The sequence below is a fragment of the Salvia hispanica genome, chromosome 2 (assembly GCF_029641045.1).
Source record: "Salvia hispanica isolate PSC_SH4W2 chromosome 2, Shi_PSC_v1, whole genome shotgun sequence".
Lineage (NCBI taxonomy): Eukaryota > Viridiplantae > Streptophyta > Magnoliopsida > Lamiales > Lamiaceae > Salvia > Salvia hispanica.
Genome location: NC_142693.1, coordinates 56,460,983 through 56,602,178, shown reverse-complemented (window position 1 = coordinate 56,602,178; position 141,196 = coordinate 56,460,983). Strand labels below are relative to the sequence as shown.

Genomic DNA, 141,196 nt, shown 5'->3' with positions numbered 1-141,196 from the left:
GGAATCTTCATTGGTCTTCCCCGCAAAAGCATTAGCCTCAGCCATATTTAGCAATACTGGCTTGAGCTAAAAATGATTGGCATCAATCCTATCGTTTCCAATTGGTGGGTCCTCTACCTCTCTATAAGCGTACATGTTCTGCACTGGCACTGTGGCTTGTTGTTCCTCTTTTTCTTTCAGCTGTTTCACTGCATCTGCAAGTTGTAATTGGAGTTGTTGGACTACCGGATCTGGATGTGGTACATTGTTCTCTTCGTTGTCCGACATTGTTACTACAATAGGAGCAGGCGGTTCTCCCTTAAGAGGCGAAAGTGATCACCTTTAGTTGAGCCTTCTCTGAGCGTTTCTCCTTCGGTTGGATGCTTCGATCTCAGGATCGAATAACTCTAATGGTTTCCCCTTAGAGCGAGTGAGCATACAACCTGAAAAGAAAAACACAAAAGTGAGAATAACTCAAAAAGAAAAAAAGAAAAATAAAGCAAGTAAAATCTAGATTAGTAATCTTAATTTTTATCACGATATTAGGCTATAGTAACACAAAATTGTCCCCGGCAACGGCGCCAAAAACTTGACTCAACTTATTTTTAACACAAGTATACCCGCTAGTGTACGGGGCTAATGTAGCAAATAGTAAGCAAAGAGTATCGTATCCACAAAGACAATGAGTGTCAACCTAATTACCACGAACCAACCTCAACTACTATGTAGATGAATCGGAATTTTGGTTTTTCTAAATCTATTTAAAAGCAAGGTAAAAAGAATTAAAAACAACTATAGAACTAAAAGCAAATAAGAAAACGGATGTAGATCAAGGATGAGAAGGGTAGAATCCTACGGGATCGATAACAACTATCCTATGCTCAACTAACTTCCTACCTATGCCAACAAATGGTCTCAAGGGTTATTAAGCTATCACTAAGGTAAAACTATATCTTTTCTCAAAGCATATAATTTGTAGATTGCTACCTAGAACCGAAGTCTCCTTCCTAGAACTAAGGCAACAACTCCTAATAGCTCCTAAGATACTTAGCTTCATTCAAAGGCTCAAATCTCTCGATTATATTGGCAAAGACGTCAATTTCTTCTCTTTCAAATTAAACTACTCACTTCTCAGTTCTTGTAGTAAAATCCACATGCATTTATAAGGTGATCAGTCAAATAAACGTATAAGCACAGAAGAAATCAAAATAACCACATGAGCCAAGACATAGAAAAAGGAAATCAATTAAACATAAGAATAATTGTATCTCCCCCGTAGAACTCTACGAAGGATTTAGCACTCATGTTCAACACAAAAGTCAAAGAAATATTCAAAGAAATATTCAAAAACATTGTTTGAACAAGAATAAAACTAAAGGTAGAAACTCCTAGAATTGGATTGGGCGGATTGGAGGCCTCGTCTTCAATCTTGCGATAAATACTCGTCCTCTGCTCGTTCTTCTCTTCTTTCTAGGTGAAAAAGTGGTATTTTTGGGGTAGGAGGTGTGTAAGTTATGTTTGGAGGCGTTTCCTAGGCATATATATACCTAGGGTGGACTTTGGGCCCGAAATAAGTTGTCCGACGAAGCTGGCGGGTCGCCAGGTTGGGTGTGCGTCGAAGCTGGCGAGTCGCCAGCTGCTTACGGCGTTTTTTTCGTGGATTGCTGGCGGGTCGCCAGGTTCGTTTGCATGCGAACCTGGCGGGTCGCCAGCTATGTCACTGAGTGGATGAAGCATCCGACGTATAGATATGTTCGCATTTGCATGGTTATGATGTTTTGAATTTTATTTACTTGCTTGCCTCGTCTAGTAGTTATGGATCTGTGTTAGTTTTAGTCGTTCTTTGTTTCCATCGGTTTAATTTCGTCAGCTCTGTTTCGATCTTTGTTGCTCTGTTTTTCACCGGTTGTTTCGTGATAAAAATTAGAGAAGATGATGTCGTTGTCAGTTAGTCCTTAGGTTAGTTAATTTGCAGCTTTTTCAGTCGTACTATGCCGTTTTGGGAAATGGTCCCCACGTTTCTCTTTTCGTCTGTCTAGGATAGCTTAGGAAGCTGTTTACCCAGTCAAGTAGTCATTTCAGATACTTTTAGTTATTATGCATGTTCCTGCATAGATCTAGCTGTTAGAGTAAACTATTTCATTTACCCAGTGTAGGAATTAAAGCTCAACCCTAAAAATTGCGTGTCAGCAGCCAAAAATAGCTTCCAGGTGTTTGAACATGTTTTCTTACACATCCGTCTCTGTGGACTCGATCCCTGCTTCCCTGTACTAATCTTTTTAGCTATAGCGGGTTGAGGGTTTTGAAGGGCGAAGGAAGTGATTGTGTGCCCAACGACAGGTTACCCAAGGATTCTCTGAGTTCCTAGACCCGGTGTCTAGTGGATTCTCTGGATCGGGGGATTTTATTTCAAACACATCTCGCTTACTCTTCGATCGACTCTTCAGACACCACCCTCACTCGGACCCGAATTAGATTCTTAAGTTACAACCAAACAGATAGGCTTCATACGCATAAAACAAATAATTTATGGCAAGACAATATCATTTGCTTAAATAACCACATACGTTCACATTTTCATCCACATTAGTATGTAGGATAGAAAAGTTCACCTCGTTCGTTTAATTTCCTTAACTTGAATTTCTCGCTCCGACCTTAACTTGCGGAGATAACCTTTTTGAAAACATCACAATATAGTATAAAATACTAATCAAACTTCAAGAAATTCTTAAACTTTAATATGAATGCATGCCTCATTATTAATTCTCTTTTCTTATTTCACTTGTCCTTAAGAAATTTCTAAAACTCATATATTATTATATGTTTCTTCTTCTATTATTTTTGGACTTCGACCAAGTTGATACTTCATGCATTGCTACATATTTTACGCAAAACTATAATAATTCGGATCGCAACTAATTATCTTAACTTACTTATCCAATTTATTCTTAGGCCCAAAACTTCAAATTCGGGCTTTCCTTAATTATTTTTTGTAGCATCAATTTATTAAAATCGATCTTAGATTCAGGTTTCTTTACTTAGGCCCAAACATTTAATTAAATTCATTAGCTTAAATAAATGATCCAATTACTAAATACTCTATATACTTCTCCTCCTTCGTTTCTCCTTACCAACAAAGAAAAGCTCCCTCTCTCTCCACCCTCTGCCTTGTTTCTGCCGCCACCAACCAGCCGCCACACCGGCGCCGCCGTCGCGCCACCGCTGCCTCCGGCGGTGGTCCCTTCTCCTCCTCGTCACTCTCTCTCTCTTCTATCCCTCTCCTCTTTCTCTTTCTTCCCCACTCCCTCTTCCTCTCTCGGCGCTGCTCATGCCACCGCCGCCGCTACTGATGTGCGCGCAGCAGCGCGCCGTCGCACCTCTCCGTCTCTCTCTTTCTCCCATCCGGTATCTCTCTCTCAGTCTCTCATCTGCCGCCGCCACGCCCCTCCCTTCTTTCGACGCCGCTGCATCCAGCGGCCAACCACCGCCTTCTCGCCGGATTTCCGACAGGGAAGAGTTTAATCTGTCCTCCTTTATTGTTCATTTCAATTCTTTAGATTTGTTTTACAAAATTTTAATATTTGACCGAACAGAAACAGATTTGGATTAATGGGGAGGTCTCCATTTTTTCAAAGGTTTTCGAAATGTTTGTGTTTACTGCTGGACGCTAGCTGGAAACGGCATAAACTACCCACAAGATAAATCCTAAATCCTTTAATCGTGACTTGGTTTGTTTATTTTATGAAATTTTGGGAGTCTACTGTAGGTGTTACTTGGTGTTGTTGATTCAGTTTCTATGTTCAAAGTACTAAATAAGTAATGAAGACTTGAAATTACCTTCTTCTCTCAAAGTTACCACCCTCTGTTTCCTTGGAAATTTGATGTGTTAGATGTTATGAATATGTTGCCTTGATATTATATTGCTCGGGGAAAAGCTGGAAACAATAGGAGTTGCATATTCATATATACTCATGCCCTTGGTTCTACACGTGGGTAATTAACTTACTACATGTATGTAAATTAGACCACTTATTAGGCAAGGATGTGGTGATGATGGCGCTCCCTTATTATCATCACACTAATATTATTTATTGTATTGATTTGCTTTTATATATATGTATATATAATGCAGGGTTTAATTATGAAAGTTTTAAAGATATACGGAGGTGTACTTGGATCGTGTATGGTCGTCAACGAGCTGTCCGGAAATTACACGTCTCTTAATTTACTTGTAATAGATTAGCATTTAATTGTGTTGTAAAAGTTGTATTCTCTCGGACTTTTACTTGCATGTATATGCTTTGGTCGTTTATTATTTTCCTTACGTCAAAGTTCGTCACAACACTTCTATTTCTATAAATCACACAAAAGAATTACAAGAAAAACTTTTTATTTTCAAACTCGATTTTTTTCTAACAACTAATATACGAAATTTATTTATGTCTCTTTCCGAGTAGGTTGTCCCTCAATTTTGTTGTTTTTCCGATTGGATAGGAGGTTGTGGTTTGTTGGTTTGGGTTGGAGGCTGTGGTTTTAGTTGGGTAGGAGGCTGTGGTTTGTTGGTATGGGTTGGCGGATGTGGTTTTAGTTGGGTTGGAGGCTGTGGTTTGATGATGTGTTTGAGGTTGTGGTTGTTGGTTTGTGTTGGAGGTTGTGGTTTGTTGTTGTATTGGAGGTTGTGGTTGTTTTCGTAGGCTGGAGGTTGTGGTTGTTTGTGAATGTTGGAGGTTATGGTTGTTTGTGTATGCTGGAGGCTGTGGTTTGATGTTGTGTTGGTTGTTGTGGTTTTAATTGTTGATTGAATGTTGCTCCTTGTGATTTTTTCTATGCACATATTGAAATGATGCTAATTGTGTTGCTGTTAATTGCGTTGATCATACCCCTATGATGATTTGCATTGTGTTGCTATTACTGATATGTGTTGATTATTAAGTCAACTCTCTTGTTAGATTAGGAGGCTTATTTGTGAGTTGATATAAACACCAATATCTAAGGGAAATAAAAACCATACACTGACATTACATTACAAAAGCCACCCCTTTACATGGTTAGGAGGCTGTTTTTTTAGTTAGACAGTCTTAGAAGTCACCCTATACACACGTATGGTTTGGAGGTTGTCCTATGATGACAATTTTCTGTGGGATTAGGATTTTAGAAGCAACCCCACATGTAGGTTTGGAGGCTTTACAAAAGTGGACAAAAAACAGTTGATAGCATAAGCTACACCTAATCTTGAGGCTTCCACACCCAACTGCCAAAAAATGCTTCCTAACTTACTGATCTTAAAAGCCTACAGCTCTACTGATACCTGAGATGTCATATGAGGTGCTCTCATCATTTTCTGCCTGTTGGAGGTATGCCACTGCAACCTTCACTATATGTTCTTTAACCTCCAATGTCTTTGGCAGTATCCCCAGCCTTGTCAATCTTATTTGTTTATGTGTGGAGTTTTGTAGCCATTCCCCCTTCCACCTTCAAAATCTATGTTAAACAACCTTGAAGAGTCAGGAAAACATTGTTAAGTGTTTCTGCACTAAGTTCATCAAAAGATGTTTACACATTAGCCACCAACTCATCCACTTCCCTAGCCAATTTGTCATCCAGTATAGACTGGATGGCTCTGAAAAATCTTAAATCCAACACATTACAATCAGGAGAATTAGCTGGTTGGCAAATGAAATGGAATTTGAACACATCTGTGTTTGCAATTGAATGAAATTCTGCATCATTATGCATGATGTGAGGTCTGACATTGTCTTGTTGAATGAATATCTCTTTGCTTATGTTATCTGGCCATTTAGTCTTGATTGCTGGTTTGATATGCATCATTATTTCAGTGTGTGAGGTCTGGAGTATGATTTGATACAGTTAGAAATAAAAAATTGATGCAAAAACAGTGTCATTTTGAATAAGGCATTCTCTCATGACTGCCTTGTTCACTGATCAAATGGGCTTGATCTCCACGGTGCCTCTTGGTCTATTCTTGGATTTTCTCTTTGCTGGCTCTTGTGTTGTGAATGGAAAGATGCCTATTTTTCCATCAAATATGAAATCTCTACCTACTCCAAAGTATGGTCTACACACTGCATACATAAACATCACCTTTGTGATAAACCTCTTTGACTTACATGACATATATGGTTCTTCCCTATCTGGCAGCAGGTAGTATCTATCCGTACTCTTTGTCATGAAAAATCAATTTTCATCAATATGCACTACATTGTGCATTGTGTGGTATTTCAGCATACCATTGTGAACAACAGACTGAACATGAGTGAGACCCCATTTCATTCTTGCTAGCTTGTTTGAGGCAGTAAGTAGGCGCTTCACAGCATTTGTGTGTGGCCTCAGAATTCCTGATTTCACCATCTGCCTATTGTGCTCTTACTTAAAATCTATCTTGACAACCATCTTTCGGATGGTAGATCTTTTAAGGACTGAAAGATCTCTTACCCCGTTTTCATCTAGCTGAATTTCATCATTGCGCTTGAAGCCTTTAACATGATCTTTTATGCTCACAGGTACTCCACTCTGGATTTGCTTGTTGGCCTCTGCCCAGATTCGATGCATTATCTTCGTGCTCACTCCAAATTCCTTTGCTGCCTTGAAAAAACCTCCATACGGTATTTTACCTAAATGGCTCGCTTGTAGCATGCTTTGAGCTATCAGGTTTTTGGTGTCCACTCCTATGATTCGCTTGTCTGTCTCCGGCAGTTTCTCCAGCAGCAGCATCCATAGCCCTACGATGAAAATTTTCTGAGGGCAATACTTATAAAACTCTCCTTTTGTTGTGTAGGTAGTCCTTTTATAGCTAGTGATGGTTGGCATTTCCCTCCTAAGTTCCCTCCTAAAAATTTGGTTTAAGTATTGTGGGTTTTGAGATTTCCCTCCAAAAATCTTTTGTGTAATTTGATTAAACTCTCATTGAGATGTTGTATTTTGTGTAGTTGCATGAAAGAAGAAATTGAGCAGCAGGTTTAATTTGTAATCTACCCAGGTTTTCCATTTTTTTGAGCAACTTGATTTAATTTGAGCAGCATTTTTGAATTCTGTCGTGTAATCAACACTGATCAAAAATTAAAATTGAACCAAAAATTTTAATTATACTCAAATCATAACTAATTAAAGTTTTCCATAAAATTGGCAATGAAAAAGTAACAAGGTGGGACCCATTTTCACTACCTACCTTCATTTAAATCAAAGTCAAACAAATATTTCTTAAAACTCGTGCCAAGTCAAACTGACCCGAATTATCTGGGACGGAGGGAGTATAAATTACCAGCTTTAAGAATACTACTAATGTAGAATACTCCCTCCGTTCCATAGTAATGGAGGCGTTTCTTTTCGGCACGGAGATTAAGAAAAATTGTGTCAGGTGAGTTAAGTAAAGGGAGAGTAAAGTGGAAAATGAAAAAGGTAGAGAGATGAAGAGAGAATAAAGTAAGAGAGAGTAAATTAGGTGTGAAAAAATATGTTTGCTTTTACTAAAAAAGGAAATAACTCTATTATTGTGGAACGTACCAAAATGGCAAAATGACTCTATTACTATGGAACAGAGGGAGTACTATAATGTAATGTAGCATACCATGCAAAATTCTAACTGTCACTAGTTTGATAAGAATATGGTGATGAAGATAAAACAAAATAAAACTGGAAAATCTTAAATACTACTCCCTCCGTCTCCGATTAGGAGTCACACTTTGACCGGGTACAAGTTTTAAGAAATGTAAAGAAAAGTTGGTTGAAAAAGTTAGTGGGATGTGAGACCCATTTTTTTATATTGGTTTTACGATAAAATGTGAGTGAATTGAGTTAGTGGAATGTGAGACCTACTTACTATTTATGGTAAAAATGAAGTGTGACTCTTAATTGGGGACAGACCGAAATGGAAAAGTGTGACTCTTAGTCAGGGATGGAGGGAGTAATTAATTAAATGAAAAAATCCTTTTATTTAAACTCCACAATCCGATTAAAAGGATCGTCTACACAAGCAGTAGTAAAAATGTGGTCTGATCAGGAAGAAGAGGTGCGCTTGACAACCTAATTAAAAATGCAATTCTAGAGGGAGGTAGCCTTTGAGAGAGCACATGGAATGAGTACATTTGGGTACGTAGCCAAAGATGGTAGAATCAGCGGCATGTTGAACTAGAACAATGCTCAGTATATCATTGCCCAAAATATAAGAGGATCAATTTTGACTTGCCCCGTGTCAACCAGGATGCTCCATCTTATCCAGGTTCCATCGGTAACAACTTACACTCCATCCTCTAAAAATAGAAACTTCTATAACGGCACGAGTTTTAATGCACAATTGTTAAAGAAAGATAAAACAATTGGTAAATTAAGAGAAAGTAAAAGAAAAATAAGTAAAGTAACAGAGTGAGAAAAAATTCTCTAATCCATGTATACCACTTGGCAATCTTATTTGGTATGCCTCACTAATAAGAGCATCCTCAGTGGGTGCAGATGTCCAATAGCCTTCCCGACGGACTTACTAAAAACACCTCTTGCCACGTCATAAGGACCTCCCACAGCACTGCCACGTCATAAGGACTTCCCACTGCACAGTGGTGGACATCCCATAGCCTTCACTAATAAGAGCATCCTCAGTGGGTGCAGATGTCCGATAGTCTTCCCGACGGACTTACTAAAAACACCTCCTGCCACGTCATAAGGACCTCCCACAGCGCTGCCACGTCATAAGGACTTCCCACTGCACAATGGCGGACATCCCATAGCCTTCCCGCGCGGACTTCCCGCAATTAAAAAAATTCACAAATTTACCAAATTAAACAATTTACGGAATTAAACAATGTACAGTATTAAAATTTCAGCACGAATACAGATTTAAACAAAGTGCAAAATAATTTCATTAGATAAAATAAACAACTTAATCGAATTACACTCATGAACATATCAACGATGACCCTGACACAACCATAGATCTTCAATTAAATCGTTCTGGAGTCAAATATGGGCTTGTCGTTGGTGCATGTCGGCAAACAAACGCACCCGGTCAGCCCCTTCATGGGGTACCCCCCATACGTCCACTGGGGGTGGCCACACAGTGGCTTGGACCGGAACCATCATCATCGTCACTGCTGCACCTTCATCTTCGACAATCATGTTGTGCATGATAATACATGCTTACATGACATCAGCGATGCAGTCCATATGCCACAACCGCGATGGACCCTTCACTATCGCCCATCGACTCTGGAGCACACCAAATGCCCGCTCCACATCCTTGCGCGCTGCCTCCTGACGACTTGCAAAGTATTTCTTCCTATCTTCTGTTGCGCATCTGATCATCTTCACGAAGACGGGCCACATAGGATAAATCCCATCCGCGAAATAGTAGCCCATGTTGTGCTGGTTGCCGTTGGCGACGAAACTGACAGCTGGACCAACATCAAGTTCTTGGTCGTTGAAAAGAGAGGACAACTGTAAGACATTGATGTCGTTGTTCGAACTGGCTACTCCAAATCCACAGCTGGTAGTCAGCTACCGCCTCAAGGACAATCGTGGGATGCTTGCTCTTTAAACCGGTTGTGTACAACCCTTTCTAGGTGGAGGGGCAGTTCTTCCATTCCCAATGCATACAGTCTATGCTGCCCAACATTCCCAGAAACCCGTGCTAAGCCCCGTGCATAGTCATCAGATCCTGGCAGTCTTGGGAGGTAGGCTTCCGAAGATAGGTATCCCTGAATATCTCCCTAACGCCTTGACAAAAAACTCCAGACAATCGCGGGCAGTCAACTCGCCGATGTGGAGGTACTCGTCGAACATGTCGGTCGTACCTCCGTATGCCAGCTACCTGATTGCTGCCGTGCACTTCTGAATGGGCGTGTGGCCGGGTTTACCAATCGCATCCTCTCTCATCCTAAAATATTAGTATCGACACTCTAAAGCGCCAACAATACGAAGAAACAGTGGACGACTCATCCTAAAACGTCGGCGGAATAAGTTGCCCCCAAACCGCGGCTGTGGGGCAAAGTAGTCCGCGTACAACCGATGGTGTGCAGCGATGCGATCCCGAGGTGCTTGAGTTTGATGATGGATGAGTCTAGGTACCGCCGGCTGTCGCTACTGCTGCATGGCCTCTTGTAACGCCCGATTTATCTCCCTAGACGTAACGGAGCTCATCCCTAACGATCTGGCGCCAATCACTAGCACCGCTACCACCCGCACAGCTACCACTACCACTTCCACTGCTACTTGCCATTATAATAATATATAAAGAAACGTAGAGAAAGAGATAAACTTGTTAACACAAGTGGTGCGAATGAAATGAAGTTTAACGAGCCGTATATATAGAGTTTGACAAAAAAATATATAAAATTAAATTTCGTATCGGACGTCCGCCGCAGACGTCTGTCCGCATGCCACAACGGCGAACTTCCCAACAACCGCAGAACTTTCGTGTCTGCACCGGACGTCCGTGTCCATCCCTTCCTCGCCCAATGGCTGACGTCCGCGACGGACGTCGGGCACGCCGGTCCGACGCCTGGCGGACGTCCGGCACTGCTGATGCTCTAATATCTTGCCAAATGAAAATGTATAGCATGCATATTGGCCAAATGATTATAATGGCGTAATAGGATGTTTTAAAGAAATTTTTATAATTTCAACATATAAAATGATGATCATTTTTTTCTCATAAGAGAGTGGAAAAGAAAAAATAATAGATGTAATATTAGTGGATTGTGAGGTCCGCATCTTAAAATAAAAAAATTCAAAATTTTCTATTTTTAGGGGACAATCCAAAATGGTAGTAATAGTTTCTATTTTTAAGATCGGCAATAGTACTTATCTTCATCCCAGCAACGGCAAAAACACTAAACACTATTATACTCTTTTAATTATTGAAATTTTTATAATGAGTTGACTGATCTTATGATTCGTGCATAGTTGCGTACACATTGATCCAGATAGTGGACCAAAATCAAGCATGCACGCCCATTAAGAAAAGCCTCATATTCAATATGGGCTGTAACCCTTTATTTCACAAATGAGCCCTCAAAAATATTTACCAAATGCTACACTAGTCTATTAATCTATAAATTAAGTCATGTAATTATATTATTATAGCCAACACTAATATCTCAGAGAATTGATATTGTAATAATTTAAAGAAGCTTATTTCGAATTCATCTATCACTATGTCAGATAAAGTTTATGTGTACAAATAAACATCCATAATGTTTCATTATAAATTTATAACCATAGTCTTGTATGTCTAGTTTAATAGTATATTCATGAAAACTCAGTCTATAACTAATAATTAAATTTATTCCATAGCACTAGAACCGACGCCAAAAGAAGAATGAGATCTCCCTAAACTCAAATTTCAAGAAAAAAACAGACTACGACATTTTCATATTTAACAAGATTTTATACTTTTAAGGACTACTAATTTATAAACCTAAATGGGATAGATATTTTTATACAAAGGGTCGCTTATCATCATATTAAAAACAATTATTTGAGCTGCCCAAGTTAGGATCGAAGATAATTATTATTTTAAAGAGTGTGTTAATTTACCGACTACTATAACTACATCGACTTGACTAAATCCCTTTCATGCTTCTATCTACAAGCAAATACTATTTTGTTTGACTGAGGATTGTGTAATTTAATCCCTGCTAAACCCGACAGCTTCATATTTATTTTATTTGTAAATATACAAGTCACCCGATATAATTGGCATAGTGTGTGTCATGTTATCTACAAAATCAACATAGCATGGACTGAAAATGAAATCACATGTCAACGGAATATTTTCATTGGAAATAATTGGCGTAACACCTTATCTATATCTTAAAACAAAACATGATTTAGTATATATAGTTGGAAAAATAAAAATGAAATCACATGCAAGGGAGACATGGGCACATGCCAATAATAGTTTCCTTTACCATTGGCAATTTGCCCCACTTTTCACTTCTCTCTCTTTGCTAATAATTTCACATGTCTACACGAGAGAGAGAAAGAGACCGTTCACTATTTATCAACTATTATCTCGTTATACGTCCGGTTTTAATGCTTATAGGATTCCTTATTCACCAAGGTATTTATATAGAATTTAAAGAATAATGTTACATATTAACTTAAGTTATAACAATGCTTTTTCTATATATAAAAAAAAGTCATCCTTATTGTAAGAACTATCAACCAATATATACAGTTGATAGTTAATCAATCTTGTTTAAAGAATTGGCATCTACGCGCAATAATGCTGCGTGTAAGATACTAGTATTGGTTTTTAATTAAATGCTATCATTATGCTAATTTTAAGATGGAGTACTATTTAGTTATATTGTAGTAGTACAATAATTGTAGATCTGAAGGATCAATACTTCAATAGTGCATACTAGTTTGTAGCCACACTATAGTAGGACAAGTCTTAATTTGGACAGTCTTATATAATTATTGGGGATTGAATGAAGTAAATTGACTATGAATTAATATAAATCATTAGTATTCTTTCAGTTCAAGGTTGTCATAAAAAATGTCATCGTAATATTTAAAAACCATACCATTGTTAAACAAGTGTGGCTTTTAAGTTATAATATGAAGCAAAGTTTGTATTTTTTAAATTAATTATACGGTAAAATGTAATATTCACCAACGGGTTTAATTAGAGGAACAAGAGCAATATAAAATTTAATTCATTAATTCGATGTATTATATTGACCAAATTATAGTAGTATATGTTAAGTGACTTGCATAAGCAATTACTAATGTAGATGCATTCCAACGGTAACAAGGTGCATGCACAGCTAATATACCCAACAATTGGCACATTAATTTCCCAAACAATTAACTTCTCATCACTCTCATTTATGACCTTATTTTTGTTGTGATGAGAAAACACCCATCTACCTTCTATCTTTTTTTATTAAACTATCGACATATGCTAAACATAACAAAAACATTTAATTACATAAAATCATATTTCGTATAGTAGTAGTACTAGTTAAACCTATGTGCATATATATAGATATCTATTTTATGATCACATTAAAGTCAAACTGATACATGCATGCTTTTTATATACATTCCGTTCATATATTGATATTAATTGGATTTGATTTTACTAGTATGAAGGATATTAAAAGGTGTAATCTTATTAATACGATCGTATTCAAGTGAAAACTTCAGTAATTAAGAATTTTTATATTAATTAATCTTTGTATAATTCAGAATTATATTAAATACTTATAAGATTGTACGCCTTGTATAAAATAAACTTCATATTATAAAATTTTACAGAAAATAATAATGTCATTTTTTTCATCCTACATTTCCTTGATTAAATGCTTTACATATATATTTTGTCATTCAATACTTAATTAAAGACATAAATGGTAGATTCATCCACTTTCTTGACATACAAGTTTTATAAATTAATTTTTAGGTTTCTCTATATTACAAATAAAACACCTTACAATTTTGAAATTTGGTGAGGGTTTAGTGGAAAGAAACCCCCTTCTCAATGAGCCAGATAAGTACTACTATGAACTAACCAAAACCTAAGTGTTGGCAAAATTGTCCAAAATTTGATCATAGCTGGCTTGGCATCATACTATTTATTATAGTTTTGATGGGTCATTTATGATTCAATATATATCTCTATATATATATAGCAGACGGACAGCTAAAAAAAATGTTCAATTTAATGTACAAAATGCTAATAATTTGGAACAGGGTGGTGCAACCACTCAAGTCCACAAAGAGAATACATTTTCAATAATAATAATAAATAAAATGTTTCCATAATTACTACTCCATATTTAGGTCTCGACCTGTTTAGAAAATGTTTGATTCATCAGACAATCTAATAAGTAGTAGTAGTATAAGATTCTCTAAAATGATAGTACTACTCCATTATACTATTTAGAAATAGGAGGATAAACTATTTAGAAATAGGAGGATAAACTAAAAAGAAAATGATAGTTTGTGTGATTGAGGTGTGAAGGAAATGGAATTTGAGCACTTTATTTGGTGGAGAATCTAATTATAGTGGTATCATATGGGGCTCCATATAATTCTCTCAATGATTAATGCCAATTTTGCATCTTAGCAATCACATGCAGATTGCAGAACGGAGCAATATCTGTGGTATTTTCGGCTATTATGTAGTTGTATCATTATTTATTCTTGCTAAAAAGTCATCCCACATGAAAATTAAAGAATCTTTTTTTATCGTATAATTTGGAAAGAAAAACAGCAAAAAAAAAAAAAAAAAAAAAAAAAAAAAAAAAAACCTCTAATTTCAAATTCAATAGCCATATAACTTTTGTATATTGGGGTACGTCTTAAAGAAAACAATTAATAGCTCTTAAAAGCAAAAACTATGAATCAGTAAATGTTAGTAATTAATTAGAGATCACTAAAAAACCACTCTCCCTTCCTAAAAAAGTAAAAACTTCCATCACTAATGAATTAAGCAAATAAATAACGACGCGTGTTAATTTGAGTTTGATAATAAATGACAAATAGTTATAGAGTATATACTACTCCCTATTAAATGATGAAAAGAAGAATAATACTATTGAGATAATGTTTAGTGATTGTGTTGTTGCTTAGGAGCATCCGCAACGCTGCCTCATTGCGGACTCGGTCTCGTCTCGACGAGACGAGATGGCATCGAGACAGCGTTGCGGCTCCCGTCTCGTCTCGACGAGACGAGATGTCTCGACGCCCGACGCGTCCCGGCGAGGCAAGCCTCGAGCTTGCGAGACACGCGCCCGGTGCCACGTGGCGCGCGCGGGCTGCTGGCGTGACGCCCACTCGCCGACCCGCGAGTGGGCGTCGGATTTATGACGTCATAATTCAATTTTTTTTGAATCAGATTTTTCAAAAAAAATAAAAATAAAAATAAAAATAAAAAACGGTAATATGACCGTAGAACGGTCATATTTTAAATTTTTTTTTTTTGTTATTCTATATATACTCTTCTCCATTCTCCATTTTACACACAAACACACATCTATTCTCTCATCTCTCTTTCTTTCCTCTCCAATCACTTCTATAAAATCATTCCTTTATTTTTTTTCTTCTCCCAAATTTAATCAATTATGGATCCATTTGAGCAAATGCGTCGAATAATGGAAGAATCGCTAGAAGAAGATCGACGTAGGGAGGAGGAAGCCGCCGCGCCTCCTAGGAGACGCCGGACATACATCCACCGTAACCAGGAGGAAGCCGCCGCAAGGTTGGAACGTGATTACTTCAATCCGAACCCGGTGTGGGGAGATATCTACTTCCGTCGCCGTTTCCGTATGTCACGCCCGCTATTTTTGCATATCGCGAATACATTGGCGGCACGGGAAGAGTTCTTCAGAGAAGGGTTCGACGCTGTTGGCCGTCCTAGCCACACGACGCTCCAGAAATGTACTGCGGCGATCCGTCAGCTTGCTACTGGACAAACGGCGGATGCGTTCGACGAATACCTGCACGTCGGAGAATCCACTGGGCGACTTTGTTTGTTGAACTTCTGCAAAGACGTTCGGGCAGCCTTCACCGCCGAATTTCTGAAGAAGCCAACCACCGCAGATTGTCAGTTTCTGCTCCGTCTTCACGAACAAGTGCACGGATTCCCCGGGATGCTCGGGAGTGTCGATTGCATGCATTGGCAATGGAAGAATTGCCCTGTGGCGTTGAAGGGGTCATACACGAGCGGCCACAAAGGCACCCACCCCACCGTTATACTCGAGGCCGTCGCCGACTACCGGCTATGGATTTGGCATGCGTATTTCGGGGTCCCCGGCTCGAACAACGACATCAACGTGCTCAACAACTCCGACCTCTTCGCTGAAGTTCTGAATGGTAAAGCGTCAGCCATCAACTTCGTCACTAACAATCGCCAGTATAAAATGGGGTACTATCTTGGCAACGGCATCTATCCGAAGTGGCCAACCTTCGTGAAGACGTTCAATGGGCCTACGGACGAAAAGCAGTCTCTTTTTGCGCAGAAGCAAGAGTCTGCTCGCAAGGATGTGGAGAGAGCGTTCGGGGTTCTCCAAGCTCGATGGAACATTATCAAAGCCCTCGCTCGACAGTGGTTTATGGAGAATATGGTCGACATCATGTATACGTGCATAATCTTGCACAACATGATTGTCGCCGACGAAGGACCTGAGGTTGGAAATTGGTTCGACCCTGAAACCCCAGGAAGCTCAACCACAAGTAGTCCGCCTCGAACGGGAGTGCATCCGTCTTTGCAAGAGCGGTTGTCTATTTGGGCAAGGACACGTGATTCTACCGCCCACGCCCAACTCCAGGAGGATCTAATGGAGCACATTTGGGCAAAATTTGGCAACCATTAGATGATTGTTACTAGAGAACTCCTTCTTCTGCTTCTTTGCCTCCATTTTTTTTTTATTTGAGTTTAAGTGTGCAATTTGTAATTTCTAGTTTTTTAATTATGTCTTTTTTATTTTTTTAGGTATTTTAAATTGTAATTTTATTTTATTTATAATGAAGTGTGTTTTTTATTAATTGAATTTGTTGGAATTAAAAATAAAAAATGAAATTGAATGAATGGTTAAGAGATGGTTAAGAGATGATTAAGAGATGGGGGGATGCAGGTGATGTCTCTTAGTTAAGAGATGAGCTGAAAAGTACAGTGGGGCCCATGAATAGTGAAGAGATGAGACGGTTAAAAGACGGTTAAGAGATAGCGTTGCGGATGGCCTAAACTCCGCTGGTAAAGCCTGCCACTATTACATTTTTTACATTTTCATTTTCGAGGAATACTGTCACAACAGTTTAAGGATGTCATCTAAATGCGATTAAAATAAATCAGAAAACAGGAATTGACCGTTAATGTTCTTGTACTTATCTAATTTCTTAATTAAGTGCAGCTAATATTCTTATAATTTATTTAGTTGGGATCCATTACCATCGGAGACTTATACCTATATTTGGCTAATTGACTTATACCTATAATTTTATTTAGTTGGGATCCATGACCATCCATGAGTGAGTGATTATTTCTTTTCTTATAGGGAAGAAAATGTATCATTGAAATGATAATTTCTTAAACTAGATAAAATGGACCATTAAGTAGATAAGTGCATTACACGTAACATTGATTAATTATTGAACAATATTAATTAAGAAACTTTTGATGCCATATACGTAATGATTGACCAAAAATTACTGATCCTCAAATAATTTTAAATTGAGCATAACCTTTGATGCCGGTTTTAATATCAAGATCATAGGATGTTCCTTGACTCGGAACATATAGGAATTCACTAGTCACCGCCCTATTCCAAAATAATGGAGTATTTTCATTTAATTTTTTTTAGGATTTCCAAACTAAAATCAAATAGTTATCAAACTTTTTAAGAAAATAAATAAGTGTTAACGATGATTTACATGATAGTAGTAAATTTCAGTAACCATAATGGTGATGATTTGGACGATTCTGAAAATGAATTAAAAAGTACTAATGAGATAAATAGATTGAAAAAAAAAGCGAAGAAAATTAGGATGGATGACAATGACATTATAGTCTATTCAAATCAAATTAAATTATGTTTGAGCTTTTAGAAGTTTTGGCAAACTATTAGTCTATTACCTCGATCTACTTAATTGATAACCTATAAATTTCCTCGAATTATCAAGTGATGAATTTAAAGTAATTATTCTTAAAATAATTTCACTCATAGGGATGAATTTTATGTTGAACTCATAACTATAGATATCGAGTCTGGATTTTTTTTATTAAAAAAAGTTCCAACTTTAATTTCTAAATATAAATTGCATTTTGCATACTATAATTAACAGATCACCAAAATTCATCCAATCATCTTAAAAAATTGCATATATTTCCACGTCTTTTTTGAAAATCCACATTTGAATAAAATTATGGTGGATCAGCTTTTGATACTGCCATTTTCATGTGCGAGGAGAAAAAGGTTGTTCAACTTTTGAGAAAGAAAACAAAACTCCATAAAATTCTTTTTCAAGTGAGAAGGGCTTTTGCAGGGAGCACGTCCTTCTAACATATTGTTATTCCAATTATGCCCCCATCGACTTAATAAAATTCCCATATCACCCTCGATTTCCTGTATTAGTAATTGGAGTTTGTTTGTTCAGAATCTGGTGCTGTCTTTAATCTCTTCACTATTTTCCATTACTCTCTGTGCGGTGGTGCGCACAGCCTGTTCTTGATTTAATGCATCTGTTATCCACCACACTATAATTGCTCACAAAAAAATTTAATTTGGGAAACTGAGTTGTCTGGATAACAATTTATTTCGACATATCCTACTTTTTACTCGATGGAAAAATATTTCACCGCCACAGGCCCACAATAATAAACAATTGTTAGGGCATCCACGATGGGGGACCCGTGCCGCCGCCTCAGCCGCTGCCTGCTCCCGCTCCATTTGTGCCAAGCATGCTGCCGCGGCTTCATTAACGCAATTGAACAAGGCTTGAGTCAAGGCCCGTCTGCAGTCATCCGATTTACTCAAATCGCAGCCGTCGGGATTCATTTTTGAGGAGATGAGAGAGAATAATTGAAGAGACGTGAAATTGGAGTGTTTGAAATGGTAGAGAATTGTAGTGTTTAAATAAGAAAAAATTTTAGAAAAAAATCAAAAAAAAAAAACGCGTGAGCATCGTCCGCGATGCCATAGTGGCGGACGACGCGACGGACGAGGAGCATCGTCCGCGGACGATCGATCGGGCGCGGACGATAGTTAAGCCATCGTCCGCGAAGCCACAATGAGGCGGACGATGCATCGTTCGTCGCATCGTCCGCCCCATTGTGGATGGCCTTATATATCTACTCTTTAAATTTATAAGTACTCCATAGGATAACTACTTCAATTTCAAACTATTTCCATTAAAAAAAAAACTACTCTATGGATTATCGTATTTATGAACAGACCTAATATTAATATATATCCAAGACACTCACTCATTTTTATCAATTCTATATTAAACTATCAATCTCGATCAATTGATGCTCAGACAATGGAGAAATGTTATTTTGAATTTGTAATTCGAGTATGTTTTTTACGCATACATATTTCAAATTAATGACGTGATTAGTTATTTGTTATGTCTCAAATTAATGATGTGATTAGTTATTTGTTAAATCTATCGAGAAAATGATAGAATTCACGGATTAAAAGTTATATTCTCTCCATTTATTGTTAATTTAATTATTTTTTCACTTTCTTGTATGTTAATCGAATCATTTCTATTTTTTATATATAAAATTATTTTACTATCTTCTACTTTATCCCGTCTTACTTTATTATACTCCAAATCCTAATTTATTATTTTCACTTTTAGCACACTCAACATTATTTTTTTTAATCTTCGCATCAAAAAAAGTGAAACAATCAAAAAAACCGAGTTTTTATTATCATTTTTAAAGTTGGACAACGAGTTTGAATTTAACTAAAATTCATAAGGTTTTTTTTTGGACATTGTTACCTGTAGCAAAAATATACTAGTAGTAGTAGGAGTACTACTTAAAAGCGACTTCTGCTTAAAATTTAATTAAAAGGACATCCACCTTCACCAATTCGCAACCTTAACAACAAAGTATAATAATTGAGATGACATTACGAAGTTCACAAGCGACAGTTAGAGAAAAATGATTGTAGTCGCGATCAAGTGGTCAATCTATGTAATAAATATTCAATTTATGAATTACCTACCTATAACAAATACTCTAAATATATTAATTTGATGGACAGTTGATGACTTATATAAACATTGCATTTATTTAATATAGGAAACATGGTAATGAAAGCTTACTGGTTAATGGCTGGTCCTTACTCGCAAGTAGCGTTTACTAAAGAAGGTGAATCAAGTTGTTGAGTTGCATTACTTAATTAAGTCTTTAATGACAAGTGATTAACAAAACAGCTGCACTTCGTTATGACCGATGGAATACTAGTAGTAGTAGTATGCACAAGCGGAGGCTGTTTCCGTCATTTCGACGAGTTGGAAATCCGAAGCTCTACTTATTTTAACCCAGACAAAAGGCCGATGCTATTCTATTTCTGTCCACTCTCTCAAATGCATCACGGTAGAGTTTGAAATCCGAAGCTCTACCTATTAATCCTCTATATGATACGAGTAGAGAGATCATAAATGTTCCATTATTACTATACGTTTTAGTACAAAAAATACTACCACTACTACTATTTCCTCTATCCATGAATAAGAATTCGATTTTTCAATTTTTGTTCATCTATTAATAAAAGTTTCATTTATTTTTATTATTAATCATATTAGACTCACGTTCCACTAATTCGTTCTCCTCACATTTCGTTTAATACAAATAGTCCATATACAAGTAGGACTTATATACCATCAATTTTTTTTCCGCCACTTTTCTTAAAATCTGTGACGTAAAGAAATGAGAGCTATATTCGAGGACTGGAATAATATATTATCACATTCTAAGAGCATCCGCAGCGGTGCTCTTACCGCTGTCCATCCGTCTGTGCCGCTAAGCAGGCGGCGTCCGTCCGCCGCTGCAGCTCGTCCGTCCGTGCCAGCGGCACGGCGCTGCTCTTAGCTAAGAGCACGTCCGTGCCGCTGAGCAGCCCTACGTGGCGTCTTCTTATTGGCCAACGACATAGTCGTTGGCAAATTCGATTTTTTATTTTTAATTTTTAAAAATTTTAAAATTTATTTTAAAAAATGTTTTTAAATAAAAAATATTTTCCAACTTCCTAAAAAATTATATCCGTTTTCTACCCACTTTTAATTTATTTTGCAATTTTTTTCCCCAAAATTCACATTTTCATCTATAAATACCTCCACTTCAACACAAAAAAAATCAAATTCTCATCTATTCTATCATCTACACTCTCTCATCTTTTTTCTCATATTCTCTCATCTAAATTTTCACCACACTACACAATGTAATTTTTAATTTGTAGCATTTTAATTATGTATTTTTTTATTTTCTATGATTTTAATTATGTATTTTTATTTTTTTAAGATTTTAATTATGTAATTTTTATTTTTTAGGATTTTAATTATGTAATTTTTAATTTTTAATGCAATTTAATATTGTGGAAATGTTTTTATTTAAATTGAATAATAGAATAGTGGGACCCTTGAGCTTGTCATTAGCTAAGAGCACGGAAACGGTGTGTTCAAAAATTTGATAAATCCATAATTATTCCCAATTCAGCCTTGATAAAAAAAATATGAAATCCCTGCAAATCCTTCCAATTTCCACCCATCATTCATCCTCTGTTTTCTTAATTCCCACTTCAACTCAACACCAAATTCAGAAACCCCCATTTCTCTCATTCTCATTCTCTCTCTACAGAGAGGTTTAAGAGAGAGGAAAACAGATGAGACTAGCTGGAAGAAGAAGAGAAACACAGAGTGTTGTTCCATGCTAAAAATGAAGCTTCTGCACAGCGCCAGAAACAGCAATCCATACAAAAAATCATGCTACAAGTTGTTCAAATATGCCATCTGGCTCTCAATCTCCCTCTACTTCCTCATCACCCGCCACACCACCACCATTTCCACCACCACTATCTCCCGCTCCAAACCCTCCCGCGCTCTCATGGCCGAAAACCTCGATTCCTCCGCCGCCCACGCTAAATTCAACGGGATGAAAATCTACGTTTACGATTTGCCGCCGCAATTCAACAGCGACTGGCTGAAAAACGAGCGATGCAGCAGGCATCTCTTCGCGGCGGAGGTGGCCATTCACCGGGCTCTGCTGAGCAGCGAGGTGAGGACGTTCGACCCGTGGCAGGCGGACTTATTCTTCGTCCCTGTTTACGTTTCATGCAATTTCAGCGAGGTCAACGGCTTCCCCGCCATCGGCCATGCCCGCGCTCTCATCGCCTCTGCAATTCAACACCTCTCCTCCGACCTCCCCTTCTGGAACCGCTCCCGAGGCTCCGACCACGTCTTCGTCGCCTCCCACGATTTCGGCTCCTGCTTCCACTCTATGGTACTCACCATTACCATTTACACCTTCCTAATTCTGTATATTTATCTCTATTGTTACTAATTTTGATTGATTTCATTTTTAGGAGGATATGGCGATTTCGGAGGGCATTCCGGAGTTTCTGAGAAATTCGATTATTTTACAAACGTTTGGCGTCAAAGATAAGCACCCGTGCCAAGAGGTGGAGAATGTGGTGGTGCCGCCCTACATCTCGCCGGAGAGCGTGGCCACCACTCTAGCGGCGTCGCCGGTGACCGGCCGCCGCGACATTTTCGCGTTTTTCAGGGGTAAAATGGAGGTCCACCCCAAAAATGTCAGCGGTCGCTACTACAGCAAGTAAAATCCTTCACTCAATTAAATTAGTTTTTTTAATTTTTTGCTTGGTGTTTGCCACCGAAATGACGTAAATGCCCCTTCTCCGGCAGGCGCGTGCGTACCACGATTCTTCGAAGGTATGGGAACGACCGTAGATTCTACCTCCGGCGGCATAGGTTTGCCGGATATCAATCGGAGATCGCGCGGTCCAAGTTTTGCCTGTGCCCGCTCGGGTGGGCCCCGTGGAGCCCGAGGCTGGTGGAGTCCGTCGCGCTTGGGTGTGTGCCGGTGATCATAGCGGATGGGATCCGGCTGCCGTTCCCTTCCGCCGTGCCGTGGGCGAAGATAAGCCTCACGGTGGCGGAGGCTGACGTGGGCAAGCTCGGTGGCATCCTCGCCCACGTGGCGGCGACCAACCTTACTGCTATACAGCGGAACCTGTGGGACCCGCGGGTGAGGAAGGCGTTGCTGTTTGATGCCACTGTATCGGAAGGCGATGCCACGTGGCAGGTTCTCATTGCATTATCCGGAAAGCTAGATAGGTCCCACAGGAGGTCGAGGGTTAGCACCGAATGAGGAGCTGCCGCGTGGCGGTTCTCTAGGGAACAAGTTCTCGCTTTTTTTGGGGTTGAAGTTGATGCGTTGGAAAACACATGGTAGTGGGAGACAGCTGGAATATTTAATTGGTTTATGCGTTGGCGGGAATTTTTTTCCCTACCGGGTGGGCCCCGGTGTGCGCTGGGCGATGTTGTACATCTGAGGTGGAATGGCGCTTTTTTCTTCGGAATGTTGGTACTTCGCGCTGAGAGTGCTGTACATTTGATAATGTGTGCGCGCAATTATTTGATAGAAGTGTTGATTTTGGAGGGAGATGGGATCACATGTGGGGGATCCACATGGTCCGGTTTAGTGTACAAAATATGGTGATTTAATTTAGAAGTCCTTATTCGTTTGTTCTTTTTGGAATGATGGTAATAATGTGGGCGAATCGAATTCATTTGCTGCGACAATGTGGCCTGTGACCCTAGTGCAAATATAGGACTATTTCCGTGACTCTTGCGGCCGTGCTTCATTTATTTTGGGTCGTCGTCCCACTAATTTTCGTAATTGTAGGCTATATAGTGAAATGTAGTAGTAATTCAAATTACCATAATCATTTCGGTTATATTTTGAGTTAGACAAGGGACAAAGTTGGTTGTCATTTATGGTTTGTGACTAGGTCATGTGAGTGAAAGTGTGAATTAGAATGAGTTGGCTAAATTTGGAATTGAATGGGGATATGGTTTTGGGGTAAGTTAAAAGTTTTGGAATTGAGTGGGAACATGATTTGGACAAATGAGGCGAGTTGGTGATGGGAGTAAATAGTCATGAATAACATTGAGAGATGAGGAGGGGTGGTGGGATGTGTCAGAGGTGTTTGTATAGAAAAAGTGGAGTCACGGGGAGGATAATAATACACAAACGACATTGCACAGAGTGCCCTATGCTATGCTTGCATTTTCAAGATGCTTTTCAATATAATAAGTTAATAACTATTCACGTCTGTCCATACGAGAAAATCAACCGTTGGAATCTTAGTTTTTTATTTAAAAAATTTAAACAACTTGTCAATTTAACTAAAATCCTTGAATCTTATTTGTGAAGCGGTGTTGCATAAATAAATAGGAGAATAACCAAACCACGATCTTGATTTATTATTTCACTTTCTCTGTCCCAGCTAAGATGATACATTTTTTTTTCCACACTTATTTTAAAAAAATGATGATAAATAGTTAAAATAGAGAAAAAATAAAGTAAGTCAGAGAATCTTGTAGAAGACACTATCTTCTAGTATATTATTATCTTTTATACTTTACTTTCTCTTCACTTTAATTGTTTATTACCATATTATCATATTTTCAAAATACGTAAAAAGAAAAAGGAACGTATCATCTCAGCTGGGACGGAGGGAGTGTAATATTGTTGATAATCAACCATCGCTTGCATATTGAGTAAATAATACGCTTGACTAGTGTGAAATATGATTGTGTGACAGGTTTAGCTCAATAATCATTAGTAGTAGTAGTATTACTATTATTGATATAATTTGAATTGTTTTTTTATTCGATTGAAGTTGTCACAAGAATTATATTAATAAACTGATTCTGTTTATTCAGCACAAATATTTAGAAAGTTGTCCCATCCGCATTGTGCTGTATATCAGCTTCAGTTATGAAATGTGCTTTTTAACACCGGAAAATTATAAGTAGGGATGTCGATGTAGCTCGCAACCCGTGGGCCGACCCGAATAGCCCGCCAAATTTATAGGGTTAGGGCTGAAAATTTTCAGCCCGATAAAATTACAGCCCGATTAGCCCGCAACCCGTTAGGGCTAGACCCGAAAACTCGATAAAATTTCTATCGTTCTATTTGTTTGACTCTAATTCGACACTTCATTGGTTATTTTATAATATAGATTACTAAAACAATAACTTTCAAATTTACATATTAAATATATAAATTATATATTAATTTTTATTAACATAATAATAGATATATAAATTAGAAACTTCGAATTCACTAAAAAATATATTTAAATTTCTAAAACATGCTTTAAAATTTCTTGATGTATATGTTTTATTTTGCATAAATCTCAATATTAGTATTTGATCATGTTTATGTTTGAGTTTAAGCATATATCTCAAATTTATTATAATTAAATATTTTAAATTTTATAAATATAACTAATTTTCACCATTATTTATTGGATTGAAAGCGTGTTAATTTTATCGGTAGCAATCCGATTAGCCCGCTGGGCTTGCTCGAAACCCGAGCTTTTAGGGTTAGAGTCGAACTTTTATAACCCGAAAAAACATAGCCGAATTAGCCCGCACCCGATTGACCCACAACCCGAATAGGGTTGGCCCGAAACCGAGTGGGCTGGCCCGATTGAAATCCGTAATTACAACCAATACAAATTAACAGGCTATATACCAATATGGTTTAGAGTACGTATATAGGCTGTGGTCATTTATAGCGATATTTAAAATTGAATTGGTCTCAATCGTTTTCCAATGTGAACAAAATATTCTATTTTTTTTTCTACATTGATGGAATTAAATGAATACAGAAGTTCTGACTAGTCAAACGTGTGTATACGTTTTGGGATGTATAGAACTCAATTCTCAATAAATATCTAGCAATTTTCTGCTTGATCATCACCGTCTTTGGTCCACGCAAGTTAATTAATTTCTAATTTTGTGAATTCAGTAGCAGTTAAGAATATATAATCCACATTCCAATTTGAACGGTGGTCCTTTTTGTTCAATTTGTATCTGATTTAGATTTTTGCCACAAGTTCAAAGCTGGCTTAAAAACAAGGGCAAATTGGCTTAAAAATCGTGAATTTTCATAAAAGTTTGGTTTTTCCCGTAAACTATAAATGTTGCGTAAAAAATCATGAACTTTCATAAAATGTGCCGATTTCCCGTATCGGGTATTCCGGCTAAGATGGCTATATTGACGGTGACGTGGACGATGAGTTGGCTGCTGAGATGGAATATTTTTTTTAATAAACAAAAGCATTACTTATTATACATATTATACATATTATACCAAAATCGCAGTGTTCATCCATGTAGTGCTGTTTCCACCCATACATAGAAAGATACACATCTGCAATTGAATCAATTAAGTAAATTCACTCAGAATTTGGGGATTTTGGGGTAAATGTGAAATTAGGGTTGAACGCTTACCGCCCAGTAAGGGAGGGGTTGGATTCGGCCGCTAACGACAAGCCACTGGACGCCGTAGCCGACGAAGTCTTCGACGGAGCCAATGAGGAGGATGACGGAGGTGGGGAGACGGTCTGAGGCGAGGCCGGTGAAAATGCCGAATGCTTTTCCGACGTCTTTGGCGACGGAGAGGCTGTTGAGCTGGAGCTGAGTGAGTCCCATGAGTGTTTTGAGGGCGTCGGAGTAATTAGAGAAGGTGTAATTGTTGCCGGAAATCGCTTGAACCCAGACGGCGGTGACAAGGCCGGGCCATTTCCGGCAGGGGACGCCGGCGAGAGTTTTACTCCCATGGCAGAATGTGGGAAATATTTCTTTGGAAATGATTTCAAGGTTTTGAACTTTGGTACTTGCTGTGAGGACGGGATAGAGAATTGTAGATAGAGGAGGAGGAATAGTGATGGGATGGAGGAATCGTAGCTGGAGAAGGAGGAATCGCAATGGAGAAATTGCAGATTGGACTTCACCATGGGAAGAAGAAATCTAATCCTAATTGATTAAATTTAATTTTTTAACAGAAACTACTAAAACGACGTCGTTTTGACAGCCGGTATGCCATGTCACAACTCCGGCAGCCACGTAGGATAAGTTTTGGCCGGAAATATACCGGGTCGGGTCTTACGGAAAATTTACACAACCCGGCAAAGTTCATGATTTTTTACGCAACATTTATAGTTTGCGGGAAAAACCAAACTTTTATGAAAGTTCACGATTTTTAAGCCAATTTGCCCTAAAAACAATACTCCACTTTGCAACCTAATGCTAATGCTACATTATAACTATCATGAAAAAGAAAGTCATGTATATGCTAGCCGATAAACAAAATCCCGCAAATTTTATTTTTAAATGATTTTCTATAGGCCTGTCAAATTGGATACCCGCGGGTACCCGATTCGAAAATTTCGGGTACCCGATCCTGAATTTCCTAAAATCTAATACCCGATACCCGATCCGAAAATGATTTTGGGTACCCAATCCCGAAAAATCGGGTATCCAATCCCGATTTTGGATTTTAATTTTAATTTTTTTTTTATTTTTTAAGAAAATTAACTATAAACTTTTAATTAAAATTTTAAAATAATAAAATAAAAACATAATTTATTAAATTTAATTTAAAAAATCGGGTAATTCGGGTAATTTGGGTATACCCGATCGGGTATCGGGTATCGGGTTATCCGATACCCGATAATCCAAAAATCCTATACCTGAACCCGATCCCGAAACCCGAAAAATCGGATATCGGATATCCAATTATCCGATATTTCCGGTTTGGATATCGGGTATCCAATTCCCGATATCCATTTTGACACCCCTAATTTTCTATATAGTTTGTCTATGTCATTAGCACAAGAGGAATAAAATATTCAGTGATCCAGACATAACACGTGGAAAGATGATGTGGTATGTCCTTCCAATAATATTGTGAGAAATAAACATATACAATGGGCCAACCTTTCTCTCCAGAAGCATATATGGAAGTTTTGCATTTTACATATATAATTAATATAGCCATAAATAAAACGCGGATCTATCTTTCCATGAACTTAAAATTTTCACATCAATTAAAAAAGTCATTGTTGCAGCTATATATTGCGAAGATTTTTTTTTTTTCAAAAATTTTAATCAACAACCTATCCTATGTGATAGATTTGCTTATATTTTATTTTTATCGTTAGCACTTTTATAACTAGTATTTCACGCAATAAAATATAAAGATAGTTAATAGTATAATAATGAAAATGTTTAAAAAGTTCAAAAGATTTATTTTTGTGCAATTAAAAGGAGATTATATTGGTTAAAAGATATCAACCATAAAACCAATAAGAAATAATTTATAAAACTAAATACGTAGAATTTAAATTTACTTATAAAAAAAGAACAAATCTTGGGCACCAAGCTAATATATTTCCAAGTTAATATCTATTTCTTTTTTAATTGATTTCTTTCCTACAAAAGATTTCAATTACTCCTCTACTATTTTTTGTTCATCTAATTCTAAGGCATGGCTTTCCGGTTGGTTACATCCGCCAGACGCCGTGGATCTACAATTTGCGCTCAATTCATCCCCAGGTGCAGGTTCTATTTTAAAATAAATTGATTTAAATATTCTTATATATGTGGTTTAATTTTTTATTTTATTTTGATTAGAGAGGCGAGGACCAAGGGAAATCGAGTAGGTAATGTATATATACTCCATATAGATTGTGAATGTATATATACTATACTCCATTTAAATTAGTAGATTTTTATTGTGCTGAGACAGAATTTATATCGGAGGCAGAGCCAAAGCCTGATATTTTTTTGTGTAGAGAAAATTTTGGAATGTTTGGTGCATATTTGGTTGAAGAGGATGGCACCTTCACCATGTCACTCAAATATAACAAATATCCTCCCTCCTTTATGGAAGGTTATGTCCACTGGACTAGTTGTGATGGTCTAATTTATATTCAGAATACTAATCCTGGTCCTGTTCTTTGGAACCCAACAACGCATGAGTTTAAGTTCCTCCCTCAGCCCCCCCCCCCCCCCCCCCCATCACTATTTTGGAGCATGGGGAATGTGGCATGACCATACATCTGAAGATTACAAAGTGGTGAACCTTGTTAAGTAAACGTTATCCAAGGGCTCAGCCTTGTTACGTTAACTTGTATTCACTCAAAACTAATTCATGGAAGAGAATACCATGCCCTGCCTCTCGTAACATTTCTCTCGATGGAAGCCATGTTTGCTTTTCCGGGATTTTTTACCATACAATATTTAAAGCTATCCTTTCTTTTCACATTTCTACTGAAACCTTTTCCACTATACCCTTCCCTAAGGGTTGCTACTCCTACCTTAATCCTCACATTCTAGAGTATAAAGGGTTATTAAGTGTTGTATTCTTGGATGATGAAGCTTATCATATACTTAGGGAATATCAAATTTGGGTTATGCGCGATGGATTGTGGACAAGAGAATCTGTTTTCCATACTCAGTGGTGTTACGAAGCCCTTATGGTTTTCAAAGGACGGTAAACTATTGTATTTTGAAAGCTGGACTCATGACATAGTGGTGTTTGATTGTGCCACTGGAAAGTCGAAGCATCTCGGTCTCAATTTCCCTGTGATGATTCCGTTTGTTGACAACTTTGTTCACCTCAATGGAATTTCATATGTTGAGGAGGTACACTTCCTTTCAACTCATTCTCAATTCCTTATGCTTATCCTTATTCTTGTCAATTTTGGATATTAATATTAGTTAGCTATTCAAAGAAATCTTGGTGTAATTTGTTATCTTTATGTGTTTAAGTTCCCATTGTCTCAACTTTCTTACCGGCAAACTTTGTTTTGGAAAGCCGAGAAATGATATCGAATCGGGAAGAAACCCTCTGAATTCAGTGGCGCGTTTATCCTCCTCCTCGACACCTATTTTTTCTTCACTTAAGGATGGCATGGCTTTCTGCTTGTTTACATCCGCCACTCGACAACTTCCTCTATGCAGCCGTGTTTGATCTACCATTTCCTTTTCAGGCTCCAAAGCTCAATTCACCCCCAGGTTCCATTTTTTATTTTTTTTTAAATATTCTTACTTGTTTGTATGCTTTTAAATTTTGTGAAATTTTTATTTTGTTAGAGTGGCTGTGAATACGCGAATTGATGGTGCCTCGCCAATGGAGAATAATGGAAATGAATTGGGTAGGTATTTGCAAACTTTCTGAATAATAAACTGAATTCAGTGCTAATTTTAATTATCTTGATACATAAGCGGCTCTTTGTATGAGGTAAGGTTTAATTTGTGCTGAGTAAAGTTGCAAGTAATATGTACTCCATATGCAACCTCGGCCTTTTGGGGAGTTTCCCGAAAATAAAACCACAATAATGTTTCCAGTTTTATTTTGTAGGTGGTCACAATGGGCAACCTGATGTGTTCGTATCCGAGATAACATTCCCTTCATACTTGCGACTTTGGAAGGAAGACATCTGCCCTTAAGCCTAAGCCTAAGCCTGACATTTTTGTCAAATATGGGGATTATTATCGCGATAAATATAATTATGAGAACTATTTTGTTGCATATTCCCTTAAAGAGGATGGCACCATCTCACCCAAATATTTCATATACTCCTCTTTTGTAACTGAACATTATTTCTTCACTGGAGCTAGTTGTAATGGTCTGCTTCATTTTGCTTATCGAGCATCGGGTGGTCAAGCTCTTTGGAACCTGACAACGGGTGGGTATAAAATCTTGCCTGAGCCCTATGTGGAACTCTGCCCTCACCTTACATATATACGTACCGCAAATGGAATGTGGTTTGACCATAGATTTGAAGATTACAAAGTGTTGAATCTTATTACGATTGCGATGCATGATGAAAGAGGTAATTTAGTTGGCGACCCGAGTGATCACATCTACTTATATTCACTCAAACTTAATTCTTGGAAGAGAATACCATGCACTTGTTGGAACATATATACTAAAAAGCATTTTTCGAGTTTTTGAATTTGATAAATTGCTTGTATATTGTAAACACTCTTCATTTAATGAGAATAATAAATGTTTTCTTCACACTGTGTATTTTACTTTAATGGGTATTGACCGTATTTAATTATATATTAAATTATATAATTAAAGCGCCGGAAAGTAAAATCAGTCTAAGTCTTCTACATTGAAGGTTGGGCCGTGGAACAGGTCATCACAGTAGGTGGCCCAACCGGTACCTTGTAGAAGTAAAACTTTTTCACAACCTAGATAGGCTTTGGCTACCTATCGTGAAAGGTTGCAGTCTCCATCCGAAAGTCGTCTTTACCTTGAGAATGACTAGTGACACTGGTGTGGTATAGCATTGAATGGATCTAAAGTATAGACACGTCTTTGTTGCTATCTACTGTAAGACGATGTCTTGGAGATTTAATATTTCCTAATCTTTGTAATAATATAGGACACACGTTATTTAATCATACGCTGCTTTGACTTATCAATAGGTGCGGGTTTTTCGTAACCCAATATTCCTGATATCTTGGGTAGTAGTAATTAATGACTAGTATGGTGTCAGTTTTATTATTACATTGAATCGTGTGCCTGCGTGGTTTGACTATATCCCCAAGAGGTGTTCGAGAGAAGTTCTATTATTCGGAAACCTGGCCGGTTTGGATTTAATCCAAGAATAAATAGAAAAGGAAAAGTATATTTTTTATATACATCTCGTACTAGACAAACTCTTGGAAATAAAGATATTAATTAATTTAAAGTCTATAGCAGACTACAAATTAATTAATGGATATAGAAAGTCTTAGACACGGGAAATAATATATTAAAGAGGTTAACCCGGATTGCTTGTAATCACGGATTGGATGGGCGGTCAATATTTCTTCTATAGTGGCACAAGAAATATTCCATTGGCCTTATATTAAATTATGGGTTATAATTTAATTAGTAAAGAAGGTCCAATAGGGGAGGCCCAATCCAAGCCCCATAGATCCCTAACCTAGCCCATCATAAACTCTATAAATAAGAATGTAAGGAGAGGAGACATATATGTTATCACAAACCCTAGCCTCCACACTTGGCTTTCTTGTCTTCTCCTTCAAGATTCTTATAATTTCTAAGAGATTCCTCCCACAAGGAATTTAGATCTATAGAGTTAAGGGTCATAGGTTAGAAGATCTTTGGTCTTGCATTCACAATCAAGCTTCAAGATCTACACGTGTAGAAGTAGAGAGCCACTTCGATTCTTTGGAGAATCATTGTTGTAAGTATTCAATAACATAATTCAATTTAAATTATGTGATTAATTGCTCAATTATATGTTTCTACATGTTCAAGCATGAAATTGAATCGACCCACATGATCACCTAAATAGATTCTTTTGTGGATTTATTTAATTTGCAATTTCCGCTGCGATTATCTCCAACAGCACTGACTTTTGTTGTAGTCTCGATGATGCTGCTGCTTGTGTAGCTGGAGGTTTTTATTGTGAAGGATCTCCAAGAGGGAAAGACACTCGTGCTATCCTTTCATTTGATTTTTCTACTCAAACCCTATCTACTTTACCCTTACCCTTACCTGAAGATAACAGCGACCGGTATTATTTTCTAGACTATAAAGGGTTGTTAAGTGTTCTTGCTTGCTGGTGGGATTGTGATTTAGCTAATCAAGTACCTCGGAAATATGAACTTTGGATTATGAGCGATGGATTGTGGACACGAGACTCTGTTTTCCATGTTCATGGTGTTTCGCAACCGTTATGGTTTTCGCAGGATGGTAAGCTATTGTATTTTGCAAGCATGGATGATGAGATAGTGATGTTTGATCGTACAAGCGGAGAGTTGAATCATCTTGGTGTCGACGTTCATCCAAGCCCAACGATGATTCCATTGTTTGAAAGCTTTGTTCAACTCAATTGAATTTCAAATCTCATTTTCAATGCCTTGTTTTGGACATTAGGGATTCAATGAAATCTTGTTTGCATTTTAATAATGTTTTTGTCTAAGTATTCATTGTTTTATGTTATTTGTTTGATGCCTGCTCATCTGTAGAATAAATTATCATTTTAAATGTGATATGGATAATATATACAGAGAATACGGTTCCATGTTACCATGTATGGCCAATGGACATAAAATTGTCTCTAAAACATGATTAGCCATCAAATAGTTTGCCTATTCATTTTATTCCATCTACGCGTGTAATTGTTTCTTAGATTGCACTCAAACAACTCTACATTAGATACTATAATCTTAAATTAATTTCTTGCAGAAATTTATGATTAAAACAAATCTGAATACGATTATTTATATATAAATATACGAAATGAACAAGAAGTAAAAGTACATAATTTTTCTACTAATAAAATTAAAATTAAATTAAAATTTAAAAAATCATATGAAAATAACAAAAGTTAATGCCTAGATATAGACACTTAGGCCCAGTTCGGTTGGACATATTAGGTGGAAGATTATTTTTGGCCCATGTTCGGTTGGCCCATGTTTCAATCCAAGATTGAAGGATTGAAACAAAGATGCATAATCAGGAGATAGTCCATCATGGCCCAACCCCTGCGACAAAAATTATCGTTGGGTACAAACAATCGATTTTCCATATTTGCCCTTTACTTTTTCTGTAAATACCAAAGCTGCCCTCCTCAATCATACAATGATCTGCGATATTTCAGATTTGGAAGAGAGAGAGATTCAGATATTCTTAATATTTTAGGAGCTAATGTTGAGTTTAATTAAAAATTATATTTTCATCGCTGGGGAGAGTACAGAGAGTTCTGGAGCTGTCTAGCAGCCCGCTGAGCCCATCCCAGCGGCCCGCTGGGCCCGCTCGCTCGCAGCAGTCCAAATTCAAACCCATTTTCCCGGTAATTCTGAAGTTCGATCAGGATGTGCTACATACTATTCTCTTTGCCTTCGAAAGAGCTTTGCATTGATACCAAGATCTTCTCAATCAGAGTTCTGTGGAGAAAGTTATGGTCGTTCTACAAAATTATACTCCCTCCGTTCCATAGTAGTGAAGACATTTCTTTTCGACACGGAGATTAAGAAAAAGTTGTGTTAGGTGAGTTAAGTAAATGAAGAATAAAGTAGAAAATGAAAAAGGTAGAGAGATGTAGAGAGAATAAAGTAAGAGAGAGTAAAGTAGATGTGAAAAAATATGTTGACTTTTACCAAAAAAGAAAATGACTCTACTGCTATGAAACGAGGGAATATAAATTATGGATAATAATGCATAAACGACATTGCTCAGAGTGCCATATGCTATGCTTGCATTTTCAAGATGCTTTTCAATATAATATCTTTCACGTCTGTCCATACGAGAAAATCAACAGTTGGAATCTGAGTCTTTGATTTAAAAATTTGAACAACTTGTCAATTGAACTGGGTTTCTGCTAAAACTAAAATCCTTGAACCTATAGTTGTGAAGCGGTGTTGCATAAATAGATTGCCTATTCAATCGTTTGACATATTAATCTTTATTTTTCTATTGATAGGAGAATAACCAAACCACGATCTTGATTTATTGTTTTATAATATACTGGATAACCTTGCTAGCATATTGAGTAAATAATACGCTTGACTTAGTGTGAAATATGATTGTGTGATAGTTCTAGCTCAATAATCATTAATATCTCGGAGTATATATTTGGAATTGTTTCTTTTATTCGGTTGAAGTTGTCACAAGGATTATATTAATAAACTGATTCTGTTTTCACCACAGATAATTTGAAAGTTGTATCATCCTCGTTGTGCTGTATATCATCTTCAGTTATGAAATGTGCTTTCTAACACCGTAAAATTACGACCAATACAAATTCGATTTATAATTTTAAATAATAGGAGTACTATATTAATGAGTTATCAGGTTAAAATTATGACAAAATGAGAACGCCGAATATGGATAGGAGTATCTAAATTGCACGTCTTATCTCTGGGGGTACCAACACGATGTGGGGCTCGGCATGGGCAGTGGCAAGGAGAACTGTCTATCAAATTGGATATGGTGATAGTCGGGGTAGTTGTATGCCATGTTGATGTCGATTCGGAGGAAGAGATATGATGATAGTGTTAGAAATAATGGGATAAAATTTCCAAGCCGTTACAGACGGTACTCTAACTATTACAATCGAAGGAAGATAATAACAATAAGTGGAATGAAAATTACAACGGAAATAATAAAACAAACCAAACTATAAGTCGAGTCGAGGGAAGCCCTCTTTCCGCAAGACAAATTACGCCCCGGCTAGTACTCACGGAATGACGAATTGCCCCCAAAGATAAAACGACTTCCTCCTAGCGTGTAGAAGCACCTCAAACCCGCTAGGCACCGGCGAACTTGATGGAGTTCCGAGAATCGAGCTATGCAATGCTTCTATGAATGCACACTATGATGTAGAGAGATAGAGAAAGTAGAGAGTGTATGTTTTTGTTGTTTTCTCCTCCACTCCAACATCAAGCCTATTTATAGGCTAGAGAAAGCACTTGAAAAGCCTTGCAATCAAGATTATCTCTTAATGCATTTGGGGGTTACCTAAGATGAAAGGCCATAGGTCTTGGCCACCTCAAAGGTCTCCCACATTTTTCACATGTATTTTCCACAATCCCCCACATTGGTTAGAGCACTGCAAGCTCAAACCAACACAAGACGTGTATGCATGCATGCAGACTCTTGCTCAATTCTCAAGAAACAATATTGCATTTGGAATAGTAGCTTGGGGCTTTGAACTTTCCATAGTCAACACTATCGGGCATATCGGCGGCCTGATGGACGTGATGCCTTGAACCATTCCTCCTTGGTGTATACCGAGACAATAATATTGACACAACACTATTTACAAACTCATCAGTTCTCACGTTTGTGTCCTTTACTGGCCATGGAACACCACTTTGGATTCATAAGTGATTCACATATTGAAGCGGTTCACACTTCTTCACCTTACATAGGTGATTCTTTTCCAAGTATCCTGCAATACCCACCTCCTCGAGGTTTCTAAGAATCATTAAAAGTCAAAACTTAGCCTCTTACCACATGCAGGTTACAACACTCAATGCTTTTCTAAAGAATGGGCGAAGATAAAAAATCTTCCGAGTGTTACAGCTAGAGTCATATAGCTTCGTTTTCCCATTGAACCAAGCCCATGAGATCTCCAATCATATGGTTGGGTTACCACTATAATCATCTTTTAAGATGTGGTTTTCAGTCCCATTCCTTTTAGCAATTTATGCATTTGATCACGGTTTAAACTTTTAGTTAACGGATCCGCTAAGTTATCCACTGACCTTACATAGTCAACTGCGATAACACCACTTGTGATCAACTGCCTCACGGTATTGTATCGCTGACAAATATGTCGAGACTTACCATTTTATAAGCCACTATGTGCTCTCCCTATAGCCGCTTGGCTATCACAATGTATCACTACTGCCGGCACTGGCTTCTTCCAACATGGAATATCTTCTAGGAAGTTTCTAAGCCACTCAGCTTCTTCCCCTGCTTTGTCTAAAGCGATAAACTCGGATTCCATGGTCGGTCGAGCTATACACGTCTGTTTCGTTGACTTCCACGAAACAGCTCCAACCCCCACAGTGAACACATACCCACTCGTCGAAAACGAGTCTTTTGAATCAGAGATCCAATTTGTATCACAGTACCGTTCAAGTACTTGCGGATATCTTGTGTATTGCAGCTCAAATGCACGTTGGGTTCCAATGGAGTCTTAGCTGGCTCACAGTCAAAGGAGTGAAACTTTTTAAGCACTTTCTCAATGTAATGAGATTGTGACAGTGCAATTCCCTCATGATTCTTTTTAATCTTGATTCCGAGAATCACATTAGCTAGACTCATGTCTTTCATGTCGAAATTTCTATTCAACATATTTTTGGTCTCGTTGATAATGGCACTATTGCTGCCCATAATCAACATATCATCCACATAAAGACACACAATAACGAACCCATTATTTGTGTTCTTAATGTATACACACTTATCACACTCGTTGATAGTGAACCCATTTGACAACATCACATTGTCAAACTTCAAGTGCCATTGCAAAGGCGCTTGTTTTAATCCATATAGAGACCTCACTAGTTTGCATACCTTCCTTTCTTGGCCAGGTACTACAAACCCTTCAGGTTGCTCCATATAAATTTCTTCTTCCAATTCACCATTCAGAAATGCAGTGTTCACATCCATTTGGTGAATTTCAAGATTGTGCAAAGCAGAAATTGCAAGCAGCACCCGAATGGAAGTGATTCTCGTAACGGGTGAATACGTGTCGAAGAAGTCATATCCTTCTTGTTGCTTAAAGTCTTTCACAACTAGGCGAGCTTTGTACTTTTCAATAGTACCATCAGTTTTATATTTCCTTCTCAGGATCCACTTGCACCCTAAGGTCTTACATCCTTCTGGAAAGTCTACTAACATCCATGTGTTATTTCTCATAATTGATTCAATTTCACTATTGATCGCTTCTTGCCAGAATGGTGCATCTGGGCCAGACAACGCTTCTGCCAACGACTTTGGCTCGTCATCCAACATAAAAGTTATGAAGTAATGTCTTAGCAACTTTAACTCTTTTACCACGTCTTGGTTCTACATCCTCAGGACTTGACCTCGTCCTTTTTGGAGGATTGGAACTAGTGGATTCATCCATCATTTTTTCACTAGAACGATCCTCCTGCCTCTTGCAAGGGTAAACATTCTCAAAGAATATAGCATTCCTTGACGCAATCGTTGTTCCTTCAGCCACGCCAGGCACATCTGACTTATGGACTAGGAAACGATAGGCACTACTATTAAGTGCATGGCCAATAAAGATGCAATCAACTGTTTTAGGGCCTATTGCAACTTGCTTCGGAGGTGGCACTTCTACCTTCGCTAAGCACCCCCACACTTTGAGGTATGAGTACGAAGGTTTCTTGCCTTTCCACAACTCATAGGGAGTCACATCCCTACTTTTTAGTGGAATCTTATTCAAGATATAATTTGCCGTTAACACAGCCTCCCCCCACATGTTCTGGGGTAAACCTGAAATTATCAACAGAGCATTCATCATCTCTTTCAGTGTTCGATTTTGCGTTCAGCAACACCATTCGATTGAGGAGAATATGGAGCCGTGGTTTGGTGAATTATACCACTTGCATGACATAATTCTGCAAACGGCGCCACATATTCACCACCTCTATCACTTCGAACATTAAGTTGATTTTCAGCTTCATTTTTGAAGTCTTTAAACGCTTCAAGTGCCTCATCTTTACTTCTTAATAAGTAAAGGTAACAATACCTTGTGCAATCATCTATAAACGTGATGAAATATTTTTTACCACCTCTTGTTTGCACAAATTTCAAATCACATACGTCTGTATGGATTAACTCAAGAGGTTTTGTGCTTCACTCTACCAAATGGAACGGAAGCTTAGCCATTTTGGCTTCAACACACACTTCACATCTTTCTTGTGAGTTAAACTTATCAACATTTAGTAAATTAAGATTTACTAATCTTTTTATAGCATATAGATTTACATGTCCCAATCTATTATGCCATAAATCAGAGCTCTAAAGCAAATAAGAGGATACGTCATCTTCTTTATTCAATATTCCTTTTCCACGTTGAATGACCGTAACATTCAGCTCAAAAAGCCCATTCACTAGGTGGCCTTCACCTATGAATTTTCCATTCTTGGTCAATATAACATTTTCACAAGTGAAAATTCATGATTTACTAGAAGTGAGCCTGACACCAAATTATTTCGGATGTCTGGGACATGCAACACATCCTTAAGGGTAAGAACCTTTCCAGATCCTAGTTTTAGGAACACATTACCCACACCAACTACCTCAGAAGAGGCTTGATTTTCCATGCGTATTTTTCTACCTCCAACGGATCTGTAAGTAGAAAAAATGCTTCTCTCGGAGCACACATGACATGTGGCACCCGTATCAATAAATCATTCATTTGGATTATTAACATGGTCCACGTTGGAGACCATTGCAACCACCTCGTGATCTTTGTTGTTTATAACAACACGTTCAAATAATTTGCACAATATTGTCTCCATCAATAAGTACACAATTATATTGAACCATATGTGCATTGGTATATTCAACACCACAACATCCCAATTATTACTAACAAGTCAAAATTGGTCTTGCTTGTCAAATGACAAACGATAAACACAATTCTCAAGAGAATAGCTCTCAAGGAATTAACCACTTCATTGCACATCGACATTGCGACCATTCGTTTCTTCATTCCAGCTTTGGAGCTCATGTTTCCTCCAACTTTGATTGATATAATCCTGTCTTAGAAGAGTACAATAATTTGTCTTGCGATTGTTAGAAATAATGGGATAAAATTTCCAAGCCGTTACAGGCGGTACTCTAACTGTTACAATCGAAGGAAAATAATAACAATAAGGGGAATGAAAATTACAACGGAAATAATAAAACAAACCGAACTGTCGAGTCGAGGGAAGCCCTTCCGCAAGACAAATTACGCCCCGGCTAGTGCTCACGGAATGACGAATTGCCCCCAAAGATAAAACGACTTCCTCCTAGCGTGTAGAAGCACCTCAAACCCGCTAGGCACCAGCGAACTTGATGGAGTTCCGAGAATCGAGTTATGCAATGCTTCTATGAATGCACACTATGATGTAGAGAGCTCGAGAAAGTAGAGAGTGTATGTTTTTGTTGTTTTCTCCTCCACTCCAACATCAAGCCTATTTATAGGCTAGAGAAAGCACTTGAAAAGCTTTGCAATCAAGATTATCTCTTAATGCATTTGGGGGTTACTTAAGATGAAAGGCCATAGGTCTTGGCCACCTCAAAGGTCTCCCACATTTTTCACATGTATTTTCCACAGATAGCACCAGATGATACGAGGTGACTCGTATCAGAGGATAACTGAGAGAGATCGCTGAGAAGATATTGGTTCGTTCGCGGGAAGAATCCCGTCGAGCAGCAAATAATCGTTCACTAGGGTTTTAGGAATGATAAACTTGCAGAAAAAGTAAATAACGTAAAAGACAGATAAATTGAAGGTAATTCAAATATATTGATTGATTGAATAGAATAACAATGTCTTCTATTTATAATAGGAGTATTCTAACTTAATCAATAAGAAAATAATCCTAATTTATCAAACAAGAAGAAAGATATGTTAAATTAGTAATATATTAAATAATAGAGATATGAGAATGTTACGTAGATATACTCATGTCACAAACCCACAATCCATATATCATATTAAATCAAGGTCATTTTATTTAATGTAGGTATTAGGCAGTTATAACTCCAGTCTCCAAATGTGACTGAAATTGAATTCTGTAAAATTACATCTAAATTTCAAACACTATATGAGATACTCTTGACGTTCGATTATCAAATGTGTCAATTTTCTTCTAGTTCCAAATGACAACCACTAAAACTAATTCTACTTTCCACCATGCTATGTTTAATGAAGTTTATGTGTTAATATAATAATATTGATGATAAACATGAAATCTCAAATTTTAAAGTGTATACATGTATCAAATTTATTTGACAAAAAAATTGTATTTAAAAAAAGTATAATTCGGTGTGATGATCTTTTTAAAGATCAATATTTTACACTCAATTAAGTATGATCATATACTTAAAATACATAATGTGAAATTAAATCCCTTCCGAAAATACATTACTACTATTTATCTTACTTATATAACATATTATACGTCGAATTTTAACAGGCCATATACCAATTTGGTTTCAAGTACATATGTAGGCTGTTGTCACTTAGAGCAATATTAAAATTTGAATTGGTCTCAATCTGTTTTCCAATGTGGACAAAATATTCTACTTTTTTTTTCTAAATTGAAACTTCTCTGTACTAAATACCTTTTACATTAGATCAAAGTTAATGAATACAGAAGTTTTGACTAGTCAAATGTGTGTGTTTATTTTGAGATGTATAGATCTCAATTTTCAATAAATATCTAGCTAGCAATTTTCTTCTTGATCTTCACCGCCTTTGGTCCACGCAAGTTTAAATTAATTTCTAATTTGTGAATTCAGTACCAGTCAGTAGGAAGAATATCTAACATTGCAATTTTAATTGTGGTCCTTTTTATTCAATTTGTATCTAATTTAGATCTTTGCCACAAGTTCAAAAATACTTTGCAACCTAATGCTAATGTTACATTATAACTATCATGACAAAGAAAGTCATATACAGTATATGCTAGCCGATAAACATAAAACCCCACAAATTTTATTTTTAAATGATTTTCTATATAATTTTCTTTGGCGTTAGCACAAGATTTAAACATTCGATTTCAATTTATTTATTAGCCCAAATTAGATCGAATTGAATGATCAATTTTTTAGAAATGTATGGCCAAACCGAATAATCCAAAAATTGAATCCAAATATGCCGAAATCCAAACAAAAAAAATCAATTAACCGAAAAGCCAAAACTGAATAAAATATCCAAAAAAAAAATAACTAAAATCTGGAAATAAAAAACTCGATATTCTAGTAGTACTTGAGAAGAATATGTAGCATATCAAGCAACCTATCTAAACAATTAGTTCTTATTTTAACATTTGATTACCATACATCATTATTTAAAAATACATATATTAATTCATTCAGGTAATATTACGATATTTATTTTTTCACAATTGTCTCATCCATATTCAAGACAACATAAAATTATTAATAATTGTAATGTTATGAAAAATCATCGGGGGAAATTTATTTGTTTTGTTTTAGGTATATAATATAGTACATATAAAATATTTTAAAAAAATATTTTTATTTTTATATACCCTAACTGAATCGGACCCAACCAATATTAATTTTAGCTACTTTGCTCAATTATAAGTTAAATATGAATACCTGATTTTATGTTTCATAATCGTAGCTGACAATAGAAATAGAACTGGGCTTTATTAGTATTTTGGGCAAACACTACTTTTGTAGAACCACAACTACTTTGAAAAGGTCAATGCAGATGGCCATACTGTTATAAGTTATAACGAGAAAAAGAAGTAAATTTACTTCCTTCGTCCAAACTAAGAAAAAAATTACTCTATTTTATTTTATTTTATCGTTATTTAACATATTTAACATAATTTCTTAATATTTGAGATGGAAGGAGTATTTTGGTAATTTAAAAGGGGCTATGAACAAAAAAAAAAAAGAGCACTCAATTATGTTGATGATAATTTAATATTTTAACCAAATTCGCTTGACATTAAAATAAGAGTGATTCTATGCATATCATTTTTTCATTTTCTTAGTGAACTTTGAATTAAGTCCTTGGTCTCTTTGTTTATTTAAAAAAAAGTATTATTCTTCTCGTTTTCTCATTTTTTTTATTTTCCCTTAATAAGTAGAGTAGAACTATTACATTGTTTAGTAACCAATTTCGTGTGGCATTATATACATATAATTTATTCTCTAAAGTGAACTTCAAATTATTGAACGATCCAATGGGTCAGTTAGATAATTTGATACAAAACTCTGATAATAATATAGTTTGGTTACATTATATATTCGCCTAATAGCTATGAATGGAAAGTGGGCCTAGTAATGTTTTGGAGAAAACAATAGTCTCGTATGTAAGAAACGAATATGTAGCACAAATAAGCCCAGTTTACGACGCGAATATATCTATTAAATAAAATTCTATTTATTATTTAGAATGTTGTTGTGAACATGCCCTACATAATCCGTTATTTCCCTAAGTCAGTCGAATGTATTGTCATAAATATTGTTGTCGCAACTTGTACATGTGCATTCATGATATCATTTCTCTATTTACATTATAATAGGTCAAAAATATTTTACATATATGCAAGATGTAATTTAGAAGGTCCTATTTTATTTTATTAATTAATTAAACTTGTCTAAAAGAAGTAATTGAAATATGCTTTTGCTGGGTCATATTCTAATGCTTATAGCACCCTAATCCAAAATCAAGACCAAATCTTCACCCTTAGATTTTTAAAATAAGTGGATGAGATTAAATCTTACGAATCTCAATAAATAGTAGGCAAAATATCAACAAAAAGGTAATATCGTCATTATGTTATCATATGATAATTTTCGTGAATGTATTTTTATATCAACATAGTGTATTACAAATATCAACAATATGACATAAGAATATCAACACTAATACAAGAAAATATCAACACATATTTATTGAGATTTTTACATGGTTTTATTGTGATTTTTATATGGTTTTATTGAGATTTTTTGATGTATTTGTTGATAAAAATCTGGTTATCAATATTTACGAAAACTAAAATAAAAAATATCAAATTGCATCATCCGAACGTCGTCGGAATATATGCAATTGAGATCTCGTTGGAATCCTTATAAAATTATCTTTAATTTGATATATTTTTGCGAAAAAATAATTTTAATCGAGAGAGTTACGTAAATTTAAAGTTTTAAGATGATTTTAATGAGAGGTAATTGACATTAATACCCTCTAATTTTATTTATTAATTTTCTTAATTAAAAATATAATCTATGGCTAAGATGATCTTCTAATCTAATGGCTAAGATTTAGTCTTAGTAGTTAGCAATTGCTCACTCTCTGCTTTGCTAATAGCGATTGTTATCGAGTTAAATATAAAAAGTTCAACGTTAATTATTTCTACACCTTTCTATGACCGAATCTTTTCTAAATATATACTGCTATATCCCTAGAAATCTAAAAATTAATGCAATAGTTTATTAATGAGATTATCACCATTTATCACATAATAATAAATATATTTGAATCCAACAAGACTACATAATAAATTGATCTGATGACTCCAAACTAAAAAAGACTTTGTAACATACAATTGCACATAATTAAGATACATGTAGTAGTAACATAACATTTAGACTTATAAGCATTCTGGTGTAAGTTTGTGGTCCCTTTTGGGATCCCTACAATAGTCATACACCTTGTAATTATGGTTGACAAAGGCAAGCGCCGCCCTCTGCTGGCTGCTCAGCCCATCTGAGCCCCCCGGAGAGCCAGAAATGGGGCGGCACCCGCCACCACCACCGCCTTCACAGCCGTCGATTTTGAAGTTGTTGTACTTAGCAATGAATGGCTGATAAGTGTAATCAGCCTTGTATCTTCCATTGTCTGTTGCCCAAGAAGAGGCATCCCAAATAGATCCATAGAGCCACATTGGCCTCAATGGAAATGTCTCATCACTTTTTCTAGGGTACCTTCTTATTGGCACATCATCCACATAAAATCTACAATCATGCAATCAAACAATTTAATTATTTAACATCACTTTTGGCATTTTTAGACACGTAACAAAAACCAATTGGTTATATTGATTTCATCCCACCATATGTGATAATGTTTCATTCATTTTGTACATGTGCATAACATTTTGTAAATATTATATTGAAATACAATAGTAGTACTAATTAATACATTAGCAAAAGTCATGATCAAGATTTGTTAGGTATTGTCGCATTATGCAAATAATTAAAAGGTGCAGAAAGTAACAATGAGGAAGGTGAAATAAAATTTGGAATTATGTGATGCAAGATTATTTACCCAACTCCACACTCACATGATTTGTGATGGATTCCATAGAATGGCATAGTTGTGAAAATCCTTGGTAGGGTCAAACCATAGATGGAATTTAATCTCTCTTCCAATAATTGTGCCATCCCCACTCCCTCTTATGTATACATTTGTCTGCAACACATAGGGTTCATTCTCTGGGGTTCCAAGAAATTCTATGTCAATCTCATCATGGTGACCCGGGTGCTCTTCGTTGTTTGACATCTGTCATAAAATTGGCGCATTACTTAGATTCGATATATTTCTTCGTATGTAACATGTATTAGACTATAATACCATTAGTAACTTCAGTCATGTATAGTGAGTCATGAGAGTGTGTTCTTACATAGAGAGACGTGATCACTCCGGCTGTATAACCCGGTTGGAGCTTAATGGCAGCTCCAAAATAGCCCGAAGAGTAAGACTTAACCGATTTGAACCCGCTTCCTACAACCAAGATACCACATCACTAGCCCGATCAACGAGTATTACAAGACTACACGTACGATAATCTTTTATTACATTATCATTAAGATTTTACTATCACAACACATGCCAAATGTTGCAGTACATGTAGATCAACGAGTATGATACAATACAAAACACGAGAAGTGAGTGTACCTGAACTTCGGTCGAGCCAAATAGCGAGCAAACCATGGTCCAAAGATTGGTGTTGACGACCCCAAAGGTTGGTGAAACCTTGGTTGAACCCTATGGAGCCAACTCTTGAGCTAGGGTAGTAGCCGGGTGAAGGTGGAATTTGAGCATTGTTGCTAAATGGGAAGATTGAAAAGATGAAGATGATGATAGAAATCAGGAGAGCCATATGTTTGGGAGGAGACACTGCAGATTGAAGTGATGAGTGAGCTTATTTTGTTTAGGGAAAATAGAGTGTTATAAATAGCAATATAGAAAGAGTAGCGAGCCCCACAATAGAGAAATTGGAGTTATGGGTTTGCAAAGGAGACAAAAGTAAAGAAGCACTTGTGACACTTGTATTATACAAGAAATGTTGTGTCCCTATGTACCATCGATTTTTCAATCATTATATGAGTAATTGTATCTTTTCTAATATTTTATATTTTATGATTTTTCTCGATTTTAAATTGCTTTATTTTTATTTTTATCACCATTGCTATATTTTAGATAGATGTGTCGACTCAATTATTATTGAATGAGGCTTTTTATTTATTTATGAATGGATATATATGTGATAAAGTAGGGATAATAAGTGGTGGTGGTCGTTGAAATATCATGATAGATTATATTCTTGTGACTTTACAGAAACTTGGGAGTATTCATGAATATTGTATACAGCGGCGGAACTACGTAGGGCCAAGCCCCCGCGCCGGCGGGGGCTTGGCCGGAACCGGAACCCTACCCCGCCTTATACCTCCCTTCTCCCACCGATCTCCGCCCCAATCAAGCCCTGCACTTGGACCGTCTAGATTTCAGGGAAACCGCCGCTGCGCTCTGTGAAATTGATTAATTGTGGGAGAAGATGAGACTTAATTGGGCTTATAAGTTTTTGGGCCATTTATATAATTGTTGGGCTGATTTTTAATTTTTGGAATAAAAATGCATTTGACTTAAGCATGTTCAAATAAAAATTTGAGGGGTATGTAAATGTTTATAATTTTATCAAATAAAATAATCTGAAGTGCATCAATACTGTGCAGTACGTTTTTTATAAGTTTTATATGCCCAAATACCTCCTAATTTACTTGGATTAAGATAATTTGTTTGATAGAATTAGAATTATATTATGCAAGTATCCTAATTTACTTGGTCCTTGGATTAAGATCATTGGTTTGGTATAATTAGAATTATATTATGCAAGTAGTAGTTAATAAATTTATTAGCATGTGAAACTTGTTAAGGCATATTTGTAAAATAGTGAAACTTGTTAAGGCATATTTGTAAAAGAATAAATTTATTAGTATGTGAAACTTGTTAAGGTATATTTGTAAAATAGTGAAACTTGTTAAGGCATATTTGTAAAAGAATGGGAGATGAATGAATGAATAATATAGTAATTGAATATATTGAGAAACAAATTTTCAAAAAAATCAGAATGGAATTATTTTTAGGTGATTTCAAGACATAGCGATTTATCGAAAATAGTTACTCCCTCTGCCAGCCATTAGAAGTCTCTGTCCATTTTTATTATAAATGGTATGTACCCCTCATTTTCTACTAACTCATTCCACTCACATTCTATTATAAAACTAATACGTAAAAATGAGTCTCACATTCTACTACTCTATTTTTTTTTCATCCACTTTCTTTTACATTTCTTAAAAAGTTAAATACTTTAATAATGTTATTATTATTTTAAAATTTTCAGCCCCGGCTTATTTAATTTCCTGGTTCCGCCACTGATTGTATAATAGTTTAACCCAAGGTTAGGACATCGCACCTTTGTCGCACTCTTCGACTAGAATGTGTATGTCTTTATTTCATTTGGATTTATAAATATTACAACATGAATGTTTTTCTCTGCATATATGTGAATTGAATTTTCGATGAATATGTTCGGGAATCACGATCACCCATTCTCTTTATTTTATAAACTGAAAATTTTAAGTCACAGTGACTATATAACAATGCAATTATATAATTTTGAAACAGATTGAAAACAAAATTATAATATGAAAAAAATAATACTCCTTCTATCCCAAAAAGGTTAAGTCTCTTCATTTTTGGACTCAGCTTTAAAAAAATCGTATTAAATAGTTTAAGTGCATGAATAATAAATTAAAAGCGAGCTCTATATTATTCTCGCTTTTAATTTACTATTCATGCACTTTAACCATTTATTACTATTTTTTTCAAAACGAGTTAAAGAAAGAAGCGACTCAACTTTTTTGGGACATGGGTTATGACATTATATCGAACTAGTGTTAGCCTACGCGCTATACGCGACACATAATATTTTTGTTCTATTAATTAGACATTGTAAATAAACTAAATAAACTAAAAATAAATCATTACTACGAAGAAAAATATCATCGTTACAAATACATACTTCAATACTGAAATACTATCAATATTAAATTGATATAAAATATTTAATATACAACTAAAAAGACAATAATATCATCATATAAAGATAAAATGATGTACAAAACAAATAAAAAACACACATATAAACATTAGAACAATAAAACAATAGTTCGTAAGACATGAAAAAACTTGTGAACAACCTTAATTGTACAATAATGAGAATAGCAAAATAAAGAAAAAATAATTAATAAAACACAAACTCCAATATCTATTCTTAGCCTTATTTTCCCCCTTGATTCCCATATAAATGATTTATGCATATGCGCGAAAACAAATGTGATAGTTTATGATATTCGTCTTCTTTGCTTCCTTTCGTCATTTCGTTGCTTAGGTGTTTGCATGAAAACTATGGAGTGACGAAGTTGACGACAAATGTGTAAAATTGTATCTTCAAAATATTATAGATAGTCAGAAGCTTATTTGATTTTCTATATTTGTAAAAAAGGATTATTATAGCCTGGATGGAAAAATTAAAACAAAACAAACAAAAATTATGACAAACTAAAATTAAGAAAACATAAATATGAAATAACATCACTGAAACAAAATAATCTCATATAAATATACTACTATAGATAAAGAGTAATAACCATATCGAGAAAAAAATTTCTTTTTTTCATGATACAATGGGACAAGACAATGAGGAATGAATTATAAGCTAGCAAATGATACATATTTTTAGACAGAAAGATGAAAATATTCTAAAAATTTCTTGGAATCGTGCTTTGAATCCTTGTTCCCTAATCTATATCTATCTATACTAATATAAAATGAGAGTTTTGGACGTTTTGAATAGTCATTTTAAGCCAAGGATGTAAATGCAATTTAAAAAAATATTAAACTGCCTTCCTCTTTGAATCCATTTAACTTCGATAACTGTCATGTTTAAATATTAAATTACTTATAATTGGCATTTAAATTACCTTCTCTATTCAATCAATTTAATTTCGGTGAGAGAAGTGTATTTTGTAACTGTCAGAATTGTATTAATAATATTCAATACATTGTTATATTAATTACCATATATGTTATGAAACGTAAAAAATAAATTGTGTGACATTAATTAAATAAATACTAATGGGATTACTAAAAGTTACGAAGAATAGCAAAAGGTTTCAAATCTCCTATAAATTCCAATGCGATTGTGCTCGCTACCATAATATTCGTTTCTTGATTACCTTCTACCCAATTTTGACTGATTCGAGCTCCGCCACATCAGGAACCTCTGCAGAGCATTCTTAGTTTTCCATCTCACCGGGACACACATGGCTGAGGACTAATGAGAAAGGCGTCGGCGCCACCACGGGAGCCTTTGCCGCCTCCGCAACATGCACAGCGAGGATATGGCGGTAGGAATGAAGATAATGGGAAGGAGGAAGAGAGAAAGTGGAAGGAAGATGAGGACGAAGAGAGATTTGGGGAAGAAGTAGCCGCTCATATATCCTTTCTTCTAACCCTATAATAAAATTGTATTCCATCTATATTAATATATGGGTTGTAATTCATTATTATATAGGATTAATTAAATAGTGATTTTATATTATATTTTATTGTTTAATAATTTATATTTTGTATGTAAAATCGTTTATTGCCTTTAGTTAAGATTATGAGATTTGTTGAAATCCTAAGATTACATTGTATCTCTATTTAATCTTTCATTTCCAAAATTGAGAAGATTGTGTATATATATAGAGTTTATATTATTCCATAGTTCTATGAATATAATGGATTTAACTCCTATTGTTTGCTATGTGAATTGTTTTATTAGAAATTGTATTTGAATGTCAATTTTTTCCTTTATTTTAAAAATATAAAAAGTATTTATCATTTATCTAAGGAGACAATATAGAATAAGAATGGAAGGCAAGAGGAAGGGGAAGAAAAAGAAACCGATACAGAAGAATGACGGAAGCACTTCCAAAGGATTTAACAGTGAATATTCTGCTGGCAAGATAAATAGAAGGAGGCAATGTTATAATATAGAGAGAAGAGGGAGGACTGCATAAACAGGAGAGGGAGGGCTGCAGGCTTAGTAATGTTTATTTTATTTCATTGAGTATCATAATTTAAGGATTTAATTAAGATAAGATAATTTAAAATAACTAATGAATTTAGGATAAAAACATTTGTATGCAAAATTGTAGTACTAATATTGAAAACGGTAGGGATGTTTTCCATATGAAATATAATTGTTCGGTATAATATCTATATATCATATTACTTTTATATTTTGAATTATATTTACCTGTATTATAAATTTAAATTAGTTACTCCAATCTATCATTATATTTTGAATTGAATTTGTGTTAGGTTTTAAATTTTGAAACAAATTTCTATTCGTTTAAAGTTTAATTACATATTATAAAATTATATTCGTGGATTCGGTTAGGATTTGAAAATTAATTCTACAATAATTACTTGAACTAATTTATTTTTTAATATAATATAGACGTTAATTGACTATGTATTATTTTAATTTCTTTATTTTGCTAATCTTATTATACTTTTGAGGTTGTTTACAATACTTTTTTTCATAATTTATGAATTAGTATTATTTTATTTACTAATATTAAATTTTATTAATATTTATTTTAAAGTTAAGGGTTTAGGATTTAGGTTTCAAGGTATGGGTTTTTATTGTATAGGGTCACTATATAGCAATGAAATGAAGCTCGACTAGGAAGTGTCTCACCAGTGCAATCTTAAATTATAGCTTTTGACAAACAATATCTAAAATCTCATTAGGAGAAGTGGTAATTAAACATTCTTTAGGTTTTTTTGTTTTGTGTGATGTAAATTTGCTTTATTTTTTAGTCTCACGGACAAAGTCATTTTTCCATTTTATAAAAATAATGTACAGTATTATTTTCCACGTATTTATATTTTAGTCGAATCCTAACTTCCTTTGTTTGTTTTTACTAAGCGGGCCATATTAAAACTTAAACTAAAAACAAACGTTTTTCTGAAGAAAAAAAATGGAGTAATATAGAGAGAGTTTAAATGATTCATTTTTCATTTTTAAATGCAAAACAGTTAATTCATATTTTCACAGAACTAAATGTATCAGTTTCAAATTCGTTATTGTGTATCAGTTTCAAATTGGTTATTGTTTGTGTTGTCTCTATGCTGAATTAATTGCTTAGTTTTGCTTGTATTGTATGCATTCATCTTGGTGATAATTAAAATTGTGATTTATTAATGAATTTGAATTTTTAACAACGGTAGTTTCATATATATTTATAAATATAATTTACAAGAAATAATAAATGTACACATCCATTTAGAATTCTTTTACTACAATTGGTTGCATATTCATTAGAAAAAATAAGTTTCCATCGTTATGGTGCAATTGTATACAAACCGACAGTAGCAATACAAAATCAATTGATTCAAATTCTTTTTATTACTAATAGATTATAACGTGAAAGGTCAAATAATTTGTAACTCGTTTATTATTAATTTAATTTATAACAAATAATTTTAAAATTATTTACATTATAAAATTAATATTTTAGTTAATTAATTACATTCTAAAATTAATATTGTAAAATTATTTTAGTCCGTGCATAGCACGGGTGTAATACTAGTAGAAAAATAAACAATGAATGGTTTTAGTTTTAGATAAATTTCTAATAAAATAGTACTCCCTCCGTCCCGCTTAAGATGACACGTTTTCCTTTTTAGTTTGTCCCAATTAAGATGACACATTTCCTTTTTTAGTAACTTTCTCTCTCCAATTAATACACTCAACCACTTTTTCTCACTCATAATAAAATATCTATCCTTCTTTATCTCTCTACTTTAATACTTACACCCACCTTCTCTCTCTCCAATTAAACACTTTAAACAATAACTCCTAAAATCCCGTGCCGGCTAAGCAATGTGTTTGCCGGGACGGAGGGAGTAATAAGCTGAGCAATGACATGCATACCATCTGATCGTAGAACACATATTTCAAGGAGATTACATTGGTCCATGTTTAATGAATTCATAAACACGCAAGCACTGCACTCGAATCACTGATGAAGTATTATTAGGTTGTAGATCGTTAAGGAATGTGAATTCCTTGATGTGAACAAATTTGTATTTTTGCCGAAAATTTGTGATGGAGAGGAGAGACAATGAAGAGGTGAATGGTACATATTTATAGATATAAAGTATTGAAAATGAATCATAATTGTGGTATGATGTGTAATTTTCGAGTACAAATATCAAGTGCAAGTTCACACAAGTTTAATTAAAATAACTCTAATATTACAACGATACTGCAAGAATACAGAGTCGAATGTAGTACTTCGAGTGTCGATCCACAGGGAAGACAAAGATTATTTAACTCTCAAGCAAATAAAACACAATAAAAAGTATTTTGGTTTAAAGATTTAGTTTAAAGCTAAAGCAACAACAATAAAAAGGAAATAAACTAGCAAGACGAATGAAGAGAAGAAATTGTTACTCCAAACATTCATGGATAAAACGGTGATTTATTCTAATATCCAACTCTATCTTATGAATTACGTGATAAAATCAATTCTCGATGCTAGCACTGAACATGCTAAACATTCAATAGTTTAAGAATAGCTGAACTAACTTTCATTAATCTAAGAATCCTACGAACGCGCGAGACTCAAAGATCAACTACATGAAATCCATTATCAAATTATCGTCTAAACAATGCTAATTGATAATTCATTACCACAAAGATCTATCTTATTTAAAGTTGAAGAGACATTTAAATAAGACTATGAAACTACTACTAATGATGCACCAAAAGTAATAGATTCAAGAAAGATAAAGAAGAACATAGCATAAATCACACGAACAAATTATCCGATTACATGTTTGGAGCAACACAAGATTTTTAGCCAATCATGATTAAACTAAGCACAACCATAATGAGTGAAACCATGGAATAATTTGGAAAAGATAAGGTTGAGTGATGAAATCTGTTTCTTCCTCTCTATCTCTTTCTCCCAATCTGTAGCACCGCCCCACTTCTTGATTTAATATGCCCAATTTGATCAATTCAATTTCTCCCAAGATCAGTCTCGATTCCTTCTCCAGATTTCCTCCCCCCCCCCCCCCCTCTCTCTTCTCTACAATTCGTCCCCTTTTCATCCCAGCAAAACCGCCCCAGAAACTGCTGTTTGCAGTTAAAATTGATCTACCCGGCCGGGTGGATTTTGAAGCTAAAACATCACCCAGCCGCGTGACATAAAATCTAACCATTCTGGACTCCTTGATCCTTGAAGAAGAAACCCGGGCGGGTGTAATTGTTGATGTAAAACTCACCCGGGCGGGTGGCTGCTGCTGCTGCGTGAAACGGCAGAAATGGAATGGTTCTGTTCAGAGCATTGGGCACTTTCGGCGAGTCTCCGTCGAAGTCTATCCTCCACGCTGCTGCTCGAGTCCCTTTTTCACCAAATTCTTCAACTTTTCTCCCTATATGAATTTTTACATATTGAGAAACTCATTCAACATGAAGTGAAGCTTTGAAAATTACAAACATTGAAAGAATATGCTTTTGCTCCTAATGTGTTTGATAAAATGCTTCAAAGATGTTTCCTTATGATGAACTAAGTAAAATCACACAAAATTTGAGGATATAAACATTGAATATTTGATTTGCATCATGGTGGTTACAAATGCTGCATTTAAGATAAAAAGACAGTATATGATTTTAAAGTTGTATTTACAAATTACAATGAATCATTATTCTTAGCTCCAAAACTTTCAATTAAACTCTTAAATACAATGAATTTTAAATGTTTTTAGAAAAGTATCGTAATGGCCATTGGAAGGAATGTTATTCCATAAATATTCAAATTGATCCCATAACTTATAAATACTCCAAAATAAGGGCAAAATTTATAAGTATTTAACCAAAACTTGTTTTTTATACCTACTAGTATCAACCTCATGCGTAGCACGACCTATTGAATTTTAAATTAAATAGTCAATTAAATAAATGAAATGAGAAAATATAAAATTATACATGGTTTATAGATCCTAAATAAAATTATACAACTTTATAAAATATATAATATTTATGAAATAAAAATTAAATAGTGACAAAACATAAAAGAGTTTATTGACTATGCAATTGTACACATATAGTGATTGACCAGTGTTCAACCTATTATCAATCCACTCTTCCATCGAGGTGAACTCAACTATATGAAATATAATATTTTTTAAATAACAAAAACATTAAAAATCATTATAGAATATTAAATCTTGAAAGACAACATGAGGAGCATACATCATAGGAAGCTTAATATTCCACTCATACAACAATTTGAAAATTTTGGTTTTTTGGTTTTAGATGATTTCCCCAACGGTTCTTCATGCCAAAAAAATGCATCCCAATAGGAACAATAAGAACTTATCCATGAAGCATTACCAATATTCTGATATTCTGCAAAATAATATACACAAACTATATTGCCACAACTTTAGACAAATCAACAAAAACAAAACAATGTTGAAAAAAAAAAATGAGTCAACACTCACCATAAATCAACAATTATCACGTTTAATAATCTTGCTAGGGTCAACAATTGCACCAATAATATCTAAAAAAAATAGAATAGCAACAATGTTAAAAAAACAAATAACAATATTATAGTTGAGAGTAATATTTAAAAATGCCAAATAGTGTCTCCTCAACTACATTATCAATCAGCTTGATATATTCAAATGTCTTAAACGTTAAATTGGAGTAGAAAATAAAAACAAAATGACGATCAAGACTCACTGCGAATCACAATTTTAATCTCAATGAGCCGAAAATTAGATTATATAATAACCTTGTCAGGGTCAATGATAACACCAATGGCATCAAAAATATAAAAGCCGAGACAATGTTAGTAAACAAATAATAATAATAATAATAATAATAATAATAATAATAATAATAATAAAGAGGAATGTACTACTATCGATAAGAGTAATAATCATATTGGAAGTAAAAATATCTTTTTGCAGAGAATTCGTGATGCAATGAGAAAAGATAAAGAGGAATGAATTTTATCTAACTAATGATACGTGTTTATAGGTAAAAAGTATGAAGAAACAATCATAAATTGATGGAATTATAACATGATTGACCGCCCTAAATTTATATTGAAAATTGATTGATTTGTTTAAATGTCATTTTTATTACCTTTACATTACTTTCTTTAGTGGGATGAATTGATATTTAAAATTTTTAAGAAATAAGATTAAAATGAAGGTTATAAATTTTTATGATTATAAGAGGGCATGTATGAAAAGCCGTATATGGAGCCATACTAATAATTAATACTACTATGTTGAGTTGAATAATTCTCATGTTATAAATATATTAAAAAAATTAAACATGCCACTATTTTTATATTATGTTTACATTTATTATTCTCAATAACTTACAATCATAAAGATTTGTAACCTTCATTTTAATCCTATTTCTTAAAAATTATAAATATCTAAACTCATCTCACAACTTATGAATATTTTAAAATAAGGCCAAAACTCGCTTTTTATATTAGTATAGATATAGATTGAATAGGTTTTTTCTAAGCACAATCTTTTTATAGGCTTCAATTATTATACAAAGAAACATTATGGAGTATATTTTGGTACAAACATATTGATCTTGTTTTGATTATACAAAGAAGCATTATCGAGCATCAATTGTTTTTGTATGCATAGTCAAATTTGGGCTATCTATTATTTATCAGCTACATAGGTTGTGAATTGCAAAGTCCGAGCCAATCACACCTTCAATATTTTTATTTGTTCATCTTTTATATTCCCTTAGTTCTCTTGTCAGGATATTTTTGTCCGTCCTTAATTAATTGTCTATTTTCATTTTTATTTTATTATAAATAATAAGTATGCCTTATTGTAACACCTCACTTTTTAAAAATTCTAATTTTCGAGTCATAAAATTTTTGCATTAAATGCTTTTAATGCTATGAAGTATGTGGATTAATTGATGAGTGAATTAATTGCATGATCCTTTGTGACCTAATTGCGATTTGGAGTTGAGATTGACTTGAATAATCAAATATATTGAGTATATGACGTGGTTGTTGAATAGTTGAAGTGCACTAGGTTGTTTATCCTCGATGGTTCATATGTGAAATTAGAGTGTATTCCAACTGATCAGGAAGAGATTCCCGACCCAGCTGAGTCGTTGATACGACGACCGAGACCTGACTTCAAACAAATTTCCTCAACCCACTTTTACTGATTAGTATAGCGGAGGTAAGGGTCGAATCCCACGAGGATGGACACGTTTAGATAACTGTGGTGACTTTCCTGGGTGTTTGGTTAGCTACCACGCGTGGGTTGAGATTTACCTAGACAGGAAACAAAGGTAGTACTCTACTGACTAGTAGGCGGAGAAATAACAGACATGGGGGAGTGTTCGTGAGAATGGGGGACAAGGTGTATCAGAGACATATGGAAAGTGGACAGTTACTAAAAAGGGAAAATTAGGTAACAAGGTGTATCTGATGGCTGGGGCTTTCTGACAGATCTGGGCAGTACATCTGAAAAGTAGGGAACAAAAGTAAAAGTAACTTAAAAGTAAAAGTGGACCAATTAAAGTTGATTTTGACGTTTTCTTCTTCACCAAGTATTGACAGAATTTAGATAAACACAAACACCATGACTGAACTTCAGATTCACAAATTCAAACTCGAGATCCATCGATTAAAATGCTTAAACTTGAATTAAACGGTAAACTGCAACTTTTACTTCTATTGACTGACATGCAAGGTGGTAATCACGGCGCAGAAAAGAAACTCATGCACGAAAACTTGACTAACTTAGCTACAACTTCAAATCAACAGCTCTCGACAAGAAATGAAACTTAGAAATTGAAAGCAATGACTAAATCTAACTTCCCTAGGCAGAATGAAGCGAACTCAAACCAAAGTGACATGCGAAATAGAAACTTCATAATGTAAAGGCTGGAAATTAACAAGGTACTTCAAAAGGGCAACAACGATGAGTGTTTGCAAATAACTAGCAAATGAACAAAAGTAAACTTTAAACTAAGAAAGCGATTAAGATTGTTTGTGCCACTCCGGGCGATGATACTACTATACTACTGCGATAACTGGCTGGAAAGGCGAACTGATGACTTCTCCGGCAGACTCTTGGACGTCAAGTGACCATAGCTGTGGCGAGGAACGAGAGGTGAGATAATGCTGAAGGATGGATCTTCTAGAGAGAATTCTACTAAGTGTGATTGTCAAACTCTGAACCGAACTCCTTCTCTCTCTCCAAATGGCTTCTTTTATAGGGAGGCTTGCCCTTGCTTTTAGGGTAGACTTCTCCCGCACTTTGACCTTTTTGCCCTTGTAAAATAATCATCCCAGCTATCTTCCTTCTCCATCTCGAGTCTTTTCTCTGGCATGCATTCTGGTCAGTATCGCACCCTTCTAGTGCCCTTTTCACTTGCGTCACACGAATCGTCACCTACTGACTTGGATCCTTCAATCCTGCACACTTAAGCAACTGTTTTGCAGATAATACATGTATTTCACGACATACTGACCAGTAACCAAGGCTTAGAATACGACTTATCAATAGTCAAAGATGTGGAATATATGACATGGCCGTTGAAAGATCAATGTGTTGAGAATATGAGGTGAAATTAAAAATGGTGGATTTTGTGACGTGATTGTGTGAATATTTTGATGCGGGGTGAAATATATTGTGGCGAATTATTTTCCCAAGGGATGAGTGAGACTAAATAAGATTTTCATAAATATCCTACACATTTTATTGGAATTTTCAACCCCTATTATTATTGGAGAAGAAATCTTATTTTTCTTGGATTTAATTAATTGCTTGGGATATTTATTCGAATTAAATCCAAAGTCCAAATATTCTTTAATTCCTCCATGGAATTTTCGACCTATATGCCTACACCATGGAGATTTCGAAAATCTCCTATTTATGGGAGAAGGAATTATTTTAACTATATTATTTGATCCCTTATTTATTCTCTTCCATGAATAAATATAAATATTCTAGCATATTTTACCATATCTAAGGAGATATTGCCATATCCTATTTAATTTAGGAATTTAATTAAATTCCTCGTGCAGAGGAGCTAGAAATCACGCCTACTTCCTATTTATTTGGGAGGATTTATCATTTTATTCTGCTCCGTAATATTTTATTCTACTTCCTGAAATACCAAAGTAAATACTACACCTATTTAATAGGCAAAAATCGCCTATTTCTCTCTCCCATATTCACGCTACTTTTCCTTTCTTCTCTAACTCCACAATATTTATTTCATTAATTGTGGAGAATCAAATCTTGGAAATTATATTATTTGGGAGATCAAATCTTGGAATCTATCTCTATAAATAAGGGAGGAAACCCTAACCCTAGCCCCACTACTACACGCCTCCTCCCTCTCTCCCTCACGCCATTTTACTCTCCCACTCTCTCTCAATTTTTCTTCTATTTTTCTCCAAGAGTTCTTCATCTTTTGAGAAGAATTAAGATTCTACTTTGTGTCTACCGATCGTTTTTATCAAGAAGAGGTATTTTGATTTATCTTTTCCCATCTAACCGATTAATCGGTGTTCTTGAACCCTCATGCATATAGATCGAGTGAAAAGGGAAAACCAATTGATGAATGGGATGCATGTGTGTGTGTGTGTGAGGATCGTGCTGATGGGGTTTGGTGCCCCTTGCACAGCGGAAGACTTGTACAAAACAAATAAATCAGATACGAATCTAATTGACCGATTATGCGATTAATCAATTCACATGTTAAACAGATAATTGCATGCTAGAACGCAAATAATTCATGCTTAGAAAATATAAATCCTAAACATGTTTTCTACGGTTTAGAGTTACCGATTTGATTCTCCAAAGAATCGACGATTGTTCGCGCCTTCTCCACGATGATCTCAATACTAGACCACGGATCTTCTGACTGGTTCCCGAACTGTATCTCGATATCAGGGTGGGCTGATCTTATCAAAATACTAGGACTCGAATAAAAAGAAGACAGAAATTTCTCACGGAGAGAGCTGAAGAATTTTCGAGCTCCTCTACTAATTAGAGACGGGGACGAAAATTTCATCTAATAATAATTGTGATTTTGTCTCTCCTTTATTCTCTTATTTATATTAAGTTCATATTGGGCCCAGTTAAGGTTTTGGATATGGGCTCCCCCAATTAGCTTTTTACTAATTAATTGAACCCACAATTTAATTAAAGCTTATATTGGAATATTACGAGCAGCCACTACAGAAGTAATATTGAACTTTCCCCATCCAAATCCGAAATTACAAGTAATCCGGGTTTACGTTATTTATATTATTTATTTCTCGCGCTTAAGATATAAATGTCCATTAATTAATTGAAGTCTGCTATGGACTTAATTAATTAACATATTATTAATTCCAAGAGTGGACTTAGCAATAAACACTTATTTATTATTCATAGAGTAATAAAACTCCAACTGACAAGTTTTCGAATAATAAAACCTTGTTCAAGCTCCTCTTGAGGACATTATCAAACGAGACTCACCTCGCGCACGATTCAACATAATAGCAATCCTAGCACCGCTAGATATTAATCACCACTACCCAATATATCAGGATTATTGGGTTGCGAAACACCCGCACCATTTGATAAGTCAAAGTAGTGCATAATCAATACCGTATGCTCAATGCTAACGTATGTAGATAAAGAAATAGTTATTTATCAAGACCTAGTCTTTTAATAGATAGCATAAAGACACGTCTTGCTGTTAGATCCATTCAGTGTTATACCACACCAACGTCATCTTATTTCAGTAAGGCTTAGAAATAATCGGACTGACATTGCAACCTTTCACGATAGGTAGTCTAAGCCTATCTGGGTTGTGAAATTCTTCTTTTTCTTTTGCAAAGCATTGCATAGAACCGATTGTGTTACCTTAAAGTGGACGACGCCCACAACCAGTCTACTAAGCAAAAGACTTAGACTTTGTTTGCTTCTTATACATTTAAATGTTTATAAAACATCTTATATATGCACAAGCAAACACAATGTAATAATATACTAATTCTATTCGTGCGAAACTGCTCGAATAATACTGAATCGGGTTAAAAGTGGATTATAGAGTTTTACGTATACAAGCAAGATTCTATTCGAGCGAAACTTGCTTGAAACATGCTTTTCAGTATACCAAACCTAACATGTGCGTGTGTGTGTGCGTGTGTGCGTGTGATGTGTGTTGTAAAACACTCATGCGTGACATGTTTTGATGATAGATCTGGAGTTGTAGTGCGAATAAAAAGTGATATGATTATCATGTCTTGATTTTGAGTGGTGATATTAAAACGAATTGATGGGAAAAGGGAAACGTTGGGGACATGCATGATTTTTGAATCAATGATTGAGACTGATTTGTGATACATATAATTTAAAGGTGATAACTCGCGCTCTCAGCGTGATAGCAAAGGGAAGAGAATACTTGCGATCTAAGCCGTCGAGGTGGACTTTTCTTTTAAAATAAGGACATCGTCCTAAATCTTTATTGATGAGAATGAAATCTGTGTTATCATGCTGTGATTTGTTTTGTCGTGCCTATCCCGTGTGTCTATGCCACTATTGATTTAATCGAATCTGAATCCTTGTAGAGCTGCAAACTCTACTTGGGTTAGTGTACACCAATGTTAAACCGTGTGCTGGCGTACGGGTTGGCCGGTCTAGTGACCTGGAATGCGGACGCATTCCTTATCATGTAGAATGAGGATATGGTAAACGTCGATGAGAAAAATGGTTGCGCGACCGTGATTTTGGATAAAGGAAATATTTTGGTGCCTCGGGCATTTCTAAATATAAAACCCCGATGGACACTTGAAAATGGCATGATAGCTAATATTTTGATAAAACTATTTTCGGCACGAGTCCACTAAGTATGTTTATAGTACTCAGTCCTGCATGTGTTTTCCCTATGTGCAGGTCGAGCGGCGACGAGCGGTTGGCGGTGTTGAGCAAGTTAATTGAATAATATGATCATTTTGAAACTCCGAGTGTAGTTGTGTCTTCATACATGGCTTCACCCTTCTCTTGGATGCTTCCGCTGAAACATGAAACTTATTATCGTTTGTTTGAGTTTGAAACTATTTGACCTTTGTTTAGAACCTTGAGACATGATACGGTTTGGATTATCTTAAAACCTTATCGTTTTGAATATTAATTGTGATAGCTCTTTTATCATTGAATTTCATTGCTAAGGCATTATTCTTCCCTTACTTAACTGTTCATTAAATACTTTGGTCAAATCCCTTTAAATGAAACCCTAGCCTCTGTTCCTTGTTGCATTTAAGTCCGCCTAGGTAGCGATCGTCGTATTTATTATACCCTAGAAACGCGGTCGTTACACTTATATTCCACTAATTTATTTCATTCAATTTTATTATAAAATTAATATTTAAAAATGAAACACATATTTTATTAATTTTTTCAATTCATTTTTCTTTATATATTAAATTTTGTATTGAAATCAAAATGGATAATTATTTTATACTCCTATTTCTTAAAACTCATACAAAAATCAAAATGGATAATTACCGAGATATATAGGAAATATGAATTATTGGAACAAAAAATTGTGTAAAAGTCAACGTCATTATAAAAATACTTATGTAATTATTGGGAGAGTCTTAATTCAGCAATCGAATTCGACTTAAATTAAATTGATCTCTTAAACTACAAAGGAGACCTATTTGGTGAACCACTTTTTAACATTTTTCGAATATAAGTAATTTGAATAAAGTCTGGACGGGGTGTGTTATATTGCTAACTATTTAAGTTGATAACTCTGTTAACTCATCAATACATTATACTATTAAAAATGGTAATACGGTGATATCAAAATGTTAACATATAATAATGTCAACATATTATATTGAAGTTCAATAAAATTATGTGTTGACATTTTAATGTCATCGTGTTGACATTTTTAATACGCTGCATTAATGAGTTAGCAAGTTAGCAATTTAAGAAAGTTAACAATTTATCACACCCTAAGTCTGGATAATGTCAAATAAATGTATTACTAGCTGTGATTGTGAGATCAATTAAAATATGCGTGTCTTTTAAAAATAGAGTAAATTGCTTCTAAAATAATGAACTTTCACAATAGTTTGATTTTTTCCATGAACAATAAAAGTTGCGTCAAAAATCATGAACTTTGAACTATTTTTGACGCAACTTTTAAAGTTCATGGGAAAAACCAAACTATTGTGAAAGTTCATGATTTTAGAAGCAAGTTACCCTTAAAAATACTGCCCTCTCTCCACGATTAATTGACACCAATTTCTCTTTTTATCCGTACACAAGTAATTGATACTCTTACTATTTTTAGTACTGGATTTCACGTTCCAATAACTTATCATACTCACATTTTATTATAAAACTAATACTGCATCTGTATCAAGTCTCAAGGTACTTGAATTGTATTTCTTTTTGGATTGTCCCAAGATAGTTGAATTATTTCTTTTTTGGTAAAAGCTTTTCCTCTTACTCACTCTTTTTTATCTTTCTTACTTTATTTTCTCAACACATCAATTTCTTAAATTCTGTATGCAAAAGAAATGATACAACTACTTTAGAACAGAGAAAATATATAAAAATATGATTCACCTTCTGCTAAATTTTTCAATCCATTTTTATATTTGTGCCAAATTGAAATGACTTAATTAATCGGGACATGGGAGTAACTAAATAAGAAGTTATATTTATAAAAATATAAATTGAGAAATCTTATAATGATTGGGTTTATAGATATAGTGAGTATACCCGTTTCCCACAATGTTCATTAAAAGCATATTCGTTACCTTTTTTACCTTCATGTTATACCTTCCATGATTTTGTCATCAAACGCAGAGTGAAAGGGAAGTAAACATGAAGCAAAACGCGCGGTGAAATCAGAATCTGATTTTCCATCAGAATTGATCTCCAATAAAGAACCAAGCAGAAGCGGGGAAGAAGGAAAATAAATAGAAAAAAAAAATGGAAAAAGTGATGAATATATTGAAGCCGAAGCCCAATCCACAGCAATTGCTCCGAGATTGGCAGCGTCGCCTCCGCCAAGAGTGCCGCAATATTGAACGCCAAATCCGAGGTCCTTATTTTCTATGTTTGCATTTAATCGCGAGGGTTTTGTTCGGTTGTGTGTGTATTCAAGGAAAAAATTGAAGTGTTTGGAGATTTTGGGGTAATTTTTATCGGTGGGTTTTGGTTAGATATACAGAGGGAAGAGAAGAATGTGCAGAAGGCGATCAAAGAGGCAGCTAAGCGGAATGACATGGGTTCAGCTAAGGTGCTTTTTTTTACCATTTTCATTTTATCTGTTGTGAATTTTTATCTCTAATGGATAATTCGACTTATGATTGTAATGGTGATTTGGAATTTGGGGAGATCGATTGAGGATTTCCTCTTTCTTTCTCTCTTAACCTTTTTAGGTTTTATTTTTCCCATTAATCTCATTGGGGAATTAGGTCATACTATGTTTTTAAAGGTTTTGAATCTTTGTTTGGTGTTTACGATTCGTTTTGAACTATGTATTGCCTGTATTATGTGGGAATACTTCAGCTGAATCAGTAAATTATGTAAATGGTCATTGATGGATTATTAAGGCTTACATATAACTAGTTGATGATTTACTCACGAGTGATGTTTTTGTTGATTACATCTCAAGCAGGCGCTTGCAAAAGAACTTGTGAGATCTCGGAAAACTGTGAATCGCCTTTATGAGAACAAAGCTCAGTTGAATTCGATATCAATGCATCTCGGAGAAAGTGTTGGTATGGGCTTTTGCTCTTCACTTTTTTCTTGCTTTTGATTTGTTTCGAATTCATTTAGATCCTTTCGGATGAAGTGATAGGCAATACATAAGTTATAAAGTGCTTGTAAATCATGTATTTGTTGTCTATCAAGTGCTTGAATAGGTTTTCAGTTTGGGTCCTGCATTTTCCTCCTTGATAGTCAGTGCTGATCCGCTGCCATTTACATAATGGTTCTCTTTTTATTTTTATTTTTATTTTTTATTGTGATGTGTTTCATCATATCTATTGTTTGGATAGGGGACGATGATAGTATTTTAGAAAACACATGTGCATTTTCAGATTGTCATAGTGCACGTATGCTGGAAACTTTTGCAATTAGCTTATGCAGCAAATATTTTTATATTTGGAGGCAAGTTGGGCTACTCTCACTTTAACTTCTTGTGTCTTAAAGACAAAGTTGAAAAAATCAAAAAAGAAACTTCATATGTCAGATCGTAAGTGACTATAAGCTCATTATTGAGTTCTTGCAGAAGCATGCCCATACACACAAAAAAAAAATTGCTGTCAACCATCATATAGTGGTGCTTCGAGTTTCTTTGCCTTCTAATTTTGGTACATTGAACATGGCTGGCTGCTCTCTTTTTATTTCTTCATACTCTCTTAAACTCAAAATTGATAAATGGAAAGTAAACTTACAATTTCTAGTTAATGCATCTCTTGCCTTATAGTAAAAGAGAGGGGTGGGTAAGAAGGAAGTCCCTCTGCTGACAAAGTTTACTTTTTTTTCTCAAAGGGTTAAGGGTTTTATGTTTTTTGTTCTTTTACCCGAGGGGACATTTTCCTTTCTATCTTTCCTTGATTTTTCACTTTTGATTCTCAGCTGTAGCTCGAACTGTGGGACATTTGTCCAAAAGTGCTGAAGTGATGAAGATGGTCAATAATCTGATGAAGGCTCCACAAATGGCTGTGACAATGCAAGAATTTAGTAAAGAAATGACCAAGGTAATTTTGCTTTGTCTGCTGTATAGTCACGTACAAATCGGGCTGATATTCTGATGTAGGTTTGGCTTTCTTATAGTGATATTGCTTGTTAGCGAAGTCGTTGAGGCTGTGAAAATTAGAAACACTAGGAAGTAAAAGAGGTAGATATTATGCGTCTCTATATCTCTTCAAGTCAGTAGAGTTGAGGCATCTCACAAATTGACAACCAACACGTAAGAAATCTAGCCAAAGATGGGTGCTTTAAAATCAAGGAATAAAATATATGAATCCACCATAAGGTTGTTGGAAATATATAGGATATATGTTGGAGGAATAATTTAGTTTGGAGGAAATATTTGAGAGGAGGATGAGTGGAATATGTAGGAAATGGTTTAGGAGATGTTTTGATGTGGGGAAGGAAAGAACACTCAATTTCTCAAACTTTCACAACTTCTCAACTTATACAAAATGTTACAACTCTCCCCTATTTATAGGGATTCACTTCATATTCTAGAATTCTCTATAATATTTTATATCTAGATTTTTTCTCCATAAAAATCTAGATATTTTCCTAACATTCTAGGAAATTCTACTAAAATATCTAAATATTTTAATACATCCTCATTCTAGAGAATTCTACAAAATATCTATAATCTAGAGAATTCTCTTAAAATATCTAGATATTTTAATACCTACTAATATCTAGATAATTCTACTACAAAATCAAGTTTAATTATTTATTCCAACAAAGGTGTGCCTCTCGCCTGAGTTTGTCTATACAAGATTAATATACTAACTAATGACTTCCTACCTTATTTAAGTATGACCTAATACCTAAGGGCCTCAAATCCCATGATCCCATATATCATTGGCCCTTGCAATAATTAAATAGCAATGTCGTAAATAATATCTTCTCTACTGCTATGCTAAAACAGTCCCGATATGCAGGCTGCTCCCCATTACTTGCAAACGCTGACTACAATCACTTAATTAGGGCTAGATTTTCAAAACAATGACTTCTTAAGCATTGTTCGTGGAATTTCTTTGGTGTATGTGAAGATTTTTGTTAGTTTAGTCTTGATTTAGGCATTCACATAATCTGGTCTCGTATAAGTGGAAGTGTGAGGAGGAGGATGATGACATTAACTAGCCTTGACGAATCATCAAGTATTGAGGTTCTGTGTCTTTGCAGGCTGGTGTGATTGAGGAGATGGTCAATGAGGCCGTTGATGATGCACTGGATTCTGAGGACATTGAAGAGGAGACCGAGGAAGAAATTGACAAGGTTCTAACAGCCATTGCCGGAGAGACTGCCGCACAACTTCCTGAAGCCGTTAGGAAGCAGAAACTCAAGCAACCTGCCACGAGTGAGGACGTAGAGGTATCTTTTCAAAGATGTTCTTTATTGCATCTCCATCTCATCGTGTATTTATGTCATCGTATGTTATTTCTTATGATATGAAACTACTGGAGGACGTAGAGTTATATTTTAATAGATTTTCTGTCTTGCATCTCCCTCTTATCGTGTATTCATATGAAACTACAGGAAAATGTCGATGACGAGGAAGAGATGGAAGAGATACGAGCTCGCCTTGCCAGAGTTCGTTCCTAGGTCCTGACCTCACTCAAATCTTGCCATTCGATAAAATTACACTTATTATAATATGTGCAAAAATATGATTCTTGATATCATATATGTATGAGAAAGAAATATCCTTGCGTCTTCTACGAGAAGATCAAGATTTCATCTTTGTACACATATTGTCCTTTCTACATGTCTCTTTTCTTGTCAATTCTTGAATGGTGCCTGTGGGGTCCGTTTCTAATGTTTAAGTTACCATTTCTTTTCTTGTCTAATGTTTAATTTACCATTTTTTCTTATCAATTCTTGAATGGAGTATGTTGGGCCGATATCAAATTGACTTGATAACGATCCAATCCGCACGATTTGTCACCCCTAGTTTTAAATGAGTACTTGCAACATTTAAATACGAGCCTAACTACTATATAACACTACAGATTCAAGCCTAATAATACAAGAGACTGTTGATTAGGAAGACGCATTAAAAGATTATTCTAGTGAAACACTGGCAATTGTAATAATGGATTCGATACAAACATAGCAAAGTTTCAATGTAGTATTTCCGCAATGCGGTAGAGATTATCCAATCTACATTAAGTTAAAGTATTCGACGCATGGTTACACATGTACCATGAATTTGGTGCTCTCTCTATGTACAGTTTAAAGGGAGATAAATCTACTAGTACAAGAAAGAAGAGGAGATTCAGATAGCCACTCACAACAACGGTATGCATCAGGATATGCTATGCGAGGGGGGTGTCAAAGCACATTTTACTTGAGGCAAATTCGAGCAGCCATCTCAGTGCCGGAAAGTCCTCACCACTTGCTCAATCCGTCTTCGACATAGTGGACAGTTTGTCAAGTGCGAAGAACATGTCATACAACAGCACATATGGCCACACCTGCAAACAATCAACCTTAGATTCAATGGTGATGGATTCTCGAGAGACCAGGTGTGAAAAGGGTTTATGACAAGAACGTACGGGACAAAAACTGAATTGTATTCTTGCTCCAAACATATCACACATAAATCTGGCATGAGTCTGTCTTTATTGGTGTTGTTGTCTGACCCACTCTCAGCCTTGCCATTTAAATCTGCTATTGTAAGACAAGGAACATGCAGAAGATATGATTTGTACGTTGATACATAAAGGAACCGTGAATAAAAGGGACGCCAGACAAGGATTCAGCACTTACCTCCTTCGTCTTGCCCAGCAGCCTTCTTAGCTGCAGCAGCAAGAACCCTGCAGGGGATCATCGTCTTAGAAACTTTAAAAAACTCAAACAAGAAAGACCTGTATCAATTACCTCTTTCGCATTTCCCAATGACGTCTTCTCTCCATGATAAATTGGAATGCATGCTTAGCAACAAGATAAACCCCGAATAATGAGAGACCCAATGATGCAAACTTGTACAATCTGAGGGAATAAACAATATTCAGAATATATAAGTGTTGGGTTGCAATTGTAAACTCATCTCACATTGGTGAACAAGAAAAATTGCGATCAATATATGAGTGTTTCACCAACTCCATTAAAGTGATGCCTTTTGGGAAGTGGCCTTAAACAAAACCGTAGAGACTTGTCCCAAAACGGACAACATCATACCAATGTTAAGTTTGGGTATGCATCACCGAACCCTCACATTACGGTGAATTAAAGCAAAATACTTAAAAGTTACTACACCACTAAGCTTCAGCAATTTGGTTCCAGGTGAGTATGTCCACAGAAGTTAGAGGGAGATGATCAAACCTTGACCATTTCCCAAGATTTGCAATCAGTTGATCAATAGTTTTGTCAGAGACATAAAAAGGGCCTTTATGTGGTCGCTGGATTCGAACCGACCCAATATCATCCTTAACAGCCTGACAATGGAAGAAAAGAGAGCACTTAGCAACAGAAAACAACTTCTGAAAAAAAGAAGAAAATTTTTGAGCATTTTAGACAACTATTCCCAACAATCCTAATTACTGTCCTAGTTGCAAAGCAAAGCCCAATACATATTTTATATATATGTTTCTAAGATTTCATCATTTCTGGTTTCAGAAGTTGAAGTTGGCCGTCCATTTCCTCTAAAAGAGTTAAAGAATAAATAAATAGAAGCAGTGCATATACCTCGCCGACAATTGTCAAGGGCGTGCCAGTAGGAAGGACACGTTCAATTCTCTTGACTCCAAGCATCTAAGCAAATAATACTACATCACTACAGAGTTCAAAACTGTGTCTTTGCAATTGCAACAAGTATATATATATATAAAGAACAATCTGAACCTTTAGGCCCTGAAGATAATCCAATGTTCCACGCACTAGTGATCGTCCAGACTCCTCAAACACTTCACTTCCTACTGTAAGTACCAAACCTGTGGCACCACGTCCTCCAACAACGTGTACACGACTTGTACCATCATCCTAGCACGTAAAAGAGTATACCCGTCGTCACATAACTCTATACCCCAAGTTTTAAAGCATGACATACAGGTTTCAAGCTATTTTAGAAAATTCTGCATATTACAAGAAAGACCTATGGGTTTGTATTTTATACTAAAAGTGAGCCCAGAGATAAGAGAGCCAAAGCTTACAAGATACCAGGGAACTTCTTTACACATGGACAACATCAAAGCTGAATCTTGTATCCAAGATCCGGCATCATTGTGTTTCAGAAAATGCTGCTCTGCCTGGAACATAAAAGGATATTTTCTCAGTAATGGTTTTGTGATCTTAAAGCTATAACTAAATTCATGGTGACTTAGTCCATGTACCGTCTGTTCCACAATTACACCCCGTAAACCACTGTACTCGCAATTAATAGGTGTCTCCGAACCAACCCTCCCTGACACAGAGACAACCAGCGGCAGCACTTTGCTTGCAGCATCCAATAATTGAGCTGAAAAATGAAGCAGTTGATAAATTTTCAATGACATCATAATATCATACATTGTGTCCCAGCTTATTGTTAATCACTTTATCGGTTACTTAGCCAGAAAAGATCCAACTAAAATTCTAATCTTTGCCACCAGGATTCAATGATTCATGATCAAGTGAAATTAAAAAGCGCAATTTTGCCTCCAGAAAACAAAATGAATAATAAGCAGATTACATACACAGTCAGTCATAACAACTAACGTTTTGAGGCTACAGCAAGCAGCAGAAATTCAAAGAAAATAAACAAAAAAAAAAAAAGCTTCAAAAATTAACTAACCCAAGTCCTTCAACTGATTCACTCGAGTGACAGACTTCAGAACATCAGCATCTCTAAACACACCAAAACAAAAAAAATGCTACAATCAAACAATGTTTCTCCTCAGAAAGAAAATCGACAAGTTTTCTCCAAAAGAATTAAAAAAAAAACTAAAAACAATCAAATCAATCAACCTTCCACTGCTCCTCCCCAGAAGATATAGCGCGGCAGCACTCAGGCAACACGTAATTCCCCCAACCGGAATCATCTCCGACAAAACTAAATAACTAATCTTACAAAAAAATTCAATCCGAATTGTACTGATCGACGTATATTATTCAGCTTGTCCTCGACCAAATTCCCAAGCATCCACAGCCCCCAATCAAACTGAATATTTGGCGATTGACAAATACAGAAAAAAAAAAAAAAAAAAAAAAAAAAAAAAAAGTAGAAATAGAATTGCAATAAAAAGGTGAAAGAAATCGATTTGAAAGTAGAACTGAATATACGGAACAAAAGACAGGGCACTGTAGTTTGATTGAAGATGAAAAGCTATAGCTTGTAGATGGTGATGAAGAATAGAGAAAAGCGGTTGCATAAGAGACGTGGTGCTGCAGAGAGCACAGAATCAGATCCCGACACCAAATTCCAGACCAAAGCAACCATTTATCGAACAAAATCGCTACGCGACTTTCTTCTACACGTAAAAGTCGTGTTGTGAATTCCAAAGAAGGATAGAGTCATCATCATATTCATACCAATAAATTACTACACCTTTATCCATTTACTTGGACTTGGGCCTTCATTGACCAAAAGCCCATGAATGATAACTCGGAGCAGGATCCATACGCTGTCGTTTTGCGAACCCGGAAAAGCCCTAGCTAATTTCTAAAACCCTGATATCCAAAAACCTTTCTTCTTCTTCACCTTCCTCAAAGTCTTACCTCATTCTCTCTCATCTCTCTACATCACTGCTTCACTCAGCTACTGCAGCAAATGGCCTCGGTGGCGCTCAGGAACTTAAATTCGAAGCGACTGTTCACACTCTCTCCCCAAATTTACTCATCATGCTGCCGAGGATCCGCCCTCGCCGCGCCCTTCCCCGTTTCCGAATCGCCGATAGGTTCTCAACAGATGCTCAATCCGTGGTGGAGATCCATGGCCACCTTTACCCGGACGTAATTATGTTTTACCTTCTATTTGCATATGTTCCCCCTTTTCTGCTATTAGCATTTCGGTGTCATGTGATGGAACATTTCATAATCAAATTAACTTGTGGTTGTTATAGAATTTTATTCTGGTGATGAAATTTGGAGGATGGGGATGTGATTATGAGCATCTGATCTGTATTTGCCTATTTGGAGTAGAAGGATGGATATTGAGATCGTAAAATTTTTGTTCATTTGATTGTTGATGACAGAAAACCTCATGTCAATGTGGGAACCATTGGGCATGTTGACCATGGAAAGACCACCTTAACTGCAGCTATTACCAAGGTAGGATGTGAAAAGAATAGGAGAATTTAACCTTTAATCGTGTTGTTCAATAGTAATTTTAAATAAAAACTCAGATAGCTTGTGTAGTTCTAATATCTGTTGAAATTCATTTGCTTTATGTGTATAAAGGTCTTAGCAGAAGAAGGGAAGGCGAAAGCTATTGCCTTTGATGAAATTGATAAAGCCCCTGAAGAGAAGAAGAGAGGGATTACAATTGCTACGGTGGGCTCTTATTTGCTGTTTTATGTTTCCTTTTCCACTGACGCTCAGTTACAAGTGTAACTAGATTCACTTAATGTGTATGTTATTGTTGCAGGCCCATGTGGAGTATGAGACTGTAAAGAGGCATTATGCTCATGTAGATTGCCCAGGGCATGCTGATTATGTTAAAGTGAGATATAAAAAACTAACTTATGTTGTTATTTGAAACAATTTTGTTAAAGCTATTTATCTTCTCTGGTTATTTGGCCATCTTTAACTTATATGTATATGCTCTCTGGAGATAAGGCTGGGATTATAGCTATGTATTCTATAAGATTTCAGAGAAATATCCTTTAGTATGTGACTATGTGTACAAGCTACACTTTTTCCATCGTGATTTGGCTTTGTTTACTTCCTTGATTTTCTCCCCCACCCCACCACCCACAAGAATATAATGTGATGAAGAAACTATGTACTTGCTAGGATTGTTTCGGTATCAGCAAAGATATAAGAAATGAACATGTCCACTACAATGCACGTCCGGGTTTCCTTATATCAATTTTAAACCTAGTTGAACCATCCCTCTTTTAATAAATATCATATGATGAAAAGGTCTATTAGTTAGATGTGTTAGCACAATCAAGTGATAACTTGCATGATGTCTAATTGTTATGAGTATTAATATTTACTATAGGAGATGCAACAGTTATCGTATGATGTCCTTTTTGTGCTTCAATGTTGTTTGTGAATTACTTAGGTTTGTGGTCAGTTGGCTTATTATATTAAAAATGTAAATTGATTCTTTATGTGATGTGACTTTGACATTTAAATTCATAAGAAGAACTAAACTCATCCTAGTAAAATATAGAGATAAAGCAATGCTATGGAAATCATAAATAGCTCCCAAATGTATGCTGCTTGTGAAATTTGGATTTTAATGAAATTGAAAATGTTTAAGTGCTAAACTCAATAATTTTATGCAAGGGCAAACTTGAAATGAATTTCAGGGTATTTGTTTTGTATCTGCTGTCTCATGTTATTTTTGGTACTCATCATACTCTAACAATAATCAGAATATGATTACTGGAGCTGCTCAAATGGATGGGGGTATTCTCGTTGTATCTGCACCAGATGGACCAATGCCACAAACTAAAGAACACATTCTGCTCGCTCGCCAGGTTTGATTTTGAACATGAAATGCAAATATAAACCTTACTATTTGCTGCTTGTTTTGTAGTAGTATCAACCTTTACGCATACTGCAGGTTGGTGTGCCATCGCTTGTATGCTTCCTGAATAAGGTTGATGCCGTTGATGACCCAGAACTGCTGGAACTTGTGGAAATGGAGCTACGTGGTAAGTCAGAATTTTTAGAAAATGAATTTTTGTATTCCATTTGTAGATACTCTTCTTTGACATGACCAAATAATATTCGCAGAATTGCTTAGCTTCTACAAGTTCCCCGGGGATGACATTCCCATTGTCCGAGGATCAGCTTTGTCTGCGTTGGAGGGTAAAAATGAAGAAATTGGGAAAAAGGCTATTTTAAAGTTAATGGATGCTGTAGATTCGTACATCCCTGATCCCGTACGCCAACTTGATAAATCTTTCTTGATGCCCGTTGAAGATGTTTTTACCATTCAGGTACTAAGCATTCCTCACCTTTGTATGCCAAGCAAGCCATTTCTTATCAAAATTTCCTATAAGATTTTATAAGATGCATTTTATCATCTATTAATCAATCATGTGAGTGGGTCATTGTTGAAAACTTGAAATATTTGCTTATTAGATAATCATGAGATCTTGTTAAGTGTAAAATGCAAAGTTTTCTTTAAGATACTGCAACTACCTTTGAACCTTTTGTAATCTTTGCTATCTTCATCTTGGCATATCAAAGGGGCGTGGAACTGTTGCAACTGGCCGTGTGGAACAGGGTGTAATCAAACCTGGGGAGGAAGTGGAAATTTTAGGGCTGTCTCAGGTGAATAATCTGATCTGTGTTGATGCTCCCTCTCTCTCTCTCTGTCCTAATTACTTGTCATACTACACTCGAACTGCTGAAACTATGTTACTGAAGTTTTTGCTTCTTGATGTCCTGTTCTTTTTTCTTTCTAACTACTGAAATATTGTTACTCTTATATACTAATGTCATTTTCTCAGCACATCTAACTTCAGGATCTCCTTTATTTTTTTCCAAAACTGTTGTGTTGCGTGTTATTAATTAGGGTTCTGAAATCGTATACTCGTAAAGTAGTAACATAGAAAACTGGGTCATTATGACACATCTCTCTCTGCTACAGAACAAACTTAAAACTACAGTGACTGGTGTGGAGATGTTCAAGAAGACTTTGGATTATGGCCAGGTAAGGATTATTGTTGTTTGCTTTTGTTGTTTGCTTTTGGCATTGTATTGCCACGTGGCATGTGTTGACAAAATTTACCTTTTGCTAGGCTGGTGACAATGTGGGTCTGCTTCTACGAGGCTTGAAACGTGATGATGTCCAAAGAGGGATGGTTAGTACTACCACTCATGGGAAATTGTGTTTGGTTCAGAGTTCCCAATCTTGGATATGCTATCATTTTACTGTCACGTCAAACTTCTGCCTTGATATGCTATCATTTTTTCACAATTTCATTTTCCAACACCAAGGCACTTGCATATAAGGGTGTGGGTGTTTAGTTCAGAGTTCCCAATCTTGGATTTTGTTTGGTGAACTGATGGATAGTTTAATACTAGAAATTGTTAAAATTTTGGATTCACCTAATCTGCTTATATAACAGTGGCTTTTATATCATACTAATATATATGACTTCCTACCCTGCTCATTAAAAATAAACTTGACCATGTCCCACACTAGTTCTCTGTCTTATGCTTATGTCCTTCATTTAACCCAAATTACAGTTCACCATTCCACTGTGGGAGTATTGGGCCCATTGTACTTTATTAACCATGTATCAGATACCTTAGCACCCATGACCCAACTGAGATAGAACCCAAGCCGATATTTGCATAGCCTTATACTAGACACATCCCTTCTTTCGTGCATATTAAAGTTGATACTAAATACTTAATCGCCTTTGAACTCATTAATAACTCCTGTCTATGGCACCTGCTATATCTTTGATTCATATATTTTGTGGATCTTTTGTTTAGGTAATTGCAAAACCAAATACCATTAAAACGTACACAAGATTTGAGGCAGAGATTTATGTCCTCACAAAAGAGGAAGGAGGTCGCCACACTGCTTTCTTCTCGAATTACAAACCTCAATTCTACTTGAGAACAGCTGATGTCACTGGTACAGTCGAGTTGCCCGAAAATGTAAAGATGGTTATGCCTGGGGACAATGTAACTGCTGTCTTTGAGCTTATTTACCCAGTTCCTCTCGAAGCAGGTAAGATATTGTGCATGTTTTACGGAACCATGAATATTTATTTTCTGTAGCAGTTGCTCCTAACCCGAATTTGTTTGAATTTCATTTACCTTTGGTCCAATATGTTCTTGAGTCATTGGTTCATGATATCCTCTCGTTGATGGCAGGACAAAGATTCGCCCTGAGGGAAGGTGGCCGAACTGTTGGTGCCGGAGTTGTTTCAAAAGTTATGAGCTGATACAGTTTATAATCGTCAGAACGTTTTAATTTACCCTGCATTTTTATTTTTTTTTGCAAGCTGCTGGCGTTGAGCACAATTTGTTGTATTGACTTGCTTTGTCCATAAAGTTTCAATCGTGTATTTCTAAAATATCACCTGTAACATTAATAATTAATTTTGCCCTGCGTTGTTAACTTACTAACTGATTTGCTTTGCTCGATTATTACAAAAATAAACAGTGAAATGTGTAGGGCATCTTCCTCGTCAAATTTTGATTATTGGATCATTCATGCTGAGGAATAGTCAGCGGGTACTGATCAGGGTTTTGTTCCGTCGATGGTTGAACTGTAACCGGCTTGCTTAACTATGTCGGCTGTCACGGGCTTTGCCTGGTTGAGGTTTGAAATATATTCCCTTTGTTTCATAATAAATATCACACTTGATTGATAACAAAATATTTTAGGAGTTATTTTGTGTGAGAATATATTTTTATATATTAATGTGACATTGATAAAATTGTGACTTTTTTTTTTATGGGACAACTTAAAAAAAAAGTTCTTTTTGGTACAAACTAAAAAGAAAAGTGTAATGGACAAGGGGGTATGTTTTATCATGCCAACATTAACGTTTGAAAAGTTACCTTGTGTAACTTTCACATAGAAATGAATATTGAGAGCATCCACAATAAGGGACGTCCGCACGCCCTAGCCACAGGCTAGCGGCTAGGGCGTGGCGGATTGTTCGCTATTGCGTTAGGCTAACACAGCGGACGAACAGGCGACGGATGAGAGGTCGGGCGCGGACTAACTGATTAGTCTATCGCTGGCCGCCTATTGCGCGGTGAGTGATAGGCTAACCGATTTTTTTTTTAATTTTTTTATTTATACTTTATATTTATAACTCATTGCACTTCATTTTTTATAAACACCAACAATTAAAATAAATTAATTGTATTTGTCAATTTATTTGCTAGGCTAAGGCATGCCTAGGCTATAGTTTGGTTAGCCTATGGCTAGGACGTGGAAAGGGCATAATGGTGTAGCAGGACGAGTATTTTGGCTAAACTATTGCTATTGCTATCCTTATTGTGGATGTTGAAATCAAGTATATATGCATAGGAAAAGATTACTGTTACCCTTTTTTAGATGAAAATAAGGGTGGTCCTTAAAATTCATTCACACCCGTCTGTAGTTTTGAATATCCACATATATTACGATTTGTGACCATTATTAGTTTTATTACATTATAAATTGTTTTTTTGGTAAGATTCATACGAAAAACTTCACATGATAGAACAAAGCATTCATCTTTGGACCAAAATTTATACATTTACAATGCTGTGTAGTAGAATGTTGTCATCAAATTAGCTCCACTTGAGTATGATGATTGAAATCTATGCAGCAAAAGCCACATACCTCCTTTCTCTTAACCAGGGCTACACTGCCTTGAGAGCGACAACGGCCACCAATGTGATTGCCCTGAAGTAGATGTCTTTCAAGTTCCTGTCCAAAACACTCACCATTTCCTCTTCTCTGCCATCGCCTTTGCTAGAGGTTTTGCTAATAGAGACAACGGTATCCCTCAGCCTGTTGACGGCCCAAGAGAGCCACACGAGACCTAAGCCCAACCCGGTGCTCAAAATCTTGGACGCGCACAAGGGCAGCCGATTGCAGGCCACTCTGCAGAGAACTGATAAGACGACAGCAATACCTGTCCCGGCAATGCTGGCTGAGAACTGGGTAAGAAGTCGAGGCAACTGGGGACCGGATTTCTTCAACGAGAGGATTGTGTTTCCACCAGGCTGCTTCCTGTCCATAATTATGGATAGAAGACTTTCGCAAGCATGAAGGGAGCTGTTGCTGTAGGCATCCCTCGTCATCTTCTTCTTCCGTGGTGTCTTTTCCTTCACTTTGTCATGGCTGCAAAAATCGAGCTTACATGAGCAACGTGCAATTTTGCGTAGCAGTCATCAATGAGCTGAACAATAAGCATGCTCGTCATGTCCTATCTTTGAGATCATTTCTTGAAAAGCAAAACTACCAAAATATTGCTTCAAAACGAGATAGTAAATCATTGCGACTTGCTAGCATCTTTTTATATATGATGTCGTGTAAGTCATTAAATTATTCGCGTTACTGTAAGAAAATATCATCAAATCTTTAGAGCAACATTGATGCTTAAAGATCTCGACTAATTGAATGCAAGCGCGATATTACCTCTTGGGAAACCTAACTTTCTCAGGTGCGACTTTTGATGCATTAGTACCAGCACTTGCTTTTCTTCGCCTGTTCACGAAGAAACACTGGTGAGATTCACAAAGAATTTAACTGCACGGGACAATATCTTATGAAAATAAACAGTAACAATGTTTGAATCCTGAGAGGCGACAGCCTCAGTCGAAAGACAGCAAGTCTCAGCATCAATGGAACTCTTGCCATGCAACTATCGAGAAACAATTTCGTAGACGAGTTAGAGTGAAGAGCAGACTGAATACCTTTCAAAATAAGGGACCAGCAACGTCTGCCTACTGGATTTATTCGTGTTCTTGAGTGAATGAATGTCGGAGATGATTGAAAGCATATCAGCCATTTCAGTGCTGGTATAGCTTCTATCATCAACTAAGTCCAACGACGGCTCCTTGAAATAAAGTTCCTTAGTTGGGTATACAAGATTCTGCATAGGTTGGCCTTCGTATCTAAGCTGAGGCACATCTGCAATAGGTGACTGAGATCCCGTTAAATCATAGAACATCGGAAAGTTCAGCAAGGGATCTTCATCTTCAATTGATCCAGACGTAAGCAGCTTCAAGATCTTCTCTTGCCTTGCACATCGTTCAACAATCCCAAAGCCAAAAAGCACAGAATCAAGGCTGGTGTCTGTCTTAAAAAAAACAAAGAGCAAATCAGTATATATTTATTTCAACACCATCAAAATCCAAGTCTAAATTATAAGTATAATTCTTGACAATATATTATCTTACGATGCAGTTGCAAACACAGTTCAGATATACGGACCTTCAAAATCAACGACCGCAGGCCTCCTACACATCAAGTCAAATCTGAATGAGTGGTTGAAGTCCAAGAATCCACAAGGGGATCTCCACTCCTCCTTTTGCAGCCCACTTAGACTGAACGAAAGGGGATCAACAAGGTCTTGTCTCGATCCGTTATAGGGGGATAAATGATGAAATTCCTGCAGCATACGTTACACGAGAAGTCATAAGCAAGAGCTCGACACAAAAAGGCAATAACACGAAGATGAGGACCACGAGATGCCAAGACACAAACGGACATAGCTAGACGAGGAATCCATACATCCCTTCACAACTCGATGAACTCAATAGGCAGAGACATATTCCAGAGGAACATACATATGCAACAAACGCAACACACACACACACTTATATTGCTCCAAAACAAGAATTCACTACAATTGAGGCTTAATAGATATCATAACCACGGGAAAACACTAAAATGAATTAAGCTAAAAACATATGTACTCCGGAACACAAGAATTGGAACAAAAATAACCAATCATCACGATCAAAATCCTATCTTGAAGCACAGTAAGAAAACAAAACAAAAGGGAAATAGAGAGAGAGAATCCTCACATTGGAACTCCTGCAGAAAGCAAGTTCTTGATGGAAAGCAGCCCCCAGTCCGTGAGGAGGGTAGCAGCCATGCGAAGCCATCAAACAGAGCTCTACCATATCTCTCTCTCTCTCTCTCTCTCTGTGAAGAAAACGGATAATCAAGATTGGTGTAACATGTTATAAGGGTGTCATCTTGATTTGGCTTATCCTCCGCTGCACCTCTAATTTCGCCCAGATTTTTATTCCCCCTTTAGATTTGGAGCTGCTGATCACACGAAATTAGATTTAGTGATTAATTGGAGTTTGTGGTGTGAGCTCGCCTTGGGATTCCGAATTCGGACAAAGCTATGTCCTAGTCTTCAATTCAAGTTTGGATTCTTCCGCCCTCAGCCGTTAATCTTCCTAACTAATTTGATTTTATTGCACATAAATAAATAATGTTTTATTATGTGGACCGGGCTGGGACTAGCTACAATTCTACAAAATCAACAAATAAGAAGGATGGATTATGTGAAGTCTATTGAAGAGTTAAATTCTTAAATTCTGCAAGAGCTATGGTAGTGAAATTTTGAAGGATGTTAGGAGTGTACAAGTTTTTGAAGTGGAAGGCAATAAAACGAGCCTTAGTTCTTAAGATGTTTTTCCTCTATTAAATATGTTGAGAATTTGAGTTATCAAAAAGTAAATTCTTATTGATATTGTTAAAATCTATGTCTAGTTAAAGGATTTTGACCAATTATAATTTTAACGAGAGATTTAATTTTGTGAAATTAAATAATATAGCGTCGATCTACGTTCGGAGTAGATAACCGTAATTCCCGGTGAATGAGAAATAATGGATTAAAGTTGTGCAAATTGCAAACTAATTAAATGGGCTATGAGAGAAGCTAGGAGATTAATTAAGAAAGCTCCACATTGAAAGTTACAAGTTACAACCTTATTAACCAAGTATTTAATAAGAAAGATTATTCCCACGCAAGCGCGCGCCGCCGCGAGCCCGTGCCCTTGGATCTTGGCAATTGGTCTTTGGCCCTGGTCGTGGGGCTCGGTGCTTGGGTTCTAGTTCTTTTTAGACCACCACCGTTTCCACATCAGCGAGCAAGCCAAGCGGGATGACACCTCGTCAGTGTGACGCGATAAAGCCAACGTGGTCGTGAACGAACCTAGACGCGTCTAGGTTCAACCTCTCCAGCTCCGTAACGGTTGTAACACTCGGCGATTACTAGACTCACAATGATGACAACAATCATGGTTGTTGACCCCTGCAGTGGGCTATGCCAATAAATAGGCTAGTCATCCCATGCATTCCACACCAATTCACAAAGCATTCACAGCATAAGCTGTCTCCCTCTTTGCATTGTCTTTCTGTCGAAGCTCTGCCCTCTCCTCCATCCAGTTCGCCAGAGCTCTGTTGATAGCAGTGTTGCTTCACCAGAGACGTAGCCGTTTTATCTTTGAGGACGAAACGTCAATTCGAGAGCACTACCGAGGCGTATCTCGTCTTGCGGAAAGAGGACTCCTCGACTCGGCTAGCTTCTGTTTACGGTTTAGTTGTTTCGATTTTCCTTATAACTCAATTTCAGTTCTTTCAAGTTGTATTCCTTCTTTTGGGTTGTATTATGCCCGGCTTTTATCTCTCGTAATCCAGAAACAAACAGATATTTTTTTATAAAATATTAAGAAGCATGGCTCAGATCCAATCCAGCATTAAGTTAATTCATCATTTGCATATGGAGCTAGTCTTGACTCACACGCAATTATAGAATTGTTATGCAATTAGCATCTTAATTATCAATAAATCATCCTCCCTAATTGTATTTCATGGTGTAAATAAACTTTTATTTTAGTGAATAATGCATTTCCACTCGTGAGTTGCTTAAGTTGGTTTGATTGGGTAAGAGCATAGGTTTGGATAATCTAAATATCCTTGATTAAAAACTCTTAACAAGTAGTAGTACTATTATTATTTATAGATAACCTTTTGCTAATAGATCTAATAAGAAAGACACTATGTTGGTGTGGTAACATTTGAAAGTAAAAAGACATTTGTAGGAGTAAAAATTATACACGTGAATATATGATGAGCTTTAAGCCTTTAATTACAAGATGTTGACAAACTGAGGTAGGTGACCATCCTCACTCGGTCGTGAGGCACAATTTATTTAATGAATAAATAATTAATTAGTTAAAATCATATAATGACCTTACAATGGAGTATTATGAAGTGGTTAGTTAGGTAGATCATGAATTAAAACCTTTTATTCACCAAATGATGCAGCAAGACATTTCTGGAAAGTTTGAAGTTTGAACATTGAATAATTAACGAATTCATTGACCGACTTGCAACTATCAGCAGCCCATTGACAAGTTGTTTTCGTATTCATATTTGTACACAAACAATCAATAGTGTGTACAAATTTAGTTGGTCAAGCACATGAGAAATAGGTCTCATTTTATTATATTGGGATTGGGAGGTTAAAAAAAAATAATCTCATTTAAAAAATGGACAATCTCTCCTTATATTTCATTTTTTCTCATTCTCTTTCTTACTTTTTCCGTCTATTTTACTTCCTCTGTTCCATATAATTTGACCCAATATTCCACTTTGACCCGTCCTATAGGGGTGGCAAATCGTGCGTGTCGGGTCGTTATCGTGTCGACACGATAACGACACGAACACGATAACAACAAACACGAACACGACCCGTTAAGAAAACCTCAAACACGAACACGAACACGACCCGCTACCCTCAGACACGAACACGACATGAACACGACACGAACCCATTAACGACACGAACCGTTTCGGGTCAACACGACACGAACACGACACGAACCCATTAATGACACGAAAATAAGTATTGAAAAATGAAAATAATAATAATAATACTATTAAAATATTATGTGTTAATAAGAATAATAGTATTAAAATATTATGTGTTAACGGATAACACGAACACGACACGAACACGCATTGTTAACGGATAACACGAACCCGACACGAACACGACACGAAATTTTCGTGTCTTTAATGGGTCGACCCGATAAGGACACGAACACGATAAGGTCTGACCCAAACCCATTAATTTCGTGCCGGTTCGTGTCGTGTTATCGTGTCGTGTCAAAATTTGCCAGCTAACTCATTCTTGATAGTGGACCTCATATTCCACTAACTCATTCTTACTCACATTTTATTATAAAACTAATACTTTAAAAGCAGACCCACATCCCACCAACTTTTTCAACTTATTTTCCATTAGATTTCTTTAAACTCTTGCTGGATCAAAGTGTCCCAAATTATATAGGACGAAGGGAGTACCATTTTTGCAATTTACTCTTAAAAATATACTTTTCGTTTGGAAAAAGCTTCTTTTTTTAGCTTGTCACATTAAATATTACATATTTCTATTTTTAAAAAAAGTTTTCTCTCGGATTAATTTAAATATATATTTTCAAGCTCCACTTAATACATAAAATATAATTTCATAAAATCTTATGTCATTATACAAGTATGACGTCGTGGCTGAAGTAGAATTAAAGACACCATATGAGTTAAAATTAGAAAATCTTCCAATTTAACCGGGGCTGGCCACGAGGATGGGTCCAATTTTGTGCGGTTCATATTTACCACGCGCCATGCATCGTCAATCTCTACTCCCAACTCATGTCACCACCACAAATCTGGAGTGCCATAATACCAGAGAGCCCAAAATCACTCTTTTTCTAATATATACTCTCTCCGTCCTACAAAAGATGTTACATTTGGGGGACGGTACGAGATTTTAGGAGGTTTTGTTTTATGTGTTAAATGGAGAGAGAAAATATAATTTTTATATTCATGTGAGAGAGAACTTTTTTTAAAAGGGAAAATATGACATCTTTTGTGGGACAAACTAAAAAGGAAAGTGTGACATCTTTTGTGACACGGAGGGAGTACTGCTTTATTACTCCCTCCGACCCCCAAAATTCGTCACCATTTGATCTGGCACGAGTTTTAAGAAATGTAATAGAAAGTGGACTGAAAAAGTTAGTGGGATGTGGGTCCTACTTTTATATATTAGTTTTATAATAAAATGTGAGTGTGAATGGGTTAGTGGAATTTATGGTCCACTACCAAAAATGGTAAAAGTGAAAGGTGATAAATTTGAAGGGACGAACGGAAATGGAAATAAATGATAAATTTCCAGGAAAGATGGAGTAATATATTAATTGAAAAATCTTTGTCCATTTTAAATTACTTACTTCTCATGTAAATTCAAAAATAGAACTATAAAACCCTACTCATGATCCTAGCTATCCTGTTATTGTTCATAGTATAATTAATCATCGACCTATTTATTACTCTATTTAGCTATGGAAGTATCAAATGTTTTGTTTTCTCTAGTACATGATCCTACAATTAGATAGATGGCTAGGTGGTGTTCAATTTTTTAGATGAATAGTATTAAGATATAACTTAAGATTGAGTTATGAGATTATTTTAGTCACATTAAGTTGGTGAGCTGTAATTTATTATTTCATGATTATCTATTTAAGATTGAATTGAGGGATTGAATCTCATGAACCAAACAGACTACATATTTAATTTTGAGATACAATCTTGTAATAATACCCTCTTCGTCCCCAAAAAACATACACTCTGGGATGGACACGAATTTTAATATAAAATTGATAAAATAAAAGAGGCAGAGAGGAAAAATACTTAAAGTATTGTTAGTGAAAAATTGATCACGTCTCGAAAGAAGATTTTATAAAATTCAAAAGTACGTATTCTTATAAAATGGAGTAAAAAATTAAAAGTGCATGGATGCAGTATATTAATGTAGTGAAAAATCAAAAAAGTAATGCAACTGGTCTAGGCATCCAATTATTTGAGATTTGATCCTACATTGGAGAAATGAGCCAATGAGACATCGCCAAGTATATGACAGACTATCAAAAAGCAATTTTTAGGTGCCACTCCATTTCTATTTATAGTGGTGGTCCATTTTTCTTCTGGCTCTTTACCACACTCTCTCTCTATAAAACCTCCCTCTCTTTCTCTCTCTAGAATAGTTCCGGCCTTCCTCGTCGGCTCCATTCCGGAACCTACAATTCGAGGAATTTCTCGCGTCAATTCCAATTCAAACGCCGAGAATTCCTCGCGATCTCCCCGCCCCTTGAAAACCTAGAATTCATTCTCTCTAGTCCACTTCCAGTCCAAATTCGCCCCAATTCACCTAGATCCGACCCCGATTCCCCTCTGCGTCGCAGCAGAATCTGGCCGAGAACAATCCCAATTGTTTTACATTCCAATTAATTGCCCCATCACGATCGTGAGAGTGGGATAATGGGCAGGTTCAACAAGGACACAGCGGAGCCCTCATCATCACTGGCGGAGACAACGTCGACCTCGAAGACGGAGACGGTTAATGGCTCACACGATTTTAAGATCACCGGGTATTCGTTGTCGAAGGGAATTGGGGTTGGGAAGTACATAGCGTCGGATACGTTTACGGTTGGTGGGTATTCGTGGGCAGTTTATTTCTATCCTGATGGAAAGAGCGCGGAGGATAATGCTACTCACGTTTCGCTATTCATCGCCTTAGCTAGTGAGGGCACCGATGTTAGGGCACTCTTTGAGCTGACTCTCTTGGATCAAAGTGGAAGGGAGAGGCACAAGGTTCATAGCCATTTTGGTAGGGCGTTGGAGACGGGACCTTATACTCTTAGATACAGAGGGAGCATGTGGTGGGTTTTTCATTATTCTATTAGTGAGTTTTGTTGTCAATTTTTTTTCTTGCTTGTGAAATTTAATTGAATGCCAAGTGTAAATGTATCCCTTTTTTCTTGCGCGTTAATATTGGGGGATATGTATACAGGAAAAAGTGAGATGGACTAGTTGGACAAGTATGCTAGCTATCTTCAGTAAGATTACTGTCTGCTTTTGTGTGTGGTGTATATTATGTGTAGTGCATATGTTTTGTTCATGCTTATTGTGTGTGGTTTTCCTGTGCTGCCTTCAAAAATTTTGTATATTTGTTGACAATTCATGAAGAGATCGATATTTGTTGATTGTGGTATAGAACAAGGTGACAAAGTAATGTGTTGTAAAAAAAAGGAGAGGATAGTAAATTTTTAAAGCTCAAATTTTGCTGCAGGGGTTACAAAAGGTTTTACAAAAGAACTGCTCTTGAGGCATCCGATTACCTGAAAAATGATTGCCTTCACGTGCATTGCTGTGTTGGTGTTGTTACGTCGCACACAGAGGGACCTAAGATCTACTCGATTCCAGTTTCCCCATCAAACATTGGCCTGCATTTCGGGCAGCTGCTAGAAAGCGGAAAAGGGACTGATGTAAATTTTGAAGTTGATGGAGAAGCTTTTTCTGCTCACAAGGTGATTCTTGCTGCTCGATCACCTGTCTTCAGAGCTCAATTATATGGTCCGATGAAGGATCAAAATACGGAGTGTATAAAGATTGAAGATGTGGAGCCACCTATATTTAAGGTATTCTGCATACTAATCATTAGTTGTACCTTGAGTTATGAATCTTAATTATTAGTTCTACTTTCTCTAAATATATTGCTTCTATGTTAAATTTTGACCAATTGCAAATCAAGAAATCATTTGCTCCGGTGGAGCTTCTTCTATTTAATTGCTTAAACAGAGAACTAATTATCAGTTTCGAAAGTGCTTTGCGGAGCTTATAAGCTCTTTGGAATAGCTCATGAGATGCTTTAAAGTTCAAGCATTTCTCCTCAGATGAATAGTGTAAAATCGCACACTTTTCCTACCACAATTTATCTAGTACTTAGGTTCTTATATGGATTATTTTGATAATCTTTAGACTCAACCATGACATATAGTCAGTGCAGTGTCCACTTCCTGGTGCTGGTACTTGTATAATGTAAATGGCGTAAACCTCTCGACTTTAAAGTGCATATTGAAGTTGATATTGCAAGCTAGTGCCCTAGCTATTCGTGATATGTTGCTCACTTTCTATACAAGCAAAAACGAAGTTGATACATTTATCTATGAAAGGAATTTGGTAAATTTTTCCTTGAGTGATGCATCGGGCATAGTGGCATGTATGAGAAGCATGAGAGAGATGCCTCTTGGAGGTCCTTATCTTGTTCTCTTTTAATACCTGTTTGTGAATGAAGAACTTTTTGCCTGTTCCTTCCTTCTTAGTTATGTTTACTCGTTAAATTCATTATATATCAGCAAAATTTTGGGTTACATTTTCTCTGCAAATTTTTAGTATTGTTGTGTTTTATTGACAGTTATTATATTTTATTTTCCTACCTTGCAGGCCCTGCTTCATTGGATGTACTGGGATGCACTTCCTGACTTTGAAGAGCTAACTGGGTTAAACTCAAAAGGGGCCTCGACCTTGATGTTTCAGCATATGCTTGCTGCTGCTGATCGGTATGGTTTAGAAAGGTTGAGGTTGCTCTGTGAGGTTAACCTTTGTGAAGATGTTGCTATCAATACTGTTGCAACAACATTAGCACTTGCAGAACAGCACCACTGTTTCCAGCTGAAATCAGTCTGTCTCAAATTCGTCGCTCTTCCTGAAAATCTTAGAGGTAAATATTGAGATTGCAATGTATTTTAGTTCCAGAATATAACATGAAATTGCACAGATCTGGATGCACGAGGGATTGAATAACTTTGGTGCAAATAAATAGTATGTCAAAATAGTGTTTCTGTAGTGATACTGGTTGTAAGTCTGTAACAATATATCTTTCTACATTTGCATGTTGACCAATAGCAAACAACCTGAAATCTCATGCACCTTGTGGTTCTCTCATCATTGTGTGGTTGTCTGAGTTCTTAAGATTGCTGAGTACAGAGTACTACATATCCAAGAATTTTGTTGGTATACTGATCTTCATAACACCATTGCAGGATAATTATGATAGCTTTGCTTTCAGAACCATTTTGCATGGTTGGGTTGCCATTTGGTCCTAAAATTTATCAAATTGATTGTTGAGATTTTATCACTCTTTTCTTTGTATGTTATGATAATTGTTTATAAGATGTCTTTGTTTTCTCCTAAAGCAAAGGTAGTCTTAAAAACCTAACTGATGTGGAATGGCCTCTGATAAGGATGATCTCTTTTTTGCAGCGGTCATGCAGACAGATGGTTTTGACTACCTTAAAGAAAGCTGTCCACATGTGATCACCGAGTTATTGGAGTATGTTGCCAGGATCAATGAACACTCTATTGCTGTTGGCAGAGTAGGGATCGAAGGTATTCTAGACGGAGGTGATGTCAATGGCAGACGCGTCAAACAAAGAATGTAAGAAGTCAGTCGCAATTGCCTAGTGATTTCCAATAGCTGAGTAAGAAAATACATTAGATCCCTCTTTAGGGTTTACTAGAAATATATTTTCTGGCTTCTGGTCGTGTTCAATACAGGTGTAAATGATATGCTTCCCTTTATTGTAATCTGAGATGGATCTCTACAGAGCATGAACTCAACGCCCTTTGCCATAAAATTGTAAGATGTGTATGGTTCGCCTTGCAAAACTAAGAACGTACTTCTGTAATTGATATTTTTCCCAACTTTTTTGACAGAAGTAATTTGTCATATTGTTCAGTGCCTTGATTCAGTTTTGTGTTCCTTATAGAATTGGTTGTGTGGCACATATACACGTACATATGTGGGTGCAATGGTATATTTTGGCACTAAAATTGGTGTGTATGGTGCTGAGCTAAAGTTTTATTTTACACCAAATTTGGTTTAACAATTTTGATTCAGCACTAAATCATAAAAATCTGAAACCGTTGCTAATTCAGTTGTTATTCCTTGGATATGCTACTTTGTTGCTAATCATAAAAGACTAGTACTTTATATCCTACTATTGATTAGTAATATTGGTTGAAGATGGATGTTTCGATAACACAAATTGGGTTGGATATAATATAGCTTAATAAATGACCTTTCATACCAAGTCACTAAATTTGATGATAACTCGTCAAAAATTTGTGTTATGGCTCAGAGATTATGGTTTAGTAACTCAACTGATGCGACACCAATATTGAACATAAGTGATAGTGTAACACATAATCGACGAAATCATCCAATTAACCAAATATTTAATTTGATAATTATTTATTACCCCAAACCTAATATCGGATCAATTATTTCACTGTCTTCTGCAATTCGTAAAACAAAAACAAAATTTTAATCGTAGATTACTTATTAGAGCATCCGCAATGGTCGGCTAGCGATCGGCTAGCCGATTCGTCGCGCTGGCCGATCGGCTAGCCGAACCATTGCAGTCGGTCAGCGCAAAATCGGCGAGCGGATCGGCGTGGGCTCGCCGATCGCTCGTCGCTGGCCGAAACGCTAGCCGATCGGCTAGCCGCCATTGTGGAGGCCCGATCGGCCAGCGCCGATTTTCGATTTTTTTTTTTTTTAAATCATATATAAACGCGATTTTCGTTTCATTTTCATTTGCACCACTTGTTTTAACGAGTTTTCTCTCTCTCTAACTTTCTGTTCAAGAGCATCATCGAGCGATGGATCACGCAGGTGGTAGCGGTAGCGGTAGTGGTGGGGATCCTGAGGAATACGAACGGAGGATGAACGAGGCTATGGAGGCCTACATGAACCGCGGGATGGAGCGGTACATGCGTATGGTGGAACAGCAGGCGATACCTCGCCCTCCACGAGTTGTCCACCACCGAGCAGTGATTGATCGGGATCACGCCGCTGCACATCAGCGGCTGTACGACGACTACTTTTCAGAGAACCCGCGGTTTCCTGCCAACATGTTCCGGCGGCGTTTCAGAATGCGCAGGGAGTTGTTTATGCGCATCGTTAGGGCATTGGAGCGTCAATATATGTGTTTCCGCTTCAGGCACGATGCGGCTGGCAGACCCGGCCACACCCCTATCCAAAAGTGCACGGCGGCAATCAGGCAGTTGGCCTACGGAGGCGCGGCAGACATGTGGGATGAGTACCTCCACATCGGTGAGTCGTCAGCCCTGAAATGTCTGAAGGAGTTCTGTGGGGGCGTGATCAGCATTTTCGGTGAGCAGTACCTTCGAAGCCCTACTCCCGAAGATTGTCAGAATTTGATGCAGATGCACGGGGAGAAGCATGGGTTCCCCGGGATGTTAGGCAGCATAGACTGTATGCATTGGGAGTGGAAGAACTGTCCGACTGCCTGGAAGGGGGCCTACACGACTGGCTACAAGTCAAAGAACCCCACAATAATCCTCGAGGCCGTAGCTGATTACCGGTTGTGGATCTGGCATGCGTATTTTGGGGTAGCCGGGTCGAACAACGACCTCAACGTCCTGAACTCGTCTCCCCTCTTCAACGAGAAGTGCCAGGGCGTCGGTCCAGCCGTCTCATTCGTGGCCAACGGCAACCGGCATGATATGGGCTACTACTTGGCGGATGGGATATACCCTCGGTGGCCGGTCTTTGTGAAGACGATCCGACAAACAAGTGATGAAAAGAAGGCCTACTTTGCGCAACGACAGGAGTCGGCGCGCAAGGACGTGGAGCGCGCATTTGGTGTGCTCCAGTCTCGATGGGCGGCAATCAAGGGCCCAACGCGTTTGTGGGATGTCGGATGCGTTTCCGAGATAATGTACGCCTGCATTATCCTGCACAACATGATCGTCGAAGACGAAGGCGTACAACTGACTAGTTGGGTCAGTGACGATGAAGCCGGTCCAAGCCACGGAACGGCCACCCCTAGTGTACGACAGGGGGTACCCCTCAATGAAGCCGGCCGACTCAAGGAATTTGCTAGCATGCGCCAAGTGGATGCTCATATTCAACTCCAAAAGGATATAATTGAAGAGTTGTGGGCACGGAGGACTGCACGACGATAATTTTTTTTCTTTATTATGCATGTACTTTTTTTTTTTATCTATGTAACTTTTTTAAATGCAATTAATGAATTTTCCCATACACGTGTCTAAATTTAATTCCGTATTTTAATCGTAATTTTAATTCCGTAAATGTAGTATATTTTGAATTGTTTTTATTGCGGCTGGCCTATGGCTGGCCTAAATCTGACGTGGCAGGTGGTTTTTTTAGTGTTGCTGACGTGGCAGAGGAGAGAATGGCTGGCCTAAACACCATTGTGGATGCTCTTAGGCGAAGAGAATAATTAGAGTGTTTTTAAAAATGGGTGATAGTGCAAATAAGAGATTTGAATGGACATTTGTGCAATATATAAGTCTGGTATCCTATTAGACCATCTCCAGTGGTGCGCGCTTTGATTACTCAGTAACAGCTCCGATCTCTCGGCGAAGGCGCACTGATTTCCCACACCAACTATGGTTTATTTCCACCTTTCTTATTATTTTTGAATTATGGATTTAACCTATTTTAATGGTTAATTTTCTCTTCAATTTGCAGTTGTTCTTCTCGTATTTCAAGGATTTGGTGGGGAGGGAAGTGACGGTGGAATTGAAGAACGATTTAGCGATTAGAGGGACTCTACATTCGGTTGATCAATATCTCAACATTAAGCTGGAGAATACTAGGGTTGTTGATCAGGACAAGTACCCCCATATGGTATTATTCTCTCTCTCGCTCACTCCCTTCATGTTCTACGATTTAGGGTTAAGTGAAAGTTCTGATTTTTTGTTATCTGGATTTTCGTTCTATGCTTTCTGGATTTTCTTGTGTATGTGGGGGGGTTTTTGTTAGGGTTTTAGGATACTTTCTGCTTCTGATATTCCGATCTATTTTATTTCAATTTGAAGCTCCAACTTTAAGATTTTAGTAATGGTTTTGTATATTAGAAGATTTTGGAATTTGAATACTTCCCACTTTGGTTGGTACCTGTTACTGAATTAGCAAGGCTGAAGTTTCTTTTATTTCCTTTTTCTTTTCAATCAGGAATCATATGAGTTAGGCTTGTCGTTGTCGGGGTTATGAGCTGAAAATCAGGGCCCTGTGCTTTGATTGTTTGTGTCTTGAGTTGTATAGTTAATTGTATTGCATAGGATACTTGTGCCATGGAACTTCAAAGTTTTGATTGAGAATGAAGCTAGATTCCAGTTTGTGTATGCATAAACTTTCTTTGAAAGATTTCATTAAAAACTTCACTTTTATGTGTTTGTAGATTACTCTTTCTTAATTTATGATAGAACCATCTTTCCAGGTGTTTGTATAAGTCTTGTACAACAGATGGCCTTCCTTGGGTGTGTGTGTTTAATCGCGTCTGTAAACTTACTTTGCTACCTCTGAGTATTCATAGTCAGTAACATTGTTTATATGTAAGATTCTAACATCTGTGGTCTTGCTCCTGTCCATGTAATGTCTATCTGTGATCTATTGATTTCTCTTTGTAAATTTTGTTCTCGAGATACTGATACTAGTTGAATACTAACTATTTACATACCACAAACCTTTACTTGTGGTCTATTTTTTAACCCTCATATATTTGATTCCCCACGCTACTGTACATTCATGTAATCCCATGTTATCCGTACTATCTTGCGCTCCTGCTAAAACTAACGAATACTACTTTTTTACAGCTTTCAGTGCGAAACTGCTTCATTCGAGGATCTGTCGTCCGATACGTCCAATTGCCACCCGAGGGAGTTGATGTTGAGCTTCTGCATGATGCCACTAGAAGAGAAGCACGAGGGGGCTAACTCTCAGTGACCGAAGCTTTGTTATGAGCTCGAAGCAGTGATTCTTTGTCTCAAGTTTGGGAGACTTTTTACTCCTGCATTACTTGGAAATAGTATTTCTTTTCAAATTCGAGCATAGGCTATTTGGATATAGACATTTGTGTAGTTGACATTGATTAATCTTAATATCAAATCCTCACATACGATTTTATATATGGATTATTAGATGATGTCGTGTTATCTTACAAATAATTTTCATGCATTAGTAGGATATTAGAACTTCAACGAACTGATGAATGAAATTGAATACTGCATACTTAATTCTTAGGGTTCCAATTCTACGTGCATTTTCAACACAACATCAACCGTTGACATTGAGTTGACATTTTCTGTTGATATAATTTTGTCAACTGTTGACATTTTCTAACAGTTCAGATCGTTTGGAGTTTGTACAATATTTAGAGTTTGCATTTGATTACATATCTGTATAGGTATATTATAACCAACCCAAATTATAACCAATCATATAAATCTGTAATTTTTAGTCGATCACATCTCAAGTGATTGACTGCTTTTCGGCGAGTATTTGGGGAAAAATGACTTGGGAAAAATGATAGTAATAAATAGTTAAAGTGGAGAGAAAGTAAAGTAAACGAGAGAATAACGTAGATACGACTTTTTTCTATATTATTTATTCTTACTTTACTTTCTCTACATTTTGACTATTTATTATCATCTTTTGTAATCAATTGGGATGGATTGAGTATATGCTATGCGGATGTATTCTCTATGTTGTATCATATGCATTTAAGTTATGAATAATTATAACGATATAGTTATAGAAATACTACTATGAATTTATTTCCTACTATAAAGTAATTGAACCACCATCTAAAATTGCACCGGCCAATATATAAAACAATCTAGTATATTTATGAATAGACCATATTATAAAGTACTAGCAATTAATTAGTTTTAAGTAGATGCATTATTATTTTGTTAGCATGAATGTCCGCATTTAAAAAGAAACATTGTTCCAATCCACCCTGTGTCGTTTCAGTTCAAATTTGGTGTCCCTCAGTGAAGGTATCGCCGGAGCATTTCTTCCTCCCATGCCCTAATTTCCTGCTGCTCCGATTCCCAATTAGTGATCACATGGCAGAGGAGACGGCGAAGCAGAGGCTCTGGGACGGTGTGCTGGAGCTGACCAAGGTCGCGCAGGAGAAGGGCACCGATCCCCTCATATGGGCTATGCAGCTTTCCTCCACCCTCACCACCGCCGGAGTTTCCATGCCATCCGTCGAGCTCGCTGACCTTCTCGTTTCTCATATTTGCTGGTCCAATAACCATCCAATTGCCTGGAAGTTCCTCGAGAAAGCGCTCACTGTTCGTATCGTTCCTCCCATGCTCGTCCTTGCGCTTCTTTCCACTAGGTCACTTTCATCACATGCCTTTCTCTTGCTAAATTATGATATGCTACTATATCTGTATTTTTGTCATGATTTCTATTCCAGGTATCACTATTAGGTCACAATTTAAGCTAGATTGTTCTGTTTTACAGCTTAATTCTGCGACATAACTGAAAAAATGTTACTAGCAAATAGTATCAAAAGACTGCTGACCAAGGTGTCGTATGGCATGTTCATTTATTCATGTCTTGTAATGTTGTGCAGGGTAATACCGAGTCGAAGGAGGTACCCAGTGGCATACAGATTGTATATGGAGCTTCTTAAGAGATATGCATTCTCATTGTTGTCTCTGATCAATGGTCCTAACTATCAAACGTATGATATTATTGCGTTATTTTGCGAGCCTGGGTTTCAATTTCTCTAACATTTATGCTATAGTATCAAAGTAGTAAGTAATAGATAATTTTCATTTTGATCTCTTGGATTTCTTTATCCTCTGCCAACATCTGTGGTATTGCTTAGTTGAATGACAAGATATCAGATAATGTTCCCAAAAGATTTGTACTATGTGCTAATTTTTTTTGTTGTGTTTAATTTAACCTGAAGGTTAGCTTAGGTTTCCAGGAGCTCTAATGCTATTGGGTAATACTGATTACTAGAGCTGTTTCGTATTTACTTGGGACATCTTTGGGGATGTTCAATATAAGGAATTTGGCTTCTGGATCAGGTGAAAGTTTTTATCAGTGCACATCCATTAGCAGCACGCTCGTCATAGAAATTGTTTGTTCTCTGACCACCATTCAATCTAAGAAAAATCCATTCTGATTAGCTTATCCCGAAGTGTGTTCAGGGTATGGAGCTAGAAAATAGGATGAGAACTAGATGTATTTTTATATTTTACTCCAATGGGTATGTATGTCCTATCATCTTTGACGTAAGTTTGTGCTTTATGCATGTCCATCTTCAATGAATGTGAGCACGAGACTATAGGATTCTGCTCGGACAAATGTCTTATTTATTGAACCTCGTTAAAGTATTTACTACTCCCTCCGTTCCATAATAATAGAGTCATTTTGCCATTTTGGTACGTTCCATAGTAATAGAGTCATTTCCATTTTTAGTAAAAGTCAACACATTTTTCCACACCTACTTTACTCTCTCTTACTTTTTTCTCTCTTCATCTCTCTACCTTTTTCATTTTCCACTTTATTCTCCCTTTACTTAACTCACCTAACACAATTTTTCTTAATCTTCGTGCCGAAAAGGAGCGCCTCCACTACTATGGAACGGGGGAGTATGTTTTAGAGATAAAATTTATCATGAGAGATTTGTTTACTTGTACAAAATTCCCATATTATCTGATATGTTTTCATTTCCTCGATTATAATTTTGTAAACGCGAGTGATGTGCATACTGGACTTGGTTTTTGTAACTTTTACTTCTTTTTTTTCTTTCTGGAAAGCCAAACTCCATTTATCTTATACTAGCACACAAGCTAGGATTTGTGAGATCCTTCTAATTTTGTTGAATTTCTCGATCTTTTGGCCTCGGAGTGGGTCCAGATTCTGTTACTCCAACTGATTACTAGAACCATTGAATTGCAGGATAATGGAATCTATCAATGATGTTCTCCAGTTTTACCAAATATTTGGTGTTCAATTCTCTGAACCAGGGATTCTCGTTGTTATATTTGTATTCTCTGTTGTATGGGAGCTACTTGATGCTTCACTCGATGATGAAGGTCTGTTAGAATTCACAGCTGAAAAGAAATCGAGGTGGCTAGTTAGGGGTCAAGACATGGACATAGACTATCTTGATAACTTTGATGGGAAAAGAATGGAACACCAGGAAGCATTGAGTAAGAGAAATAGTATTATGGCTGTTGAATTGCTTGGGGAGTTTTTCCGTGATAAAACAACTTCTAGGATTCTCTACTTGGCCCGTCGAAATATGTAAGTTTCCTTTTTTTGGCTCTCATAATATTGTGTCATGCCTACGGCATTGAGTTCTAATTATATGGCAGAATAGTGAATACTTTTCCCTTAATGTTATATAGCCTGGAAACTTTAGCTGTTGGACTTCTTTCCTTTGGGATTGTATGCAGAAACTGAAACATTCACCATCTTTTACTTTTAGGCCAGTGGATTGGGAATGCTTCATCGATCATTTAAGACTGCTGGCTGCCAAGTCTGGTTCTTTAAGAAACTCAAAAAACATATCCCCAGAGGCACTCTTGCAGTTGGCATCTGCTGCACGCCAAGTTCTGTCTCCTAAATGCAAAACAAACTCACAGAAACAACTTCATGCAGTGACAGCTATTTCTCCTATGTCGTTTGCCAGCCATTGTCTTGCTACAGTTCGTTCAGAACTTTGGCTTCCCATAGATCTTTATTTAGAAGATACAATGGATGGATCACAAGTCAGAGCTACCAGTGCTGTTGAAACCCTTACTGGTACGTATACATACAATCACAAGTTTTCAAGCTAATTCTCTTTATATAAATTTTTGAGCACAGAATTGGTTTGTCAGGTTTGGTGAAAGGTCTGCAGGCTTTAAATGAGACCACTTGGCAAGAGGCATTTCTTGGTTTGTGGACTGCAGCTTTACGTCTTGTCCAGAGGGTGAGTGCTAATTTAAAATAATGAAATACATAGTTTTCTTAGATAATCTTAAATAAAGACAAGATTGCCCTTTTTGTTTCTCAGCCGGAGCATTAATTGAAACACACCCGATAATACGGGCTCGTTAATCATGTGTAAAAATGATAGACTATTTCTGTGCTTCCTGCTGTGCTGTCAAGACTGGTCATTTTCACTGGATATGGATGATTATTAAAGTATTAAATTTTTTGATCAAAGAAAAACACAATGTTATCAACTTATCATAATGCGTTAGCATATGGTTTTCATTTCACTTACTGACTTACTGAGGGTTATTGTTAGTTCATTTGATGCATTCGTATAAATATGATGATTGTCCTTTAACCGGAAAGGAAAATAACAGCTATATGATGAACTAGTCAATTGAAGTTGTTTTTCCTAAATTCTCTGCATGAAGCTGCTGTTAATATTCACCTGGTAAATTGCATGTCGGTGGGTGTTTCCATTGTTGATTAGTTTGGTAAAATTGTTATGAGGAATCTCTACATTTGTAAGATATTAAACTATGTGTTCACCACTGTGAAAACTTTCCTCTGTATCTTCACAGGAGAGGAATTCAAGTGAGGGCCCTGTTCCTCGCATTGATACTTGTTTATGCATGTTATTGTCCATTGCAATACTTGCAGTTGTTAATATTATCGAAGAGGATGAGAATGAGTTGAATGGTGAAGCTGAACAGTGCGCAGTCAGTCAGAGAAAAAATATTGAACAGGTAGGAAAACGCCGTCAAGACTTAATTTCAAGCCTTCAGCGGTTGGATGACTTTGAAGGGTTGTTGACTGCACCACCACCTGTTAGTTCTTTGGCCAATCAAGCTGCTGCAAAAGCAATGTTCTTCCTTTCAGGCATGTCTGTTGGTAGTGGCCAACTTAGTGGCATGAGCTTGAATGACATACCCTTGAATTGCTGTGAGTATCTCTTATAGCATCTGCTTTTAATTTTAATGCGTAATGATTTTATTTTATTTTTTGTTACTTGTACATCATTATGAACATCAGGAATTTTACACTCACAAAATTACCTTTTGTAGAAGTTTTTGTCTGGATTTTTCTCTACCTGAGATTGTTTTAGTTGATTTCTGATTTTGAGCTACAATTGGATCTGAATAGGACTCTACCCAACACAGTTTTTTAATTAAGTATTACAAATAAACACTATTTCTTGTGATATGAAATGGTGAATTTTCTTCATCAATAGTTCTTCCTTCTGTCTACTGGTCAATAATTGGGACTCATTTACCTTATTTCTCTTTTCATTTTTATATGCCCATATCTATCTATCTATGTCTGTTCGGGTTCTATAGTCTCCTCTTTCTGGTGGACAGTCATGGGAGTGCACTGTAGTGATGTACTTCTGTATCTTTCCTGCTTTTCGTGTTCCTGTTTATTGTTGAAAGTGACCCCCTCTGATCCGTTTTTTTTTATCACATGCAGCTGGTAATCTCAGGCATCTTATTGTTGAAGCTTGCATAGCTAGAAATGTGTTGGACACATCAGCGTATATGTGGCCTGGATATGTAAAAGGTCGCTGCAGCCCAATTCCTCGAAACATTTCTGGGCAAGTGCCTGGTTGGTCTTCTTTCATGAAGGGGTCACCTTTAACTCCTCCAATGGTCAGTGCGTTGGTGTCAACTCCAGCAACTAGGTAGGCATTACTTACAATTTTGAAAATTTTAGTTTTCTTTCACAACTCGTGTATGTGCTATTCAGATGCCAAACGCCCAAGGTCTGAAATTATAATATCTTTATCAGTTTTGCTGCTAATGTTACTGCCAATTACTTCATGGCTTGTTTTCCTAGGGCAATTGGATCTCTAAGACCAGATTTTGGGATCTAAACTTGTCCCCATAAACTGGGAAAGACAAGAATCATTTTGAAACAAAGGGCTTCAACCCACACATTCTCTGTGTTTTCTTTTACCTTCAGAACAATTTTCTAAGTAAGTTTAACAAGACAATAGATTTTAAAATTTGATCTATCAAATTACTACCCATTCGTCATGGTGCGTGACTGTTATCATCTGTTTAACTGAATATCCTAATTTGGATTATTAACTGACTTATATATTCCAAGTTTCAGTTTGATTGGTAGCCAATAATAGTAAGATGCAATGATGCATAGATAAGATTGTTCTTTAATACTTAAACCCATGTCATATTTTTCCTTCTATATATTCTATTAGTAAGAAAACTGAGTTTGAGCTTGTGCATCGTTATAAGCTTAGCAGAGTTAGAGCGACTGTATGAGATTGCTGTCAGTGGCACAGATGATGAGAAGATCTCGGCTGCCACAATATTCTGTGGGGCTTCTCTTACTCGTGGTTGGAGCATACAGGTAATAGATTTTCAATTTGCTATAGAAACTAAGAAAAGAGTACTACTGATTAAAATGTTTCTTCAATATTTTCCTCCTTGAAATTTTTGTTTGTTGATTGCTAATTCTATAAATCCTGAAAATAGAAGAGATATCAAATGAATCATTTGAGCCAAGTGACTCTTTCCCCCTTTTCTTTCTCTCTCTCCTCTGAAAATAAGCATTGTGCATATGCTTACAGGAACATACAGGTCTTCTAATCACAAGATTGCTCTCGCCTGCTGTCCCTACAGATTTCTCTGGAAGTGAAAGCCATTTGATTGACTCTGCTCCATTTTTGAATGTTATTCTTGTCGGAGTTTCATCTATTGACTGTGTTCAGATCTTTTCCTTGCATGGCTTGGTAGGTCCATCTATATTAAATCTAGTTTTTAGTTTCATTCTACTAAAGTTCAAAATTGGTTAACTTTTTGACGGAACCGTAAAATATGGACCAAAACATATTATTTGGGACCAGAAGCTATCACACTTAATGTGTAGGACCAGAAAGTTTTTTTGGACAAATGTAGAGGACCAATTTGGGAATTTAATCATTTCATTTTCTTGAAGTTGAATACCATGATAAAAAAGGATAGTATGCAACATTTAATTTCTTGATATTTTTATCCATGATGTGAAGGCCTTTATCAATGAACCTTTGAAGCCATATCTATTCCCTGTCCCAGGTCTCTAATCAATCTATTCTCCCTTTTTTAAAAAGAAAAAAAATCCGAGTCTTAAAAAATCAGTGAACAAGAGTGAGTAGAACAAAGCAATAAGGTTTTTTTGAAGCCAATTCTCATTTCTCAATGTATGTGGAGTACTAAAAATTTTCAAAAATGCTCTAACTTTGTACAAAAAAAATTATTCAGGTTCCTCAACTTGCTGCTGCATTGATGCCAATATGTGAGGTCTTCGGTTCCTATGCACCAACTATGTCATGGAGTCTTAACACTGGGGAGGAAATTTCTTCTCATGTGGTATTTTCAAATGCATTTACTGTGCTGCTGAAGTTGTGGAGATTTGATCAGCCACCTATGGAACATGTAAAGGGGGACGTTACTCCAGTAGGATCTAATTTAACCCCAGACTACCTCCTATTGGTGCATAATTCCCAGTTGGCTTCGTATGAAGATTCACCGAAAAATCAAAATAAAACAAATAAACCATCAAGATTATCATACACATCTCCGAAAGGACCCATATTCATGGATTCTTTTCCAAAATTGAAGCGATGGTACAGAAAACACCAGGAATGTATTGTTTCTGTTCTTTCTGGTCTAAAACCGGGAAATCCTGTTCACGAGATTGTGGAGGCTCTCCTAAACATGATGTTCAGAAAAATTAACAGAGGTCAAACCCTGGCTTCTACAACTTCTGGAAGCAGCACTTCATCTGCATCTGGACCTGACGATTACTCTCTCCGTCTTAAGCTACCTGCATGGGATATTCTTGAGGCAGTTCCTTTTGTCCTTGATGCTGCTCTTACAGCCTGTGCCCATGGGAGACTATCGCCTCGTGAATTTACCACCGGTTTGTCAAAATGTTTACAATTAAATGTACTTGGTATTTTGGGATGATAGACTTGTCTCATGTAAACACTCTGTTACTTCACAAATACTTCATCCTGTTTTGTGAAATCCATTTGCACTGCACACAGAGAAAATATCCATTTTACCCAGTTTCATTGGACCTGCAAACAAATCTCCCAAGAATGCACACATTTGTTTTCTGATTGATATGCATGAAACTGTTATCTGATTGAAGCAAATAGGTTTTGGCTGCCTCTTATAACAGTCAACTATAGTCTTACCAATCGGATGGTTTAATATCTTAGATTGGAATATATGAGTCCAATCGGATGGTTTACTATCTTAGATTGGAATATATGAGTCCAATCGGATGGTTTACTATCTTAGATTGGAATATATGAGTCCAATCGGATGGTTTACTATCTTAGATCGGAATATATGAGTATTTGTCTGTAACATTCTGTTTTAGATTCTCAAAGCTCATATATCAAAATAGATTATGAATGAATGTGTTTCGAAAAAGCATTGCTCCTGTTGCATCTGTATATCTATTATTAGCTGCATGCTGTCACTTCTGTTCCTTCCATCTTGCATCAATCTTACAAAGTGATACCATTGTTTTCCATCTCAGGGCTCAAAGATCTTGCTGATTTTCTTCCTGCATCTTTGGCCACTATTGTAAGTTACTTTTCAGCAGAAGTGACTCGGGGTCTTTGGAAGCCCGCTTGTATGAATGGAACTGATTGGCCAAGCCCTGCCGCAAATTTAGCCATGGTTGAGCAACTGATACATAAAATCTTGGCTGCCACTGGTGTCGATGTCCCTGATCTTTCTGACGGTATGTCTTTTTAGTGCTGGCCTTATATTTTGTCTAATAATAACTCAAGTAGACTCATTATATTTGCCTTAAACAGCCTATTACTGCCTAGTTTTCTTTTCTCTAGAATTCGCAGTATTTCTTATTGCTTAAGTAAATTCAAAATTATATCCAAAATGTAGCTATTAGGGGTACGTATTTATGATAAGAGTAATTCAAATAATTTTATTGGAGTAACTTGCATGTCTTCTGGGAAAAACATTGCAACTTTCTAGTGCTGCAGAAAAATGGGACTCCCAAGCCTATTGATCGTTGGTTCAACATTACGCTAACAAGTATCATTGTTGCAGGGGGAAGCTCTATGCTCACACTTCCGTTGCCCTTGGCAGCTATGGTGAGCCTCACAATAACATATAAACTTGACAGGGGTTCTGAGCGTCTTCTAAATCTGATTGGTCCAGCCTTAAGTAGTCTTGGCATAAGTTGCCCATGGCCATGTATGCCAATAATATCTTCTCTATGGATTCAAAAAATAAAACGGTGGAGCGACTTTCTTGTTTTCTCCGCATCCCAAACCGTGTTCCACCACAATCATGATGCCATAGTTCAACTCCTCAGAGTCTGTTTCGCGACAACCCTTGGTTCAAACTCTTCCTCTGTTGCAAGCAAAGGTGGTGTGGGTGCTCTTCTGGGTCATGGTTTCGGTTCCAACTTCTCTGGAGGCCTTTCTGCTGTTGCCCCCGGAATTCTCTACTTGAGAGTTCACCGAGCTGTCAGAAATATCATGTTTATGATTGAAGAAATTGTCTCTCTCCTAATGCACACTGTCAAAGATATCGTGAACAGCGGGTTACCCCCGGAGAAAATGGAGAAGCTGAAGAAGACGAAGTTCAGCATGAAGTACGGCCAAGTTTCACTCTCTGCTGCAATGAGTCAGGTGAAGCTTGCAGCTTCACTGGGGGCTTCCTTAGTTTGGCTCACCGGTGGATTAAGTTCAGTGCAGGCAGTATTCAACGAGATTCTACCCTCGTGGTTCCTTTCCCTTCATGGATCCTATCCCAACCGACAGGATTCAGGAGGTATGGGCGCGATGCTGGCTGGGTATGCCCTTGCCTACTTCACTGTATATTCCGGGATGTTTGCTTGGGGGGCTGATTCAGCATCAGTTGCATCCAAACGACGGCCCAAGGCTCTCCAGAAGTACTTGGAGTTTGTTGCGAGTGCTATTGACGGGAAAATATCACTTGGGTGTAACAAGACCACCTGGAGGGCATACGTAACGAGGTATCTGAGTCTGATGGTGAGCTGCACGCCTGCGTGGATGCTCGAAGTGGACGTGGAGGTTATCAAGAGAGTGAGTAAGGGGCTGAAGCAGTGGAATGAGGAGGAACTGGCTTTGGCTCTTCTTGGAATAAGTGGGATTGGTGCAATGGGTGCTGCTGCAGAAATGATAGTAGAAACTGGAATCTGATTTTTTGTAGATGAGAATGAGAGTAGTGAGAAGAATGTATAGGTGAAGAAGACTGTCTTTGAAGAGAGATGATATTTATGTATTTAAACTCGTAAATCATCAAATTCCCCTCATAATTTTCAGCTTTTTAAAATCATTAGCTCATATCAAATTTCAATTTTTGAATTTTCGTGTCCTACTTTTGTCATTTTGATCATTAGCTTTTTAATTTTTGATAAATATTTTTCTCTGCAATGAAGTGGACCTCATTCACAATTAACACTATTTCAAATATTTTTTTTCTTTTTTTATGTCTCATATTTTATCAATTATGCATTAAAATTTATATTACTTCAAAATGTACTTTTATTATTGGATGGAGGAAGTATATTTTAGGAGAAAACGGAGTTATTGGATTGAATCATTTACTCGCCCTGGCCAATCTACATGGATTAAATTGGTCCACGGGCATCGGCCATCGCGATAAGTCCTCTGTCCTACTACAGTTACCGCGAAAACTTTACAGTATTACTTTCACCATTTGTATGTTCTCATAATTCGAATCAATCAACCGATTACCATTAAATATTTACTGTTAAAAAGTAGTACTATTAATTTTCAATTAAGTCGAGTAAGCACCTAGCCATCTGAATTTATGATATGTTAACCAATTGTAATCGACCAAAAGTGCAAGACTGGTCTTCTAGTAGGACATGGTGTGACATCCATTATTATATCCACAAATGATGACTGTTCTATATTTTGTACATTGAGTATCTCTAAACAGTTAAAAGTGCACTCGAGTATACTATCTAATGGCATATATTGTAATTGACTAATTCTTGAACCTACATCACAAGAAATCTCCATTTAGAGAATCAGTACTTATTAGAAATTGCTGTTTCTTTGTTTCATATGAGTACTGTATAATTTCGTAATTAAAAAAAAATGCAAGAATGTAATATTTATAAAATAAATATATTAATTTTATTTATCTATTATTGTATAATATACTCCCTCCATTCCAAGATGTCACACTTTCCTTCTTAGTTTATCCTATAAAAGATGTCACATTTCTATTTTTGGAAAAAATTATCTCTCACATGAATATAAAAATAATATTTTCTCTCTCCATTCAACACACGAAATAAAACCTCCTAAAATCTCATGTTGTTCCACAAGTGTAACATCTTTTGTGGAACGGAGGAGTACTGCATAAAAGGAAGTATTATCCAGCAATTCCCTTTAATTGGGAAGAAAATTATTGCAGCCTTTCATTTCGGGAAAGTGCCACTTATATATTCTGTAGTTTTTAAATTCAATATTGTCAAGAAAATCTATATACATAAATGATAAATCAGTGCAAAATATAGACGAGCATTTTAAATCGTAAACCGAGAAAATAATAAACTACGGTAAACGAAGCTACAAAATTTGTGACAACAGAAAAATAAAAAAACTCCCCCCTCCAAAATGAACTCTAATCTAAGTAAATGGGAATTAGAAAAATTCCAACTCATAACTTTTACTAATACAAAGTGCATCTGATTTGACATCAACCAACCAATCACTACACTGATTCCAATGCACATTCAATCAAACTAATCCAATCGCTAAAATCGCGATTCCGACTTAATCCACATTCTACTAATCCCAATTAAATATCTAATTGCATCAATTAGTTACCGTTGTTAGCGTAATTACGGTTGTGGCCATCATCGTCTTCCTCGCCGCTGCAGAAACTGCCCTCTTCTTCTTCCTCCTCCTCATCTCCGCCGCCGCCGTCGTCGGAGGACAAGTGCACCAGCCAGCACAGGCCGTGGAGGTGCCCGTTCAGACACACGAAATACTCCACCGCGCCATCGCCGGATCCGAGCTTCCTAGCGGCGGATTTCTTCGGAATCATCCTCGCCGCCGTCATGCTCCACACCCTAGCCGCGCAGTAAGGGCACCGCATCCCCTCCTCGAATCCGATCCGCTTCCTAATTAGGCATTCCCGCGTCCTCGATTTGAAAAAAGCCCTAAATACCCCTCGGTATACCCCGACGTCGTCGTGCCGCCTCCCCTCCTCCGCCGCCGCCGCGTGCTCGCACGGATCGCTCACGTACAGCACGTCTCCCCTGCAGCTCTTCGCTAGGAAGCTCATCCCCGACGTCTTCGAGAATCGCGATTCCTCGGCGAAGTGCCCCGGCGAGGCGCGACTCAGCCGGAAATGCCGAGTCGACTCGCATCCGCCGCAGAAGAAGAGGAGCTTCGCCAGCGCCGGCCATCCCCCGATGATCCGGCTGTTCGTCGCCCCCTCCGTGAGCGTCGCGATCATCCGCGGCGCGCGGTAGATGCAGAGCTCGCGCCACAGCAGCCGCTTCGCCAGCGCGCGGAGCTTCCAGCTCACCGCCGCGACTCGGCAGAGCGTGCGGATGTCCCACTTCATGTACTCGAACACCAGAAACAGAACTCGCTCGTTGACCAGGCCCGAGTTCGCCGACTCACTGAGTCTGGGCACCTGACTCGCGCTCCCCCACTCGCCCATTCCTCTCTATCCGCCAACAACAAATTTCCGCGGCGCTTTTTATAACGGGCTGGGACACGTGGAGGCCGAGAGCGGAAGAGCCAGCACGTGGTGTGTTCCCACTGGACAGAAATACACGCGGGCGAATTTCATTGGAGGGAGTACGGGGAGGTGCGGCACATGGGAAAAGTCCACCTTCAAGTGCCACGTAGCGAGTTTGGATATATCTCCTTTTCGTGGCTCGAAAATATCTTTAAAAAGGTATACGTGGCGGATTAGGGGGCTAAATATCTGGGTTTTATGTATAATTCTAGATTGAGCTAATGAGGGGTGTACGCGTGGGAGTGGTGGTTGTACACCACGTAACAAATTGTTTTTGACTATTTGCTGACTCGTTTTTGGGATTTGGATTTAATTAAATTCTTTCATGTGTTGTCGGGATTTCATATAGATACATTTTTCATTTAGATAATGATTATGCTTGTACTCTACTAATACAGGTGTTAGAGACACAGAGCAAGATATTTATTTAATTATAAGTGGTTCTGATTTGGTAGAATAGTGTATAATTGTTAGTTAGCGTCTCTGTCAAGTATATGCATTTTTACAAAGAATTACAATGGTTCGTTGAAGCAATTTCATGTCGGATTGTGCAAAATAAGTTTGGAAAGAGTGGTTAATTGAAGCAACTTTTTTGGCTATCAACAAATTAGAGATGAGTTATGTTAAATCTTTGACACTATATTTCCTCAAGTTAACTAATAAGAAATGCAATTCTCACCAACTTGGCAAAAATATTTTCAATTTCCTCAACAGGCGACCATGACCATCACATCTGGTAAAAGTTAAAACCAACGTCACTAAATAATTATTATTAATCGTTGTCCAAAACATATTATATTAATCAAAATATGGAAAAAGAAAGCATAAAAATGCGTGCCTGAGTGGTTAATGATTTACTTTCCCGTTTAGGGGAAGTCACCAGTGGGATGGCGACAACGTGGTCCATGTTTGGTTTGCACATGAACAGAATCTCTAACTTTTAATATTAAATTTTTTTAAAATTTAGGTAGCTAGTTTTGGGTAGCCAATACCTTTTTGTACTGCACCAAAAGCAAAATGTACAATTCGACGTTGTTGACACCTGTTTCACGAGAGGTAGCAAAACAAGAATTCTGGATATATACAAGAGTTAGGTAGTATACTTCCTCCATCGATGTCATATCTATAGAACCCTTGGAGCATATTAATATTAGAAAGAATTTCTTTAAAAGAAGGAACGTGACAATTTTGTTTGAGACAAACTTAAAGGATAATATGACAAAGAGGTAGTATCATTTCTTAGTTTATTTATGCACAAGAATTTTGGTAACATATTTTGCAAGCTTGGACCATCTCAAGAGTACACTAAAATCTAAAATGAGATAGGTAATTAGCTAATAGTACTCTAAAATCAATCTCATTTTTGGTTTTTGGAAAAAAAAATACTTCCTCCATCTCATGAGAATATGCATTCTTTCCTTTTTAGTCCGTCCCACAAGAATAGTTGAAGATGCTCTTAAACACTGCATGAATACCGAACTCAAATCAGATTTACATGCTTGGATATTGAGCTTGCAAGTTTAGTAAGTATGGTACAAATTTGTTCTAAATCTGTGAGCGACAAGCTTTGAAACTGCGAAGAGGTTCGGTAAGCCTAATATGAGTTCCAACAACTCTACCCAGGGACGGAGCTAGAAATTCTTAGCAAGAGGGGCAAAAATATATATAAAGATAATTTAAACAGAAGGGGCAATTAGTGAAAGATTAATACAAAATTTTCTATAGCAAGTTATATTTATATATATGTAGTTAAATACGAGCAAGGGCATTTGTCCCATCTAGCATTTAGCTAGATCTATCCCTGACTCTACCATACTTACCAAACCTATGCACGTAGTGCCATGACATGGTTGTGCATAAGTCTTTTAAGGTTCCTATGAATTCAGCCAATCCATATCATGCTTATCAAAATTGCTTGATATGAATCCAATTCAGTGTTATACCACAAGTAGTGTCATCGGTCATTCAAAGTATAAAAATGACTTTAGAATCTAATCTAGAATAGTTCTCAGTAGATTGTTCAATCTATATAGGTTGTGAATAATCACTTTCTTCTACAAGGTACTAATAGATTTATCTACTATAATAGTGAGTCTAAGTCTATCATCCAATCAACAATGCATATGACTTATTTGTTCAATTTATATATTATTTCTATTAACTTAATCAACATAGACAAACCATGTGATAAAACAATTTCTTATAATATATTTGGGATATAACGATTAACAAATACAAAGCAGCACAAAACATGTTTGTAGGGATCATATCACTCGGAATTCACAAATTACCGGGACCTCTTTTATATTAGGTCACCACTGAGATGGCTAATCTCAGTAAGAACAAGCCAATACAAAGAATGATGCAAGATTACAAAGAAACAATAAATCTAAGTAACTATCTATTACAGATAGACCGTTCTAATCTTAACCCTGGCTAATCTCAGATCCTTGACCAGATCTGGAATACAAGCTTGCACCGATTAGAATCCCTGCACACTAGATAGAACTGTTAGTATACCAACACAAGATCCTCTCGAATCAAAACTAAAGGAGTAGACAACAGTAACCAAGAAAGAACAGAAGGAATATGGCTCAGGTCACAATAGTGACTGCAGTAGGCCAAGGACCTCCCCACACGCTTCTACTACAAGTCACAAGATGGGAAACCGTCGAATACAAGGTCAGAAAACCCTGGCCACACCGACTGCCACCAAACCGTCTATGCTACTCACAACCACCAGAAACTCACACAGCTCACAAGATCTTCACAAGTTCTCACTTCTTCAACACCAAACTTCGTCAGATTCAAAGCCTAGGTTAGAATCGACCGAACACTCTAAAGGAAACCGAGAAAGTCTCCAAACTCAAGATCTAAACCGATAGATCCTACTAAAACAAGGATTAATTGGTGGAAACCAAAGATCTGAGGAGTTCATCGGCGGAAATCGCCTGAGAAGTAGGGAGAGAACAAAGAGAGAAGGCAGAGAGATTTCAGAATTGGAGAGAGAGAGAGAGAAACGTTTAGAATAGTAGAGTGAAGTGAGGCGACGCTCACTTTAACACTCTAACCCTGGATCTAACGGTCTCTACTCAGAATCCGGGTGAGGGCTCTACGTGGCAGCAATCGGCGAGGTCTAAGTAAGTCATGGGTCAAGCCAGATGGGCTTCCCATACACAAACATATGGGCTGCTGCATTTAATTAATTGGGGCCAGCCCAAGCTATTAAATACAAAGGCCCAAACAAAAGTAGACCATAATATTCAACAATGTTTTTAAGTATATACCCTAACATGCATGCCATCTCGACGAGAGCCATCCCTCCAATGCAATAGCCCGCGGTGTACGCACAATTGAATGTGCACCTGCCTCCCTATTGTTTATGTTCTTAATATTAGCGACCATGTCCATGGGTAAGCAAACCCTATCCAACGAAGCCACACAAATTTCAGAAGGTGTATTTAGAAGATGCCAAATGATGATGGTTACAAGTCTTAATGATGAAACTCCATACTAAAGGATGGCAAAAAGTTTTATTGGCCTTTCAAGTTGACACATCGCTCAACATTAATATTTTCCATTAATTAGTTTACTATACACATTATTTTCACATTTGACTTATGAGTTTCATATTTGCTCTTTTAAGCTTCAGATGAAATGATGCTTAAAAGTCGAAAGTGGTTTGTCAAATTCCACTCCAGACAAGATTATGTTATTAACTTAGTTTTGATTCTTTAAGTTCGAGGCACGATAACATTCAAAAGTCAGTACTCATTTTAATGGCGCTAGATATGTGTTGTGACATAGATATGTGTTGTGACAGTGGTGAGCAATTGTGTAATCGAGATAAATAGAAACGTAAAGAGACACAGAATTTACGTGGTTCACCAACGCTGCGTTGGCTACGTCCACGGGCGGAAACGGGGAACAAATTGAATATAGATTGTATTCAGATTGTTTTCAGAGTATAGGATTATGCGCCCTACTTCTATATAAATCGACACACAGACGACGAGTTAGGCCCAATACAATATTAAGACCTGAAACAGAAATATGTAATAAACCTAAAATCAAGACTCCCGTTTGGCTAGCGGCAAACCATACAGATTCAAGTCAGATTCAAGTCATATTAATAATATGACGATGCTAACAAGTCAATATAAATTTGCAACCTCTAGATGAAATTATGCTCATTGGTAAATTTTTTATCTTTCCAATGATTTGTCAACTTCTAGTTGGAAAGGGCCAAAAGCGCTTTAGATGGATTTATTGCACACCTAAATTGAGTCTGGTATAGAAAGTTGCAGCCGTTTTACAAAAATCACACTCTAGAGATTTCCACCCTTAACTCCACTCATCCGAGTGGACATTACTGACTCCGATTTTCAGCTTAGTAAGTCAACTATTGGGACTTTTTTTATGTGTAATCGTCTTTCTAGTATAAATAGGCTTTTATGCCTCATTTGTTATTATACTTGATAGATATTAGGAATAGCCTCATCGAGAGCGTTAATTCTTTGTGGGTTTGGTTACTTTAGAATTCCATAATAATGACTACGGTTGCATTTGTGGGCTTAGCCACTATGGATAAATCTTTCAAACTTAGCCCGGCCCACCTAATTTTTAGAATCTGGGCCGAGCTATGAAAAAATTACCCACCTAAAAATAAGGTTGGCCCAACTAATCAATGTGATAGGGTACAGCCATACAATTACAATTAAAATTGCAATCTGATTCTGCTTTGTCATGAGTACTTATTTTTCCTTTTATCTATTGCAATGCAATCTATAATTATGTGTATGTATTTATAGGTTCATGTTAAAAATTTTAGTAGTATTTTAATGTATAATTATGTGTATGTATTTATAGGTTCATGTTAAAAATTTTAGTAGTTTTTTTAATGTATAATAGGTTCATATTAAAATGCATATAGTATTTTAATGTACAACTAAGACCAATTATACTATGTATTTGTGCTGGCCGATTCCAATGGTTCGGCCAGCCGACCGGCTAGCGACGCGAATCGACTAGCCAGTGGGCTAGCCGCTATTGGAGATGCTCCAAAAGATGGGAAAATCCGTCGTTTAACGCCTTTTCGGGGAGTATTAAAATGAGTAGATTAATATAAAGCTTTCAAATTTCAATAAATAGTACATAAAATTTTAATCGGAATATAATTATCAATTCATTTGTTATAAACTAGTAATTTTAGTGATTCTCGTGGTATCAACATAGTGTATTAAAAATATTAACACAATGACATGTGTATCTGAACATTTACAGGAAAATATCAACACAATTATATTAATAATGCACATGTTGTTATAGTAGTACTTCCCCTGTCTCACAAGAGTATGCACTTTTTAATTTTTTTGAAAACTGTTTTCCCTCCACTAACAACACTCTAATTACATTTTCTTTCTACGTTTCTCTTACTTTACAAATTGTGCATTAAAACTTGTATCCAACCAAAAGTGCATACTTTTGTTGAACGGAGAGAGTAATATCTTTTGATAGATTTATTGATATTAAACTGCTTATTGAAATACATACTACAAAGGTTCAAATAAAAACTATCATATTTACACCCGAGCATGATCCTAACATGTGCAATTAAAATCTCGTTGAAATCCTTATAAAACGGTCTTTATTTTGATATATTTTTAGAAAAAAAAAAAATTTAAGTTGATAAAGTTATGCAAATTTAATTTTTTTTTTTTTTTTTTTTTTGAAGAGAGAATGTTTGTTAAGTATGATATAAGTCGTATAAAGATTGACATTGTTTTTTTCAATATTAATAACTTTTCAAATTTAGAATATACTCCTTCCCTTCTCAATATATGAACGTTTGGTTCGGCATGAATTTTAATATATAATTGGTAATGTAATAGTAAAAGATAATGTAAGTAGTGCTAGTGGAGAATGTGCTCCACATCATTAGTAGTGTGGTGTAATTGTATAAGTTGTAAATAAAATGATTTGCAAGGTAAGGTGTTTTTTAATTATTGCAAAACTAGAAAATTCATTCTTTTCAAGGACAGACTAATAAGAAAATCGGGGAAGTAATTCATTTGACATTATTTTAATTACTAAAATTCTAAATTTAATGCTTACAAATTGGTCTTAGTTGTTACTACTATTGAGATCTAATTATATATTGTGGTATTAAATTGAATGATTTACAAGCTACAAAGGTTCATCTTTAATAGAGATTGGTCGATGAGTTAACAAGGAAGAGAATATACGTCGAAGAATAGTAAATGTTGTAAAGAATAATAATCCCTCATAATCCTTTGTGAATATTTTGGTGTGATTTACTTTGTGAATAATAATCCCTACTATTTTTTGAATACATTCACGTATTTATCATATACTAGTATAGTATACGTCTAAGATTCGAAGACACCATTTTCCGCCTTTCCGGCCAAGGTTATACTACTATGCTAGTTTGTAAAATTAATTATAACGTTTAGCGCTTAGCCATAATAACATTACTATTTCCCTTTAATTGTTGTTTAATTATAAGGTTTAGCGCATAATAACATTACGTATTTCCCTTACAATGTTGCAAGGGAAATACTTGAACTGTGAGGCCCTTTTTTCACACAGAATAAAAAACAGCTGTAAGATTATGAATGATGATGAGCCTAATTCAATGTTAAATTCTTCAAATCATTGTCCCGATGATCCTAGCTTCTCTATATAAGTGTGGATAACCCTCCCATATGAAGCCTTTTAAAGGGTGAGCGGCCCATTTCTAATATGGTATCAGAGCAGGCCCAAATCGGCCCTTTAAGGTGAGTGACTCATTTCTAATACTCAATTCATTTGATCACTCAAAGTACTCCATCCCAAAAAATTCGAACTTTAAATTGCATTCAGACATCAACCAGCTGTTGAGAGACAGAGAGAGATGGGCGCTTCTTCTTCAGTCCCAGAAAAGTCCATACACGAATTCACTCTCAAGGTTCAATTTTTAATCCTCTTCTTTTTTGGGTTTTGTTAAAGAATCCACTTTTTTTGCTTCTGAAGTTCCAATTTTGATTGTTTTGAACAGGACAACAAAGGTAATGATGTCAACTTGAGTAGCTATAAGGGGAAAGTCTCGCTTGTTGTTAATGTTGCTTCCAAATGGTGATAACTCTTCTTTTCTTAATTTGGAAAAATAAGGAAGAAAAATTCAATCTTGTGTATAGATTTTATTCTTAATTGTGTGTGTGTGTGTGTGTTTTTTTTTTTTTGGTATTTGAGTATGTTGTAGTAATTATATGGAGTATTTGATTGGCTGAACAGTGGGTTCACGAATTCGAATTATACCCAATTGACTGAGCTTCACTTGAAATACAAGGATAAAGGTATGTTATATTCATATTTGCTCTGTTTTCAGGTGGTAATGTTGCATATCTATTCATTTATGAACCAACATAGCATATTTGTTTATCAATGTTTTGGATTTGAGATTTTGCTTGGACATAGATTGCTTGTTTATAATGATACCACGTCTCAGGTTTCGAGATATTGGCATTCCCGTGCAACCAGTTCTTGAATCAAGAACCTGGAATAAGCCAAGATGCAGAACAATTTGCTTGCTCCAGATTCAAAGCTGAGTATCCCATTTTCCAGAAGGTATAACTTGATTTCATTTGGCTATGGTTATGCCCTATTGGGATTTTCCCTGTCTTTTTTATTCAAGTGTATAGGAAGTTGTTGATCATTGGCAGATGTAGGATATAACTTTGTCAAAATTAGAAAATTTCAGAATAAAAAAATCATAAGCCAAGTGTTTTATTCGAAGGATCGTTTTTGTTAAATATCTAGGCACAGTTTCGGAATGGAATAGTTCAGTTCGGAATAATGGCTATATAAAGTGAAATATCTTTCTCGGATCCTCATCCTAGTATTCAAATCCAAAATTAGGAGAATTTATAAGGTGGTTGAGAGCTGAGTTTAGTAGATTAGTAGAGTAATTCAAAAAAATAAAGGAAAAATAAACAATTAGGAAACAGTTACTTAGCTCCACAAGAGTGGTTTATATACCAATGCTGTTAGCAGTTGTTGACCTGATAAAGCATCATCTGCTTTTTTGTTTGTGATCCGGGATAAATATTTCTGCATCTCAAAGCTATATTGCTATATTGTTTCAAGCATTATAGATGAAAGGAAGTGTAGGTGTGTAGTTAAAAGCTTGTGTTTATTGCGCTAGAAACTTGTTGTATGGACATTAAACAATATGAATATGTAAAGCTTTTACCAACATAAGCCTAATGGCTAATATTATAAAAAAACAATGACTTGTTTTGGGTGTTTTTTTGTGGATGACTATTTGGGCAAATGATGTGCTAATGTTGTCTTAAATGCTATTGGAATATCATTTGTTTATAACTGTTGTGTCATCAGTTTGATTCTAACTACTGATGAATGTTCTTACTATCTCATATAAATAATTATAAAATGTTATTGACGAGAAAGTGATGAATAACAGGTTGAAATTTAACTGAACCAAGTAGTCCTATACTGTAAGCCATTGGCACATTATTTCACTTGACATTGATAATCTGGAAACATTAAATCCCAAGTCTGAACCGGTACGATTCAAGTTAAAACATTAGTGTTTGCTTTGATATATAATGGGAGGTTAGTAAGCATCCGTAGAATTGCAACAAATGGATAAGTCATAATTGGTATTGTTTGAATTAGAATCGGGAAAATGGATTGAAATCTTTTCCAATAAACCCTACAAGTTCAAAGTTTGTGGTTTATATAAAAGATCACAAATATGCTTAAATGGTCGTTGTAATAGCGGTAGTTAGTCGGTCTATATATGTTCCTTAAGTTGCTCGAGTAGTAGCTTTCACATGTTAGGTAATCCGGTCCAAATTTTGCTCAAATTAATTCTGCCACGACTCACTAACCATTATTGTGGATCCATAAATTATTATTATTATTATTTTTTCTGGCCATGGATGGTCGACCATTTTCCTTACTATCAAAAAAGTAGTAAACATTTAAGACTCTACGCCGATCGTGACAAAATAGGGAGTATTTCCTGCTTCCTTGTTTGTCTATTGCATTGTGATGACATTTTTAGGTGAAATGGTCTTCTGCTTGGGGGAGTTGAAGCTGTTTGTGGATAATGTTACGACGTTCCCTAGTTTTGTCATATTTAACTGTCAGGTGAAAGTGAATGGGCCTAATGCAGCACCTGTTTATAAGTTCCTTAAAGCAAGCAAAGGCGGCTGGTTCGGCTCCCAAATCAAATGGAACTTCACTAAGTTTCTAGTTGACAGAGATGGGATTGTAATCAAGCGTTATGCAACGTCTACCTCACCATTGGCAACCGAGATCGTCCCTCCCTCCTCGCTCTCTCTCTTTGTCTCTCTCATGGCAATTCACATTTCACATTTATGGTTGCAGGGTGATGTAAAGAAAGCCTTGGGAGAAAGTTGAAAGAGGATGTGATAACTCAAAGGTGCAGCAAACTGGGTAGATGTGTATTTATCTAACTTTTATTCTGTATTGTACTTGATCAACTTTATGTACCAATTTCTTGTGTTTTTTTTATCTGTTCACTGCTTTGGTTTATTATTGTAGCATCTTCATCTCTATCAGCATTTGTAGCATGAAAAAAATGATATTACTAACTCCGTCCACCAAAAACAGTCTTGGTAGTTGACGATACATGTTTTAATACAAAATTGGTAAGCTAAAGAGCAATGTAGAGAGAAAAGGTGGCTGAAGTTATTAGTGAAAAATGAGATTCAATTCGTTAAAGAGGAGAGCTTACCCGAATAGATAGAGACTAATTTTAGTGCACGACGCAAAATGAAAAAAATATGAGTTTATTTTTATGCAAACCTGTAACATTCTCAATTTACGTACTTACGCTCTCAATTTTTCTGTTTTTTCTGGAACATGTCCTCTTTCACTCTTTATAACTCATAATCAGGAGTATCAATTTTTTTGTGGGGGCATGAGATGGTATATTTATTTAAGTCCAAATTGAATCGTCCATTTATGTATATATTCAACAGGTACAAAAAGGACATATTCTACTACGTGTAGGCCGTGTAGCACGATTTAATATGTGATTTGACGATTTTAAAAAGTCGTTAAATTCACCATATAAGTTATGTAGTTTCAACCTAAAAAGGATGAAAAATGTTTGTATCTATATGATTGAGGTTTGTATTACTAGTATTTTGTGAAATACATTTTCCAAGAGTGTTATATAAAGCTAAAAATAGATGATATAATTAGAAAAAGAAAAGATTTAGATCCACCGACACGTTTCTTATATGCTAGAAAGCTAAGCATTTGGAAATATGTGTGAACCAAAAATGGCGAAGCATAGCAAAATTGAATTATTAAATGTGGTTGTTTAGAAAAAGAGATTAATTGAGAGTGGAAATAGAGATAAGAGATAATGCTTCACTTTAATGGAACATTGGGGCATAAGTTAGCATGTGGAGTGGGCCCACTTCCTGATTCAGCCGTCCTAGTCACGGTAGCCCATGTTCGGCCCATTTGGGTCACGTATCACAATATTTTGTTCGAGATTAACAAAATGCTTATCCAAATGAAATCATAAATTTGCCATTATATTTACTACGAATTTCAGTCTAGATTTTGACCTAATCATATAAAACTCTTCTTTCTTCTATTTTTTTAATGCTATTTCTTTCTTTATATATCCTATAATTCCCAAGGTTGTTCTAGTTACGTACTCCTATTAACTAGGAATGTTTTGACTTAATTATTTTGTGATCATGTAATCCAGTGTAATGCAATGGTTTGATAGAATAGGTATATTGAAATTCGAAAGCATTTTTAAGCTATTTTATACTTGCGTTCTATTTTAAGTGGACATTTCTTATTTGACATGTGATTTTATGCCATATTGTTTAGCGAGTTAAACGAGATTGAATTAAGTAAGATAGATAGTACTCCTTTTGTCTCTCATTTATAGTTCTGGTTTGACTTGACCTGAGTTTTAAGAAATATGAAGAAAAATAGTGAAAAAAAGATAGTGCAATGTAGGTCCCACTTTTACACTACTAATGATTTTTTAGTAAAATGTGAGTGTAAGATTTTAGTGAAGTGTGAGGTCCATTACCTAAAAACAAATAAGTGGTACTTTAAATTGTGGAAGTCCCAAAATTACAAATTGAGACATTATTTTGTGGACGGATTGAGTAATAAAGTAGAGAGGGATGTTTCGATTTTAAGAAATGTGTTATTTAGAATGAAACATCATAAAAGGAAAAATGTGTCACTTAGAGTTGGCAGTTGTGTGAATTCAGCGGGTCGCTGGAAACTCTCTAAATTTTTGGTTGTATTCTAGCGGGTCGTTGGGTTGACGTGCTTTGTCAAGTAAGCGGGTCACTGACTTTCATCAAATCTCCTAGAACACTCTGAACGGGTCACTGGCGTGTTTCTATTTAATTATGAAAATGAAGGATTTACAAATACAAGAAACATAAAGCATACTTCTATGTAGTTGTTCCCTAGGTGCACTGACACTGCACACAATGGGGAAGGGTAAGCTTGGGGTTCGATGGGGTGCACATGAGGATGAGTGGGCTTGTGCGGGGGCATCATACGAGAACCAAACAAGATAAGAAGTGTGGGCTTGTGCGGGGGCATCATACAAGAACCAAGCAAGATACGAAACGTTAGGCTACCATAACTGACTTCCAGTGGCTACCATCGATTGACTCAACTAACTTCACCTAGTGGCAACAGTATGAAGGATCAAAGCATGCAAGACGATAAGTTGGGGGATCGATACCCAAAAATCCCTGGTTAGACATTGACTGAATTGCATGCTGTGGATGGGATGTTGTTGCGAGATTGTGGGTCGCGCGACTTAAGGCGGCAACGATTGTAGAAGGTGTGTAATGCAAGAAATGCTAATGTTAGCCCTAGTCCAAAAACATGATAAATTCTAGAGTATATTAAAGCTCTTTTTTTCAATTTAATTAAGTACTAAGATTCTTGTGTTTGATGTCTCGGGCTCTTGGCCGAATTTCGGCATGATTAACTTTAATAAATAATACTACTTCCATCCAAAAAAATAAATAAGGTCGTAAATGACATGAGTTTTAATGCGTAATTGATAAAATAAGAGAGATGAAGGTGAAATATGGTGGAAGTAGCATTAGTGGATTGTAGGATTCACATTTAGAATAATGTATAAGGTTACTCTTATATGTTTAAAAGTTTTTTATATTTAGAATTGGTCTAGTTTTAATTGACGGCCCAAAATAACAAAACTAATCTACTCCACTTTTTATCCACTTTTTATGGACTGGGATAGTAATACACTACAATATTAATCAATTTCACATGATTATTAAACATTTCACTTTTAGCTTGGAAGTCTAGTTTTAGCTAATGGCCACAATTTGAATCGATTTAAAGTCAAATTGCGTGAAGAATCAAGACATCAATAACGAGGGGCTAAAAGAAATCAATGAAGAAACAAAATAAATGAAGAAGCTAAAAACTAGGGTTTGTCGGAAAATGAGAGGATATAATCAAATATTGGTTGCACGTGACGACGACGTTTTAAATGTAAAGATTTGAATAGTGGTATCTCTCTGTCAATTCGACTCGTGGGCTGTGTGGCCCATTTATGATTTAATGGTTCTAATCAAAGGCCATGTGAGCTGTTGGGATTTGTATGTTTTCAAATCAAGGGCATTACAAATACTGTCATTTTCAAAACTTATTTAAATATTAATATATTTCATATCATAATCAAGATTATTGGATGAGTCTTACTCTTACACACCACCTACTTAATACAAGTATTCACATACCACATACTTATAAATGATATACACGAGACAATTGACAAAAAGAAACTATATTTAATAAAAGAGTGAACTACATAGATGGTACCTGATCTTTCACTTTCGTACGTAAATGGTACCTGATCTTTATTTTATATCGTTTTCGGTACCTATAAATCACATTTTTGGTATCTGATGCAATTTTCTTCCCACAATGCCCTTTAAACAAATATATTTTCTCATTTATGTCATAGAGGGTATTTTGGACATACAAAAATTAGTACCAAAAGTGATATTATAATATCTTCTCTCATTCTCCTATTCTTTATACTATTATTATTAATCAATATTAATATTATTATTTTGATGTTATAAATTAATAATTAATTCATTTTTAATATCGTTCAAATATACTTAAATTTAATTATAATTATAATTCTATTTAATTATTATAATAATATTATTTTTATAATACTAAAAGTCGATGGTAATTAATAAATAATTGTAGTATAATTATATAAATTATAATCACATAATATTATGCTATAATTATTATTAAAAATATTGTTTTTATTATTAGTATTATTTTACATTAAATTAGCAACTAATCAATATAGCCTTAATGAAAATTTAACATTGTGAATTTTATTCATAATGATATAAAAAGTTGAATATTTTTAGTTAGGTGTTTCAACCTTAAAATGAGTATAAAATAATTTAATAAAAAATATTCAATTGATTTAATTAATTTAAATAATTTATTTATTAGGTATTTTAATTTTTTATTTATATTATGAATGCAATTAGATGTATGTATAAAACACTAAAAAGAAAGAAGAAAAAGAAGAAAAAAAAAGAAGGAAGAAGAAACATAAACTAAGATGTAGTATGTATAAAAAACTAAAAAGAAAGAAGAAAATGAAGAAAAAATGAAAAGAAGAAAAAGAGAAATAAGAAAGGAAGAAAAAATAATCACATATTTAGTACTATTTAATTGAAATTTCCAAAAATATCCTCCATGAAAAGGAATCACATATTTGGTACCTAGGGTTATTTTTGTCACTGTGTACCAAAAATGATATAAAATAAAGATCAGGTACCATTTACGTGCAAAAATGAAATATCAGTTACCATTTATGTAGTTCACTCTTAATAAAATGCATTATAGATAGGATACATACCATGTAAGGGCAAATAATTTGTACCTAACCTGTCAGTTGCATGAACCCCAAAACTAACACATAAAAAATAAGGAATTGCAAAGAAACAATTGTAACAAAACAATATTTATTGGTCAATCATATCCAAATACTAGCAAGTGGAATCCCATTTTTTAATACTTTAAAACCTAACTAATAGTATTAGTAATGAAGAGGTCGGGTATATAACCTTTCGAAATCTACAAATTAAACTTGTCGTTGTGCCTCATATTGGTCCCTATTAATTTACGTGCTCTATTATAAATTATAAAATGGTTTAGGTTTACTTGGAGCATATATCAGGCAAATTAGGTATATTTTCAAAAATAACGTAAATATTTGTAAATCCAACATAGATACTCAACTAGATAGAGTATTCGACAAATAGTATAATCAATAACCATGTCTACTTAAGCTCGAGTTGACTCGATTGCATTGGATAGAAGATAATAAAAATTGAGATTACTAGTCGATTTTATTATCACGATTTAAAATTAGAATACAATATGTAAATTCACAAATTTCGGAACAAAGTCGATCATTAATCATAAATAAACTACCGAATTATCTTAAAATACGGCTTATTTAAATTTTTTGAATTATCCAAATAGCTTTACTGTATAATACTATAACATAAATTGTCCGACGTAACTCACTTTCGCCCCACCAAAAAGAAGACTTCAAATCCATGAAATGTCGAGAAGAAAAATCTAAAATTCTAGGCAAGTACATAATTGCAATTCCTCATTAACTCCTAACAAATTAAATAGATTGACATATTCCATAAGATACAGCTAATTTATTTCCAAAAAAATTTTGCCCTTATTCAAGGACATATATCCATAAAAAAGGGGAACAATATGTCCCTCAACATGTAGAAGTTGATAATAGGTCATTTTCTAGTAGGGCATGCAAGGACACAAATTCCACAAGTTTTGGTTTGTCATCTTAATGTTTTTTCTCCATGAAGTGAATGCACCCAAACCCCTCAACCCTACAACAAGGGCCACTATTTCACACACCACAAGTTCTAATTTTCATATCTTCTCTCTCAACCACCCTTCCTCTATTCATATATATATATATGTATAGCCACTACAAGCATCTCATCAAACTCATCACAAAAAACTTCAAGAATCTTCAACTTCTTACTTCTTCATCCAAAGCTTTTTTTTCAGACACAAACATGGCTACATACTCAGTCTTCCCATCAAGAAACTTGAAGCAGAGATCTGTCCAACGATGTTCGAAGCAAATGAGGGAACACAAGGCTCGTCTTTACATCATATGGAGATGCACAGTGCTTCTATTGTGTTGGCATGAATGAAGAGTTTGTGTTCTTGCAAATATACACAACACACAATAGGTTTAGATCATATGACTAATTTTTTATTTGTTTTTTGTTTCTCAAGGCTCGTATTTGTGATCTTGATTTTCGTAAATTAACACTAGTTTTGAGCATCAAATTAGCATGACCAAGATTGTGTTGCTACTTTCTTGAGCTATGCTGGCTGTGTAATCCAAATGCTTGGACATACATACATGTGGAGTATCAATGTAAAAGAAAAGGGCACCTTATTTTGGTTACAATTTAGTGTTTTGAGTTACAATTACAATGTTTGCTTAACCTTTAGCTCATTACTAATTAACTACTATTTACTGAGTTCTTGATATGACTTTGCAATATCAATTGGATTTGGATATGTAGAACAAAAGAAAAGCAGAGATAATTCACTTTGTAAGAAACCAAAAATCCAAAATCCAAAATCCAAAACCAAAAATAAAAGGTACTAACATTCAGATAGCTAGAAAGATTTTAAATATGGTTTTAAAAGAGCCAAGGTTCTACCAAAACATATAGAGAGAATGGACATTATTCTCTCAATTCATCATCCGAAGATACACCCGCGTTAGCTTTGGGGCTTTCAAAAAGTACCCATCCATCGTCGTCTTCTGCAAGCGCCTTGGGGTCTGCACTAGCTATTTCGTCTTCAGGGACCTTGTTGTGATCTCCAGTCTCCAAACGGTCATCATCTCTGACTGCCACGACCTCCACTTGATCTTGAACCGAGCTTTTCAAGGATGAGTTCGAAGAAGCTAAGAGGAAGCTCGTCTGAGTGGAGAAAAGTGATCTGCTAAGCGGAAGACGCTGGTCAAATTTCTCCTTTAGCTGCTTCACATCCTCACATATAACAGCTATTTCTCCCCTGAACACAGACACAATACAAGGTAAACAAAGCCATCAAATGTGATAAATGATGAAATTGATAGTGTAGATGATGATATTAGCAACATTCATATTAACTTATCCAGGCATTACAGGTTTTAAACGTATGCTAAAATGGCAGTCGAGTGATTTGGTTAACGATCTATCATGACTACCAATGCTATATGAAGAAATGATATTGATGTAGAAATGAAAAACTACTATTGGAAAGCAAGGATTCAACACATTAACAGAAAAGAAGCAACTTACTGTAACGTATCTACCAGTTGCCCACGATCCACAAGAAACGCATGTAACTGTGATGCAGCAGTAACAGAATTAACATCAAGAAACCAAAACAAATATAGCCCTAGAGAATCTTGACAGAAACTCCCAATTCACACTCACTTAACACATAATTATATCCAATTTTCAATTCTCATGAAGATTTCAAACCAAGTAGTACTAATAGGTAAGAGAAACATCTACCTTAGCATTATCTTCAGCCTGTTGTCTCAGGTTCTTTGATTCTTGTACCACTTGTTCCATAATTAATTTCCCTTTAATAATGGATAGCTTTCCACATTTTTCATCCTCAAATTTTTTCACCACTGCAGATTCTATTTCATTCTCAGCAGCAGCTAGTCGACCCTCTAAACATTGACGTATCTGCAGCAAATTTTTGGAAAATATTACTTAGTGAACTATTTCTTCAAAAACAAACATTGAATACACAGGGGATATTTGCACAGAAGTATTGAAACTCACCTCATCAAGATCTGCAAGTGATTTATCCCTGTCATCATTGAGGGAAACCAAGCGAGAATGGAGGTCTCTCAGCTCTGTTGTCAAGATGACTTTCTCACCACAAACATCCCCAGCATGCTGAGAGGTAATATGAAAAAGTTAAAACTATGGCTTAAATTTAAAACTATGCTATACAAGCCAATAAAAGGATTAGAACCATGTCATTTGCCTCCTTCGCATGTTTGATCGTTATTTTCAGCTCCTTAATCTCATTCTGCAAATCCATCTCCACTCTTGCAGCTTCAGTTTTGGCCTGTTCTGCAGCATGCTCCTTGACCTTCACTTGCTTCATCAAGTTGATGACAGACTCCATTTCCATGAACAATGTTTTCTGAAAGATGTCATGTCAATTATTTAAGTCACATCAAATTGAAAAACAAGTTGAGAAGGTTAATCAAAGACATCTAAATGTTTTGGATGTATGAGAATGTTGGAATGCTGATACCTTATTATTTCTTGCATCTGCAATGATTTCCTCCAAGTGATCAATATTAGTACCATTTTGACTACACATGGAAGAGTTCAAGGTTGATTCATCTAAAACAATCAGGTGTTCCTCACTGGAAGTACTGTCAGTAGTAGACGAGGATAAATTTGGTTCATTTAAATCATTCTCATCATCTTCATTCTCATCATATTCATCATCTTCATTCTCATCATATTCATCTTCATTCTCATCATATTCATATTCGTCTCCATTCTCGTAATCTTCATCCTCATCATATTCATCATCTTCATTCTCATCATATTCATCATATTCGTCTCCATTCTCATCATATTCGTCTCCATTCTCATCATATTCGTCTTCATTCTCATCATATTCGTCTTCATTCTCGTAATCTTCATTCTCATCATCTTCATTCTCGTAATCTTCATTCTCATCATCTTCATTCTCATCATATTCATCTAAATCACTCCCATTGATGTCAGATGCCTCCACCTCTAATGCAATCCCATCAGCATCATCTTTGTTTTGCTGAATGCAATCCATCTTCGGCTGTGCATTACTACTCTCATCTTCTGCTGTAATAGTTCTCTCTGTTTGAGAGTCTTCCAAAGTTTCAATACAACAAGGTCCCTCTCTAGTTTCACCTACCACCACCACTGATTCAGCCTGAGAATGAATGTCATCATGAGTTTCCACTTCAAGATGCCCTGCACTTGCATCACCAACAGATTCACTTAGCCCAACATCAGCAGATTCTTTCTTTCCACTAACAAAAATACTATTATGATCATCATCAGCTTGATCTTCGAACTCTGTTCTCACAGACGAGCTACCTGCATTGCACCAGCATGAGCCACTAGAGATTAGTTGAAGGAAACAGAAGGCAAAGTCACTTCAATATATATGTAGACAAGAATATGCAACCAATAAATCCACACACCGTATGAATATGATGATTCGCCCGCAATAGCACTCCAAGTCAAAGGATTAGTTGGTGCAGATCTTTCAGTGAAGAAAGGAATTATCTCCTCAAGCACTGCTTCAACAGCCGCATCAACATCGTTGATATGATCAATCGCAACAGCTCTAAGAGCTCGATCATCAACCTGTCAACAATAAGTAGGGGGAAATTGAAAAACAACCAGACCAAATTTAGAAATAACTAACAAACTGATAAAGAGTCAGAATATTTATCATTAAATTCTGCATTTAAAATAATCAGAATCATAGAACTCAATCAGCCTATTTCTCTTTCATTCATGTTTTTCAACAATGACAGAATCGATGAAATTACCATCGGAAAAAGATCTCGCAGTGAGTCGTAGATTTTCTGGAAACTCATATCCGTATATCCTACAAAAATGAAGACAATAACACAAAAATTAGCAGGCTAAAGTTGAGAATAAAATCGCACATGAAAAACCTAAACAAACATAAAACATAGAGAGATGGAAAGAGATTAAACCAGTGAGTAGCAAAAAGATTATGGAGTGCAAAAAGATTATGGAGAGATGCACCTATTTATAGGTGGTTGATAATCCCGCGAAATCGATTTAGGCGTATGTGGATAACGGTAATCGAATCTAATGCATGATACGTTAATGATATGTATCATGCTTTAGATATACACGTTTTCTTCTTCTTCTTATTTTAAGGTTTATTTAATGTAGGAGTTATTATTTTTGCGGATAATTTTTTACTCCATGAAAATGACTTTTTTGATATTGTGGTACTCCTACATTTAAATAGTAATATTACATTATATATTATTTTTAATTAAATTTATATTTTGTCTTTTAAATCGATTATGATTCAGGTGTATAAAGGAGTAGTATTAACCATGATCTTAAATAAGGATGGATTATTATGGAAGATATGGATTAAATTAAATATATGGATTCGACCCACACTTTTATAACTTTTTTAACACAATTTACTTTAAAATTTTGTAATGGGCTTGAAAAATAAAAGAATAAAAAGTACGTATATGAAAAGTTTACCACTTTCACAAATAATTTAAAATGTTCAAAATTTGAATGCATTAATAATTTTTAATACTTCCTCTTTCAATCGCCTTCTTTTTGGTCTGTCCTCTGAAATTAGTTGTCTATCAAAATTTCTTCACAAATTTTTTTTTCTTTCTTTCTCCTATTTTATCCATTAATTTTTTGGAACGTTTTGTCGAACCTCAATAAAAAATAGTCATCTGTTTTTAACCCAGTTTGTTTAATAAAGCTACAAAGTTAATACTTTCTCTCTATAAAATGATTAAATCATACAACTCGATTTGGACTAATAAAAATAGGAATATTAGTGTGGCCTGAAACCTATGAGTTGACCCGAATAACTCGCTAAAATTAGAATATTAAGGTTGGAAATTGTAGATATATTAAATTACAACTCAATAAGTCGTAACCCGAGTCGGGCTGACTTATAACACGATGGGTTGCCCAATGGGGTTGGACCTATGTGCAACTATTATCTATTGTTTCGTCTTAGTTGATGACTAATTTAACATTTCATTGATATTTTTATAAAATTAAATAAAATGATTATAAAAAAAATTGATCTTCTACTTTATAAGTATTTATATTAGATTTTTATTAATATAGTAATAAAAAATAAATGACTTAAAAAATTCAAATTCACTCTAGGATATCTTTTGAACTGTAAAGCATATTTTAAAATTTCTCAAAATATGTTGATCTATTTATTTTATGTTGTTTGTATAAATTTTAAATTAATATCCTTCCGTCCCACTGAAGATGACTCATTTTCCTTATTAAAAATAGAAACACCTTTGCTTCTACTTTATTCTTATCTCTTACTTTATTTTCTTCCCTTAACACATAAAATAAATTTGCATAAATTCTCATGCCGCACAAGAAATGAGTCATCTTCTTTGAGACGGATGAAATATTTAATTATATTTGATTAAGCATATATATTAAAATTTTCATATATAAATATGATTAAATTTCATCATTATCTATTGGATAAAGCTCATAATAATTTTTCAGCTGCAAGTTGAATAATTATAATTCAATTAGCCCGCAATCTGAGTAGGATTGACTCAAAATCTGCTGGGATGCCCGATTGGCATCCCTAATTAAAAACTGAAGTACAACTCAGCTTTGTCATAACTCACACTAATCATTCTTTTTCAAAGAGAAACTACCATTGATATTTCACACTAATCACTCTTTTTTAAAGAGAAACTACCATTGGCTTGAGAGTTGCTATCTACAAAAAGGAGGCTATATCGACTCATGAGTATTGGCTACTTTTACAAACATCTCAGTTTTCCTTTAAAAATGTCCGTTTAGACATAGAACTCAGTCCACTGTAGAACATACAAACACACTGAATCATTTTCACACATCTGTGTCGTTACCATGTCATCTTCTTCACACACGGTCATTGCTTGCCTGGGCCGACCTGTGAAGATGAAAAGCATGTTAGCAAGATCGCAAGCTAATTAGTACAGATGCTACAATGGAAGACGGAAAAAATGAGCAAAGACAAATGCTGCAGGACATACTGCGGATGACTTTTGAAGCCTACGAGTCGAAGGAGCTCGAGCAACTGAAGAAGCTGCAGCAGCGGCAGCTACACGTATTCTGCTATAGTCATCGTCCATTGTCCAATACTATGTTAGTAAGATATAAGGTGGTAAAGAGCAAATAACTTCCAACAAAAACGATGGAATAACCTTTTATGCACATCTATATAAACATCTGTCTCATCAACAATTTCCTCCTGTACGACAAAAGGAGCATATTCGTAAATAATAAGTAATCTACAACTGTAAATTTAGGTGTCAATGTCAACATGATTTCAAGGGAAGATCAATAACTAATCAAAATTACCTGCAGAAGTTCTTCAAATACGTCTTCCAAGGTGATTATGCCGATAACTTCTCCATCTTCAACATCCTCTACAGCATTCGAGTTGTATGTCACGAAACCCTTTTGCTCAGGCTTCTCGATGTTGACCACAACAGTATTTGCTTCTCCACCATGCTTGTCGAGCAATGGGATTTTCAATTGCGAATCACCTTTGGTTGAAATTTTCTCTCCAACCATCACATTAGAGGAAATAAGCTTCTTCTCCTTCTCTCTCACCTTTACTACAGCTGCTATGTGGCTGCCACCCTTTTGAAACTCATTAAGAATATCATACAAGGGCATATCTGCTGGTACTCTGTAGCATAGTAGTAAATTGATTTTATGAGTCAAAATACGTCACTCACTCGTGCTAAAAATATGATAATATTCATAGAGATGAGCGCACCTTGGCATTCTCCTGATTGAAACCGCACTAACTGGAGTCTCCACTTCAGCTCTTACAGTGAGGAGATTCTTTACCTACCTCAAGATGAATAAGCAAATGACGGTTATCTATTAACAAGGGCTTATCCAAAACGCGCTCAATAATGAGGGAATTTCAGCATACCAGCAGAAGTCCGATAATGTTCTTTGGGTTCCCTAAGTACACAGGAATGCGACTATGACCCCGTGCAAGGATTTTTCCAATAGTTTCCCTGCAGAATAGAGCATGCAAGAACATAAACATGTTTCTTTTGTGCTTAGGAACTGTGTGTGTGTGATGGAGAGAGAGAAGGTTGAACAAGGGTATGCTTAGGTAAAATCAACCCCTCATAGGCAGGATCACACTCACCAGTTCAGTTTGGTGTTCGCATCAAGAGAAAATGTTGATTCAATGGGTGTCATTGCCTCCTCAGCTGTCTGTGAATGTATAAGAAGAGGCCATGTATTATCAGAATTGCAAATTTGAAATATATAAAAGCTAGGTACCTAATTCAGATGTTACTTAATTGTGCTCACATACTTCTTCCCCACTTGTCATAGAACTCAAGAGTACAATTTTTATTTTGAAATATGAATCTAAATTATGTATGTATGACAGTAGAAACAGAGCACAAATCATTTTGCCATGGATTGGCTAAACCTCCATTAAGTACAGAGCTTTTATACTTTGAACTCATAGGAACTAAATTTCTTCCATTTGCATCCCATGAAAAGTTAGGTAATGACATAGAATTAATACAAAGTCAAATCAGAAGGCAGGAAATGCAATAACTAAAAGAGGATAGAAAACAGGCAGGTGTAAAATAACACAAGATGATCCTTCTGAACTTGAACATACCTTTTCTGTCAAATCTAGTGCTCCATTAATAATTGTTGCTTCATCATGAGTAAGTTCACCACCTCTGCCTGCCTATTATGACATAACCAAATTAAAAAATATAGTAATAAAACAACGATCACTTTTATTTCTTTCGTTGGGAGGGGGGGATACTGGAACTTTCAATTTTAGAAAATGGTATGCATGTCTGTGTTACTATTGTATAGTCGATCACGCTTTACTTTAAGTGCATACCTCCTGGCTATGGATAGATACAAGAGCCTTTAGTTGAGGTCGCCTAAATAAAGCATCTTGATGGCCCAAGACAAAATCGAGGATCTGAATCACAAAAGAAGTTGAGCATTACGAAATTAGAACCTCAACTGAAGTAAACTCATAGGGGAGGTTTCTCAAGATATCATCTATCACGACGAAACATAACATATCACAATTTTGCTAAAATTCCCCAATTTTCAACAGTTTAAACAAGCAAATGTCCAAGTTAGTATCACATAACACACAATCGTCTACTATATCAGCTGCCAGAATTACAAACAACTGCATCACCTTTCCAATAGGGTAAGCAATCGGGTAGCAAATAATCATCAAAATGCGCACAAGCCACACACAATTGGCACCCACAGCCAACCCATATCTGGAGCATGCTGCTTGAGGGATTATCTGTTCAGCCACCATAAACATATGAAGGAGTTACTCTCAGAAAAGCACTGCGATCAAATGAAGTGAAAAAACAAAGTGTACCTCACCAAAAGCCAGAACAAACGTCACCGACAGAATGACAGCAACAACAGGATGAAACAGCTTGTCCAGATATAGTGGGAGAGCCTGCATAGAACATATGCGGGAAAACTTATCCTAATGAAGCCACAATAAACTCGGTCACCATCACACACACTTCTGTCCAAAGTGAAGACATCTCAACAGAAAACTATGGCAAAGATTGAACCGAAGAGATAGCTAAAATTCATGATTGAACAACATATTAGTACTCAATATCACAGATATAATGCTTGCTGTTTTGAATACGTTTCTTCATCGTCTGTGTTTCCATCAATTCTATAGAAATTAGTGAAAATCATCAACTAACCTCCATCGCAGCAGCATTGCACAGTAGTAGGGTTACAAGAAGTTGGTGCTGCTTCTGAACCACCGGAAAAATAACAGCTGAAAATAATTGCTCAAAATCATCACTAAAACAAACTATCTCAAATTGCCACATCATCAAACCAAAACCGCAACAATTCCAATATCAAAATTCATATTTCTTCAATAACTAGACACACACACACACACAGAGATACCAGCTTGTTTCTTCTCCGTGGAAGTGCCGCTCCGCTGCAGTATCTCGAGCTCAACGATTCCGAGAGACATCAATCCGAGAGTCAAACCGGACATGATTCCGGCGAAGAGAACGAGGAAGCAGGAGACGCCGGCGAAGACAAACCACCACGGATTCCCAAATTCGATGTCGTTGGAATCGGCGAAGGGCGAAACCATCGCCGCCGTATTAACCGACCAATCCATCACCTCCGCCGCAACAGCAGAAAAAAAAATTGGAAAAGGAAAGCTACTTCGTTTTTAACTCCCTGTTTTTCTACGACTCTAGAAATTGAAAACAAAAAAGTTGAGAGCGACAGATTAAGAAATTCAGAGTTGTTTTTTATTCAAACAGCGCCATACGTTCCTTCACAAATTGCAAACAAAACCGCTTAAAAAATGAATCAGTCACCGCGAGCAAGTGAGAGGTGACGCACTCTATATGTATCTAGGGAGTTGTAGTTTTGTTGTTTTGTGACGCCACGTGTCGAGTTTTGACGCACGTTGCACCGTTGTGGAACATTGAAGCCGATCACCGCCATCGGCCGGGCTCAGCTTTATTGGCCGGGCCGGAGGGCGCCACCTGCCGGTCAAACCTTTTGAATTCAGCACAGAATGCATGTAATTTAATTTCTTTTATTTATTTTCTTTCAAGAATTAGAGCGATAACCAATTTAGTGTGTAAATATATTTTCAAATAACGATTTATTTTAACTATTTATATTACATTTAATTTTTTTAAAAAAATCTCTATCTACTACTTCCCAGTCTGCTAGTAAATATCAGATCCGACATAAATTTAAAAAAAATTGTAATAAAAACTGAATTGAAAAAATTAGTGGAGTGTGTGAGATTGAGTTAGTAAAATATGAGCTCCACTACTAAAAATAGTATTGACAAGAGAGAACAAAGTACAAGAGACAATAAAGTAAGAGCACAAGCTTCGGGCTAACCCAACAGATTAATCGGATTGCTACCGATAAAATTAACATGCGATCAATCAAATAAATAATGATAAAATTTAATTATGTTTATTTAAAACATTTAATTATAATAAATTTGAGATATATGCTTAAACTACATAAACATAAAAATATTTTGAGAAATTTTAAAGCATGTTTAGATATTTAAATAAATTTTTAGTAAAATTGAAGTTTCTATTTTTTTATCTATTATTATATTAATAAATATATAATAATATATAATTTTTATATTTAATTTAAATTGGAAGTTATTTTTTTTGTTATCCATATTATAAATATAGTGACGTATAGGAGTCCAACAAATAGAAGTATAGAACAATAGAAATTTTATCGGATTTTCGGACCAGCCCATCGAATTTTTGAGTCTGGTCCTAACTGGTTGCGGATTAATTGAATAATCAAGTTGTAATTTTATTTGGATAGAAATTTCTGACCCTAACCCTGTAAATTTGGCGAGCTATTCTGGTAGGCGAGCTATTCTGGTCAGTCCATGGGTTGCTGGAGATGCAGAAATATACATAATAAGGAGCACGTATCTTTCATCCTTAAAGTAATTAGTATGTAATATCTGAAAATATCTGAAAATTCTACGTTAATCATCTCTCATCAAATTCTGATTAACTGATTTCAAAAGTTAACATAGTCTGAATTCTGAAATCGAATTTGAGTGTTGAATTATTACTGTTTGAAATTATTCTTACTTATACAAGGGTAATCCAAATTATTTAATATGATATCGGTTAGTTTGCAGGGAAAATTTGTAAATATTCCCTCAACTGGCACCACAGCATTCAATTCGCCGTCGCCGCCAACAGCGGCCGAGCGCCGCTCCTCATCGACATCGCCCCACCGTAAGCCACAGGCTCCGAATCGTACAAAAACCTACTGACTACCGCCTCCGCAGTCCCCGCCACCACGCTATTCCACACCGCCTCTGCCTCCCCGCCGCGCTTCCCGAACACCTCCGTCGCGTCGAGGCGGTGCATCCGCCAGTCTCTGATGTTCCTCAGCCGGTGGATCTTCTCCAGCTGCCGGCACGCCAGCCTGCTCGTGTTCACCTTGATCGCGTCGATCGCCTCCGCCAGAGCCCTAGCGCGAGTCTCCTCGTCGCACTCCGATTCCACTCGGAAATACTCGTCCAACTCGGGCACGCCGATCGCGCGCCGGATCCCCCGCGAGTAATCGCCGTTGGACCGGAAAAAAGCCCTAACTTCTTCGATCATCCCTCTCTCCACCATCCTGTCCACGCGATCCGACACGAACGAGGCCAGCACAGGCATCGCGACGTCCACCCACAGGAAGCAGCAATCGTAGCGCGATCGGAAGCTCGCGTCGACGAGCGCCTCGACGAACGAATTTGAGCCTCCGACGATGATCGGAAGGTTCCGGCGGCGGAGGATCGACCGCAGCGAGATCGACGCCATTGCGCGGAATTCGGCGGTGGAGAAGTCGGATTCGGGATCGGCGACGCCGAGGAGGTGGTGCGGCACGCCGCGCCGCTCCTCGTCGGTGATTTTGTTGGTGGCGATTTCGAGGCCTTGGTAGACCTGCATTTTGTCGGAATTGATGATCTCCGAGGAGAAGCGAGTGGCGAGGTCGATCGATAGGCGTGATTTACCGGCGCCGGTGACGCCTAGCACCACCACCACCTTCTCCTTCAGCTGGCCGTGGCGGAGGAGCTGACTGCTCGTGGTCGGTAAGTGTAGCGACGGCCGAATTTGTTGGGACGCAGAGAGTGTGAGTTTCATTACTAACTTATTGAAATGACGACAGAGCCCCTGGACGTAATTCAACAATAGAGTGGTGGTGTATGCTCTTTACGAGGAGAGAGTCGTACTTTGATTTCGTTTGAAATTCTTGAGACGCGGCGACTCGAATGTGTTTGGGTTTTCTATTTTTGTACAATTTTCTGAGGAAGGTGACAAAAATAAAGTGGAATTTTAGTTGACTGCTCGATTGACTCAACTTCAAGAAATTGTGGGATAATACTAATGGAGTCTGTATTTATGGAAGGAGGCAACTAACAACACATTTGATTAATTGGCCTTTCTATGTGACCATATTCAAGTCAACTACAAGATGCTTTTAAGTTCTTCTAGAAAAGATTCTCAACCCCTGCATTTTGTTCTTGTTTAAAATCACGATGGAAAGTTTGAACAATAGGATAGGGATGACATGCGATGGATTGTTATCGGGACAACCTGTTAACGATTCAATTCAATAAGGATAAACAAAAACTCGACCTGTTAAGAAAATTTCAAACCCAAACACAAACCCGACTTGCTACCCTCAAACCTGAACACGATATGAACTCATTAACGACATGAACCACCTTTAGTCAACACGACACGATAAGTAATTTAAGTATCAGCAAATTCAGACTTCAGAAATCAAAATTCACATTTCACTCACATGCGTATCCTAACTTAAATTTTAAAATAATACTTCAATCCGCCTCATTAAATATGAAACATTTGATATTCGGTACGAGATTTTATGTAGTGTTTTTTCATGAATTAAAGTAAGAGAAAGAAATAGAGAGAGTGTTATTTCCAATTTAAAAAACGTTTCATTTTTAATAGGACATGAGGAGTAAATACTAATAATACTATAATATTACTATTCTTAACGGGTAACCCGAACACGAAACGGACACAACACGAAATTTTCATGTTCTTAACGGGTTAACCCAATAAGGACATAAACCCAATAAGCTTTGACACAAATCCACTAATTTCGTGCTGATTCATCTTGGGCTATCAAAAAAAATACTAGTCCTATCAGTATTACTATTATAGTCACAGCCATACTCATACTATTATTATTTTATAATCATCCTCTTTAATTAAGAAATTAAAGATACTATAAATCAGAGCCTAAAAGATTCGTATCAATTTGCGAGCACAAAACAAATTAGTAAGTCAACATCTTTTTCACTCCACTAAAGGAATACAATATAGGTGAGTTACATTTTGTATTATTTTTATGATTATAAGATTTTAACATATGCATGTGAAATGTAAGGTGCTGAATCTTGAGAGAATAAATATACTTTGACATTCTTGTTCTTGTATTGTGGTTGAGGGAATACTATTAATGGAAGTAGAATAATATGATTTCTTATATATTTATTCTCTGTCGTCCCTTTTCTTACTTGTGTACCCCTCAATTTTTCCCTTTGGTTGGGGCAGGTCACTTATAGCTTTTCAGCTTATTGAAAAAGATAAATGTATAAAATAATTTTCTTCTCAACTTTTTTTTTCAGAAAATAGATGGTGGATTTGTTCTTCACGTCCCATATGCTCGTTGTGAAAAGCCAAATTGAATTTCCTTGACTACCACAATTTTTCCAAGACTAATTAGTTTATAATTTGGAATCTTGATTCTGATTGTTACTAATTTTGGTATTTTGTAACAGAAAGTTTAACAATGATAAGAAAGGGGGGGGGGGGGGGGTGTTAAGGTAATCATCAGTAATTACTTATATTGAAATGGAATCCACGATGCTATCAACCTTAATTAAAAGTAGACAAAAAGATTATCACTGCAAAAAAAGATGAAATGATTATTCCGATAATTCCACAACGAATAACTAAATTACCCCTTAGTTGTAGATAACTTAATCACAATGAAAAATAAAATCATCAATATGACAATGCTTCACAATCACAAGGTGAAAACTCCACTACTCCACTCCACCACCACTAAAATATTCTAATCTCTACTCTAAAAAAACACTTAAAACTGGCTATATATATTCTCAATTTAACTCTTTCCTTTGGAGATGTCTAAAACAACTGGCTATCTTATACCTATACTCCTTATATGTAGACTGTTTTTTTCTCGAATACAATGTACACATGTTGAGCCAAATGTATCATGGTACTACCATAAAATGCATGAACAGTCGTGAGGTGGAATAACAGATCATGCGTACGATATCCGTAACCCACTTATTAATCATGCCAAGAAAAATAAAACATTGTGCATAAACTAACAAATCTGAAATGTGATTATGAATTCTAGATGTCTCACCATCAATGATTATCAAGAAGTATATCATCATGATATAGCTAATAATTAAACTAAACTCGGTAGTGATAAAATGCAAACTTATATATTGTACAAACTCAAAACTCTTCAACACAGCTTCAATACAATATCAACACAATGTAAAATTTCAAGATTTTAATGTCAACACAGTATCAACACAATATCAACACAACATCAATCATTGACTATCGTTGAAATTCTGTTGACATTTTCATGTTGATGTGTTTTTATGATCTATTGACATTTTTCAATGGTCCAGATCATAGTTTTGAGTTTGTATAATATTTAGAGTTTTCATTTGATCACATCCCCAAACTAATATCTGTCATCATAATTAGCTAGAAATAAGAATAGGAATTACCCAGAAATTCAAGCCATGTCATGATAAAAACAAGAATTTTAGAAAAATCTATTAAACTTGCTTTCAGCACAAGTTCCCTCTCTTTCTATACCATAGCAATGAATCTAATTCTGATTTTCTGCATGCTCTCATCACTCACTATTGTCACTTCATCATTTAAGTCACATCAAATTAGACATGAGTATTATCCCAACGTTTAGAAATAATCAAAACTATACTAACGGAACTGTTGTTTTTCATGCCTGCATACCACCAAATCACAGTCAACTACCTCTATCTATGTTTGTTAGTACTAGTTAAAATCTCACACATCACCAATTAATCATTGCCACACAAGTAGCATATTAATATACTCCTATCAAATTCAAGACTAGCCAAGAGATCATATTCAATTTTGAGATTTTAGTAAGTGAAATAAAGACTGGGTTGCTAATGGTGGTAGTATTCAACTCCAGAATACAGAAATTAAACTAAACTATTCTCAAAATTAATTCATGTACCTCCATAATTCCACGCATTGGAGAAATGATGTCTAATCATTAAATGTGCACTACCATCATGTCCATCATGCCTTCCCATAAGCCATTAAAGTCTTGTATTTATGTGATCACTTAGAGATCATAAATTTACCCTTTTCTGCATCTAAACGAAAAAGGAAATGTCAATTAGAACTATCACAGAGCTTAGCAGAAATGCACTAGACAATAGCATTTCACTAATAATCAAGTAAATTCAGAATCAAATAGTAGTCACACTTATTTATGGTATGATTAGATGTTCATGATTAAACTTTCAGCTATCACAATTTGATCATCACCTGCCCCTAAAGTGTGCATATTGCGTTCATAACAGATATACACACAGTAAAAACATGATTTTTTCACCATAATATGGGAAGAAAAGGCTCGCAATAAACCAATATTATCGATTTCCCTCTCACGGTGGTCCTGTTGAAGTTGCAAAGCAAATTGCAAACCGATTCCTAGACAACCATAACCAGCAATCTAGCTTTTCACATGGTTTACTGAGAACAATACTCTTTGATGCTATACGGCTCTTGTTGCTCTTGCTGGCATCCAAAGATGATAGAAACAAACAACCCCGAATTTGTCAACGCAGACTAAAAAGTTTAAGTCAACTAAAGGTAATCCATGACCAGATTTGATCATAGAAAGATTGCTCAAGTATTGAAGTATCTCCTGCCTTCATCATTTTAGGCATTTGTTCCATGGCCAACAATATTCGCATTGCCAGAAGGGCAGTGCTTTTATTCCCTCTTGTCTCTAGTGTTGAGAAACAGGCAACAGTCAGATGGACCAAACCAATCGTAAAAGAGAAGCCTTTTGCATCTATATATATTGAGGACCACAGAAGTCCTGTGTGAAATCCAAAATAACTATGTAGAAACAAGGTAGCAAACATTTTAGGCGATGGAAAATTACCTGCTTAATATGAATACTCCCTCCGTCCCCTCTTAATAGAGACTCGGAGACGACACGGGTTTTAATGCGAAAGTGGTAAAGTATGAGTGAGAAAGAGAAAATTGGTTGAAGTAGTATTAATGGATAGTGAGACCAATATCATTAATAACTGTTATGTGCGGTGAAAAAAGCTTTCAAAAATAAAAAGTAGACTATTTTTGGGGAAGAACCAAAATGGCAAAAGGGAACTATTTTTTGGGGACCAGAGAATATATATATATCTATTACAAGCAAGTGTCTGAAAAAAATTGTGCACCTTAGTAGAATGTTTTTAAGTACTACCAACTTGAAAAAAATAAACATCCTTGAGATTTTAATTCAATGTTGTAATTTAAATGGAGGATACGTTGCATCAAATTTCATCTAGGGTCTACAATAATTATTAACCTTCACACTTAAACTGGAAGCTAAGGTGAAGATATGATGCAGGGCTGCTGATGTATAATATTTTCACAGAAGAAGTATGAAGATAGTTCAATAAAGTAACATGAAGGCATAAAGTGTAATAACGGAATGAGAAATGAAAATAGAAACCCCTAAATGAATGACAAGAGCCAGAGATCTCCCAATATGAGATTTTGATTTACTCCACGAGCCCTAGAATATTAGGTAATAGGACATCACCTTGAGAATTTGATGCATTTGATTATTAGTTGGCACAAACATTAACTTGCATGCCATAAGAGGTACCAGTAGAAAAGAAAATCAATCACAATGTCTGAGGTTAAAAAATTGAGAATCAACCTTGCATATCTAGGATGCCCATAGATTCAAGTAATCCTTCTGCAAAAGTCATAGGCAACACGATAAGACCTCTACTCTGCAGCAGTTCGGTAGCTGCTGAAGGATTATCCCTTATCAACTCCCCTATCATCTCTTCCAGAGGACCATTGAGCATCTGGTCCTGAAGAAAGTAATGCCCATGTCCCTGAAACAATAATGTTACGTTTATCACATCCAAATTACATATGACAAGGGAGTTATGTTAAATACAAATAACTATATTGATATTCTCATAATCTATCTGGTAATTTAGTACCTCGAGGAAAATAACAGATTTAGAAGTTGATCCACCTCCCAATCGGTTCCGACATAGATCCTGCATGGTGAAGCATCCATGAATCAAATGAGCTTGTGTAAAATAATGAAGTTAGACAACAGTCGAAAAAGAAACTGAGGTACGTGCACAACTGGAATTCAATGGTCTCTATGAATAATAAAAAGGTAGAAATTATGAGAAGTAATCTATACAGCAGTAAGAAGACACTTGAATCAAGTGAGGTTCTGGGATTTATCTAAGAAAAAAGGAACAAACTTCCTATAATCTTTGAAAGTTTCAAATTCTTTAAGAGGTTAATATCTAGAGTATGTGTAACTTACCAGCTAATAGCAATACTGTTAGTCATGGTTACAAAATTCAAGTACTTGTTACTAAATGCAGCAAGTAACATAATAAGCTTCTGCAACATGTGATAAAATGAAGACTGTAAGTGATTTTTTAGTGAAACAAAGATCTGCAACATGCATGCCTGATCCCAACCAGTAGAGGTCATTTGAGAAAGCATTTTTCTCGAACTAAGAAACTTGCTACACCGAGTTTCGATAATATAAGTCATTAGGAATTTGTGGAAACGTCTATTTCTAGATCCTGAGAAACATTTTCTGATTGCATGCAAAGCTTAAAACACTAAAATCTACCTTCATTTGATATTGCAAATACTTGATATGGTCAATCACCCCATCCAGCAGCGCTGCTTGACCAACCTGCAGTGCCACACAATGTCTAAACAGCTGTATATTGGACAAATAATAGAATATTGATAAAATTGATAAAAATAAATAAATAGAACATACAAATAATTCATGAGCAAACTGGATTTCTTGAACCAAAACTATGTATGTCCTAAGTATTACACACTTTTATTAGTAGGTGGGCATCACGTTGTATAAATCTAAAACCATCTATAGATCTGCATATTGAATCTCAGTAAACATCACCCACCCCAAACCCGCAAAGAAGAACACAAATCCAGAAGTTACTGAACATCTGTTGACAACGCCACTGGATTTCTTTCCATTGACAGAATGGTAATGTAAAAGAAAATACGAAAAAATAGGAAGAACTTATTGTTGCATGATGTGGATATATCAGCTACAATGCAACATTACCCACCCCTTCTGGCGACGGAACCAATTCTTGTAAAGCATCTAGCCAATGTGATATCCTCAATTTGCGAATCTGAAATAAAGAAATGGACAATCATATACAGAAGCTTGTAGATTGTAGGTACGGAAATACGGTGCCAATGCTACCCAAGTTCAGTCAAAGATCAATCCATGCAGGTCTCATTATGATTTTTTTGGCAGTCAAGAATAACATTAAATCATAAGATGCATTAAATAGTTAATGCATACACGATCAGTGGCATAAGATCTCTCTCTTGATCTTTTCCTGTTGAGTTTAGAAGGATCCTTGGATGCAGCAGCACGTGAATAAGTTTCAAAAGCATGACTAAACTCTTCATTCAACTTCGGTTCCTGGAGGGATGGTTGCATGTCAGTTTAAGGAAGCACAATTTAGCAAGGCAAATCCCTAACTTTGTTTTACAGTAGAAACAGCTACAGGTATGGACCTCTACACCAAGTTCTTCCAAGCCAGTCACCGAGGTCACAAATTCTCCGACATTATGCAGCCTCATGTACTCTTCCTGTTGCAAGCAAAGTACAGTGTAACATGCCATATCATTTGCTATCAGAATCTTCAAACATACATAAAAGGTAATATACGAATTAATCACATGAAGTTTAAATATCACTTTGCTCTTGAAATCTTAGTTCCACACTGGACAAATTCTATCTGTATGCATAAAGGGTTCTTTACCAATTGAGAAGGGTATGGTAATCGCAAAGTAGGACATTGTGCTGAAACATCATATGCCTTTTGTTTCTGGATTTCAGCGTGCCCTGTCTCTGAAAGAAACGGAACATAATTTTGAGGTTTTGGCTGGGAATGCATCCACTGACAGGACCCAGTCCCTTCTGCCATGATATAGTGCTGATCAGAGTCAAGGTTACTATGTGAACCAGATGCATTACTTGCTAGCCAATCCAATGCCAGTGGCGAAAACTGCAAATAAGTTTTGTGATTTTGTTCTTCCATTTTCCAGGCTCTGAAATTTCCACCATAATATTTTGTTAACCGAGTATGTTATTAACCTCCAATAAACCATATCAGATGAAGACTCTCAATGGTTTGAATTACTCTCTAGATCAATGTTAAATTAAAAGGATATTAGAAGTTACAGAAACAGTGAAATCTGGCCAAGGTTTAACCTATTGAATGTTTAAGAGAAAGTCAATAGCGGTTGAATATAGCTTTAGGAGACGATTATCAACACTAAACGCGCCTGATTACATACTTTCGTTCCGTATGCAACATTTCTACTACAATTCTACAGCAATTCTCTCTCGCTTTCTCTCTCTCACTCTGCAGTTTACATAATACTTAGTAGAATGGAACAAAAAATCATTAACACATCATGGAATCGCATAGCTTCACATATCATTGGAAATATCAATAATAAGGAAACACGCACGCACATAACCTTCTCTCTAGCTCTCTGTTATAATCTAAATGCGTAGTCAATCAGCACAGAGAAGATCAAACGTCCGAGTGAAAAAACTTACATAGAAAAGTAGCATTACTGTTTCGAAAATGAGAGCAACGAATTCTTACTGATTAATCTCCAGAAATTTGGTGGAAGTCTGGAAGAGGTTAGAAGGTAACAATGGTGATGACCTTGTCGTTGTTAAAATGAGCGGAGTGCGTGCTATAGTACTACTATTTCGTGCAGGGTACGGGATATAGAGCTGCAGGTGGATCAGCTGAATGGTCGAAAATACCCCGTGATAACAATATACTCCCTCAGTTCCATAGTGCGTTTTTACATTTCCGTCCGTTTCATGGTAATAGAGTCATTTCCCTTTTTAGTAAAAGTCAAACACATTTTTCCACACCTACTTTAGTCTCTCTTACTTTTTTCTCTCTTCATCTCTCTACCTTTTTCATTTTCCACTTTATTCTCTCTTTACTTAACTCACCTAACACAATTTTTCTTAATCTCCGTGCCGAAAAGTTTTGCCTCCATTACTATGGAACGGAGTGAGTACTACCTTCGTCCACTAAAATTTACTCATTTTGACCCGGCACGAGTTTTAAGAAATGTAGTGGAAAGTGAGTTGAAAAAGTTACTGGATTGTGGGTCCTACTTTTATATATTAGTTTTATAATAAAATGTGAGTATGAATGAGTTAGTGGAATATGGGGTCCACTAAAAAAAATGATAAAAGTGAAATGGGACAAATTTTAGGGGACGGACATAAATGGAAAAATGAGACAAATTTTGGTGGACATAGGTAGTAATCTAGAATGTTACTAACAACTAGTATACGTCAATGCACATATTAATATATTTTTAAAATAATAATTTTAAATTAATTAAATAAAATTAGATTAATATTAACAATGAATAATATAATTAACGACTTTAGTTATATGAGAATCAAAATCCTATATAAATCAACATTGCAGTATAATAAATTCGAAACGAATCGCATAATATATTGTATAAACATTAAATCATGGAGTATGAAGATAAAAATCTATCATAATAAGGAATTAAACTCATCATTTTTAAAACTTCTTTATACCCTACATTAACTTTAAAATTAAAATCAACCTCATCATTATAAACTAAAACCTTCAATTTTCACACTCTTCAACAGAACTCATAGGTAAAATAACTCGTTTGACATCTTTAAAGTTTGTCATCTTTAAGTTGTCCATCTCACCTAAAACTACAATAAAATAAGGAACAAACTCAATTTGCAATGCACAAAATCAATAATCAATATGTATAGCTACTTTCGTCTAACAATTTGTATAATTTAGAATAAAATTAAAGACAATATTATACATTAAATTTACCAACAGAATAATCCTTTCATATGACTCAACCTACTTATAGATATGTATAAAATATATTAGCCAATTATAATTTCAACATAAATTTTTTAAAATGGATCAACTATAAAATAATATAAATGAACTAAAAATCTAATCATTACTATTGAAAAAAATATATAATTATTAAAAAAAAAGAAAATGGTGGTAACAACAATCTAAAAAACATAGTAATGGATAAAAATGGACAGAAAGAAACAAAAAATATAACTAAAAAGAACAAAAATACCAATAAGTAATATAATATATAAAACAAATACGATGTTATATCAAACTTTAAATATAAAAATGAATGAAAATAAAAAATATACTCCCTCCGTCCCATGTTACTTGCACTTTTAGTCTTTTACTTTTCGGCACGTCACAAACTCCTTACACTATTTATAGTTTAAGTTAGAATTAATGCATTTAATTAATATGTTAGCTTAAGTTAAGAGGTCCTTTATTAAGTGACTCACTACACTTAAAATTCTAATTTAATTACACTAAAAAATCAATCTCAAATTTACGGCCTAAAATGAAAAGTGCGAGTAACATGGGACAGAGGGAGTATATAATTAAGAAAATGTTAAGGAAAAGAAAAATATAATTAATAAAATGAAAAGGAACGAAAGCATAATTAAAAAGAACAAAATTAGCCAATCAACGAAATTGAGCAAGCCTCGAGCTTACTGAGCATGGTGTGGAATGGTTTCATAGCGTCAAGCTTTCCTCCTATGGTAAGAGCAAAAATGGTATGCTTGAGTATGTGTGGATATCCAGCCTTTAAATGACATATTTACAGGCTAAAATATTATGCATGTAATCGATTCCTCAACCTATTATGCAAATATCAAGTCATTCCGAGAGGAATTTAAAGTACTACAATTGATATTTATTTGACAGTAACTACTCCAATGGATCCACAAATCAAAGTAAAAAAAAATTACAACCAGCAGATTTCAGACTCTAATGGATCCACAAATCAAAATAAAAAATAAGAAAAAACTTACAACCAGCAGATTTCAGACCTCAATTCCTTAGCACGTTGGTAATTGGGACACCAACGTCAACGATGATGACGACCTCATATGTCTTACTGAAGTCGCGAGTTCGCATAAAAATTACCTATAACAACAAAAATCATATATTATCAATATTTCTCAATTGATTTATTGGGGCTGAGATTGGAGGGAAAACAAATTGTTATTTATTTATTTATTATTTAATGTGCATAGTGGAGTGAGTGGAATTGGATTGAAGTAAATGGTAAAGAAAATGAAGAAGATGAGGGAATGATGATTAGATTTATTTATTTTAGCTTTTAATCTAACGTTTATAAACCTCCCACTCACTCACCTTCATTGTAAAACTTCCCACTCACTCCATGAAGACTTTTATAGTTCAACATTTTTAATTTAATACTCCCTCCGTCCGCCATTAGGATTCTTATTCCTTGGCGGCATGGATTTTAAGAAAGGTTAAGAAAAGTTGGTGGAAAAAAGTTAGTGGAATATGAGTCTCATTTGTATATATTATTTTTAAATGAAATGTGAGTGGAATGAGTTAGGTGAATGTGAGCAGGGGACGGAGCCAGAAAATAATCTGAACAGGGGCAAAAATATATATAGAGAAAACTTTGAATAATTTAGAAGGGGCATTTAGTGAGTAAATGGTGTAAATTAGCAAAAAATATAGAAATTTATATGTTAGTAGAAAAATTTGAGGAGGGACATATGCCCCACCTAGCTATTCATTGGATCCGTCCCTGAATGTGAGAGCATATTACCATTTATGGTAAAAGTGAACCGGAACTCTTATTCGCGGACGGACTAAAATGGAAAAACGGAACTCCTATTCGCGGACGGAGGAAGTATAAATTTTTAAATTAAATAGCAAATAAATTCTCTAAAACTCCCCCAAAACTCCCCTTTTATATATTGTATAGATTAGTATAACTAATAAATTATATTCCCTTCGTCCCATTTTAAATGGAGCATTTCTAATTCAGCAAGGATTTTTTATGTAATGTTGTCTCGTGAATAAAGTGGAGTGAATAAAGTAAAAGAGAGATAAAAATAGAGAGAGTGATAATTCTATATTTTGAAATATGTCATTTAAAATGGAATCCCAATAGAATAAAATGAGTCATTCAGAGTGAGACAGAGAAAGGATAAATTTATTGCAAAACACAAGCTCTCCCTCTGTTCCACGTATACACGAAAAGGCATTATTATCTAACTTTATCGAGTGAAATATTCACCGTTATTCACAAATTGAATTTGGATTTGACTACTAATATTATGTCCTCTTATGTATGTTAAAACTTTTAATGTTCGATTGAAATAAATACTACTAAATGTGTGATGTGTCCACC

General features: G+C 36.0%; 16 protein-coding genes, 1 long non-coding RNA gene and 1 pseudogene across 22 annotated transcripts; 9 read left to right on the top strand and 9 right to left on the bottom strand.

Annotated features, from left to right (window-relative positions):
• Positions 1-5,261: 5,261 nt before the first annotated feature.
• LOC148932703 (uncharacterized) lies at positions 5,262-5,808 on the bottom strand (annotated as a pseudogene).
• A 15,354-nt stretch (positions 5,809-21,162) lies between these two features.
• Positions 21,163-23,314, top strand: LOC148932702 (putative glucuronoxylan glucuronosyltransferase IRX7). The gene is made up of 3 exons (XM_089063516.1): positions 21,163-21,949; positions 22,032-22,282; positions 22,372-23,314. The coding sequence occupies exons 1-3, from the start codon at positions 21,377-21,379 to the stop codon at positions 22,835-22,837; spliced, it is 1,290 nt and encodes a 429-aa protein (XP_088919642.1). The 5' UTR covers positions 21,163-21,376; the 3' UTR covers positions 22,838-23,314.
• A 5,275-nt stretch (positions 23,315-28,589) lies between these two features.
• On the top strand, positions 28,590-30,189 carry LOC148932701 (uncharacterized). The gene is made up of 4 exons (XR_016135373.1): positions 28,590-29,193; positions 29,366-29,565; positions 29,644-29,705; positions 29,912-30,189. It is a non-coding gene; the product is annotated as an uncharacterized LOC148932701 (long non-coding RNA).
• Positions 30,190-43,323: 13,134 nt separating this feature from the next.
• LOC125217695 (putative xyloglucan endotransglucosylase/hydrolase protein 32) lies at positions 43,324-45,025 on the bottom strand. The gene is made up of 4 exons (XM_048119219.2): positions 44,700-45,025; positions 44,425-44,525; positions 44,086-44,303; positions 43,324-43,756 (listed from the first exon to the last, which is right to left on the bottom strand). The coding sequence occupies exons 1-4, from the start codon at positions 44,902-44,904 to the stop codon at positions 43,393-43,395; spliced, it is 888 nt and encodes a 295-aa protein (XP_047975176.1). The 5' UTR covers positions 44,905-45,025; the 3' UTR covers positions 43,324-43,392.
• Positions 45,026-61,988: 16,963 nt separating this feature from the next.
• On the top strand, positions 61,989-65,775 carry LOC125202624 (vacuolar protein sorting-associated protein 24 homolog 1-like). Its single transcript, XM_048101067.2, has 6 exons — positions 61,989-62,280; positions 62,402-62,478; positions 62,860-62,962; positions 63,825-63,946; positions 65,118-65,306; positions 65,472-65,775. The coding sequence occupies exons 1-6, from the start codon at positions 62,169-62,171 to the stop codon at positions 65,535-65,537; spliced, it is 669 nt and encodes a 222-aa protein (XP_047957024.1). The 5' UTR covers positions 61,989-62,168; the 3' UTR covers positions 65,538-65,775.
• A 270-nt stretch (positions 65,776-66,045) lies between these two features.
• On the bottom strand, positions 66,046-69,383 carry DAL1 (E3 Ubiquitin ligase family protein). 2 transcript variants are annotated; one of them, XM_048101065.2, is made up of 11 exons: positions 68,880-69,383; positions 68,707-68,759; positions 68,267-68,391; positions 68,087-68,182; positions 67,779-67,916; positions 67,623-67,688; positions 67,260-67,372; positions 66,816-66,926; positions 66,705-66,751; positions 66,491-66,605; positions 66,046-66,409 (listed from the first exon to the last, which is right to left on the bottom strand). In XM_048101065.2, exons 1-11 carry the CDS (start codon positions 68,951-68,953, stop codon positions 66,307-66,309), a joined length of 1,041 nt encoding a protein of 346 aa, XP_047957022.1. In that variant the 5' UTR covers positions 68,954-69,383; the 3' UTR covers positions 66,046-66,306. The 2 variants fall into 2 exon arrangements, with proteins under 2 accessions (XP_047957022.1, XP_047957023.1); XM_048101066.2 differs by having other exon boundaries at positions 66,491-66,602; positions 68,880-69,382.
• A 203-nt stretch (positions 69,384-69,586) lies between these two features.
• On the top strand, positions 69,587-74,177 carry LOC125202619 (elongation factor Tu, mitochondrial-like). The gene is made up of 12 exons (XM_048101062.2): positions 69,587-69,863; positions 70,106-70,181; positions 70,311-70,403; positions 70,498-70,572; positions 71,456-71,560; positions 71,647-71,737; positions 71,820-72,025; positions 72,279-72,362; positions 72,682-72,744; positions 72,833-72,895; positions 73,536-73,776; positions 73,923-74,177. Exons 1-12 carry the CDS (start codon positions 69,682-69,684, stop codon positions 73,991-73,993), a joined length of 1,350 nt encoding a protein of 449 aa, XP_047957019.1. The 5' UTR covers positions 69,587-69,681; the 3' UTR covers positions 73,994-74,177.
• A 1,085-nt stretch (positions 74,178-75,262) lies between these two features.
• On the bottom strand, positions 75,263-77,828 carry LOC125202620 (uncharacterized). Its single transcript, XM_048101063.2, has 5 exons — positions 77,586-77,828; positions 76,990-77,167; positions 76,470-76,851; positions 76,192-76,260; positions 75,263-75,894 (listed from the first exon to the last, which is right to left on the bottom strand). Exons 1-5 carry the CDS (start codon positions 77,682-77,684, stop codon positions 75,411-75,413), a joined length of 1,212 nt encoding a protein of 403 aa, XP_047957020.1. The 5' UTR covers positions 77,685-77,828; the 3' UTR covers positions 75,263-75,410.
• A 4,742-nt stretch (positions 77,829-82,570) lies between these two features.
• Positions 82,571-86,155, top strand: LOC125202622 (BTB/POZ and MATH domain-containing protein 2-like). The gene is made up of 4 exons (XM_048101064.2): positions 82,571-83,297; positions 83,708-84,056; positions 84,862-85,138; positions 85,681-86,155. Exons 1-4 carry the CDS (start codon positions 82,897-82,899, stop codon positions 85,857-85,859), a joined length of 1,206 nt encoding a protein of 401 aa, XP_047957021.2. The 5' UTR covers positions 82,571-82,896; the 3' UTR covers positions 85,860-86,155.
• Positions 86,156-88,732: 2,577 nt separating this feature from the next.
• LOC125202625 (sm-like protein LSM2) lies at positions 88,733-90,381 on the top strand. 2 transcript variants are annotated; one of them, XM_048101068.2, is made up of 3 exons: positions 88,733-88,863; positions 88,943-89,101; positions 90,070-90,381. In XM_048101068.2, the coding sequence occupies exons 1-3, from the start codon at positions 88,861-88,863 to the stop codon at positions 90,187-90,189; spliced, it is 282 nt and encodes a 93-aa protein (XP_047957025.1). In that variant the 5' UTR covers positions 88,733-88,860; the 3' UTR covers positions 90,190-90,381. The 2 variants fall into 2 exon arrangements, with proteins under 2 accessions (XP_047957025.1, XP_088921663.1); XM_089065537.1 differs by lacking the exon at positions 88,733-88,863 and having other exon boundaries at positions 88,901-89,101.
• Positions 90,382-91,183: 802 nt separating this feature from the next.
• LOC125200556 (mediator of RNA polymerase II transcription subunit 33B-like) lies at positions 91,184-100,574 on the top strand. 2 transcript variants are annotated; one of them, XM_048098205.2, is made up of 12 exons: positions 91,184-91,601; positions 91,842-91,952; positions 93,182-93,529; positions 93,714-94,030; positions 94,108-94,199; positions 94,786-95,146; positions 95,672-95,882; positions 96,457-96,571; positions 96,792-96,953; positions 97,462-98,122; positions 98,753-98,959; positions 99,289-100,574. In XM_048098205.2, the coding sequence occupies exons 1-12, from the start codon at positions 91,324-91,326 to the stop codon at positions 100,407-100,409; spliced, it is 3,984 nt and encodes a 1,327-aa protein (XP_047954162.1). In that variant the 5' UTR covers positions 91,184-91,323; the 3' UTR covers positions 100,410-100,574. The 2 variants fall into 2 exon arrangements, with proteins under 2 accessions (XP_047954162.1, XP_088921662.1); XM_089065536.1 differs by lacking the exons at positions 91,184-91,601; positions 91,842-91,952 and adding an exon at positions 92,007-92,304.
• A 1,190-nt stretch (positions 100,575-101,764) lies between these two features.
• EDL3 (EID1-like 3) lies at positions 101,765-102,941 on the bottom strand. Its single transcript, XM_048115365.2, has one exon. The coding sequence runs from the start codon at positions 102,916-102,918 to the stop codon at positions 102,067-102,069; it is 852 nt and encodes a 283-aa protein (XP_047971322.1). The 5' UTR covers positions 102,919-102,941; the 3' UTR covers positions 101,765-102,066.
• A 6,891-nt stretch (positions 102,942-109,832) lies between these two features.
• LOC125201946 (putative glutathione peroxidase 4) lies at positions 109,833-112,562 on the top strand. Its single transcript, XM_089065727.1, has 5 exons — positions 109,833-109,966; positions 110,057-110,133; positions 110,293-110,354; positions 110,507-110,625; positions 112,174-112,562. The coding sequence occupies exons 1-5, from the start codon at positions 109,913-109,915 to the stop codon at positions 112,444-112,446; spliced, it is 585 nt and encodes a 194-aa protein (XP_088921853.1). The 5' UTR covers positions 109,833-109,912; the 3' UTR covers positions 112,447-112,562.
• Positions 112,563-118,095: 5,533 nt separating this feature from the next.
• Positions 118,096-118,582, top strand: RTFL14 (ROTUNDIFOLIA like 14). The gene has a single exon (XM_089065728.1). The coding sequence runs from the start codon at positions 118,179-118,181 to the stop codon at positions 118,317-118,319; it is 141 nt and encodes a 46-aa protein (XP_088921854.1). The 5' UTR covers positions 118,096-118,178; the 3' UTR covers positions 118,320-118,582.
• Positions 118,583-118,639: 57 nt separating this feature from the next.
• LOC125198057 (uncharacterized) lies at positions 118,640-121,809 on the bottom strand. 2 transcript variants are annotated; one of them, XM_048096518.2, is made up of 8 exons: positions 121,748-121,809; positions 121,394-121,559; positions 120,451-121,286; positions 120,163-120,336; positions 119,967-120,083; positions 119,688-119,867; positions 119,469-119,515; positions 118,640-119,199 (listed from the first exon to the last, which is right to left on the bottom strand). In XM_048096518.2, the coding sequence occupies exons 1-8, from the start codon at positions 121,793-121,795 to the stop codon at positions 118,866-118,868; spliced, it is 1,902 nt and encodes a 633-aa protein (XP_047952475.1). In that variant the 5' UTR covers positions 121,796-121,809; the 3' UTR covers positions 118,640-118,865. The 2 variants fall into 2 exon arrangements, with proteins under 2 accessions (XP_047952475.1, XP_088921851.1); XM_089065725.1 differs by lacking the exon at positions 119,469-119,515 and having other exon boundaries at positions 119,033-119,199.
• Positions 121,810-123,559: 1,750 nt separating this feature from the next.
• Positions 123,560-127,370, bottom strand: LOC125202434 (DUF21 domain-containing protein At4g14240-like). 2 transcript variants are annotated; one of them, XM_089065726.1, is made up of 13 exons: positions 126,924-127,370; positions 126,710-126,786; positions 126,364-126,447; positions 126,169-126,282; positions 125,857-125,940; positions 125,623-125,694; positions 125,134-125,201; positions 124,909-124,996; positions 124,747-124,820; positions 124,323-124,656; positions 124,166-124,212; positions 123,995-124,076; positions 123,560-123,891 (listed from the first exon to the last, which is right to left on the bottom strand). In XM_089065726.1, exons 1-13 carry the CDS (start codon positions 127,144-127,146, stop codon positions 123,871-123,873), a joined length of 1,368 nt encoding a protein of 455 aa, XP_088921852.1. In that variant the 5' UTR covers positions 127,147-127,370; the 3' UTR covers positions 123,560-123,870. The 2 variants fall into 2 exon arrangements, with proteins under 2 accessions (XP_088921852.1, XP_047956786.1); XM_048100829.2 differs by having other exon boundaries at positions 123,995-124,073; positions 126,924-127,368.
• A 953-nt stretch (positions 127,371-128,323) lies between these two features.
• On the bottom strand, positions 128,324-129,914 carry IPT3 (isopentenyltransferase 3). The gene has a single exon (XM_048120694.2). The coding sequence runs from the start codon at positions 129,668-129,670 to the stop codon at positions 128,714-128,716; it is 957 nt and encodes a 318-aa protein (XP_047976651.1). The 5' UTR covers positions 129,671-129,914; the 3' UTR covers positions 128,324-128,713.
• A 3,029-nt stretch (positions 129,915-132,943) lies between these two features.
• LOC125219759 (uncharacterized) lies at positions 132,944-136,977 on the bottom strand. Its single transcript, XM_048121817.2, has 8 exons — positions 136,699-136,977; positions 136,451-136,525; positions 136,233-136,355; positions 135,991-136,056; positions 135,516-135,581; positions 134,857-134,916; positions 134,562-134,745; positions 132,944-132,972 (listed from the first exon to the last, which is right to left on the bottom strand). The coding sequence occupies exons 1-8, from the start codon at positions 136,975-136,977 to the stop codon at positions 132,944-132,946; spliced, it is 882 nt and encodes a 293-aa protein (XP_047977774.2).
• Between the last annotated feature and the right edge of the window lie 4,219 nt (positions 136,978-141,196).

Excerpts from the sequence above, each read along its gene's own strand:
- LOC125217695 (XM_048119219.2), bottom strand. The coding sequence starts at position 44,904 with ATGGCTCTCCTGATTTCTATCATCATCTTCATCTTTTCAATCTTCCCA. Across the intron at positions 44,304-44,424 it reads GAGTGATCACGTCTCTCTAT|ATGTCAAACAACGAAGAGCA; the intron begins GTAAGAACACAC and ends ATTTTATGACAG. Across the intron at positions 43,757-44,085 it reads TGGAATCCATCACAAATCAT|ATTTTATGTGGATGATGTGC; the intron begins GTGAGTGTGGAG and ends GCATGATTGTAG.
- IPT3 (XM_048120694.2), bottom strand. The coding sequence starts at position 129,670 with ATGAAACTCACACTCTCTGCGTCCCAACAAATTCGGCCGTCGCTACAC.
- LOC125202624 (XM_048101067.2), top strand. The coding sequence starts at position 62,169 with ATGGAAAAAGTGATGAATATATTGAAGCCGAAGCCCAATCCACAGCAA. Across the intron at positions 62,963-63,824 it reads GCATCTCGGAGAAAGTGTTG|CTGTAGCTCGAACTGTGGGA; the intron begins GTATGGGCTTTT and ends TTTGATTCTCAG. Across the intron at positions 65,307-65,471 it reads CCACGAGTGAGGACGTAGAG|GAAAATGTCGATGACGAGGA; the intron begins GTATCTTTTCAA and ends ATGAAACTACAG.
- LOC125201946 (XM_089065727.1), top strand. The coding sequence starts at position 109,913 with ATGGGCGCTTCTTCTTCAGTCCCAGAAAAGTCCATACACGAATTCACT. Across the intron at positions 110,134-110,292 it reads GTTAATGTTGCTTCCAAATG|TGGGTTCACGAATTCGAATT; the intron begins GTGATAACTCTT and ends TTGGCTGAACAG. Across the intron at positions 110,355-110,506 it reads CTTGAAATACAAGGATAAAG|GTTTCGAGATATTGGCATTC; the intron begins GTATGTTATATT and ends ACCACGTCTCAG.
- LOC125202622 (XM_048101064.2), top strand. The coding sequence starts at position 82,897 with ATGGGCAGGTTCAACAAGGACACAGCGGAGCCCTCATCATCACTGGCG. Across the intron at positions 83,298-83,707 it reads AGATACAGAGGGAGCATGTG|GGGTTACAAAAGGTTTTACA; the intron begins GTGGGTTTTTCA and ends ATTTTGCTGCAG. Across the intron at positions 84,057-84,861 it reads TGGAGCCACCTATATTTAAG|GCCCTGCTTCATTGGATGTA; the intron begins GTATTCTGCATA and ends CCTACCTTGCAG.
- LOC125198057 (XM_048096518.2), bottom strand. The coding sequence starts at position 121,795 with ATGAGTTTCCAGAAAATCTACGACTCACTGCGAGATCTTTTTCCGATG. Across the intron at positions 120,337-120,450 it reads CAGATGCAAGAAATAATAAG|AAAACATTGTTCATGGAAAT; the intron begins GTATCAGCATTC and ends GACATCTTTCAG. Across the intron at positions 119,200-119,468 it reads CAACTGGTAGATACGTTACA|GGGAGAAATAGCTGTTATAT; the intron begins GTAAGTTGCTTC and ends GTCTGTGTTCAG.
- RTFL14 (XM_089065728.1), top strand. The coding sequence starts at position 118,179 with ATGGCTACATACTCAGTCTTCCCATCAAGAAACTTGAAGCAGAGATCT.
- LOC125202619 (XM_048101062.2), top strand. The coding sequence starts at position 69,682 with ATGGCCTCGGTGGCGCTCAGGAACTTAAATTCGAAGCGACTGTTCACA. Across the intron at positions 71,561-71,646 it reads ACATTCTGCTCGCTCGCCAG|GTTGGTGTGCCATCGCTTGT; the intron begins GTTTGATTTTGA and ends CGCATACTGCAG. Across the intron at positions 72,363-72,681 it reads AAATTTTAGGGCTGTCTCAG|AACAAACTTAAAACTACAGT; the intron begins GTGAATAATCTG and ends TCTCTGCTACAG.
- LOC125202620 (XM_048101063.2), bottom strand. The coding sequence starts at position 77,684 with ATGGTAGAGCTCTGTTTGATGGCTTCGCATGGCTGCTACCCTCCTCAC. Across the intron at positions 77,168-77,585 it reads CTTTCTGCAGGAGTTCCAAT|GAATTTCATCATTTATCCCC; the intron begins GTGAGGATTCTC and ends CGTATGCTGCAG. Across the intron at positions 76,852-76,989 it reads TGCGGTCGTTGATTTTGAAG|ACACCAGCCTTGATTCTGTG; the intron begins GTCCGTATATCT and ends TTTTTAAGACAG.
- LOC125200556 (XM_048098205.2), top strand. The coding sequence starts at position 91,324 with ATGGCAGAGGAGACGGCGAAGCAGAGGCTCTGGGACGGTGTGCTGGAG. Across the intron at positions 96,954-97,461 it reads TCTTTTCCTTGCATGGCTTG|GTTCCTCAACTTGCTGCTGC; the intron begins GTAGGTCCATCT and ends AAAATTATTCAG. Across the intron at positions 98,960-99,288 it reads TGTCCCTGATCTTTCTGACG|GGGGAAGCTCTATGCTCACA; the intron begins GTATGTCTTTTT and ends TCATTGTTGCAG.
- LOC125202434 (XM_089065726.1), bottom strand. The coding sequence starts at position 127,146 with ATGGATTGGTCGGTTAATACGGCGGCGATGGTTTCGCCCTTCGCCGAT. Across the intron at positions 126,787-126,923 it reads CACGGAGAAGAAACAAGCTG|CTGTTATTTTTCCGGTGGTT; the intron begins GTATCTCTGTGT and ends AATTATTTTCAG. Across the intron at positions 124,657-124,746 it reads TCAATCAGGAGAATGCCAAG|AGTACCAGCAGATATGCCCT; the intron begins GTGCGCTCATCT and ends ACTATGCTACAG.
- DAL1 (XM_048101065.2), bottom strand. The coding sequence starts at position 68,953 with ATGATTCCGGTTGGGGGAATTACGTGTTGCCTGAGTGCTGCCGCGCTA. Across the intron at positions 68,183-68,266 it reads GTGTAATTGTGGAACAGACG|GCAGAGCAGCATTTTCTGAA; the intron begins GTACATGGACTA and ends TTTATGTTCCAG. Across the intron at positions 67,373-67,622 it reads CCTTGACAATTGTCGGCGAG|GCTGTTAAGGATGATATTGG; the intron begins GTATATGCACTG and ends TTCCATTGTCAG.
- LOC148932702 (XM_089063516.1), top strand. The coding sequence starts at position 21,377 with ATGCTAAAAATGAAGCTTCTGCACAGCGCCAGAAACAGCAATCCATAC. Across the intron at positions 21,950-22,031 it reads GCTCCTGCTTCCACTCTATG|GAGGATATGGCGATTTCGGA; the intron begins GTACTCACCATT and ends TTTCATTTTTAG. Across the intron at positions 22,283-22,371 it reads AGCGGTCGCTACTACAGCAA|GCGCGTGCGTACCACGATTC; the intron begins GTAAAATCCTTC and ends CTTCTCCGGCAG.
- LOC125219759 (XM_048121817.2), bottom strand. The coding sequence starts at position 136,977 with ATGGAAGAACAAAATCACAAAACTTATTTGCAGTTTTCGCCACTGGCA. Across the intron at positions 136,526-136,698 it reads TACCATACCCTTCTCAATTG|GAAGAGTACATGAGGCTGCA; the intron begins GTAAAGAACCCT and ends TGCTTGCAACAG. Across the intron at positions 132,973-134,561 it reads GGGCATCCTAGATATGCAAG|AAAAGGGTAAATTTATGATC; the intron begins GTTGATTCTCAA and ends GTTTAGATGCAG.
- LOC125202625 (XM_089065537.1), top strand. The coding sequence starts at position 88,916 with ATGGTTAATTTTCTCTTCAATTTGCAGTTGTTCTTCTCGTATTTCAAG. Across the intron at positions 89,102-90,069 it reads AGGACAAGTACCCCCATATG|CTTTCAGTGCGAAACTGCTT; the intron begins GTATTATTCTCT and ends ACTTTTTTACAG.
- EDL3 (XM_048115365.2), bottom strand. The coding sequence starts at position 102,918 with ATGGGCGAGTGGGGGAGCGCGAGTCAGGTGCCCAGACTCAGTGAGTCG.